We start from the raw sequence: 134,626 nt of genomic DNA, 5'->3' as shown, positions 1-134,626 counted from the left end.
TCTAAAATGGAGGATATGGGAACCTAACGTTCTAGTTTCTATAATTTAGGGATTGCAATTTGGACTGTCACTTAAAGCCCTACACTAGTCTAAATTTATATCCTATACTCCGTGGCGGCTAGCAATTAGCCTACTCTTTTTCGAAAGCCAGTAGAGTGATCTTTAACGTGCAAGGCGTGACTCTCCTTACACCGGACCCCCATTTAACGTCCCTTCCGAAGGACAAGAAGGTTAGAGGACAGCGTGAGGGAGTATGAACAAAGGTCTTATGGAAATAGCTTGTTAAGAGTTTGTTGGTATATTATCTTTAGGAGGATTTATAAACACCAATTGTATAACCCCCGTCCTGCGGGTACTTATACAAGTCATGATGTGTACGAATAGTAAAAAGGGGGAATTGGTAAAAGATGTTGATACTGTAGAGTATAGGGTGCGGTATAGATCTGCTGGCGTTGTGTTAGTTTGAAGGGTAAAGTTAGGTGATTTATGTGGTTTGATATGCAAACACTGTCTTTCAGGAGGCTGTGGCTACTGTGTATGATCACCAACAAACCTTTCTTACTAGAGCAATGTTTTGCATACGTGTTGCATATTTGACAGTGAATTAGTGAGTGGGAAGAAGTGTAGAATGAGAGTAAGTGCCAGGATTAAAGTTGGCACGGATAGACCCCACCCATTGACCAAGGGGATGTGTTATTGTGTGTATGTCTGGTATGTTGGTAAAGTGCTGTTGTTGATGTGTTAGAAGGTACTTATACAGTGTTGTAAATGGAGTCCTATTAAATCTGACTTTAGTTTTATAAACACAACACCACAGACCACTCACTTATACAAGTGCACCTTACGAGATGGGAAGCTGCAAATGTTGTGTTTGAAGTTTTGAATGACTCAGGACTTCACTTGCACGTATATCGCCGACTGCGACTAGCGCCACCTAGTGGCACGCATTCCCGTAGGAGAAAGCAATTTCGTTCTAATTCGCGGACTCAACCGAAAGAAATTATATTGTACAACGATGTGACGAAATTGTATGTTTTTATGTCACTCGACCCGGGACGTTTCGCATATCGATAGGAAACGTATACACACTGCGTCAGATAGGTTCCAGGTAGGGTGCATATCTAACCCCCTCCCTTGTTATGTCAGTATCAGGTCATACAGACGACCCAGCTGGTAAGTGAGGTATATGATAAGAACTACCTTCGTTAGAACAGAGAAGAGCATTTTGATCCGGAAGTTTTATTATATAGTCTCACGTTTCGGTGACTGATTATTTGGATTGTTACATTCGTGTGATTGACTTGTATGACACGAAAGCGCAGTAGCGAGACAAGTGTTAGAGTTACACAACTCAGAACAAATAGACACAAAACCGGCACATTGTGTTTTTCCTCTGGTTTTATGTTCCGCTCTGTTGCACACTCCGTCCTGGTCGTCAGAGTTTCAACACAGAACAATTTCTGACATAGTGTTGAATAAAGGATACATTACTTTATTGTAGGTGTTTTATCTATTGTTACCTAAGATGAACAAAATTTCGAGTGATTATAACATGTAAAATACAATGAAATTTATCTATTTTTCTACATGGCTTTAATGCTCCTCCGTTGGTTAGTGCTATTATAAACTGCCTTGTATTTAATATGTAGAAATGAAAGTCACATCTGTCTGTAAATGATTGTTAATGTCTATATATTAACCGAAACTCAGTTTTTATTCTCCATTAGTATTATCTATGTAGGGGAAGCTACACGAGTATTGTAACATTTTTTTAAGTTTAGTAAGTTTTTATCACAATACAAAATATATGCATAGTGTCATGTTTCTTTATAAGGAATTAAAGAAAATAAATTTTCACAGAGGCTTTCATTTTAAAAATTCAAAAGGACATTTAATAATTTTGAATTTTAATTGTTCAAAATTTTCTCCGCAAATCTGTACGGAAATTAATCATTGACCTATTTAATCACAAAACACATATAAGGAACTTTCGACAAATTCCTACTATCAATACGAACACTGTTGTCTTGTGTTTCTTACAATAAGAGCGTTGCTATTTTTAGATCACCTATACATATTCCCTATATAAACAGTGGCGAATGAGGATTGTGCTATCGTCTTCTGAGAAGCCGAGTGGCCGTATAAGGATTTTGCAAGTATTGACAGTCCACACTAGGCTTCATATGTTTGATATTTGACATGTAAAGATCACGATTGTTTAATGTCCAACTCCCTCTTGTTAACTACAAACGTCTGTCCTAGATACAGTGTACTTTTCACGACGGAATATTTGAAGTTTGCCTTTCCTTGTCCTGTTTTAGTATCTCCCTCTCTTTTCTATAAGGAGATGTACCAAATGGCTTAATTCGTTTTTAAGATAAAGTTTAGGACTCAAAGTTCATTACTAGCCGAACAGTTTAAAAGGCATTCGGTATATAAAACTGTATGTTTGAATACCAGGATGACATAAGGCGATTGCATCTCATGCATATTTAATTATACCCTATATATCATAGAGGGCAACAGCATTAACAACCAAAGAGGCAATTAATATTCTAGCATTTTTAGTAGCCATTTATCGGCATTTTTCTTTGTTGTGTCCCTTATCGACCCATTTATCACTTCCTTCATTTTATCACAATATAAATGTAGGAATCAAATGTGTTGATTGCAAATTAAATCCTAAAAGACTCTTATCTGAAATGACTTAAGTTTCTTATACATTGAAAATGCTGATATAAAATATAATCGACTTACTGTCATCCATCCAAACCGGATTTCGTGTTCCACATTTTCCGGAGCCTGGAGCTGTTCGAGGTATGGTCCCGCCAGCACCCGACACCGATCTATACCATCCCTCATTTATTAGAAGATCATTTTCATAAACAGTCCCAGCGGAGATCGCGGTGGACCGCCAGGGATCGTCCAGTAACTCGTGGTTATGCACCTGGCAAGGGTCATCATCTTGGCCTGAAACCATTCACAATGGATAACACACATTAACCTTCAGTTGTAATGAAAGCGTCTTAACTTTTTAATAAAACCTTTGTACCTGTTTATTTGTATTTGTTTAGAATTATTATATTTGGGTCTCAGAGGTTATTATAACTGTCCAGGTCATATTAGAAATGTAGAAATGTGTGCGATATATAGTTGAATTCAGGCCAGTTATTGAAATGTTTTGAACTTTATATAAAAAATAATAAGCTTAAATATTCATACGGTTTTTGATTCGGAATAAAAACAGAAAACAATTAAAAAAATGAATACGTCGTCTAGATTCTTCTATCAAAACAATGGTAGTTATTTAACCATTTTACTGATACTCACCATCTACTATAGCAGCCAGTAGCCATAGAGCTAGCCAACCGCGATAGTACATCTCTGGTCCTGATTTCAGTTGTTCTCCTACAGACTGTGTATTGCTTGAGGTGTTAACTATCTGATCGCTGACGTAGTAGTATGGGTTAACCATTATTGTCAAAACTTCCGGGTACAGTGTGTCAGGGCATACATATTTCATGTTATTTTTGACTCGATCAAGCTGTAATTAAACTCGTTACAATTACTAGGACAATTTTGAAAATAAATTGAAATCTACCTCTTAAAGAAAGTGATACAGCTGGATTAGACCTTGTTAGTAGTGATGGATGGTTTGCTTGACGTAGAAATAGTTGCTTGACAATGGGACGACCACAAAATTGGAAAGTATGGAGATGTTATTAGTTGTAAGGCGACATTATAAGTAATGTCTTGATAGTTAGGCGACGCTATAAGTAGTGACTGTGTAGTAAGGCGACGTTATAAGTAGTGACTGGGAAGTAAGGCGACGTTATAAGTAGATACTGTGTAGTAAGGCGACGTCATAAGTAGAAACTTGGTAGTAAGGCGACGTCATAAGTAGATACTTGTTAGTAAGGTGACGTTATAAGTAGATATTTGGTAGCAAGGTTACACTATAATAAGATATTGTGTAGTAAGGCGACGTCATAAGTAGAAACTTGGTAGTAAGGCGCCGCTATAAGTAGAGACTGTGTAGTAAGGCGACGCTATAAATAGTGACTGTGTAGTAAGGCGACCTTATAAGTAGTGACTGTGTAGTAAGGCGACGCTATAAATAGTGACTGTGTAGTAAGGCGACGTTATAAGTAGTGACTGTGTAGTAAGGCGACGTTATAAGTAGTGACTGTGTAGTAAGGCGACGCTATAAATAGTGACTGTGTAGTAAGGCGACGTTATAAGTAGTGACTGGGTAGTAAGGCGACGTTATAAATAGAGACTGTGTAGTAAGGCGACGTTATAAGTAGTGACTGTGTAGTAAGGCGACGCTATAAATAGTGACTGTGTAGTAAGGCGACGTTATAAGTAGTGACTGGGTAGTAAGGCGACGTTATAAATAGAGACTGTGTAGTAAGGCGACGTTATAAGTAGTGACTGTGTAGTAAGGCGACGCTATAAATAGTGACTGTGTAGTAAGGCGACGTTATAAGTAGTGACTGGGTAGTAAGGCGACGTTATAAATAGAGACTGTGTAGTAAGGCGACGTTATAAGTAGTGACTGTGTAGTAAGGCGACGCTATAAATAGTGACTGTGTAGTAAGGCGACGTTATAAGTAGTGACTGGGTAGTAAGGCGACGTTATAAATAGAGACTGTGTAGTAAGGCGACGTTATAAGTAGTGACTGTGTAGTAAGGCGACGCTATAAATAGTGACTGTGTAGTAAGGCGACGTTATAAGTAGTGACTGGGTAGTAAGGCGACGTTATAAATAGAGACTGTGTAGTAAGGCGACGTTATAAGTAGTGACTGTGTAGTAAGGCGACGCTATAAATAGTGACTGTGTAGTAAGGCGACGTTATAAGTAGTGACTGGGTAGTAAGGCGACGTTATAAATAGAGACTGTGTAGTAAGGCGACGTTATAAGTAGTGACTGTGTAGTAAGGCGACGCTATAAATAGTGACTGTGTAGTAAGGCGACGTTATAAGTAGTGACTGGGTAGTAAGGCGACGTTATAAATAGAGACTGTGTAGTAAGGCGACGTTATAAGTAGTGACTGTGTAGTAAGGCGACGCTATAAATAGTGACTGTGTAGTAAGGCGACGTTATAAGTAGTGACTGGGTAGTAAGGCGACGTTATAAATAGAGACTGTGTAGTAAGGCGACGTTATAAGTAGTGACTGTGTAGTAAGGCGACGCTATAAATAGTGACTGTGTAGTAAGGCGACGTTATAAGTAGTGACTGTGTAGTAAGGCGACGTTATAAATAGAGACTGTGTAGTAAGGCGACGTTATAAGTAGAGACTGTGTAGTAAGGCGACGCTATAAGTAGAGACTGTGTAGTAAGGCGACGCTATAAGTAGATACTGTGTAGTAAGGCGACGTCATAAGTAGATACTTGGTAGTAAGGTGACGTTATAAGTAGATATTTGGTAGCAAGGTTACACGATAATAAGATATTGTGTAGTAAGGCGACGTCATAAGTAGAAACTTGGTAGTAAGGCGCCGCTATAAGTAGAGACTGTGTAGTAAGGCGACGCTATAAATAGTGACTGTGTAGTAAGGCGACCTTATAAGTAGTGACTGTGTAGTAAGGCGACGCTATAAATAGTGACTGTGTAGTAAGGCGACGTTATAAGTAGTGACTGTGTAGTAAGGCGACGCTATAAATAGTGACTGTGTAGTAAGGCGACGTTATAAGTAGTGACTGGGTAGTAAGGCGACGTTATAAATAGAGACTGTGTAGTAAGGCGACGTTATAAGTAGTGACTGTGTAGTAAGGCGACGCTATAAATAGTGACTGTGTAGTAAGGCGACGTTATAAGTAGTGACTGGGTAGTAAGGCGACGTTATAAATAGAGACTGTGTAGTAAGGCGACGTTATAAGTAGTGACTGTGTAGTAAGGCGACGCTATAAATAGTGACTGTGTAGTAAGGCGACGTTATAAGTAGTGACTGGGTAGTAAGGCGACGTTATAAATAGAGACTGTGTAGTAAGGCGACGTTATAAGTAGTGACTGTGTAGTAAGGCGACGCTATAAATAGTGACTGTGTAGTAAGGCGACGTTATAAGTAGTGACTGGGTAGTAAGGCGACGTTATAAATAGAGACTGTGTAGTAAGGCGACGTTATAAGTAGTGACTGGGTAGTAAGGCGACGCTATAAATAGTGACTGTGTAGTAAGGCGACGTTTTAAGTAGTGACTGTGTAGAAAGGCGACGCTATAAATAGAGACTGTGTAGTAAGGCGACGTTATAAGTAGTGACTGGGTAGTAAGGCGATAATATAAGTAGATACTGTGTAGTAAGGCGACGTCATAAGTAGATAATTGGTGGTAAGGCGACGTCATAAGTAGATACTTGGTAGTAAGGCGACGTCATAAGTAGTGACTTTGTAGTAAGACGACGCTATAAGTAGATACTGGGTAGTAAGGCGACGTTATAAGTAGAGACTGTGAAATAAGGTGATGATATAAGTAGAGACTGTGTAGTAAGGTGATGATATAAGTAGAGACTGTGTAGTAAGGCGACGTTAAACGTAATAACTGGGTAGATAAGTGGCTTAATAAGTATTTACTTGCTAGTAAGGCGATGTTATGAGTTGTTATTGGATAGAGAGGTGACCGGGTAGTAAGGCGACGCTATAAATAGTGACTGTGTAGTAAGGCGACGTTATAAGTAGATACTGGGTAGTAAGGCGACGTTATAAGTAGAGACTGTGTAGTAAGGTGATGGTATAAGTAGAGACTGTGTAGTAAGGTGATGATATAAGTAGTGACTTTGTAGTAAGACGACGCTATAAGTAGTGACTGGGTAGTAAGGCGACGCTATAAGTAGATACTTGGTAGTTAGGCGACGTTATAAATAGTGACTGTGTAGTAAGGCGACGTTATAAATAGAGACTGTGTAGTAAGGCGACGTTAAACGTATTAACTGGGTAGTAAGGCGACGCTATAAGTAGATACTTGGTAGTAAGGCGACGTTATAAGTAGTGACTGGGTAGTAAGGTGATGATATAAGTAGATACTGTGTAGTAAGGCGACGTTATAAGTAGAGACTGGGTAGTAAGGCGACGTTAAACGTAATAACTGGGTAGATAAGTGGCTTAATAAGTATTTCCTTGCTAGTAAGGCGATGTTATGAGTTATTATTGGATAGAGAGGTGACCGGGTAGTAAGGCGACGCTTTCAGAAGTGAAAATGTAGTTAGGAGACGGAGACCTGTAGGAGACGTAATAAATAGTTACTTGTTAGTTGACGACGTTATAAGAAGTTTCTGGATAGTAAGGCGACACTATAAGCAGTCGATGTAAAGTTAGGCGACGTTATAAGAGGTTACCTGGTAGTAAGATGACGTTATAAGTTGTTACTTTGTTATTATATATAAATGATGACTGGGTAGTAAGGCGATGATATAAGAAGTGACTGGGTCGTTAGGCGACGTTATAAGAGAGTATGGGGTAGTTAATTGTAGTGACTGGGTAGTAAGGCGATGTTAAAAGGTTGTTGGGCAGTAAAGTGACGCTATAAGAAGTGACTGGGTAGTTAGGTGACGTTATAATTTTGATTCCGATTAAGTCCTTTTGTGCTGGCGCAATGGTCTATTCCTGTTTATATTAAATGCATTGCTTTCGTCTATAAGTTTTGTTTAAAAGAAACTAGTGTCATGATATATCACAATACTATATCGTTTTTGACACTGTTCAAAGTTATTTAAAGTTCCTTATGTAATCTATTGTGTTGTACTCCCTATTCAATGTTTTGTCGATGTTCAGTCGGTGTACGATAACAATACAATGAACATAGTTTTAGCAGTTGTCGTTAATACAAAATAAACCGTCTTGTACTGACTAAAAAGTGTCCGATGAAGAAATTGGTCGCTTGACCTTACAGCCAAGTTCTTACATAAGTCTTTTAAAGACAACAACTAAAATTTGCATTTTACTTAATATCCAGTTAGATTCGCTGGGGTGTTATTTAATACATTATTCTGAAAATTTAATTTATTTAATATCCTGATAAGAGAAATCATATCCGCGACTTAACAGATCTTCGCTTATGCAAGTGCACCTGACGAAGTGTGACGCTGCGAATGTTATATTGGATTTTTACTTTATCTATTCATACATTTGTTTATATTTATTTATTTATTTTTCAACATACTATTTCTAGTTTTTGTCCTTTTAGTTGATATGTGAGGTTTTATTGTATTATTATATATCTTCACTTGCTAAAGTGCACCTGAAGAGGTGATGATGCTGGATATACCCATGATATATGTTTTATTTATTTTCTGGTTACTTTTAGAATTTTGTTGTCCATCAATAGAACACTAGGTCAATGAGGGATGGGAGACAATTCTAATGAACAGAACTCCCCGCCTGCGGTTAGAACAAAGGCGTTGCAGCAACCCATTGTCTATCGGAGGATCCAATACATATATATGTGTGGTTTTTTTTGTATTTCTTTTAAATTTAAGGTCTGTCCCATATCGAGACCGCTACATGTTCTTTGACGGATAACTAAATCAAGTTATATCAACTTAAATTAAACTCCACGTTCACCTACCTACCCCTGTCTTGTATCCCATATTTTATTTTTTCGATTAAATATATGGCGCTGAGGTAGTGGATCAAATACTAATATACAAGTTTCATATGCATTTGTGGTGGATTAAATAATGATTTTAAACCAAAATTGATATTATCTAGTTGTTCGACTTGATCTTGTAAAACTGCCCTATGGCTATTATGTTTGTTACTAACTTTTTGCCGTATCAATTGTGTTTTGGTGTTGATAATACTGACAACTTCAGATATACTTTAGTCTACGTTTAGATGTATATCATCTGACCCTAAGGGTCCTTTGCGAGTTTATCCACACTCTCATTTCCTGGTATGTCTACGTGCGATGGTATATGTATCTATTCGAGATTGAGAATAATTCCTAGCTGCTTATTTTTGTGATCATTAATTGAGTGGCGCTGAGTAATTTTGGTCTACTGCTATTACCTAATGTAATTGATTGAAGCATGCTGAGCGAGTCCGAAATGACAACATTTCGGTTGAATTTATTATTTTATAACGCCTATCAGTGTAACTTAAATAGCCATTAGTTCTGCTGTGTATACTGATGTTCTGTCGCTTATACGCAGTGACTTGTTTATTTTGAAGTAGTTATTATAAATGCCTAACCCTACTCGTTCATTAGCTGGAGTTTTTTAACCATCAGTATAAAATTGAGTAAAATTTGCATATTTGTCATCATTAAGTTTAAGAGTAATGTGTTTGCTGTAATTGGGTCCTTTTGTTTATCTATGATTTTGAGTAAGTCGAGTATTACGTTCGCGTCTGTTTTAATCCATGGAACCTGGAATTCAGTTTTACGGTATGTTTTAACATTATCCACATCGTATTACTGTTCAGCTTATGCATTTCTGAATGATACGGTACTCTCGTCTTAATGAGGGTTGCTGGACTAGTTGTAAATGACTGATAAAAAGGATTTTTTCACCGTGGTGCTTTGTTCTAGCCCAATAAATTAGCGTAAGATTTCCCCGCCGAAAAGTTAATAGAAGTTCACCTGCCTCTGCTAGTAGGCTATCTATATTAGTATTCTTAATGGCTCGGCGGGCTACTCTTAGTGCTGTGTGCTGTTTTTAGTCTAGATGTTTTCATACAGAGTCACAGGCGGTGCATTATATACGTTGGAACCATAGTCTATTCTATATGTAACTAGAGCTGTGTAAAATATTAGTTATGTTGTTTATTGGCGCCAAATTTGCAACCTGAAATGTATCGAATTGTGTTTATCGCTTTCTGACATGACTCTTTAACATAGCTGATGTAATTTTTTTCAATCCTATTTTGTGGTCTATTATCATGCCTAAATATTTCACTTGCTTTCAAATTTTCCTTTTGTTTGGCCTAAATATAACTCTTGAACACATCGCTACGGTCTTTTGTTTAAATGGTTTAAATCCCCGTTTATTTGCCTACTCGTCAATTGCTGTTAAGGTGTTTTGGATATGTTTAGTTAGGTACCTATTAGTCTTCCCGGTTCTCCAAATGCATTCGTCGTCAAAAGTGTGTTTGGTTATAAAGTGTATCAGTTAACGAGTTTAAATATATATTCAATAATGTTGGTGAATAACGCTTCCTTCTTTTACATCGTTCTCAAGTTCGTATTGATCTGACAGCGTGCCATGTATTCATACTTGAATTTTACGGTTTAAAAAATATTGAAATAAACTTGAATATGTTCTTAATCAAGGGGAAGTAACTCTTCCAGAAAATAAAACTTGAAAAAATATTTAACGCGTTTGGAATGGTGTGATTTACTGTGTCTGCTTATTACCTTAGTGTTATTGGTTATGTAGCAGAGACGATGTTTGTGATATCTTTATTTATGTTTTATTATAATATTACGTTCTGGTGTAGTATTAACGATCTGTATATTGTGGTATAGTTATTTCCTTATTTTGGCCTCTTGGATTGGTTTGGTTATATCAGAGACGTGTAATACGTCTCTGGTTATATGTATTTTTATCATTGGTCAGTTTTGTAAGTTATCCCGTTGTCACCTCTTGGATTAGCCAATGGTCAAGGTTTTCTTTGTCTTCTTTGTGTGACCGGTGGTTTTGGCGTGATATTTATCAGACTACATGACTTACTTGTACAAATTAATACTTCTATTTCTAAATCATCTGCTTCCATTTATATTGTCAAATTGATAGATACGATCATACTAATTCTTAATTCGTTATGACATGTACTGTATATGTATACTGCGTCATTTTACCTGTGCTTTTATAAATATACGTATTTCTTTGTCACACAGAAATTACGAGTACACGTAAAAACCTCGGATAATTCCGTACGACTTCAAATGGCCCTGTTCCACAAATAGGTACAGTTTTCTATTTTAAACTTTTAGTAATGTATTGATGAATGTATTTTATTGTACTTTTTGTCTATTTATTAAGTAATCTTTGTACCAATTAATACTGAGTTAAGACAAGTTAAGATTTACATCTTATGTTCAATAGTACATGTGTATAAATATCAGTAAATATAATGTAAATCTAGATGTAATATAACTTTTATAATGTATAGAACTATAATCTTACATGTAACATCTTAAGATAATCTCTTGTAAATTCAAAGTGTGTTACATGTATATGTGCGTTATGAATGACAATAAAATGAGTTTCGACCTTTTAAACAACAAAACTTTTTTCCCCCTTTTGTTTGATCATTTTTTTTTAACATTTATGCTTTTTGTATTGAAATCAAATTTCGATTTGGTCTTAGTGTTTCGATCTAAAATCGGATGCAAAGCTTGCTTGAAAAAAGAGGATAGTATATAGCATTAATTATCTGTGTCCTCTTTGATATTGTATTCTGGTTATAGTTTCCTAGTATTTCCATGCTGCTGGTTGACTTAATTTCATCTTAAAGTGTACTTTAGATGACGATGTATCCTGCACTGTCTAAAGGTGACCAATTTGTTATTTGTTCCATTGAGCATCAAACGAAATTCGTTTCCGACCTTAGATTCTTCACTTATTCATGCAAGTTCATGAAATCTTATATATGTGATATGTTGGGTACAGTAGCGGGATGTCAACCAATTCATAAGTGCCAGCTCTGGTTAAATATTGATACCAGATCATGAGTTGCATCAGTGCGAGCCATAACGCAATAAAGTGCCTCAAAATAAACGTCACCACAAGGGTCGATATATCAATAGAACACTTATAAATCGATTATCTATTTCTAAACAAATTTTGTTTCAGTGCCGCGGCAAAAAAGAGGAAGCAATATTCAGATACACGGGAGGTTGAGGATAACTACTACAGGCGATACACCTATTGGGAGCATAGCAGAGGTTATCCGAGCTTCGGACGTTCCTCTGGATCCAGTCGTATACAGACCCGGTTTTATTAATAACTACAGCTGTGTGATAACTGTGAGACTTGGTTGTCTAGCTTCATTTGACTTTTGTAGTACTGTTTAAGTGGAAACTTCGTTATGCATAAAGCTTAGGGTTTTTTTGCGGTAAGTAAATTAGTTCAAAAATATTATACGCGAATAAGCATTGATAGATTTGACATATTCTTGGTAAATGGAATAAATATATTTCAGAATTGTTGCAATTGCAAAAATTTCAATACCGCGATCAGTTTAAAGAGTCATCAAGAGAACATTTACTATATTATTTGGAGTTTAGACTCACCATATTTCAGAAATCCATTTGTTTCCATAAACGTTATTGTATGTTGGACATATCAGTTTTTGAATCGTATCGTTCAATAACATGTCAATAGTATAAAGAGTGCCGCTGCACATACACTCTGTTAATCATTGAACATTTCAATTCATGATATATATTCAGTTGGAGATAAAATGACTACAGGAAACTGCTACTAAGCAGACTTTCCTCAATACAATCAGTCGCAATCACTCTCTATACAGTAACGGTAACAATGGAGGTATTTCATTCTCCATAGCAGATGATTTTGCCGTACCTTGAATTGGTCAATTATAGAGCTTTATACCAAGCATTGAATCCTAATATATATCAATAACCCTGACTTTATATTCAGATCAGATGCATCGATTGCTACGGATGAATTTTTCCAAAATGAAAAATAACAGATTTGAAGGAATAATAATACCATTGTGAACTAACTTTCTAGAAATTAAAGTATACATATGTTAATATCACAATTTTTATATGTGTACACGAACAGTAATGATATAACTAACATGAATCGTGATAACAAATGCTAACTTGTAATTCTAGTACTTATATCTGAACAAGGTCTTCGGGACTACTTCATGTCTTATCCGCGATACACTTCTGTATAAATCTATTGTCACAACTTCATATCTTATCCATAAATGCACACAGGCTTATCGTCAAAAAGACCACTTAATATTTCATCTACAAACGTATTTATTATCATGATGACACGTGAATATTTCTCTCATTACTATATGAATATGACAAAAATAGCCATGACAAGATTGAAAAACATCCCATTTCAACTGTGTGATGTCATAATGGGACAACAATGACGGACGTCACGAAATCGGAAACAACAAAGTACGACAAATGCTATTTTATTTTACATTTTTTGCATTTCTGGTGAAAGGAATGAAAGAAAATAGTCTTTTCATGGCCAGAGATATGCATGGGATAGCTGTTTAGCGAAACTGAGTAAAAAGACAAAAGAAATAGACAAAGGTCAATACGAAACTTAAAATCTTTGTTACGACTGACATTAAATTAAACCAAATTGAATTCGCTCAAACATATTGCTAGACTTGTTTGGTTTTTTTAATTACCATTTGAATTGCCACCATTTATCAACTATATCAGTCAAGTCAAAAATGAAGCAGCTCGAATTGACATAATACTAACGTATTCTCATTAACAGGAACTAACTCACTATGGCTAAAGCACAATGAAACATAGGGGTAGCTACCTTCTTTCTACTGGTTTTATATATTTAAAAATAATTATGATAAGAGGAAACATTGCCCTATACTTAAGCACAGATATGACATCCGGTCTGCACACCGTGTCATCTGGCTGGTTCAGAATTTTCTATTGAGAAAATATAAATATTCTAATTCAAAAAAAAAAAATATCTAAATTCTATATTGACATACTTGAGATGCTGATCCATGTTATTAAAAATTTCATTTCAAAATATAATTCCTGTTCAAAATAACCACTTTATATGTTGTACTGACATCTGTGATATAACAATGAAACTCATTTGACCCCATTGCATATGCTATCTGACCATGTGACTTTTGGGTTTGTTGATAAGTGGATAACATCTTTTGGGGGCAAATAAATATTAAACCAAGGTGCCCTTACTTTGCAGTGCAGGCCTGTAAACTTATATTGCTCATTACAGAAGACAAGAAAAAGATACCAATATGAAGTAATTTTTTATTAACATGTTAATCACCAAAAATGTATCTAGAACAAATATTATACAATAAAATGATATAACAGAACAAATAAAAAGTAGATTAAACGTAACAGAGCTCTACACATTATGCTTATTTTTAGACTTCTTCAATAATCAAATTCTTTGTCTGAATCGAACAAAGTACTTTTTATGAAGTAAATGTGCTCGTCACGTAGATGAAAAGGACACGGAAGTATTTATTATGAGAACAGTATTAATTGTGAGACTTGTGGATATATATATATCAAAACTTAACACATTGCGTAGCTATAATTCGAATAGATGTTCTCAAATCAAAGTACTGTAAGGACTGAGCGTCTCGTACTGTACACTTAACAATTATAAATAAATGAACTTTTAATAGAAAGCTTAAGGTGCAGGCAAAACCTTCACTTGATGCAATCATGATAGTATATTGACATGATTTTCAAAGTTCTTACAATTTCAGTCTGACCTCTCAAGTCACAATGTAAAAGTTGCTCATTAATATAGAGATAGGCCCACTCTTCTACCTATTCAATTCCAAGTATCACATTTTTCTGGAAGAAACATTGAATGGTGTGGGCCTGTATAGCCCAACTGTTTGCAAACACATATCCTATCTGTGATATTTACACGTATACTTTAAGCATTTATAAGGCCCCATTGAAACAAACTTTTATGTAAATATAATTACTCGGTACTTTTGTTGGAGGGTTTTCACTAATTTTACTCACATGATCTTGGCCGAGTCAACGTTATTTATTCTAAAGTTATTACTCTGGGTCTTGTAATTAAAAGGATTTTTTTGGGGGAGTGGGGGGGGGGGGGGGGTTGTAATTTTTATCCGTTTAATCAAAGTAAGCATCAGCAGTAGCATATCAGGAGCCACATATAATAGCTTCAGCAGTATAGAGCTACACCATTAACCCGTGGAGTCACGGTCGCAAGTCATTTCTTCACCCGATGTAGGGCCTGCTTTCACGTTCTATAGTAAGCAAGCTTTGGTGGACTTGCGCACGTCTAGATATTTATACCGTTCGGTAAGAAGTCGTGAAAATTACAAATTTTCTCTTAAAATAATAGAAAATCGCCGTGGATCTGCGTGTGACGCTTCGCCTAAAGCTGTCCTAAATCACGAACAGGTAGGCTTCATTTTCGGAAATTTCTGACGAACGATGTTATACTGTCTGTTGCAATCTATCGTGTGTATTTTTTCTAGAACAAACCCGATATCTTGATGTCAGATTACCAATAACAATAATACCACTGCTTTCTGCTAATAATACGGGCCCAACCTGATTCTGTTTCATTCAAGGCGATATTGAAATCGAAAGTAGAGTAATTCAATATTACTTACAAATGAATTGTCTGTAAGTATCATTACGCGACATCACTTTATCTTTATACGCGCGATATAGCATTTTTTTGTCATGAGATATATTAAATAAATCTTTTTCAGCGGTGTCATTACAAAGTAGTCACTCGTTCGTGAAATTCGTTAATTTGTTTAAATGGACAATTTAATTGTACAATCGTACGCTTTGAATAACTGCAGCTGTCGGTGAATTTCTAGCTAACACATAGATGTCTTTCCAGCCGAGGAGTGAAGGTTAATTCTCGCTTTATTCACCTACCGTCTTTGGAATACAAGTACATGCATTTATTATGAATCAAAAGCATCTTCCAACAACATCTTAAACGTCGTTATAAATGCGTTATCTATTTAACGTTGAAAACTACAATTGATATCGTACTCTCTGCGGTTTGAAATTTTCCCTGTGGTACCCTCTCAGTGCGTGCATGCTCTAAATTGAACATGTTCGTTTTTAATCAAATCCAACAGTGAACAGAAATATCTAATTAGAGGTATATATTATGATAGTTAAAATTCTTGCTTGAGATGTATTGTGTAAATTAAAGACGCATAACTGACACAGTGTTGTCTGTCGACAGCGTAGTGCTGTACATGTATACTTTTCACTGAAAGGCCCGGATATTGCGCTATTTCGGTCGGAGCTATTTTTATCACCGGCTTTCCCAAAAGATGAAGCTTATGACATGACATTGGCTTCAAGTCGTGTCATTATCAACTACGTTAAGTTTCGTTAGAAGATTATATTTTTAGTATCGACTCGACTGTTAAGGTTGTCATTTGAATAAATAGACTCTGTATAATCGAAAACATGTTCTTCACCCTTAAAAATATGATTTAATGGAAGGCATAATATAATTTAAATTCTTCTTTTTAGACAAGGTAACATATTTAGACATTTGTCTAGTTAACAATATGACCCTGTAAAACACAATATATATATATAACATACACAATATGGACAGTTAACAACTGTGATATAGACAATGTTATATACAACTGAGATATAGACAATGTTATATACAAATGAATAAAACCCAAAATATGTAAGATAGTAGCTAGTTGATTAAATCTACATTTATATGACAGAAAAGACTATGACAAATACATTTAAATTAAATAAAGTCAGTACATTTACATAGTATCACTTGTATCACAGTATAGTAAACAAAAAGAAAGAAAGTTAGCGTAATTAATATTATATGTGTCGATAACTATCAATAAAAATATCCTAAATTTATATCAAGTACTAATTACATCCCATAGTTTATCGTCAAACGTATTGTTGATTGCGATTCGCTAATACTTTTATACTCCTCACGATACATAAAAACAACGAATGATCAGGTTGGCATATGCCTGCAGAAGTAGTTCAACTGGCAAATATTATTACTTCAAGGAAAGGAAAGTACACCAGATCATTTGTGTCTGGCTGAGATAAAATGTACATGATTATATAAAGGAATAGGAATTTATAACACACAAAAACAAGTAACATGTCAAATATTAAGCTTCATTTTTCAGTAATGTTAAGTTATTTTATATCAATTCATAGGTCACATGTTCTCACTATCAGCAATAAGGACTTCTATTTTACCTCTTAAACAATCTAAAATTATATATACTTAATGTCAACATAAAGCAAAGGTCAAGTCTTATTGGTAGACTTGTTCTAAATATATATGCACTATAATGCAATATATCTATAATTGTTAACTACGACTTGCTAAATTATAAACAAAGGATAACTTTTCCTTTTCCATATAGAATTATTATTTGATGATTAACATTATATTATAGGATGGATGCTTCATATACAGCAACGTAATCAGTGCAAAAATGGCCTAATGACGTGACAAATTGTCCGAACTTTTCGGGAAAATATAAATGGATGGAGGATTAATTAAATGGTCAGCTATAATATTTAAGCGAATAACTAATTCTTTTACTGGAACTTATTCTACTGATGATTTTATCTGCCTTTTTGTGACCCCCATCGTGCCAACAATATATAGCCGATTGGATTGGCATGTTTATAAAATTAATTTCATATGTTTTTCGAAAGCTCACTGCCAAGTGGTTTTGTACACTTGTACACTTGTGTTAATTAAATGCCTCACATCGAAGCATGTACTTTTCATTTTAAGTAGGTATTGTGATGACTGAACACGTTACTAATCAACGTAATGATGCATGAATTTATCATTTAATACCAATGCGTAATAGCCTGTATCTCTAACAAAAGGATTTCCCTACAAGCGTCTTAGTTTTCCATTCGGATTGTCTTCCCTTTAATAACCTCTGCTACATATAGAGAAAGTAAACCATAAGTATTGCAGAGCAAATACTCGTAAGCGTGAAGCACGCCTGGGCGTTTCCATTACTATGGTTATCAAAAGTAATGAGTGAATGTCTAGTAGTGTTCAAGATCGGCTCAGTAGTGGCTGTGGTCGGCAAAGGCGTGGTTGAAGTACAGGGAGTCTGTTGAAATGGTAATGATTTTGCAAGTTTAAACATCATATACCGTTTTATATAAATTCCTTTTAGGTTATATGATCAAAGTCAATAATAAGAATATTTTTTTATAATAAAATAAGACTTAGGATCAGTCATAAGTAAGAAATGCAAAAGTCATCGATGTAAAAATAGTGTTTAACAAGTATAATCCTCATTTGATACGGAAATTATTTCCTATTAAGAGAAATATATTTGGAAAGTAACCCATTTTTTAACAAAATCTAAATCCTATTAATTACTCAGATAATATACTAATGCATCTGTAATTATTTTGTCAGTTAACTTATTCTTTAATTCCGACAAAGTTTGCTTCATAATATCATAACAAGATGTTCATCAGTAAAAAATACAAAACTTGTATTGACCTTGAACCTTTGGACCCCGTAACCTTGACCTTAGTTCTGTTGATTCCGTGTTAAGTTCTGAACAACTTTGCTTCATAATAACATTAAAAAAAGCTCATCAGTAAAAAGATACAATATTTTACCTTGTCATTGACCCAGTGACCTTGACCTTAAGACAGTTGACTTTTTGTTAAATTTCGACCAACTCTGCTTCATAACGTCATTACAATATGTTCATCAGTAAAAAGATACAAAATTCGACCTTGACCTTTGACCAGTGACCTTAACCTTTGATCAAATGACTCTTTGTTTAATTCTGACCAGCATTGCTTCATAGTGTCATAACAAAATGTTCATCAGTGAAAAGATACACCACTTAACCTTGACCTTTGACCCAGTGATCTTGACCTTTGGTCAGTTGACTCTTCATAATGTCATAAAATGCTCATTAGTGAAAAGCTACAAAATTTGACTTTGACCCAGTGACCTTGACCTCTGACACGATTACCTTGACCTATTGTCAGTTGACTCATTTGTATGTCTGATCAACTTTGCTTCATCATGTCATAACAAAATGTTCATCAGTGAAAAGATGCAAAATTTGACCTTGATCTTTGAACCTAATGACCTTGACCTCTGACCTTGACTTTTTACCTCAGTGTGAGTGATTGTTAATTCCGACCAACTTGACGATGTCATAAAATGCTAATTAGTGAAAAGCTACGAAATTTTACATTGACTTTTGACCTTGACCCAATGTCCTTGACCTTTGGTCAGTTGACTCCTTGTTAATTCTGATTAATTTTGCTTCATCATGTCATAACAAAATGTTCATCAGAGAAAAGATGCAAAATTTTACCTGGACCTTTGAGTCTAATGACCTTGTCCTTTGACCTTGACTTTTTACCTCAGTGTGTATTTTTGTTAACTGAACATCTTGACCAAGTTTCATGTGAATCCGTAAATAAATACCAAAGCTATCAGCCGGCAAACAAAATGTGTGGACGGACGGACGGACGGACGGACAAACTGAATAATATAGGGCACCCGCATCTTCGATGCAGGGGCCCTAATAAAGTACTCACAAATTCGACGCACGAGATAGTCGTTCTATTGCACTCCTGACACGAGGAGTCGTAAATAATGACGACGATATCATCACTGTACGTGATTCCATCATTAGCCACACTCAGAAAAAATCCCTCTGCCACAACAGGATTCTCATCTGTCGAATGCTTTGCCCCTCTCAAAGCGTCGCTGAGTGAACACGAACATCCGGACCCGCCCACTAGTAAATTGGCTGGGAATGTGTCATTGGCCGAGGTCATAATATAACCGCCATCTGTGATCTACACTCAAAATAGGAAACAAAATAGAAAAAAGGATGTCTCCTTTGACAGCATATAGAAACACATTTATGATAGATATTCGCTGACAACATTTTTTCTCCATTGGATTTTCCATTCACAATAGTTTCAATGTTTTTCTGCTACAGACAATTCAGCCAAAGACTGGTATTTGAACTTGAAATATTATCGACATAATATATAATGTCGTTTTATAAAAGCAATCTGATCAGACAAGTTACATTCATATTATGATGATTGTGAGTGTTCAGCGTAATTACACAGAATGTGAAAATTGAAAAATCAGATAGAAATATCATCTCTTTCCTACAATCTCCATTGTATCAATTTAACTCTAGGACTAAGAATACAATCCGAGAGGAAAGGAAAAAAAGTCGCTGTTCGGCCCCTACTAGGATACTGATATTCTGTTGCAATATTCGTCTACAAATTTCAACAATAAAATCATCGATCAAGACATTTGCATTGTTGATAATAAGTTATCATGGCAATTTACTGGTAGCAGTGTAATGTGTCACAGGTATTCATATTTATATTCATAACAAGCAATTGCCAAGTTTTACAGAATAGTTAAAAGAAAACTAGAGTTATATGTATGCTTAATTTATCAAATGATGCATATACTGCATATTATCATAAATTGATATGTACTTAATTAGATTAAGAATAGCAAATATTATTATATGAGCTCGGATGATGAAATCACAGTCTGATACATAGTTAAATCTCACCGTGAAATGAGCCGCCTTGCATGTCATATTTTCCTTTGCAAAGTTTGATCCTGAAATGAAGAAGGTGTTACAAGGGTACACCTCACGTTTACACAGTCCTGGGTTTGTCCTTGGAGACACAACGGGAGGCAGTGATGGTTTCGTGGAACATTCATCACCCTCAAAGTCGTCAAAACATTGGCATTCTCCTGGTATAAAGAAAATAACCAATCACTACATTAAATCATTAAACCCCCACATTTCCAAGGTTATTGAAATTCAAAATATTTGTCTATTCCATATTCTAATGCAGAGGTCTTTCGACGAATAATATTCAATGGCATTTTAAAAGCCACATCACGTTTGCTGCGCTCATTGAGTTGTTCTTAAAAAGCAAAGTGAAAAAGAACAAGAGGCCCAGATGGCATATATCGCTCACCTGGAAATGTTAGCAAAATTGAAGTTGAAATAGCCATAAGTTGCTGGAAGTGTACATGTATTACATGGTCACCCAGGGGTTATATGTATATGCAATTGGAAAAAATCCTGTCATTACTACAGGAAAAAGAGGTTTGAAGAATTTGCTATAGTCCCCTTTTGGGCCCCGCTCCTCTGCCCGAAGGAGGATTAGACCAACCGTTGATACAAAATTAGATCCCCTTCACCCAAGGATGCTTTAGACCAAATATGGACATAATCATTTCATTCCTACAGAAGGAGAAGGATTTTTTTTTTCTACTTGGCCCCGCCACTTTGCCCCCTAGGAGGTTCAAACCCACCATTTATACGAAAATTGATTTCCCTCTCTCATAGGATGCTATTGTTCAAATTTGATCAAAATACCTTCATCCCAACGGAAGAAGAAGGATATTAAAGATATTTCTCTATATCCCTTCTTGGGCCCCTCCTCTCTGCCCCGAGTGGGGTGTGTGTGTGGGGGGGGGGGGGGGGGGGAGTCAGACCCACCTTTTATACACAATTGGTTCCCCTTCAACCAAGGGTACTTCATCCCAAATTTGGACAAAATCCTGTCATTCCAACCAAAGAAGGGGAGTTTTCAAGAATTTGCTAAATAACTCCCATATTGGGCCCCGCCCCTCTACCCAAGGAGGATTAGAACCCCCGTTAATACAAAATTAACTCCCCTTCACCAAAGGATGCTTTACACTAAATATGGACATAATCATGTCATTCCTACAGAAGAACAAGGGTTTTAAATCTATTGTTGCATTTTACCTTTTGGCCCCGCCACTCTGCCCCCTAGGGAGTTCAAACCCACCATTTATACAAAACTGATTTCCCTTCCCCATAGCACGCTACTGTTCAAATTTGGTCAAAATACCTTCATCCGAACGGAAGAAGAAGGATACGTAAGTTATTCCTCTATATCCCTTATTGGGCCCCGCCTCTTTGCCCCTAGGGGGGTCAGACCCACCGTTTTTACAAAATAGGTTTCCCTTCAACAAGGGTTCTTTATACCAAATTTGGTTAAATTCCTGTCATTCCTACAGAAGAAGAAGGATTTTGAAGAACTTGTTATGTTTCCCCTATTGGGTACTGCCCCTCTGCCCCCATTGGGGCCATACTCACTGCTTATACAAAATTGAGTCCCCTTGGCCCAAGGATGCTCCAGACTAAATACCGATAAAATTCTTTAAGTCCTACGGTAGAAGAAACATTTTAAAGGTTTTACCTCTGTTACCTCTATTCAACCCCGCCCCTCTGCTCAAAGGGAGGCTACAATTAAAGTTTATACAAAATTGAGTCCCTTTCGCCCTAGTATGCTCCAGGCTAAATTAGGATAAAATCCCTAAATCCCTACGTTTGAGGAAGTTTTAACCTCTATTTCCCATATTTGGCCCCGCCTCCAGAATAAATTAGGATAAAATCTATTAATCTCTACACAGAACACAGAAGAAGGATTTTATTTAAGGTTTATCTCTATTTCCCCTATTTGGCCCCGACCCTTTGTCCCCAGGTGGGCCACAACCACAGTTTATACAATTTTGAGTCTCCTTGGTCTAAGGATGCTTCAGACTAAATTAGGATAAAATCCTTTCATTCCTACGGTAGAAGAAGAATTTTAAAGGATTAACATCTATTTCCCCTATTTGGCCCCGCCCCTCTGCCCCCAGGGGGGCACAGCCATGGGTTATACAAACTTAATATCCCTTGGCCCTAGGACGCTCCAGACTAAATAAGGATAAAATCCATTTAGCCCTATAGTAGAAGAAGGATTGTATTTAAGGTTTTTACCTCTATTTCACTAATGTGGCCCTAACCCTCTTCACTCAAGGGGCCACACCCATCGTTTATGCAAAATTTAGTTCCCTTGGCCCTAGAATACTTCATACTAAATTTGGATAAACGCCATTTAGCCCTACGGTAGATGAAGGATTTTATATAAGGTTTTACCTCTATTTCAGGGGGCCACACCAAACGTTTATAAAAAAATGCTCTAGACTAAATTAAGATAAAATTCTTTAATTCCGACGGTAGAAGAAGGATTTTAAAGGTTTAACCTCTATTTCCCCTATATGGCCCGCCCCTCTGCTCCCAGGGGGCCACAGCCATGGGTAATACAACATTAAGTTCCCTTGGCCCTAGGATGATCCAGACTAAATTTGGATAATATCGATGTAGCCCTACATATATAGATATAATCACTTAATTGCTACGGTAGAAGAAGGATTTTATATAAGGTTTTACCTCTATTTCCCTAATATGTCCCAACCCCTTTTCCCTCAGGGGGACCATATCCACCGTTTATCCAAAATTGAGTTCCTTCGGCCCTAGGATGCTCCAGACTAATTTAGGATAAAATCCACAACCCCTAAGGTAGAAGAAGGATTTTATTTAAGGTTTAACCTCTATTTCCCTAATATGGCCCCATCCCTCTGCCCCCAGGAGGCCACACCCACCGTTTACACAAAAGGGTACTCCAGACTAAATAAGGATATAATCACTTAATTCCTACGGTAGAAGAAGGATTTTATTTAAGGTTTTACCTCTATTTTACCTATTCGGCACTGTCCCTCTGCCCCCAGGGGGGCCAAAATCACCGATTATACAAAATTAGGTCCCCTTGGCCCTTGGAAGCTCCAGACTAAATTAGGATATAATCCCTTAATCGCTACGGTAGAGGAACAATCTAATTTAAGGTTTTTACCTCAATTTCCCCTTTTTGACCTCGCCCCTCTGCCCCCAGGTGCGCCACAACCACAGTTTATACAAAATTAAGTCCCATTGGCCCTTGGGTGCTCCAGACTTAATTAATATATAATCCCTTAATCTCTACGGTAGATGAAGGATTTTATTATAAGATTTTTACCTTTATATATACAATATTGAGTCCCCTTGGTCCAAGGATATAATGCCTTAATCCCTACGGTAGAAAAAGGATTTTAAATGTTTTACCTACATTTCACCTATTTGGATCCGCCCCACTGCCCCAAGGGGGGCGACACTCACCGTTTATACAAAATTAAGTCCCCTTGGCACTAGGATTCTCCAGACTAAATAAGGATAACATCCTATAATCCCTACGACAGAAGATGGATTTTATTGAAAGTTTATCTCTATTTCCTATATTTGACCCCGCGCCTCTGCCCCCAGGTGGGCCACGACCACAGTTTATACAATATTGAGTCCCCTTGGTCCAAGGATATAATGCCTTAATCCCTACGGTAGAAAAAAGATTTTAAATGTTTTACCTACATTTCACCTATTTGGATCCGGCCACTGCCCCAAGGGGGGCGACACACACCGTTTATACCAAATTGAGTGCCTTTGGCCCAAGGATGTTCAAAACCAAATTTAGTTAAAATCCCCTAAGCCATAAAGGACTAGTATCGTTTTAAAGGAAAAGTTGACGGACGGACGGAAAACTGACGGACGACGGACGACGGACGACGGACGACGGACGCTGCGACATGGCGTAAGCTCACTTGACCTTCGGGCAGGTGACTAAAAATTTAAAATCGAATAAAAAAAATAATCTATCTGCAGCTAATGAAAACATTTATATAAGGACGCTTGCCGTCATAATGTATCGGTGAAATAACACACAGAAGAACATTTAATTTAAGTTATTGTAATGAGAACAAGTTGTTGTAACTTAGTGGTCATTAACCTTTATAGCAAAACGTATAACCTAAATCATAGTACTGAAAGAACACTTTTCTTTCCGTTCAATATAAAGCTCATTTCTAAAAGTCCTTACACAGTCCCAAAGTTGTAATGATTCGAAGATGGAATTTGACAGTCACTGTCAAAAGTTATATTCAGTGCAAGGAAGGCCATTCAGGAAAATCGCCTTAAAGGATTTCGTTCAAGAATACTCATTACTAAATATCATGGACCTATTCATATGAATTATGATCACTTGATGGTAAAAAACCCTAATTAGTTGTTTTTTCTGAATTTACAGGGCGACTCAACAATTGAAGTTGAATTAGTTAAAATTTGGTCTGTTGATATTCGGCGAGTAACTGCCAAAAAGCTATTGCACTAGAACGTAGAGTAAAGAGTTGACTGCTGTAAATGGTCGGTATGGGCATGCTATTATTCTCGATAATAGTCTTACTGGTATGAATGTCAAATGGGTTATCTTTGAGTTTTACAACAGGAGATACAATGTTAACAAACATATATTTATTAATAAACAACGTACAATAGCTAACAGAGACCACAATGAATGTATAAACGAGACTTACCTTGTTGGCAAATTCCGTTTTCTGAACAGTTATTTCTACAGTCGAGATTTAACAAAACGTCCAACACTGTCTGGCCTGCTGTACCATCAGCCGCTGTTGTCTGAGTGAGGTTTTCTAGCTTAAGTGCTGTCATTCGACAACTTCTGGCCAGATTATCAGCTGTAGACTGCATAAACTGAGTGTTCCCCATTAGCTGGAACAGTTAAAATAACATACGAGTAATTTTAAGAATGTAAATCTTCATTTATATTTATTATATTAGATATTTTAACTAATGTTTAAAGTACCTTGTCATCCTTTTTGATTACCAATACGGTTATACTTATTTAAAGATCGAAGCCTAGAAGGTTAGTTTAGCAATGTTCTGATTGTTACGAGATTGCTTCATTTACTCTATTATTGCTTTCGAATATCATTTTCAATAGATTATTCAGCACTATAAGGGTTCCAGTATTTTTTTACTAGAAAGCCACCAGGGCAGCAAATCGCAACGAAAACTCAAGCAACAATTTCTGTTGATAAATAAATTATTTGCATGAAGGAACTGTGCTTATGAAATATTTTCTTTTCCATTTAAGTTGGAAGCTGTTTGGTAAATGTTGCTCTAACAATACTGTTAAAGCAACATCGAACCTTTGACATACCACATGGAAATAAATATGACTTTTCCTCTGCTTTAGGACAATCCTTAGCTTAGTGGATTCATTTGGTCTGAAATTCGGGAAAAATTCTACCTTTTATTTATAATGACCTTGACCTTTGATGGACCACGTAAATATAAGTGTTTGATTCTTCTCTTGGTAAAACCACAACTTGTGTATTCTAGTGTGTATACAGTGTATTTTGATATATCACAACGATATCAATGTTATGAACTAACGGTCCTAGTATGTACTTAAGTTGTAGCTTGATCTAAATGTGTGACAAAAAATGCACCATGATTTATGATATTAAGATAATAACAATGGTGTTCATTGTTACCTTGATATCGCTGATACAGGATTGAACGCCTTCGTCATTGTCATTGGCTGTTGCCTCTAACAACTCTTCACACTTTTTCAAAAATTCCTGTTTCTGTATAAATGTTCTGCAAGTTTCTTCCGCCAAAGTTTCATTCCACCCATTCCTCCATGTCGGAGGCTTCAACAAAAAGCATACAAATTTAAACAATGGTTGTATATGATATGTTTACAGTGATTATTTCGTTGATTTAATGGATTTCAAATTTTCTGCATGTCGCAAGTACAATGTTGAAAATAATTCTTTGAGGAAAACAGTGATGTGGAGCATTTCTATAAATTGGCATTGTATATTTTTTTTATTCATAAATGAAAAGGATTAATTATAAGATTAGGTTGGTGATAATATCTAAAATTAACTTTTTTCTCGACAATGTAAAAAAACGTTTTGATACTTTAAGTGGATATTTTACCCAGGAAACAAAACTCGTATGCAAATGTACAACCAACTTTTCATCGCTTTCTAATGTCATATGTTCAGTGGTGACTAATGGACCAGGATGCACTTACAAAACTTACTGATATATAAACACACACACACACATATGCTCCACACACGCAGACATCCCATATACTATAAAAAATCTTGTAAACATATTACTTCCATATCAAGAGCAACAAATTATATAGTCTGAATTTGCCGCAATTTTTGTAAAGCAAATACATTTGTTAATTTCATTTTACCTCAGGTACCACATCAGCATCAGGTGCGTACACGATTTTGAATTTCGATGGAACATCTCTTAAAGATCGTTTCTGTATGTGATGTGAAGTTGAACGCTCGCTTCTGGACGGTTCATCACAGGTTTTAAAAAAGCTATCAGTATGCGTATATGAGCACAACACCGTTTCTGTTTTGATTGAGCATTCTATCGTATTGTTGAAATCTGAATATAAAGGTGAGTTCGATCTACATTTACAATATCGCGGCAATGTTAGGCTTGCATCTGTCAAATTGATATTACCAAATAAACTCTCGCTGTTTTGAGTTATCCTAAAACATAAAGCAAATTGTATTGATTAATATAAATAACAAAAATAAGAATAAGTATATTATATTGATTTTCACAATAGCATATTCAATATTGCATCAATGAAGAGGATATCGCACTTGTTTAAATACACTCTAGATCTCTAGCGTGAATCCTATTTGATAATAAAGAAGCAATATTGACCACTGATGATGTACATATACATGTCTACTCACCGAAAAAAAAGAAATGTTAACAAATATTAAACAGGGGGCCTCTCTCTAATATGTTGAATATAAAGTGAAATTATTAATTTGGATGCGTGCTTTTTAATGTTAAATAATTGTATATATATCTTTGATTTCTTCCATCCTTAAAATATACTCATTTTTATCAGACAATAATTCATAATAAGTATCACATTATGATTAAATAATGTTATAATGACTGTTTGTTCTGACATCATACTGACTTCCAATCAAGTGCAAATGTTTCCTCGTTAGTTGACGTCCCTCCATTCTTAGTTCTAAAGTCGTTGTTTTGGTTACCATCCAAATATCCACACAATCCCGACGACGTTTTCCAATCAGCAAGAGATGGCTTTATAGATATACCGTTTATATATACTCTATCGTGCCGCGATGAAAAGGAGTAACCAAACGAAATCTGTGTTCCCGTAGGAAGTGTTATCTGAAAATAAAGCAAACCAATTATTTCATTTCTGAAATATTTAACTTTATTCGTGATTGATCAAATACCAGTTAAGGAACTTTTTAGAAGCTGATCAATTTGGCTTCCCTGAGACCTTTTTACTTTTCAAATTTAGTATGGATTTCAAAATTCACACTACATTGTGAACAGAAATAATCGATCCTGGTATGAAAATTAATTTGAATTTACTGGTTTATTTCGGAAACAATTACTTTCTTCTCTTTTAATCGTTTCTATAGTTTTAGATAAAGCTGTTATTATTTTCTGACATACTAGTTCTCCAAGCAGAATTCAAATTCATTAATTTGATATTTTTTCACTTGTTACTTTTCTCTGACATTTTCTGTTCTTCATACTTATACCCAACGCTATACCAATAGAAATAATTAAAATCAACTTAAGATAACGGAAATGCATTCATATAGACAAATAAATATTGTTTTTTCTACAGCATCATGTTCAAACTGTAAAAGCATGTTATCTACAAAAGCTATGGCACTAAAGTGGAAATTACATTTGAAGATAAACTTTGTTGAGTACTTAACACAACGAAAAGACTAATACAAGACATTGTTGCATAACTGCTTACCGTATAACTGTTTCCGTTCTTGTAAATTATCATGTGGGTGTCATCACAGAATGACTGCTCTACATATTGATTGGATTGTGTTCCACTGGTAAACCAGCCAATTTCTGCATCGCAAAAGTTGGCGACGAATACCGCATCGTTATTTCTAACTGCTGCTCCACAGTTGCATGTAGGCCCACCATGATTATTGTAACATGTCTGGTACATCGCATGAACCTATTAGGAGAGCTAAGCTTTTACAGATTAAGAAGTAGATATATTATAAAACGTACAGTATATATGACAATATATTCATTTTTTTCTAACAAATCGTTAATGGAGATATACCGAAAAATATTCAACTCATGTCAAAATTTGGTAGTAAATTTTTAAGTTATCTATAAGCGAATATAAGCATGTATGATAAGCGATGGTTAACTTATGTGGAAAAGGGACAATAGCTTATGTAAAGTAAAAGCGAGTGCAACTATATTATATGCCTTCATTAATGTGATAGATTAATTTGTTTGCCAAATATGAAAGTGCTTTTTCGACCAGCGTGAACATGCAGAAGAAACCCAAGTATAGCTTTATGCACTTATATGCCTGTCTTTTTTTCTAAACTTTGAAACATAGTTTGTCTTTGTGATTCCTTTAATAACTTTAGCTAGACCCAATAAAATACTTCCACCGTATATATGTATCCATGGAACTGAAACGTTGACCTCTAATTGTGATGTTGAACTTTAATAACAAAAACTTTTTGTACCAAATACAAAAACCTGTGAATATATATTCAAATATGATCTGGAATGGCATCTATTTAAAATGCAACCTCAGTTTGTGATTTTTCCCTTGGAGCGATGTTTCGTAGTTACATAATTGACGTAAATACTCAATGTATTGAAGGTCCCTAAAATAAGACGGCAAATATACAATTATGTATTTCAACTTACCCAATACAGTTTCTGCGGGTTGTGATACAACACAAATTCACCTAGCCTTTGGTTTTCCCATCGTCTGAAAAATAACCATTCAGCTTATGCGAAGTCTTGATGATCGACAATTTGGAATGCTACATCATAATATACTGGTCATACACATACAGTAACGACTTTAATATTGTTACTTTCGCAATCAAACTCCCAAGATGATAAAGAGGTATTCACAACAACAGTCACAATCGACCGTGAAATATGAGTAATCATACATTTGCTTTTTGATTGGAAATAAACATAATAATTACCAATGAATAGATGGAATCATCACGATCATTCAAGCAGGCGGATTCATTACAATCAAGCCGGCAAAGTCATTACAATCAAGCAGGCGGATTCAATCAAGCAGGCGAATTCATTAAAATCAGGCAGGCGGATTCATTACAATCGAGCAGGCGGATTCATTACAATCGATCAGGCGGATTTATTACGATAAAGCAGCCGGATTCATTACAACCCAGCAGGCGGATTCATTACCAATACTAGACGGAAACATTACAAGTGAAACAGACGGGTTCATTTCCTAAAACTAAACAGATGGATGCATTACAAATGAAAAGACGGGGACAGATGTACTTACCGTCTATCAAACGTTCTCATGTGGGGGTCATTATTGCTATAGCATTCATTGGACAATACGATGTAATCTGCATCTTCAACCCCGACCTTAAACACGTTGTAAAGTATCAAGGACAAATGTATATATAAATTAGTTAAATGCAATGCTAGTTAAAAGCAAAGATAGCAATCCATTAACGTCTAGAGGAAAAGCACACTCACTCACATTAAATATTGTAATTGTATTTATATTTTCTGCTATAAATCTCGGGCACTGTTTTGCGTGTATTTCATTTCAAAGCACTCAAATGTCTTCATTTCGCAGTCCGCTTATTCAAACACTCTCGGGTTTTCCGGAAATAAAGTACGAGAACCTACTTCCGACATGATCACATGATCATTTGCACATGCCACGTTGTAATTAAATGCATCGACTGTGCTTCACTGCTTTTTAAATAAAAGAATAGAATTTGCATGATTGTAGAGATATTCCTATGGTCTGATGGTGGGTTTGATTAAATAATTTGCAGTACTTTTTTTTGCGCGGTATCCTATTTTACACTGCAAAACCTTACCGCAAACATGGCGAAATTAAACACCCGCAAACATTAAGTACTATACAGTGATTAATCTAAATAACCTTAAAAATTCCATTTTTCTATTTTTTAACACTGTTTACAACTGAGATTGTATGGAAATCATATTGAGAAAGGTATAACCATGCTGCAATGGAGATGTCATTTTCGTTAAGTTAAATAAACGGATTCAGTCACTTGACACACATCTGATAATTTTGCAGATAATATAGTCTTATTACCTCTTCTCGATCTCCACTCCCCTATTATAAAATACATTGTGCTACTTTGTCATATTGTAAAAATACTCACAAACATGTAAAACAATCTTTAACATCCGTACTACCCTCTCTTCTAAATACCCTCTTTATATTCGCGCATATTGTACAACTGCCAGCTGTCTATAAAATGTGATTTGCATCATGCTTTCAAGCAAACATTATTCAAAATAGTTATAATGCATTTTATATAATTATATGAATCATATACCGCGTTCAAAACTTACTAATATGTCTGGTATTGAAGCACTGTTCCAAGCCGGGTGATACAAGAGACTGTCGAAAATCTTCAAACGTATATATGAAGAACGAACTCCCAAATTCACTATGTTGTCTGATGCACCGTATACCTTCAGGGACTTTGTGGTAGCCCAATCATTAGGAGTTATGCGAACGCCGCAGTTATTATCATCAAAAGTTACTGGTTCGTTGCTAACACCTCCTGAGGAGCATTGGACAGTGTCTGTCTGATCTGGCGTCTGGATGCGCATTTCTGTTCTACAATTTGTTTCCGCATGATCATGCCACCTGCAACAGGTATCGTGTTACAGACGGCATTGAACGAGCAGATATATTGCGGTTGGAATGCTATTTAAGTGTGTTTTTCATATCGGTATAAGAAAACAGATAAGCATAGTCTTTCATGATAATGCACGTTTTCCGGAAGATTACCTGGTCTCGGGAGAACTATATCAATCAAGCCAAAATTTTAACTGTATGTAGAAGGTTACAGCAGAAGTCCTCCATATTAAAAATATTATGTTAACTTATACAAAGCATACTAACAGAATTAACGTGTTGTCTGTTTAAGTGGGTTACCATTGTGTTTATATAGATAGTAACGGTTAACAAACAAACACACATAAATGACACAACCTACAAACAAATAAAAACTAAAAATATATATGTTTTTATTATCGAACATGCTTACTCTTCAGCTGCCATATTGATAGGATAAGCACATCCTAATGGGACAGTCAGAGTCACTAAGACGTCGATCGAGGAACCTTCCGCTACGGTATAGGAAGTCTGATCTGTCTGTAAGAAAACAAGGACAGTAAACTATCCCGTGAACCGATATCTCTCAATCGTTAAGATATATTCAACAGAAAAAAAAATGGAAAAAATATTGCTTTCCAAATCGATATGAACTTATGCAGGTTTTCAATATTATCTGCTGAATCACATAACTATTACGAGATTGTTAGATACAATATATGCTCCCATCTAAACTTCAACATACAGCTGTACCATCCATCGTAAAGGTTTTGCCACTTGCATAACTTTTTTCCCTGTTAAACAGAAAACAATCGTCCATGGACCTTTTGACAATTATTTATATAAACCGCTATTGAACAGGAAACATTCGTATATATTTTTCAATTTACTTTTATATAAAACAGGAAGCATTAATCCATACAACCTTTAAACTACTATATAGTACTGATAAACAGGAAATGTTCGACAATTCATCCTTTAGACTACTATATAGCGCTTTTGAATAGGAAACGTTCCTCAATACATTTAACCGTGTATAACATATTTTGACAAAACAAAACTGTTGAGTATTTCCAGTTTTTTCAGAATATGTTTGCGTTTCAAATGTAACTGCAAAACTCCAGAGGTTAAATGCACAACGAAATATATACACTGAGGATTCAAATTAATCAGAAAAACAGTAACATGTTTATATACATGGTAATCTCCCTATACATACCGTAAAACCAGCTTTGAAGGAATCACTTGACCTAAAAGGACCAATGAAACTCTCGTTTAGACCACGCAGACGAACTTCACATCTTACCTAAATAAAAAGATGAAAAAATAGCAAATATGTACAACATTAAGAGAAAGACATTTCGTCCACTTAATCTTAAAGCGAATGTCAGTCTCAAATAAAAATGAACCATGTTTCTAAACATTCTCTTTAGGTTTGTAAAACACATAATATATACATATAACATACATAATATGGACGACGATTAACAACTGACATTTAAATAATGTAATAGCAACAGAATAAGACACAAAATATATAATCTTGTTGATTAAATATACATTTATACAACAGGAGAGACTATGACAAGTAACTATAAACAGGTTAAATAATATCAGTTCATTAATATAGTATGACGTATTGCACAGATGTTTAAAAATGTTAGGACTAACAGAGATCGACATGGGCAAGCATGTAATTTGGCAACCCTTATAAAGGCTTGCCGGACTGTTTGCTAGTACAGAAAGACGAGGAAAGGGTTGGAGAGAGAACGAGTAGCATGGCTTGAACAGAATATAGAGTGAAACATTAGTGTAAAATACGTATGTCGAAATATTTGAAAATTCTAAACACCAAAGCACTGAACAGAGAAATCAACCTACTCAAGCGGTAAATAAAGGAAGCCAGCTGGCAACATCACAACTGGCCAGTTCTGAATTTACTTGCCAAATATATACGAACAAGATAACGCAAACGACAAATACTTCAAATATGACATCATTGTTGATGTTATATTTATATGTATTCATTATGACAAAGTCATTGAAGTTGAGCTAGAATGTTAAAATACAAACGAGCATTGTTAAATATGGTGTTAAATATTACCCAATATAATTGTCATCTGTATCTATGATTCTGAAAGTATGACCTTTACCTTCAACTGATCTCAAAAGATACTGTCAGAAATAATTGCATGACGACTTTTGAAACAGAATTGAAAGAGTTTTTAGGAAAGCGTTGACAAGCAAAATGCCACATTATCATGCACATACTATCTAAGTATGACCTTGATGGTAGGATTGAATTACGTTTCAGCAAATTTGGTGTGAAAAAGGTTTCTGGTTTTATCATGCCTGTGATTTTGTCGAATTGTTCCGTCGACAAAGTAGAATTGGTGATTAACGGTTAGGAAGAACAAACTTACCAATGAAATGCTGACAATACTTATAATCAAACTCCCATTTAACATGATTGAAATACTCGCCAAAATATGTTCAGTAAAAGAAGTAAATATGATATTACTAACCAGGAAATTCAGTTTGTAGGTTTCCCTCCAGCATTCCTCCAGCAAACGAGTGGTCGACAAGTTTGTGTATGTTACCAGTGCATGGGAACAATTTGTCAGGGGGTTATCATTGATGTACCAGTTGATGTCGTATAGATACTGCCCAGCGGTTGCGTTGTCATCACTGAAGGTTATGTTGTGTTCAAATTTTATTTCAGTGTTTAATGCGTTGGCTTTAGGGAAGGTTAGAATTGGTCCTATTCTCTCTTCCAGTCCAGACATTATCGTAACGGTGTATGGAATGTCTACAAAACCTAAAAATACAATAACGATCCTTTAGTTATATCTCCTTTATATTTTTACACATTAAACAGTCATCTTGGCAAATAAAAAAAAATGGATTAATCATAATCTATTTCGATAAAGGATATGATTTATTCATTTCAAAATGACAACACATCCTATGCCGCCAGTGCTGTGTTCCTTGTGTCCTCATGAAATATCCCCCTGTCACATATATCGGAAGGCGTTCTGCAATGACAAACAGCACTGTATAAATTTACATATATTTCACTAGGTTCATTAGTTTATTTAACTAGGTTTCACATCCCATCATTATTCTGACAACATTTAGTTTTCATTTTACAAAATATTACGTCACAATTTTTTTTGTAGTAATAGGATTGAAAAATTCTGAAGAATCGGATTATATATTCTAGCGCAGCATATTTTGTAATATAATATTTATATGAAATAAATAATCATTCAAATCCTCTTCAATATATATATACATATACAAAAGATTCAAAAAACAATCATTTCATTTAAATTGGTTCCTTACCTTATACTTTCGACCAATCTATAGAGATATCCACGTCAGTCCCATTACCCCTTGAAGTTAACGGTTTAAAAGAGTCAGTGTTTCATGTAATGAAGGGCTATAACATTTTTATAGTGATATATAATATCATATTAACTTGATTTTGTTGCCATCTAATCTTTTTATTGGTAGCAGATGTGTTTATAGTCTTCTAGTTTTACTATAGGACAGGGTCAAAAAATGTTAGTGCAACATTTACAAACTCTTAAAACGGCCATAGCTTATGTGCCATTTTTATTTTTTATTTATAAACATTCCTTTAGTTGTCGAGTGGGAATTCCATCATGATACATTGAATTTCATCTTTTCTTCCATGTTTAGTGTAACAGGGATATATATATATATATGTTGTGTAAGACTTGGAATTGTTTTTAATATTATGAATGGTCTTGGTGTAAGGAACCTTAAATGGTTGTTTTGTAGTATAGTTGTGTGATAAAAGAATGTGGTGCAAGGACCCTTATTTTTGTGTGTTATTTGTATGTAAGAATGTGTGGAATGTGAGTACTTTTAGTCACATGACATCAACGGACATTTGTATTGGTAGGTTTTCCAAATCTTAATTTTAAGAATTAGAGAACGGGTATTACATGTATAACACTTTGTATCAACTGCCAGTCATACGCCACTTGTAAGACAAAAATGTTTTTGTAAACCCCCGCAGGATTTGTTGGGTAAGTTTAAAATGTATTCTTTTATATTTAGAGATATTTTGTATAATAGTATAAAGTAAATTCAGCATTATTGATATGTGAATTGTAAAAATAATAACATATTTTTATACGGAGCTCATTGAATCAAAAACGTATATATCTATTATAATGTACTATTATGCACTACTGTGATAGATAAAGTATGTGTACGAGTTATGTCCCTTGATGTAAACAGACTATGTGAGAGATTTGAGTGAATGTGTAATGTGTTGAAGTTTGCACTTGCATGGTTTTTAATATAGAGAATAAGCGTAAAGAAAGAACCTTACAGTGTTTAGTGGATATTTTAATTCACCAATATAGTACTGTAACATTAGTTTTATCATTATTTGTGATTTGAAAACATTTTTATCATTGTGAAGAGCCCACATAATGAAAATATCATGTTTAGCTCAATTGACCTGTAAGCCACGTGAGCGTATGTCATGGTACGGCATCCGTCTAAACGACGTCTTCCCAGATTAATGATATTTTGTTCAAATAAATTACCTTGCCCATATTCAAGTTCACAGGGATCGTTTGGCTAGTAATATGCTGGAAGAAGGCATACCAGGTTTGTTCAAACGAATCGTCAAAGGCGTGAATTGTGTTGAAATCTGGTTGAATTTGTTTTTATATTGATTGACAAACAAAGAAGTTATAAACAATCTTCTTCATCTACCTATTACGTCTGGGATAATATTTGGCCAGTACCATGGTGGGAAGAAATGCTATCGAGTTAGTTCGAAGCAATAACCTTGACCAATTTCTATATGCAGAGAATTGAAACGAAAAATGTGCTTTAATCCATTCCTTTTATATCACTTTTAGCAATGAGTTTTACTTTTCAATAGCACTGCACTTTTATTAATGAAGGAAATTTTGTTACTATAAATGTAACAGATATGTAGCCATTTGTCAAAAACAGGCCCCAAATAATCCTTTAATAATCCTCATTATCTTAACTTTATTAAGATATAAACTATATTTACTTCACAACAATTTATAAACAAGTTATATCAACTTGTATAAATTACTCTTGTTGGCCCGGATTTTTGCGCGCGGGAGTCTTAATATTGGAGGAAACCGGAGTATCCGGAGAAAGCCCACGTGGTCGGGCAGGTGACCCGATACCTTTTCACGTCCGATCCGGAAATTGAACCCCGGCCGCCTTTGTGAAAGGGATTGCTATCCAATGCCCAACCCATCCACTTATATAATTTTTCATAACATGAATGACATATAATGCGTTTCACACTTAGACAGAAAATACCCGGATAATATTGATACTTGTATTTTTGAAAATTAATCTTATACATGTAAATACACGAAAAAAGCATTTAAAAAATAAAACAAAACGATGGAAAATAAGGAACAACAAATATGTGAAACGAAGTAGCTGGTATGAAGAAAAGAACAAAAAGGCATGTAACTTGTGAAAGAACAAATTATAAGATAGTAGTAAATGCATTATGAAACTAGCAGAATGAAGGATGAAAACTTAAAAGCGTAAATACATAACATGAAGGGTGCATAATTTTGACCCCTATGACAATCCATACATTATACATCAAATATATAATAAAAAGCTTTAAATGATATCAACATTTGAGAAATTGTGTTCACTGCTGTGTTGCTGAAATTGTTATGGCCATATTGTCCGGTGATTTTAGTTAAAACATATTATGTATGGAGTTTTTTTGGTATTAAGATGTTTATGAAAGTATCAGAAATATATTTAAACAAAATATTTACTAGCATTCAACATACATCAATGTTAATTTTAAGAAGAGTAGGTCAATACATATTTTACTTATTTGTCTGTTAAAATCAATGGCATTATGATATTGTATTTACGAGTGCTTTGATCGATTGATTCATCACTTATAAATATTAAAACATTTCAAGGAGAAACAGCCAATCGATGCGAGCACCTGTTAGTAAATAGGATGTCAACCAAAATTAATTTGAATAATAATGAACATTTTCTCCATTATTCACCATATAAATTGTCTTACTTATACAGCCTGGTGTAAATCCTGTTTCAGATGTTTCACCAACTGGACACTTTGTTTCAGTTCCTTAAAATTGAAAGATAATTTGGATTAAAATATGTCACATATTTTCCTTTAGCTTTAATGCATGAATCAATTCAAAACAATATCACACAAATGCATTCTAGTTATTCGGGCATTTTATTATAAAATGTAATTTGATATTGGCAAAACAACCACAGTGCTTCACTCTCTGAAATATGACTGTGTTGGTGTCAGTCAGCAGGACGCCATCTTCTCAATTTGAACTCATTCACCCGTACATAATTTAAACTGGACTTGCCCAGTCTTTGATTTGGTAAGGTTCAAATGTGACTTTGAGGTGAACGGGTTGAATTAACTTACCAAAGCAATATCCATAGTCTCCTGGAGTTTCCTTCAGATCGTAGACGTAAAAGGAACCGCACAGTGTATAAGACACCCTTAGGTGTAATGAAAAATCAACACCATACCAAAGCGAAGTTCTGATAAGTATACATCTTTTGTATTAAATAAATCCAGTCAAAATTGACAGAAAAATGGAATGCTCCGAATGCCTTATGGTGCTAGAGCAAACCGCAACATCGTGTTACCTTACAATTTGGTGTGCATTAATGAACACTTTTACCGGTTAGTTATTCGTCTGATACATACAGTAGGGTACCAGACTATCCCCGGCGTGGACGTCCGCTAGAAATTACGCGGCGACATGACAGGTGTTTATCTCGTACCAACCCTGCTACCGTTTTTAAACGGCTACTTAAAGGCAATTAACCTAATACGAAAATGTGGAAATCCATTACGATCGAGGAAAATAAAAAAAAAAATCGGTTGCGACCCGACTTAATTAAAGCCATTTATGATGGTGTAGTGCTTTTAAAAAAGATAAGACTCAGTTATCGGTAGGGTTTGATAAACTTCCCCCTCTTGTTTCAAATTAAAAAAAAAACACCTCACGAGTGTCCATAAACTACTTCACTGTTATACAGTTACGTGACAACGGTCTGCATAACACACGTGAGTTGTTCATTGTCAGTATATATACACCTACCTTTTAGGTAATTTAGCAACCTGGTTGGAAAAGATTACCTTCAAGTTAGTCGAGGAAACGTAGCAGTGATCTATTCATAACAATGAAGAAAAAACTGTAAAATTGGTGTATTAAATTTCAAATTGTAAATTTCCTGTTATTACATGCTCTCAACGGCTGGAACTATTTTGATATGGAGTTTCTGGCCGACTAGCTGGGCATAAGCAATGTTTTGTTTAGATTAAAACGTAGTATATAACCTACCTCTCTCTCTCTCTCTCTCTCTCTCTCTCTCTCTCTCTCTCTCTCTCTCTCTCTCTCTCTCTCTCTCTCTCTCTCTCTCTCTCTCTCTCTCTCTCTCTCTCTCTCTCTCTCTCTCTCTCTCTCTCTCTCTCTCTCTCTCTCTCTCTCTCTCTCTCTCTCTCTCTCTCTCTCTCTCTCTCTCTCTCTCTCTCTCTCTCTCTCTCTCTCTCTCTCTCCCAAATATCTTTCTTAACAAAAAGTTTGAAACACAACAACAAATTTGCAAAGTTAGCATGCACCGCAGTGATCACATTCGGATGTATACTTTCGGCATTCGGCTGTATACTTTCGGCATTCGGCTGTATACTCCTAACAAAACATTTCGTATTGCTTTTCTATCATACCTGACTGACCTGGAAATTCACCGACCTATTCTTATCTATATGTTCATCCCTGACTCATCTATCTGTCAGTGGATGGAGGCTCCTAGAACAATCTACAAATCACTTAACCAGCATTCAAAGTGTCAATCAATGCACGATGTTAACCAGATTATAAGATTTCATTTTAAATGTACGTTTGATCAAACTACTGCTCTATATTAATACTTACTTCTGTATAGCTGTTATATTTCGCGGGGTTTTTAATTTCGCTATATTTGCGTTTTGACTAATTTTCTCTAATTCTAAGCACCAGCGAAATAATCGAAAATGATAACCGCTTTTATGAACCTTATCACATACTTATAACCCAACGCTGTTTTGCAAGCTTAAATGAACTCAAAGCAGATTATCACCGGACAAGTGAGCAGTCCATGTTAAAACTATACTTACATATAAATGTCCACAACATATTTATGTGTACACAGTAGGTGATTAAATGATTAGAGTTTAGACCTACAAAGGTACGAAACATTTTATTTTCTTTCGAGTGAAGTCACTGGCGGATGACGACGCACGGGATCAGTGTTTTCAAACGGTTTACCTGCATTTCGAGGTTAAACCCTTAAATGATGACACTCAAAACACTTTGTACGACACATGGGATTCGGGTGCACAGCGAAATTTAACTCCCGCGAATACGTAATGAATACGAAACCGCGAAAAATTGACCCCGCGAATTTAAAGCGCTATACAGTACTATAAATGATATAAGATTCTCGACTCTAAACTGCTGAGCCGTTTAGAGTCTGGACACCGGTCATTTACACTCTTTGCTTGACAAAGGAAACACACCTTTTCAAAAGCTCGCAAAATAGGTTTTTCAATTCCTGTTTGTGTTCAAAACAAACTTTACATTTATGATATAATATTGTTATTTTCTTCATATTTAATTACCTAATTATTTGCTTATTTTGTTGCAAACGACAATTTTATTTCACCTACATTCACTTAACTTGCTATACGTATAGAGATATAGAGAGGTCTATTAGGAAGTTGAACTGTTGTTTACTAAAGTCGTGCCATAATGTATACAGAAACATGACCATTTGTTCATTTTTGATACCAAAGTTTATCAGGGTAAAACATCAAACATGAATTACTTGTGTATTTCAGGAAAACGGAGTTTCTCATACTGGAATTAGGTGTGGTGCCAAATAAATACACAGTATGGAGCTTTGGTTCATTTTTGTCCGCTGCATAACTTGTTACATATATTACCTATATTCACCAAACTTCCTATACTTTTTATCGGGGGGAAAGTCGGGCGTCATTTACTTAAATTAAACCTGAAGCACTTATATTTAAATAATGAATGTCACACTGTTATTTTCATTCCTTTGATGCATATTTTTGTTTATTTTTTTAATAGTAACAATGCAATCATAAGCTATACAAAGTGTACAGGGTTACATATACGGTAAAGCTAACATAGGTATACTCTGTCCTATTGCTATGACTTGTAAGATAATATACAGAATGCTTTTCGATTAATCACATCCAAGAAAAATATCAACTTTTTGGAGTAATAAAGTACTCTTGAAATAAAGATTTCTCCGGCTTTTGAGGTTTGTTCGTTATTAGAGGTAAATAATAGTTTGGTACGATATGAGTCGATCTGCAAGGTTTTAGTCGTTTTCTTTCAATTTTAATGATCTAAGAATAAAGAAGGACCCTTACTGCAACAAATCGTTCGCAAAGCTGCGATCATTGCCTTTGAAAACCGCTTTCTGAATATGACAATGAAACTATTCGTGGAGAATCAGATATCATAAGAAGCAAACGTAACCTTGCTTGGTCATGAAATTTATGGGCATTCGAGTTAGCAGCAACCCTAGAATAACAGATCTACTTCATACGACCATAGAAACCAGTATATCGGGGAAATATGCGTCCTTTGTTCGAAGATTGAACACTTTTCATTTACTGCTGTTAGCTTCAAGAATTCCCATCACAAAACGGTCCGGCGTTGATGTTGTATGAAGAAACATTAACTACATTATGCAGCTTTTCGAACAAGATGTATGCTAAAATGCCGAACAAAACTATAATTTCCCGCTAAACAAACTAATCATTGACTTTTAACGAAGGAACCCACTGCGTATGGATAGAAAAGAAGGAATAGACCAAAACACCTGATGTTTCACAGAAACCAGTTGTTTTTCTTCGAATGTTGCCAATGAGTACCGCCTTAGGAACAACTCTTGAAACGAAAACATTGTATAATGCAGATTAAGCTTTGTACATCCTATCAAAATCCAAATGCCACGCCATGGAAAATGTCCACATCCACAATGCTATATTGGGATGAATACATTAATTATATCCAAGTACATTCACAAGACAACATGGAACTCTCCAGATGATCAAACAAACATCAAATTGATCATGTCATCATAAACAAGAAAGGGAAGGGCAGCCTGTTGGATATTATTGCAAGACATGGAGCAGATGTAGGAAGTGATTCTGGCCAAGTTGAAGCTAAAGCTGCGTAAAGCAAAGAGGAAAGATCAGAGACGAGCTCGAATTGATGTTTAGAAACTGAGAGATCAACAAGTACAGAAGGTATTCCAGACAGAAGTAAGAAAGAGGTTTTCAGTCATCATGGAACATTCGGAGGAACCTGATATGGAAGCATTCAATGAGGTGTTATTAGAAAGTGGCCAGCATCTGCTTGGTTCAGGAAAAAGGAAAAAGGAGGAATGGATCTCGGAGCAGACGTGGAAGAAGGTGGAACGAATGAAGGAAAAGAAAATGAAAATTCTGTCAATAAAGTCAGTAGGGCTTAAGGAAAAACTCAGATTGGAATACAGGGAGTTAGACAAGGAGGTGAAAAAGAGCGCAAGAGCAGACAGAAAAACATACACGGAGAGACTGGCAGAGGAAGCAGAAACAGCCGCTTCAAAGCAAGGCATGCAAACTTTATATCGGGTGACGATAAAAGACCAATAAGGCAAACTATTATCAAAATAAGATGATGTTTTGAATTGCTGGAAAGAGCATTTTGAGAAGGTGTTCAATATGGAAGACCAAGAAATAGAAGCAGTCACAGAACCACCTAGTATCGATGAACAGCTGTATTAAAAAATGGAAAAGCTGTTGGGATGGATCAGATAAACGCAGAATTGCAGAAGGCCGGAGAACACTATTTTTTTAATTTTTTTTTTATTCAAAATTTTTGTTGTCACATTCAAAACATACAAAAATATGTAAATATCAGTAAGAATAACGAAAGGCCACTGTACGTATGTTATCTATATCTTTGAACAGAACTTGCATCTATAAAACTTTATTACAACAAATACAAATATAAAAAAATCATACTGCTACATTGCTACATTAACTTTGTCATATTTCATGATTGATTAAACTCTGAAGATTGTATCTAAAAAAACAAAAGAGAAAAAAAAGAGAAAAAAATGCTTACAACTCCAATCATGTATTCATATTTAGCATTCTGTCAATGAAATTCCATTTTTGATTTACCATAATCTTTTTTTTATTTGAGTATGTATCAAGTCCACACTCTTCTACTTTTTTATAAAAAAAAACATGTAAGTTTTCCTTTCAGTAGTTGTAGGGGTTTTCCTCCTTAATTTGCACAAATATATGTAATATTTTAATATTAAAATCAAGAAATTTATTTCATTTTCATTTTCAGTTCCAAAAATACCAAACAACATGATTACTGGGTCTCTTGCTAAGTCTATTTCATATTGTGACCTCAAGAAATACATAAAGGATGACCAAAGAGATTGTACATGACAACATACCCATAATAAATGTATTGATGTTTCTCTTCCCTCACCACAGAATGTACATCTTTCTGTTTCACTCAATTTACATTGCATAATTTGGTATTAGTATATAGAATTCTATGAAAGAGTTTGAACTGAAAATTCTGAAGTTTAGTGTCATCTGTAATATATCTCGGAACTGAATAAAACTTACACCAGGATTCTTTGGGAATGCTTACATGTAAAATTTCCTGCCATGCATCTTGACTTTTCTTGGGTATTTCTGTGACTGATTTCAGCATAAATTTATAAAAATAGTTTGTAACCTTTTCATGTTTCTTCAAATACTGAATACATTTACTTTGTTTTGCCTCAATTGGTTCATTTCTTTGAAATAAAATTAGTTTCCATTATCTTGGTATTGCATTTAAAATTTCCAAAAATTCAATGAAATTAACATCCAAATTGAATTTCTCACAAAAGTATTCATGTGTTAAAAAACTATTGTTTTCAACAAGATCCCCAATAAAAAAAATGTCTTTTTCACACCAATGTTTATGAATAAAAATCTTTAATGAAGTTATTATACCAGATCGGCTGGGAAGCAACAGTGTCTGGGGTTGTGGGGAGTTCACCACCAGTTAACTCTGCCCATATAGTGAATATTTCTTTCCAAAAGATATTTAAGAATTTGGAAATTTTTAACAGCCCTTCTTTTTTCATTTTAAAGACTTTATCTCCCCCATATGGTTCAATTTTATCTAATATCAGTGTCTTCCATGGTAAAATATTTAATGGATCCAATATTTTTTTAATCCAGCACATTTTTAAAGCATGACAAAAAGATATGATTGTGGTACACGTAAACCTCCCTCATTATAATCCCCATACATAACTGTACGTTTTACTTTGTCTACCTTTTCGTTCCATAAAAATTCAAAGAAATATTTCTGTAGCTCTTTGACCATTTCTAAGGGTGGGTCTGGTAAGACAGTAAATGTTTGAATAAAAATGGGCAGAGCTAAAATTTTTATAACAGTTACTTTGTCAATATATGTAAGGTTTCTGAATGACCAATCATTTAGTAGCTTTTTGACAGCGACTATCTTTTGTCTGAAATTATCTTCCAAAATATTTTCCAATTGAAAGTTATAAGTGATACCTAATAATTTAAATTTTCCTTGGTGATTCCAATTCAAATTCCTATCTGGAAGTATTTCCTCTCCACAACCCCGTTTTGCCCCAATCCAAATTGCCTGTTTTTTTCAATATTTATCTTAAGACCAGAAACATTACCAAAATCATCTAAAATTTCAAGAACAGAATTTAAGGAATATGGATCATCCGATAAAGTAAAGGAAGTGTCATCTGCAAATTGATTTATTAGGTATTCTGAATTATTTACTTTAATACCCTTAATATTAGGACTTATTTTTATTGCTGAACTTAACATTTCTACACATAGGATGAAGATATATGGACTAATAGGGTCGCCTTGTCTAACTCCACGGCATACATTAACAAAATTGGAGCAGTGTCCATTGTTAATTACACAACATGAATTCTCATTATAGAAAGTTTTTATCCATTGTAAAAGGGAAGGACCAAAGCCGTAAAAGGAAAGCGTTTTAAAGATAAAATTAAACTCTAGAGAGTCAAAGGCTTTCTTAAAATCTATAAGTAACAATAATCCAGGGATATTTTCTTTTTCAGTATGTTCTATTAAATCATAAATTAGCCTAGTGCATTCTCCAATATATCTTCCTTTAAGGAAGCCTTTTTGTGTTTCACTTATTATACTGTTTAAAACTGTTTTAATTCTATTTGAAATAACTGAAGAAACAATGTTGTAGTCAACATTAGGTAAGGTAATAGGCCTCCAATTTTTTACATATAATTTAGATTTACCTTCTTTCGGAATACATGCAATCATACCTTGACGTTGTGTTATAGATAGAAGTCCCTCGTCATATGCTTGATTAAGTGAATTAATTAAAAACCTTTTGATATTTGTCCAAAACAAAATTCTACAGTAAATCCATCTATTCCAGGAGATTTATTATTGTTCATATTTTTTAGGAAGTTAAGACATTCCTGGTAATGTATTTTTCCTTCTAACTGGTTACTTTGTTCCAGGGACAGTTTATTTATAAAGGGATTGTCATTATCAAAAAAAAAGTCATTCGCCACATTATCATTTGTGTATGAGCTAGTATAGAGTGTCTGATAGAATTTTTTCTGTTCTCCTAAATTGTCATGTATATCTGTTATTTCCTCGCCAGTTTCTGTTATAAGCTTTGGAATTAACTTTTCTTGATATGTCTTTTTCCTAAATTGCAAAAAAACCTGGAACTCCGTTCACCTTCAACTTTTCATCTTGCTTTTGCTCTCAAAACAATCCCTTTAATTTTACTGTCTCTAATGAACTTTAACTCATTTTCTACTTCTTCAATAGCCCCCAACTGCCTATCTTCGTCCTGCTGTAATTTTTCCAGTTTTAATTCTAGATCATTTTCTAGTTTATCTCTTTCCCGTTTTTTATATGATGAGTAAGCAATAGTTTTCCCTCTAATAATCAATTTTAAAGTCTCCCATAGCAATTTATCACTTATTGAAAAGGTAATAATGTTTATATCTTCCTCTTCAGGATAAGTACATGTGGCATATATATCAATAAAATCTCCAACACATTTTTTGACCAGACCAACATAATCCAGATCATTTAACAAACTATTATGAAACTTCCATGTTCCCTTTCCCTTTTGCTGGTCAAAAATTTGTATAGATAAAGAAATTGGGGAGTGATCCGACCTATAACTTGCACCAATACCAGTTTTACATACAAAATGATTTAAATCTGAAGATATTAAAAAATAATCAAGTCTAGCTTGTTTTCTCTGTGGACCATGCCATGCAAAACTAGTTCTTATCCTGATTTTGCTCTCTCCATATATCTACTAAATCAAATTTTTCCATAATTGATATAATTTCCTTTTAATTAGCTGAAGCTAAAGCTGCGTAAAGCAAAGAGGAAAGATCAGAGACGAGCTCGAATTGATGTTTAGAAACTGAGAGATCAACAAGTACAGAAGGTGTTCCAGACAGAAGTAAGAAAGAGGTGTTCAGTCATCATGGAACATTCGGAGGAACCTGATATGGAAGCATTCAATGAGGTGTTATTAGAAAGTGGCCAGCATCTGCTTGGTTCAGGAAAAAGGAAAAAGGAGGAATGGATCTCGGAGCAGACGTGGAAGAAGGTGGAACGAATGAAGGAAAAGAAAATGAAAATTCTGTCAATAAAATCAGTAGGGCTTAAGGAAAAACTCAGATTGAAATACAGGGAGTTAGACAAGGAGGTGAAAAAGAGCGCAAGAGCAGACAGAAAATCATACACGGAGAGACTGGCAGAGGAAGCAGAAACAGCCGCTTCAAAGCAAGGCATGCAAACTGTATATCGGGTGACGATAAAAGACCAATAAGGCAAACTATTATCAAAATAAGATGATGTTTTGAATTGCTGGAAAGAGCATTTTGAGAAGGTGTTCAATATGGAAGACCCAGAAATAGAAGCAGTCTTAACACCGACTGAGGACATCTTAGACATCAATACAGAACCATCTAATATCGATGAAGTTAAAAAAGCAATAGCTGTATTAAAAAATGGAAAAGCTGTTGGGATGGATCAGATAAACGCAGAATTGCTGAAGGCCGGAGAACACTTGACACCAACAATTCTGACAGATATTGTGAGGAAAATATAGAACAAAGAGGAAATACCATCACTCTGGAAGACCGGCCTAATAGTAAAACTACTCAAAAAAGGTGATCTGTCATACTGTAATAACTGGAGAGGGATTACGTTACTGTCAGTTACCAGTAAAGCTCTCAGTAGAGTGATCCTCAACATAATTTCAGCCATCACAGACCCTCTACTATGAAAAGAACAAGCAGGTTAGAGGAAGGGACGATCATGTGCTGACCAGATATTCACCCTTAGACAAACAGTAGAGCAAAATAATGAATGAAGCTCGTCAGTCTATATCAACTTTATTGACTTCACAAAGGCTTTCGATAGTTTTAACCGGTTGGCCTTATAGAGATTACTCAAACACAACGGTATCCCAGACAAACTCATCTCCATCATTTTGTATAGACTGGATAATGAAAGAGACAACCAGAAACACAACGAGAGGGATTAGTTGGACATTTAGAGAGATGCTGGAAGATCTAGATTTTGCAGACGATAGCATGCTGCTGTCTCATCGATATCAAGACATACAAGACAAAACCGACCTCCTGCCTACAACAGCAAAACAGATAGGACTTAACATCAATGTCAGCAAAACCAAGATTATGAAGATCAACACCAGGTCAAATGAATCCATTACCCTAAATGCAACAAACATCGAGGAAGTGAATGAGTTTGTCTATCTAGGAAGCAAAATCAATGCAGATAGTAATTCTGTGATTGATGTATAAGCTCGCATTGTCAAGGCCAGAGGAGCATTTGCATAACTAAGGAACATCTGGAAGTCCACCAAGATCAGCACCAACACCAAATTAAGGATGTTGAAAAGCAACATACTGGACGTCCTTCTGTATAGTGCAAAATCCTGGAAGACAACAAATGCTCTTAATAACAATCTGAATGTCTTCCAAACTATCTCACAAGAAGTCAAGCAAAGGAGATGGAGATGGATTGGACATGTCTCCAGCATGCACCCATATTCCATCCCTAGGGTAGCAACGAGATGGACACCACCCGGAAAAGAAGGAGAGGAAGACAAAAGGAAACCTGGAAGCAGTTTGTTAAGAAAGAACTGAAAGTGAATGACTGGATTTTGGGGCAAATACGCCAATGGTCCCAAGACAGACATGCATGGAAATCTCTGGTTGTGGCCCTATGTGCAACCCTGCACGGAGAGGACTAACTGAACTAACTAACTAACATTAATTATATACATGAAAAGAGCTAAAAAAACAAATTGAGATCGATTGACAAACATTTGTTGTTTGGCCTAATCAAGGCCTGGTGTTCCTGCCGGGTTGGTTATATAAGGAGTTAAGGTATATCTTATTTAAAAGTTATTTGTATGCAACGTAAAGTTTAAATCATTTCAGTCTCTTTTCAATTGCTTTTATTCTTTTGAATTCAAAAGATTATTATTTTATGTTTTTTATTAATAAAACATGCTCTATTCAATCATCAATCTATTTAATAATTGAAAATCGAATATTTAATGTCACTCATTCAGTTTCTTTATATTGACAATTTGATTATTAAAAAAAAAAGATTTACAAATAATAATGATTCAAATTTTAAATGTTAAGAATTCATACTCTATAGCAAAAGAAACACACAAATAAACTCTCTTAAATTTATGTTATTATGCATACCATTACGTCAGCAGGACATAAACGGTATGCACGCCGCCATCTTGTGCGCATATACACTGTACGCTGTACTCCACAAAGTCACGTGTCAAATAACGTCATCAACAACGAAAAGTCTTCACGTTTTGAAATGCATTATTGTCTTAACATTACCGAACCCAATCGGAAAGAAAATTTATTCAATATGACTTCGATTTATTTTTTAAAAGGAAGACGAGTCGTTCTCTGATTTGGAATATCCCGAGAATTTCCGGTGAGAAATTGGCAAACAAAGTGTTAACCGTTGATACCCTTGTCGATTTATTATATTAAAAATTATATATTCATATTAAGATACAAGTCTTTTTTTATAATATAAAAAAAAAATCAATATTAGAAAATGAATTTCAAATATTAATACATGAATCGCTAATATCATTGAATGTAATGTGGCTTGCCATAGACTACTACTCCTAAACTCTTTTGTAGTTAGTGTATATTACAAAGTGTGATATAATGAATAACATCTAATTATAGATACATTATAATTTGAAGCAACGTCAACATATTTTGCTCTGCCTAGCAAATATGTAGAATCCAAAACGAGTATCATCAATCTAATATGAAGGAAAACGAGTAAGCGATTCATTTTATCATATAATACAAAATAAACTGTATAATTATTATCTGAAACGAATATTTTGCATTTGGCCGCCTTTGAAACGATGAAAATTGCGTCTTCTTCACAATGATGTGACGTCATATTGATTATTTCTATTTGATGGTGAGGTCATTTCCGGAGTGATATTACACCCGTTACACAAACATAATGTATGTGATGACTTTATGACACAGCATAACACGGTATTCATATGATAAAAGTAAATGCATTACTTACTGTCGTCCATCCAAACCGGATTTTGTGTTCCACATTTTCCGGAACCTGGAGCCGTTTGAGGTATGGTCCCGCCGGCACCCGACACCGATCTATACCAGCCCTCACTTATTAGCAGATCATTTTTATAAACAGGCCCAGCGGAGATCGCGGTGGACCGCCAGGGATCGTCCAGCAACCCGTGGTTATGCACCAGGCAAGGGTCATCATACTGTCCTGAAACCATTCACAATAGATAAAGCATTGACACCCTTTTAAAAACCTTTTGGAACCTGTAAATTTGTTTATGCTGGGAAGTAAATTATTTTGTGAATGTCTGTAAATACTGGAACTGTCGAAATAACTTAAGAAAAATAGAAATGTGCTGGTTCTTAAGTAAATCCAAGTCAGTACCAAACTCTAAGTATAGAAACTCGAAAAACTTTAAAATCCATTCGGTTATTTGATTTTGCTGAATAAAAACAGGAAATGAGAATATCGCGTTTGTCAAAATAATGGTAGTTATTAAACCATTTTCACTGATACTCACCATCTACTACAGCAATCAGTAACCATAGCGTTATCCAACAGCGATAGTACATATCTGGTCCTGATTTCAGTTGGACTCAGACAGATCCTGTATTGCTTGAGGTATATACTATCTGATCGATGACGTAATGTTAAGGGTTTTAAAACTCTTGTCAAGACTTCCGTGTTGTTTGCTTGTTTGTTTGAGGTCCTCGCAACAGCCAATTACTTATCAGGACGGTTGCCTGGGGAGGGACTTACAATGGGTGCAGCAGATCATTTTTTGTACAATCTATACCTCAATAGCGATACGTGGAAAACAAAACCCGACTCTACAGGTGTCCAACTTTCGTCGCCTCTAATAATATACAACATTTATATAGCGCCCTACATAATTTGTTTTAAATTACTCTAAAGCGCTTTACAACATATGGATAATAGTGACAATTATAATTGGTAAACAGAAAAGGTTTACAATCACTATTACACATTAAGCAAGAAGATACTCATCTCAATGTGCATATAAATGAATTGAATATATAAAGGGTGTTGTGAACATGATATCTGTGCAAAGAGCCTAAAATACAGACGGGAAGAGGAAGGTCATATGTCCTTCTTGAATTCGACCAGTGTATTTGACTTTCTTATAGTAGATTGTAAGTTATTCCACAACGAGGCCGAAACCCTCCCAAAGCACGAGTTTACATAGGTCACAGTACGAGATTACAAGAAGTCTATTCCTTCCATGAACCAACAAGGAAGTTGAACAGTGTATCAGTGTTTAATCATACCCATTTCGCTCGATAATTGAATTTGTGTAGTCAGCCCACTACAATTACTGACAATGCTTAAAATATAGTTGGATGACTGTATTAGTGGTGTTTGGGTAGTAGTAAGAACATATTCTTATGGTGAGATAGTAGGGAAATCATATTCCAGTTTTTGGGTTTCAATAGTGGAACATCCGTATATCAAAGGCAGAAGAGTGGGGCGATCGTATGAGAAGTGTCTCCATAATGGACAGGCCGTGTTAGTAGAGTCTGTTTAAAGGTACAGACGTGTTAGTAAAGTCTGTATAGTACAGCGGCTGTGTTAGTAGAGTAAGGAAAGTGTCTGTATAGTAGGACGGCCGCACAAGTAGAGTCCGTATAAAGGGACGGGCGTGTAAGTAGTGTTTAGTTAGTGGGACAGCCGTGTGAAAAGTGTTTAGATAGTGGGACGACCATGTTAGTAGTGTTTAGATAGTGGGACGGTCGTGTTAGTCTAGTCTGTATAGTGGGACGGTCGTGTAAGTAGAGTCTGTACAGTTTGACGGCCGTATTAGTAGAGTCTGTCAAGTTAGACGGCCGAATTAGTAGAGTCTGTATAGTGGGATGGCCGTGATAGAAGTGTCTGAATAAAGGGACGGGCGTAATAGTAGTATTTAGATATTGGGAAGAGTGTTTAGATAGTGGGACGGCCGTGTAGGTAGTGTTTAGATAGTGGGAGGGCTGTGTTAGTAGTGTTTAGATAGTAGGACGGCTGTGTTAGTAGTGTTGAGATAGTGGGACGGCTAACACAGCCGTCTCACTATCTCAACACTACTAACACAGCCGTCCTACTATATAAACCCTTAACACGGCCGTTTCACTATCTAAACAGACGTGTTTAGACTGTGTTTCGGCCTCGTGATAGTAGTGTTTAGACAGTGGGACTGTTGTGTTAATTGTATTGAGATAGCGGGACGGCTGTGTTAGTAGAGTTTAGACAGTGGGACTGTTGAGTTCATTGTATTGAGATAGCGGGGCGGCTGTGTTAGTAGTGTTGAGATAGTTTTTGAGAAGGTGTTCAATATGGAAGACCCAGAAATAGAAGCAGTCGGTGTTAAGACTGCTTCTATTTCTGGGTCTTCCATATTGAACACCTTCTCAAAAACTATCTCAACACTACTAACACAGCCGTCCCGCTAGCTCAATACAATTAACACAACATTCCCACTGTCTAAACACTACTAACACAGTCGTCCCGCTATCTCAATACCACTATATAAACACCATTAACACGACCGTTTCACTATCTAAACAGACGTGTTTAGACTGCGTTTCGGCCTCGTGATAGTGGTGTTTAGACAGTGGGACTGGTGTGTTAATTGTATTGAGAGAGCGGGACGGCTGTGTTAGGAGTGTTTAGACAGTGGGACTGGTGTGTTAATTGTATTGAGAGAGCGGGACGGCTGTGTTAGGAGTGTTTAGACAGTGGGACGGGTGTGTTAGTTGTGTTTAGATAGTAGGATGACTGTGCTAGTAGTGTTTAGATAGTGGTACGTAGTGTTTAGACAGTGGGACGGGTGTGTTAGTTGTGTTTAGATAGTAGGATGACTGTGCTAGTAGTGTTTAGATAGTGGTACGTAGTGTTTAGACAGTGGGACGGGTGTGTTAGTTGTGTTTAGATAGTAGGATGACTGTGCTAGTAGTGTTTAGATAGTGGGACGACCATGTTAGTAGTGTTTAGATAGTAGGACGGCTGTGTAAGTAGTGTTTAGATAGTGAAACGGTCGTGTTAATGGTGTTTATATAGTGGGGCGGTCATGTTAGTAGTGTCTAGATAGTAGGACCGCTGTGTTAGTAGTTTTAAATAGTGGGACGTCTGTGTTTGTTGTGTTTAGATAGTATGTTACTAGTGTTTAGACAGTGGGACGGGTGTGTTAGTTGTGTTTAGATAGTAGGATGACTGTGCTAGTAGTGTTTAGATAGTGGGACGGCCGTGTAGGTAGTGTTTAGATAGTGGGACGACCATGTTAGTAGTGTTTAGATATTGGGACGGTTGTGTTAGTGTGTTAGTAGTGTTTAGATAGTGGGACGTCTGTGTTATTTAGACAGTGGGACTGTTGTGTTAATTGTATTGAGATAGCGGGACGGTCGTTTTAGTCTAGTCAGTATAGTGGGACGGCCGTGTTAGTAGATCCGGTACAGTGGGAAGGCCGTATTAGTAGAGTCTGTATGGTGGGATGGCCGTGATAGTAGAGTCAGTATAGTGGGACGGCTGTGATAGAAGTGTCTGAATAAAGGGACGGGCGTGTTAGTAGTATTTAGATATTGGGAAGAGTGTTTAGATAGTTGGACGGTTGTGTAAGTAGTGTTTAGATAGTGAAACGGTCGTGTTAATGGTGTTTATATAGTGGGGCGGTCATGTTAGTAGTGTCTAGATAGTAGGACCGCTGTGTTAGTCGTGTTAAGTTATTGGGACGACTGTGCTAGTAGTCTTTAGATATTTGGACGGCTGTGTTAGTAGTGTTTAAATAGTGGGACGTCTGTGTTTGTTTTGTTTAGATAGTACTACGGCTGCGAAGTAGTGTTTAGACAGTGAAACGGTCGTGTTAATGGTGTTTATATAGTGGGGCGGTCATGTTAGTAGTGTCTAGATAGTAGGACCGCTGTGTTAGTAGTTTTAAATAGTGGGACGTCTGTGTTTGTTGTGTTTAGATAGTAGGACCGCTGTGTTAGTAGTGTTAAGATAGTAGGACGGCTGTGTTAGAAGTGGTGAGATAGTGGGACGGCTGTGTTAGTAGTGTTTAGATAGTAGGACGGCTGGGTTAATAGTGTTTAGATAGTGGGACGTCTGTGTTAGTAGTGTTTAGATAGTGGGACGTCTGTGTTAGTAGTGTTAAGATAGTAGGCCGGCTGTGTTAGTAGTGTTTGAATAGTAGGACGGTTGTGTTATTAGTGTTTAGATAATGGGACGTCTGTGTTAGTAGTGGTGAGATAGTGGGACAGCTGTGTTATTAGTGATTAGATTTTGGGACGGCTGTGTTAGTAGTGTTTAGATAGTAGGACGGCTGTGTTAGTAGTGTTGAGATAGTGGGACGTCTATGTTAGTAGTGTTGAGATAGTGGGACGTCTGTGTTATTAGTGTTTAGATAATGGGACAGCTGTGTTAGTAGTGTTTAGATAGTGGGACGGTTGTGTTAGTAGTGTTTAAATATTGGGACGGTTGTGTTAGTAGTGTTTAGATATTGGGACGGTTGTGTTAGTAGTGGTGAGATAGCGGGACGGTTGTGTTAGTAGTGTTTAGATAGTGGGACGGTTGTGTTAGTAGTGGTGAGATAGTGGGACGGCTGTGTTAGTAGTGTTTAGATAGTAGGACGGCTGGGTTAATAGTGTTTAGATAGTGGGACGGTTGTGTTAGTAGTGTTCAGATAGTGGGACGTCTGTCTTAGTGGTTGTGTTAGTAGTGTTTAGATAGTGGGATGGTTGTGTTAGTAGCGTTTAGATAGTGGGACGTCTGTGTTAGTTGTGTTTAGATAGTAGGATGACTGTGCTAGTAGTGTTTAGATAGTGGGACGTCTGTGTTAGTTATGTTTAGATAGGATGGTTGTGTTAGTAGTGTTTAGATAGTGGGATGGTTATGTTAGTAGTGGTGAGATAGTGGGACGGCTGTGTTAGTAGTGTTTAGTTAGAGGGGCGTCTGTGTTAGTTGTGTTTAGATAGTAGGTGTTAGTAGTGTTTAGATAGTAGGACGTCTGTATAAGTAGTGTTTAGACAGTGGGACGGTTGTGTTAGTAGTGTTTAGTAGTGTTTAGATAGTAGGACGGCTGTGTTAGTAGTGTGATAGTGGGACGGTTGTGTTAGTAGTGTTTAGTAGTGTTTAGATAGTAGGACGGCTGTGTTAGTAGTGTGATAGTGGGACGGTTGTGTTAGTAGTGTTTAAATATTGGGACGGTTGTGTTAGTAGTGTGTAGATAGTGGGACGGTTGTGTTAGTAGTGGTTAAATATTGGGACGGTTGGGTTAGTAGTGTTTAGATATTGGGACGGTTGTGTTAGTAGTGGTGAGATAGTGGGACGGCTGTGTTAGTAGTGTTCAGATAGTGGGACGTCTGTGTTGGTAGTGGTGAGAGTGGGACGGTTGTGTAAGTAGTGTTTAGATATTGGGACGGCTGTGTTGAGAGTGTTTTGGTATTGAGCCGTCTATGTTTGTAGATTTTAGATAATGTAATGGGTGTGTTAGTAGTGTTTATATAGTAGGACGGCTGTGTTAGTAGTGTTGAGATAGTGGGACGTCTATGTTAGTAGTGTTGAGATAGTGGGACGTCTGTGTTGGTAGTGGTGAGATAGTGGGACGTCTGTGTTATTAGTCTTTAGATAGTTTAGATAGTAGGATGACTGTGCTAGTAGTGTTTAGATAGTGGTACGTCTGTGTTAGTAGTGTTTTGATAGTAGGACGTCTGTGTAAGTAGTGTTTAGACAGTGGGACGGTTGTGTTAGTAGTGTTTAGTAATGGTGTTTATATAGTGTGGCGGTCATGTTAGTAGTGTCTAGATAGTAGGACCGCTGTGTTAGTAGTTTTAAATAGTGGGACGTCTGTGTTTGTTGTGTTTAGATAGTAGGACCGCTGTGTTAGTAGTGTTAAGATAGTAGGACGGCTGTGTTAGAAGTGGTGAGATAGTGGGACGGCTGTGTTAGTAGTGTATAGTTAGTGGGGCGTCTGTGTTAGTTGTGTTTGGATAGTAGGTGTTAGTAGTGTTTAGATAGTAGGACGGCTGTGTAAGTAGTGTTAATATAGTGGGACGTTTGTGTTTGTAGTGTTTAGATAGTGGGACGGTTGTGTAAGTAGTGTTTAGATATTGGGACGGCTGTGTTGAAAGTGTTTAGATATTGAACCGTCTATGTTTGTAGATTTTAGATAATGTAATGGGACGGCTGTGTTAGTAGTGTCAGAATAGTGGAATTGTCGTGTTAGTAGTGTTTGGATAATGGGACAGCTGTGTTAGTAGTGTTTAGATAGTTGGACGGCTGTGTTAGTAGTGGTTAGACAGTGGGACTGTTGTGTTAATTTTGTTGAGATTGTGGGACGGCTGTGTTAGTAGTGTTTAGATAGTGGGACGGTTGTGTTAGTCTAGTCTGTATAGTGGGACGGCCGTGTTAGTAGAGTCTGTACAGTGGGAAGGCCTTGTTAGTAGAGTCTGTTCAGTGGGACGGTCGTCTTTGTAGAGTCCCTACAGTGAGACGGCCGTATTGGAAGAGTCTGTACAGTTGGACGGCCGTATTAGAGTCTGTAAAGTTAGACGGCCGTATTAGAAGTCTGTATAATGGGACGGCCGTGTTAGTAGTGTATGTATAGTGGGACGGCCGTGTTAGTAGTGTCGGTATAGTGGGACGGCCGTATTAGTAGTTTCTGTATAGTGGGACGGCCGTGTTATAAGAGTCAGTATAGTCAGTATAGTCAGTATAGTGGGACGGCAGTGATAGAAGTGTCAGTATAAAGGGACGGGCGTGTTAGTAGAGTCAGTATAGTGGGACGGCTGTGTTAGAAGTGTCTGTATAAAGGGACGGGCGTGCTAGTTATATTTAGAAATTGGGAAGAGTGTTTAGATAGTGGGACGGCCGTGTAGGTAGTGTTAAGATAGTTGGACGGCTGTGTCAGCAGTGTTAGATAGTGAAACGGTCGTGTTAAGGGTGTTTATATAGTTGGGCGGTCATGTTAGTAGTGTTGAGATAGTGGGACGGCTGTGTTAGTAGTGTTCAGATAGTGGGACGTCTGTCTTAGTTGTGTTTAGATAGTGGGATGGTTGTGTTAGTAGTGATTAGATAGTAGGACGGCTGTGTTAGTAGTGTTTAGATAGTAGGACGACTGCGCTAGTAGTGTTTAGATATTTGGACGGCTGTGTTAGAAGTGTTTAAATAGTGGGACGTCTGTATTAGTTGTGTTTAGATAGTAGGATGACTGTGTTAGTAGTGTTTAAATAGTAGGACGGCTTTGTTAGTAGTGTTTATATAGTGGGACGGTTGTGTTAGTAGTGTTGAGATAGTGGGACGGTTGTGTTGGTAGTGTTTAGATAGTAGGACGGCTGTGTAAGAAGTGTTTAGATTGTGGGACGGTTGGGTTAGTAGTGTTTAGATATTGGGACGGTTGTGTTAGTAGTGTTTAGATAGTGGGACGGTTGTGTTAGTAGTGGTGAGATAGTGGGACGGTTGTGTTAGTAGTGTTTAGATAGTGGGACGTCTGTGTTAGTTATGTTTAGATAGTAGGATGACTGTGTTAGTAGTGTTTAAATAGTAGGACGGCTGTGTTAGTAGTGTTTAAATAGTGGGACGGTTGTGTTAGTAGTGTTGAGATAGTGGGACGTCTGTGTTGGTAGTGGTGAGATAGTGGGACGTCTGTGTTATTAGTCTTTAGATAGTAGGACGGCTGTGTAAGTAGTGTTTAGATAGTGCGACGGTTGTGTTAGTAGTGTTGAGATAGTGGGACGTCTGTGTTGGTAGTGGTGAGATAGCGGGACGTTTGTGTTAGTAGTGTTTAGATAGTGGGACGTCTGTGTTAGTTATGTTTAGATAGTAGGATGACTGTGCTAGTAGTGTTTAGATAGTGGTACGTCTGTGTTAGTAGTGTTTTGATAGTAGGACGTCTGTGTAAGTAGTGTTTAGACAGTGGGACGGTTGTGTTAGTAGTGTTTAGATAGTGGGATGGTTGTGTTAGTAGTGGTGAAATAGTGGGACGGTTGTGTTAGTAGTGTTTAGATAGTGGGACGTCTGTGTTAGTTGTGTTTAGATAGTAGGACCGCTGTGTTAGTAGTGTTTATATAGTGGGACGATCGTGTTAGTAGTGTTTAGATAGTGGGACGGTTGTGTTAGTAGTGTTAAGAAATTGGGACGACTGTGTTGGAAGTGTTTAGATATTGAAACGTCTATGTTTGTAGATTTTAGATAATGTAATGGTACGGCTGTGTTAGTAGTGTCAGTATAGTGGAATTGTCGTGTTAGTAGTGTTTGGATAATGGGACGGCTGTGTTAGTAGTGGTTGGACAGTGGGACTGTTGTGTTAATTTTGTTGAGATTGTGGGACGGCTGTGTTAGTAGTGTTTAGATAGTGGGACGGTTGTGTTAGTCTAGTCTGTATAGTGGGACGGCCGTGTTAGTAGAGTCTGTACAGTGGGAAGGCCTTGTTAGTAGAGTCTGTTCAGTGGGACGGTCGTCTTTGTAGAGTCCCTACAGTGAGACGGCCGTATTGGAAGAGTCTGTACAGTTGGACGGCCGTATTAGAGTCTGTAAAGTTAGACGGCCGTATTAGAAGTCTGTATAATGGGACGGCCGTGTTAGTAGTGTCTGTATAGTGGGACGGCCGTGTTAGTAGTGTCGGTATAGTGGGACGGCCGTATTAGTAGTTTCTGTATAGAGGGACGGCCGTGTTATAAGAGTCAGTATAGTCAGTATAGTGGGACGGCTGTGTTAGAAGTGTCTGTATAAAGGGACGGGCGTGCTAGTAATATTTAGAAATTGGGAGGAGTGTTTAGATAGTGGGACGGCCGTGTAGGTAGTGTTAAGATAGTTGGACGGCTGTGTCAGCAGTGTTTAGATAGTGAAACGGTCGTGTTAAGGGTGTTCATATAGTTGGGCGGTCATGTTAGTAGTGTTGAGATAGTGGGACGGCTGTGTTAGTAGTGTTCAGATAGTGGGACGTCTGTCTTAGTTGTGTTTAGATAGTAGGACGGCTGTGTTAGTAGTGTGAAGATAGTAGGACGGCTGTATAAGTAGTGTTTAGATAGTAGGACGACTGTGCTAGTAGTGTTTAGATATTTGGACGGCTGTGTTAGAAGTGTTTAAATAGTGGGACGTCTGTGTTAGTTGTGTTTAGATAGTAGGATGACTGTGCTAGTAGTGTTTAGATAGTGGTACGTCTGTGTTAGTAGTGTTTAGATAGTAGGACGTCTGTATAAGTAGTGTTTAGACAGTGGGACGGTTGTGTTAGTAGTGTTTAGATAGTGGGATGGTTGTGTTAGTATAGTTTAGATATTGAGACGGCTGTGTTGGAAGTGTTTGGATATTGAGACTGCTATGTTAGTAGATTTTAAATAATGTAATGGGACGGCTGTGTTAGTAGTGTCAGACTAGTGGAACGGTCGTGTTAGTAGTGTTTCGATAATGAGACAGCTGGGTTAATAGATTTTAGATAATGGTAAGCCTGTGTTAGTAGTCAGAAAGTCAGAATAATGGAATAAAGACACAAAATATATGTTTAATGATGTTGTCGATCCACTACGTGAAACAACTGTTGGTTTTTTTATTGCTATATTTATTCTGCCATTGTGCCGATACATAAATCTATTGACATATATTTCATTGATATTTACATTTGAGTTTGAAATTATGTGTATATGTAGAAGGGGTATCTGTTATCTGATTTCTGGTTGGTATTGCAATTCTAATTTCATCAATTAACTTCGACATAGCTTTACCTCAATGCAATATCTGTAAAATTATTCTGGTGCATTTGATGTTAGGTTTAAGTCTATGTTCAGTCGTGCTTGTAGTAAGAATGCAGGGGACCTATTTAGCAAAGTATTTTTTTGTAGTAAATGGCAGTTAAACGCTTCATTTATATCAACAAATTTTGATCAATCATTCAAGTGGATTAACAAAACACACAATTTAAGCTACCGTGCGTAATCTGTCGGGAGAAAATGTGGTATTAATTACAGTTATTCATTGCAGGGTGTCCTAAAATATATCTATTAAACTGGCATAGTCACTAACAACCATGTAGGCAAGATGTAAAGGGTGTCCCGAAATATATTTCTTAAACTGGTATTGTCAGTAACAACCAGGGTTGCATGCTGTATAAGGTGTCCAAAATATATGTATTAAACTGGTATTGTCAGTAACAACCATATGTGTAAGCTGTGCAGGGTGTCCCAAAATATGTGTTTAACTGTTAGTGTCAGCAGCAACCATGTAGGTAAGCTGTACAATGTGTCCTACAAAATATATTTTGTGATATTTTCGAATTATCTAGAATTTATTTGTCAAACCATTATCTCCGACAAGTGCTTCAGTACACACGTACTAAGTAAGATTTAACAGTCTGCAGTCACCGATGCATCTCTCCACAAAGGTTTTCATATATAAACTAGGCTACTATGTGAACATAATTTTAGATTTAAACATCTATCGGTGATTCTTTATCTGTCCATTAATGAATAAAATGCATTACAATATCTGTGAATGGTTTCATAGTTGATGAAGAGCTTAGTGTACGTGTACTGATGCACTTTAATAATTTTCTTAGAGTAATTGTCCTCTTTTCCTATCGGCTGAGAGGTATGGTTTTGTTCTTATGTCCTTGTTGACATTGATGCCGTTTGTTTTTATTTTACTTTCAATGCCATTGATTGCAGCTATTTAAATGGTAGTACACGTTTTAGCTTCATAATCCCCAATTTTCCGTTGTGCACATTAATCATCGAGTGTGCATTAAACAGTAGTTTTCTAAAGTTATGTCTGCGTAAAGATCTTGTGTAATAGCGAAGTAACGTCAGCTTGATGTTTATTCAACGGGCAATGTCGGTCCTTTAAAAAACATAAATATTATCTAATTCGTTCATATACTTTATAAAATGGACGCAATAACAAGTAATTGCACCTATAAAATTGAATGAATCAATTGCATTGTACCATACCGCTATTTCGTCTTTCTAGGGTTCCAATTTGGAATTCTCAATTAGTCTCAAATTGGTCTAAATTCCTGTTGAAAAAGAAAGGCGAGATGCATAAAACCCCCTAATTATATGCATTTAAAAATTATAGGGGTACTGGCTAATTTCTAAATTATTACGAGCAAAGTGTGTTTTTTATATCGTGCCACTACTCAAAAGAGATTACTTTGGCTATCAAGGTTAGGGCAAACATCGGGGACTAAGAAATCAAACCAGCAGAGTCTGCCACAAATGAATATAAGACACGCACATACGATCGCAACTACATAATTTGTTTATTGATACAGTATGCCAAAATGAATTACACTGCACCATATATAAAATATCATTAAATTAAATTATGCTGTACCGTGGCGTACTTCAACAATTTCTTCAAACGACTTCTTCTTCTTAATCACCGATTGGAATTTTACTAAATTTGACTGAAAGCATCCCTAGGTAGTGGGCATTCAACATTGTACAAATGGTGGGGCTGATCCCCAAGGGGGCTGAGGATTGGAGCCAAAAGGGGGCAATTTGGCTTTATTGATATAAACGACTTCTTCTATTCTGTGGAACTATGCGATAGATATTTATGATATTTGATTTGAAGTATCACTAGGTAGTGGGGATTACAAATTGTACAAATGGTGGGGCTGATCCCCCATGGTGCTGAGGGGAGGGGCCGAAAGGGGGCAATTTGGCTATTTTGGTTTTAAACTCTTCTTCGGAACTAAGTGAAGGATATCAACCATATTTGACTGGAAGTATCACTAGCTAGTGGGGATTCAAAATTGTACAAATGGTCAGGCTGACCCCCCATAAGGATGTGGGGCGGGGCCAAACGGGGGCAATTTGGCTATATTGATATAAACGACTTCTTCTGTGGAACTATGCGATAGATATTTATGATATTTAATTGGAAGTATCACTAGGTAGTGGGGATTCAAAATCGAAGAAATGGTAAGGCTGACCCTCCGAGGGGCTAAGGGACAGGGCTAAAGGGGGCAATTTGACTATACTGCTTTTAGCGACCTTTTTCTCTGGAACTTAGAGATGGATATCAACCATATTTGTCTGGAAACATCCCTAGGTAATGGGGATTTAAAATTGTACAAATGGTGGGGCTGACCCCCTTTGGGACTGAGGGGTGGGGCCAAAAGGGGGCAATTTGGCTATATTGATATAAACGACTTCTTCTGTGGAACTTTGCGATAGATATGTATGATATTTGATTGGAAGTTTCATTAAGTAGTGGGGATTCAAAATTGTACAAATGGTCAGGCTCACATTCCATGGGGTTGAGCGGCTGGGCCAAAAGAGGTCAATTTGGCTATATTGATATAAACGACTTCTTCTGTGGAACTATGCCATAGATATTTATGATATTTGATTGGAAGTATCACTAGGTAGTTGGGATTCAAAACTGTAAAAATGGTCAGGCTGAACCTACAGGGGGCTGAGGGGTCGGGTCAAAAGGGAGCAATGAGGCTACATTGCTATGAGCAACTTCTTCTGTAGAACTATACGATAGATATTTATGATCTTTGAATGGAAGCATCTCTAGGTTGTGGAAATTCAAAATTGTACAACTGGTGGGGTTGACCCCCAGGGGACTGAAGGGCAGGTCCAAAAGGGGCAATTTGGCTATATTGCTTTAAGCGATGTCTTCTGTGGAACTAAGGGATGGATATCAACCATATTTGACTGGAACCATCCCTAGGTAGTGCGGTCCCAAATTGTACAAATGGTCAGGCTGACCCTCCAAGGGGCAGAAGGGCAGGGCCAAAAGTGGGCAATTTGGCTATACTGCTTTTAGCTACTACTTCTCTGGAACTAAGAGATAGATACCAACCATATTTGACTGGAAAAAATCCTAGTTAGTAGGGATTCAACATTGTACAAATGGTCAGGCTGAACCTACAGGGGGCTGAGGGGTTGGGCCAAAAAGGAGCAATTAGGCTACATTGCTATGAGCAACTTCTTCTGTAGAACTGGATGATAGATATTTATGATCTTTGATTGGAAGCATCACTAGGTTGTGGGGATTTAAAATTGTACAAATGGTGAGGTTGACCCCCAGGGGGCTGAGGGGTTGGGCAAAAAGGGGGCAATTTGGCTATATTGCTATGAACAACCTCTTCTGTAGAATTTTGCACTGGATATTGGTCATATTTGGTTGCAAACTTAACCCCTAAGTCATAACTTTGAAACGGTTGAAATCCCCACCCAAAAACAATATATACAATTATTTGGCATACATAGACAAATGTTGCATGATATTATAATTAACCCCGGAATCTGCCCCTACCTTGCAAACTTAACCCCTGGGTCATAACTTTGAAACGGTTGAGATCCCCACCCCAAAACTATATAAAGTATAATTGTTTGGCATAAAGAGATAAATGCTATCATGATATTAGAATTGACCCCGGGATCGCCCCATCCTTGCAAACTTAACCCCTGGGTAATAACTTTGAAAAGGTTGAGATTCCCACCCCAAAACTATATATGCAATTGTTAGGCATAACGAGACAAATGCTGTCATGATATCAGAACTGACCCTGGGATCAGCCCCAACCTTGCAAACTTAACCCCTTGGTAATAACTTTGAAACGGTTGAGATCCCCACCGCAAAACTATATACAGTATACAATTGTAGGACATAAAGAGACAAATGCTGTCATGATATTATAATTGACCCCGGGATCTTCCCCACCCTTGCACACTTAACCCCTGGGTCATAACTTAGAAACGGTTGAAATCCCCACCCCAAAACTATATATACATGTACAAATGCTGGGCATAAAGAGACAAATGCTGTCATAATATTAGAATTGACCCTGGGGTCTGGCCACAACCCTAGGGACCTAGTTTTGTAGTCACAGCTTGGAAACATATGAGATCCCCACCCCATAACCTTGTTGGGCATGAACATGTTACAAGGTTTGGTCTTAGGGTCTGGCTCATTCCCTTGGATCTTATAAGGAGAATATTTTGCCATGATTGCTTCGATATTCAGGTCAGACTGTGTTTTTCCAAAACTATCTTCATTGAGCCAATTAAAACTTGAAATAGTTAAGGAAGGCACACACGTTTTGCAACCATCTAACTGTACAGATATTTTTAAATACGGTGGCTCCATTATATATAGCATTATGTCAACTACGGAATAAAGTCAGCCAATTAAAATCAGATTTATATAATGATCATCTTACAGATAACCCTAAGTGTGATTGTGGTTATATTATTGAAGATGCAAATCACTTCTTCCTCAATTGCCCCAAATACATAGATGAAAGACAAGTTTTATTCAATGCGATATCTAATTATAACGAAATGTATAACATCATCTTAAATATTGTTACTTTCACTAAGGGTGATATGAACCTTAACAGTGAATCAAATAAATGTATTCTCTCATGTGTTCTGGAGTTTATTGAAAAATCAGGAAGATTTTAACTTAAACTATACTAAAAATTATCTTACAATGTGTTTGTATTTGCTATTTTATAACAATAATTCTGTTTTAATTGGGAAAGATGGCACTGTGTATAGTGACAGTGTCGTTGAAATGCCACCAACCAAACACTAGACTATTAATAATTGAAGTAAATAGACTATAGTAATTGAAATGTTAAAATCTGTGATATTCTAGTTATGATTTTCTGTGAACATGTATTAAATGGTTCTAGTATTCTCCTATTGATTTGAGCATATACCACATTTTCTCTATAATACTCTCTCTATATATATATATATATGTATATATGAATGTATGAAATGTGTGTATTTTCGCTGGAAATGACTTTTATAGGCAATGCCTGTGCCAAATCTAATTGTGTTTTTGAATACAATAAAATTGATTTGAAATGAGATATCCAGGTGAGCAATACAGGCCCTCTGGGCCTAAGGTTGAAAAGTTATATGAAATATCTTATATATGTCATCTTATACTGACTACAACAATAAGATATCGAGACGTGTGTCACGTCTTTGATTTATGCACTGCATCATTTGGCTTTTATTTTACAATAACGGAGAAGTCTCTGACGTCACATCACATATGGCCGACATTTTTGTATATAAAGCGCTCCCTTACTGGCACTTATGAATATGTAATATATCTTTAAAAGACTTTAAACAATGTGAAATACACTACACAACTTATCTCATAAATGATATATATAAGTATATAAGAAATCTCACAATTTTCTTTATAAGATATCTCATTTCAAATATGGCTATTGAAAAGTTATTTCATTCAGTTTATAAACGATATCTGAAAAAAAGTCAAATATCTTATATGATATATCAGATATATTAAACGAGGTTATTTAAGAAAGGATCGACATTGCTCATAAAATAAATGTTAAATTGATATGCCCTATGTATCTCCTTACTATAGAACTCATGCATACTCGGATAGTGCTTTCGATGTGAAAATAAAAAGAAATATTTTATCCCCATATTTACTTTATCAATAATTTGACATGAAATGCATTGTTTACGTTTTGTTTACAGTATCTCGGTGACTGGTATGAAATATTCAGGTTTTACGCTGGGTTTGAGGACAATACGAAATGTACTGTGGCCAACTATCAGCTGAAAGATAACGGGCACATCTCGTTAAACAACTTTTCTGACACTCTGTTGTACAGTTTAGATGAGGATGATGTGCTAGGATTAACAACTTTTCTGACACTCTGTTGTACAGTTTAGATTAGGATGATATATTATGATGAACCACGTTTTGACACTCTGTTGTACAGTTTAGATAAGGATGATGTATTGTGATGAACCACATTTTTGACACTCTGTTGTACAGTTTAGATGAGGATGATGTATTGCGATGAACCACTTTTTTGACACTCTGTTGTACAGTTTAGATTAGGATGATATATTATGATGAACCACGTTTTGACACTCTGTTGTACAGTTTAGATAAGGATGATGTATTGTGATGAACCACATTTTTGTCACTCTGTTGTACAGTTTAGATGAGGATGATGTATTATGATGAACCACTTTTTGACACTCTGTTGTGCAATTGAGATGAGGATGATGTATTGTGATGAACAACTTTTCTGACACTCTTTGTTACGATTTCGTTGTGCAGTTTAAAAGACGAAAGTAAGGTCATTAAAGCGGTAGGTGATGGCTACAGCCCTGATAAGGCAGAACCTGCAAAACTTCTAGTCAAATTTACAGAAGGTATGTAGACATAGTGGTCACTTTTATTACTAATTTAAAAGTATATCTTAATAAATGTTATACATGTTGTTTGTTGGCTGAAAAAAGACATCATTTGACTTGAATTCGCGATGATAATATATATAAAAAAAATAAACCATGTCTGTGTTTGTATAAGAGGAATTTTAGCGTAATTCTTTTAACATTGGTATGTTTCCGCTTGTAATTGTTTTAAAATCCATCATAATTACAAATCTTGTCGCTGTAGCAGCCTTCTTACCGATATGATATATTTAATTGGCATGCACTATGCAGTTGGTAGTACCGTATGTATTAACAGGAACATACGAATGACTCACTTATACAACCTCTTTTTAAAAGGCCTTTGGTTTCATGGATTTGCCATTGTCTAAGAATGTGCAACTTCTGTTTTGATAACAATCCGTACACAAAGACCTATTCGAATAATTCACCAACATGGCCTTTTACTCTCCCATACAAAGATAACATGTGATTACTAACATGGCCTATTACGCCCCTATCATTTACCGTTAATATGAAGGGGCCGCGGCGGCTATTTGATTAAGGCGTCTGACATTCTGCTACGTAAAACACAAAAAACGTTATATGACGTGTTTTTAGCTCACCTGGTCCGAAGGACCATGGTGAGCTTATGCCATACCGCAGCGTCCGTCATCCGTCCGTCAACTTTTCCTTTAAAACACTACAAGTCCTGAACGGCAACGCAGATTTTGACTAAATTTGGTCTGGAGCATCCTTATGCCAAGGGGACTTCATTTTGTTTTAACGGTGGGTGTGGCCCCCTTGGGGGTATTGGGGCGTGGTCGAACAGGGAAAATAGAGATAAACCTTTAAAATCCTTCTTCTATCATAGGAATTAAGGAATTTCATCCTCATTTAGTCTGGAGCATCCTTTGGCCAAGGNATCCCACCCCCCACCTCCACCCCCCTTGAGGGCAGAGAGGTGGGGCCAAAAAATGAAAATAGAGGTAAAACCATTAAAATCCTTCTTCGACAATCAGGATAAAGGGATTTTATCCTTATTAAGTCTGGAGCATCCTTGGGCAACTCAATTTTGTATAAACTGTAGGTATGACCCCCCTAGGTGCATAGGGGTGGGGCTTTGTTTGAAGTTTGTTCTCGCTATATCTCAAGTACTGGATGGATCTGAAAAGGTGCCCATGGTCAACACTGTAAAGTATGGACATAAATCGTTTGCTTTTAAGGCCGCCCGTGTGTGGAACAAATGACTTCAGAAAAGTTGAAAACTTCAAAGAATTCAGGAGGCAACCTTACATTTTGGATTGTGTGATACTTTTATTGTCTTATCTCATTTCTTATATGTTTTAATTCTAATCTATCTTTTTGCTGCATCTAATTTGTATTTTAATTCCAGATATTCTAAAATAATTTTTTTTTCAAAACTTGATAAATTTTGTTAATTGATTTCGGCATCCTTTTTAATTCACACTAAAATAGTGTATATTCTGTCAATTTTTATTCTTTGCTATATTAGCATTGTATGTTTATTCCACTTCATAGTGTTTTAATCCTAAGTCCTAAGTAATTCTTGTGTGATATACAAGTATTCATTCACTATTACCTATATCTTTTATTTACCTATTCTGAATACTACTTATCTGTGATCACATTTAATGCTTTTTTATATATTAACACTGTTTATATATATATACACTATTGTTTTATATATATCCCGGGGGCCTTTGAAGGTAGGAGACTCCCAATCACTTAGCAACCTGGGATATGTATATTTTCTTTTTCTGTGATGATCATTACTGGGTGTTTTTTTTTATTAATATATGTGATTATCTCCCTTTACTTGTTATATAATATGTTATTGTTATTTTTACATATGTTCGTCGCAATAATAGCTCTCAAGGGCCAATGTTCGATGTTTACCTGTATGCGACGTTAAATAAAGTTTCTTGTTTCTTGTTTCTTGTATCTTGTATGTACCTACAGCACCTACCATGGAGTGCTATATCTTTACTTCGTCCCAATTATTTTAAACATATTCAGGTGAGCAATACAGGCCCTCTGGGCCTCTTGTATTCTAATTTAGTCTTGAGCATCCTTCGGCCAAGGGGACTCAGGTATTTTGACCAAATTTAAACAGTACATGTCGCATCCTATGGGGAAGGGAAATCAGTTTTGTATAAATGGTGAGTCTGAACCCCCTGGGGCCTGAGGGTTGGGGCCCAAAAGGGGTAATTAAGAATATACTTTAAAATTCTACATCTTCTGTAGGAATGAAAGGATTTTTTTCCATATTTGGTCTAAAGCATCCTTTGGTGAAGGGGACTATATTTTATATAAACGTTAGGTCTGAGCCCATGGGGCAGAGGGGTGGGGCCCAATGTTTAGTTAGGTACCTAATAATCTTCCCGGTACTCCAAATGCATCCGTCGTCAAAACTTTGTTTGGTTATAAAGTGTATCAGTTAACGAGTTTAAATATATATTCAATAATGTTGGTGAATAACGCTTCCTTCTTTTACATCGTTCTCGAGTTCGTATTTATCTGACAGCGTGCCATGTATTCTTACTTGAATTTTACGGTTTCAAAAAAAAATGAAATAAACTTAAATATGTTCTTAATCAAGGGGAACTAACTCTTACAGAAAAAATAAATATATATATATATAACGCGTTTGGAATGGTGTGATTTACTGTGTCTGCTTATTACCTTAGTGTTATTGGTTATGTGGCAGAGACGATATTTGTGATATCTATATTTAGGTTTTATTATAATATTACGGTTCTGGTGTAGTATTAGCGATCTTTCTATTGTGGTATAGTTGTTTCCTTATTTTGGCCTCTTGGATTGGTTTGGTTATATGTATTTTTATCATCGGTCAGTTTTGTAAGTTATCCCGTTGTCACCTCTTGGGTTAGCCAATAGTCAAGGTTTTCATTGTTTTCTTTGTGTGACCGGTGGTTTTGGCGCGATATTTATCAGACTACATGACTAACTTGTACAAATTAATACTTCTATTTCTAAATCATCTGCTTCCATTTATATTGTCAAATTGATAGATACGATCATACTAATTCTTCATTCGTTATGACATGTACTGTATATATATATATACTGCGTCATTTTACCTGTGTTTTTATATATATACGTATTTCTTTGTCATACAGAAATTACGAGTACACGTAAAAACCTCGGATAATTTTGTACGACTTCAAATGGCCCTGTTCCGCAAATAGGTACAGTTTTCTATTTTAAACTTAGAGTAACGATTGATGAATGTATTTTATTGTACTCTTTGTCTATTTATTAAGTTACCTCCGTATCAATTAATACTGAGTTAAGATAAGATAAGATTTACATCGTATGTTCAATAGTACATGTGTATAAATATTAGTAAATATAATGTAAATCTAGATGTAATATAACTTTTATAATTTATAGAACTATAATCTTACATGTAACATCTTAAGATAATCTCTTGTAATTCAAAGTGTGTTACATGTATATGTGCGTTATGAATGACAATAAAATGAGTTTCGATCTTTTAAACAACAAAACTTTTTTCCCCCTTTTGTTTGATCATTTTTTTTTAACATTTATGCTTTTTGTATTGAAATCAAATTTCGATTTTGTCTTAGTGTTTCGATCTAAAATCAGATGTAAAGCTTGTTTGAAAATAAGGATAGTATATAACATTTATTATCTGTTTCCCTGAATACCTCTTTGATATTGTATTCTGGTTAAAGTTTCCTAGTAGTTCCATGCTGCTGGTTGACTTAATTTCATCTTGAAGTGTACTTTAGATGACGATGTATCCTGCAGTGTCAAAAGGTGGCCAATTTGTTATTTGTTCCATTGAGCATCAAACGAAATTCGTTTCCGACCTTAGATTCTTCAATTGTTCATGCAAGTTCATGAAATCTTATATATGTGATATGTTGAAGTAAAGTAGCGTGATGTTAAACAAATAATAAGTGCCAGCTCTGGTTGAACATTGATACCTGGTCATTAGTTGCAACAGTGCGAGTCATAACGCAATAAAGTGACTCAAAATAAACGTCACCAGAAAAGTCTTTAAACCAATAGAACAATTATAATTACATAATCTATTTCTGGACAAATTTTGTTTCAGTGCCGCGGCGAAAAAGAAGAAGCAATATTCAGCTACACGGGAGGATGAGGATAACTACTACAGGCGATACACCTATTGGGAGCATAGCAGAGCTTATCCGAGCTTCGGACGTTCCCCTGGATCCAGTCGTATACAGACCCGGCTTTATTAATGACTACAGATGTGTGATAACTTTGAGACTTGGTTGGCTAGCTTCATTTGACTTTTTGTAGTACTGTATAAGTGGAAACTTCGTGATGCAGAAAGCTTAGTTTTTTTTGCGTTAAGTAAATTAGTTCATAAGCATTGATAGATTTGACATATTCTAGGTAAACGGAATAAATGTATTTCAGAGTATAGAGTCATCAAGAGAACATTTACAACATTATTTGGAGTTTAGACTCACCATCATTTAGAAATCCATTTGTTTCCATAAACGTTATTGTATGTTGGACATATCAGTTTTTGATTCGTATCGTTCAATAACATGTCAATAATATAAAGAGTGCCGTTGCACCTACACTCTGTTAATCATTGAACATTTCAATTCATAATTGTTATCCCGAATTGCTTATGTTTTTACGTTCATATTATTAATCTAACAATAGAATAATAAGATACATTTTTAATGAAGCGTTTCATTGTATTCAACAATTCAGCGTCTTATTGAATAACAGCGCAGCGCTTCATTTCGGCGTGGCATTTTAATATCCTTTTAAATCCCAATGCTAATATGAAACAAACAAAAATAAACAAACTCCACAGTCGGAGATCGTTTTTTGCTAATTTTGCTGCACGTACATTCTGTTAATCATTGAAAGTTTCGATTCGCAAGTGTAATCCCGAATTGCTGATGTTCTTACGTTCGTATTACGTCATGCGGTTTATATGGAGATTTCTGTATGAACTTTTGTGCTGTATAACCCCAAACAAATTTTGATTATCCCATGAAAAGTAAAGTAATTTGGTATTAATCCGGAAAATTAATTATTTCGAATATCATTTCAAAAACAAACGAATATATCCGGAAAACAATTTGGAGATAAAATGACTACAGGAAACTGCTACTAAGCAGACTTTCCTCAATAAAATCAGTCGCAATCACTCTCTATACAGTAACGGTAACAATGGAGGTATTTCATTCTCCAAAGCAGATGATTTTGCCGTACCTTGAATTGGTCAATTATAGAGCTTTATACCAAGCATTGAATCCTAATATATATCAATAACCCTGACTTTATATTCAGATCACATACATCGATAGCTACGGATGAAAAATAACAGATTTGAAGGAATAATAATACCATTGTGAACTAACTTTCTAGAAAGTAATATATATATATATGTTAATATCACCATTTTCATATGTTTACACGAACAGTACTGATATAACTAACATAAGTCGTGATAACAAATGGTAATCTGTAATTCTAGTACTCATGTCTTATCCGCGATACACTTCTGTATAAAACTATTGTCACATCTTCATATCTTATCCATAAATGCACACATGCATATCGTCAAAGATACCAATTAAGTTTTCATCTACAATTACATACGTTTATATTATCATGAAGTTGACAGAAAAAGCCATGACAAGATTGAAAAACATCCCATTTCAACTGTGTGACGACACAATGGGACAAAAATGACGGACGTCACGAAATCGGAAACACCACTATGCCAAAGTACGGAAAATGCTAAAAAGAAAATTTGCATTTCTGGTGAAAGGAATGAAAGAAAACAGTTTTTTCATGGCCAGAAATATTCATGGGATAGCTGTTTATGGAAACTGAGTAAAAAGGCAAAAGAAATAGACAAAGGTCAATAATAAACTCAAAATCTTTGTTATGACTGACATTAAATTAAAAAAAAAAAAGGAATTCGCTTAGACATATTGCTAGACTTATTTTCTTTGAATTACCATTCGAGTTACCAACATTTATCAACTATACCAGTCAAACGTTTATTTTACCGGCTTTAAATATTTCAAAACAATTATGATAAGAGGAAACATTGCCCTATACTTAAGCACAGATATGACATCCGGCCTGCACACCGTGTCATCTGGCTGGTTCAGAATTTTCTATTGAGAAAATATAAATATTCTAATTCAAAAAGAAAAATGTATCTCTGTTCTATATTGACATGATTGAGCTGCTGATCCATGTTATTAAAAATTGCCTGTCAAAATATAATTCCTGTTCAAAATAACCACTATATATGTTGTACTGACATCTGTGATATAAAAATGAAACTTACTTTTCCCCATTGCATATGCTATCTGACCATGTGACTTTTGGGTTTGTTGATAAGTGGATAACATCTTTTGGGGGCAAATACATGTTAAACCAAGGTGCCATCACTTTGCAGTGCAGGCCTGTAAACTTATATTGCTCATTACAGAAGACAAGAAAAAGATACCAATATGAAGTGACTTTTTATTAACATGTTAATCACCAAAAATGTATCTAGAACAAATATTAAACAATAAAATGATATATATCAAAACTTAACACATTGCGTAGCTATAATTCCAATATATGTTCTCAAATCAAAGTACTGTAAGGACTGAGCGTCTCGTACTGTACACTTAACAATTATAAATAAATGAACTTTTAATAGAAAGCTAAAGGTGCAGGCAAAAACTTACTTGATGCAATCATGATAGTATATTGACTTGATATTCAAAGTTCTTACAATTTCAGTCTGACATCTCAAGTCACAATGTAAACGTTGTTCATATATATAGAGATAGACCCACTCTTCTACCTATTCAATACCAAGTATCACATTTTTCTGAAAGAAATATTGAATGGTGTGGGCCTGTATAGCCCAACTGTTTGCAAACACATATCCTATCTGTGATATTTACACGTATACTTTAAGCATTGAAACAAACTTTTATGTAAACATAATTACTCGTTAATTTTGTTGGAGGGTTTTCACTTATTATACTCACGTGATCTTGGTTTAGTCAATGTTATTTATTCTAAAGTTATCATTCTGTGTCTTGTAATTAAAAGGATTCTTTTGGGGGGGGGGGGTTGTAATTTTTATCCGTTTAATCAAACTTAGCATCAGCAGTAGCATATCAGGAGCCACATACAATGGCTTCAACAGTGTAGAGCTACACCATTAACCCGTGGAGTCACGGTCGCAAGTCATTTCTTCACCCGATGTAGGTCCTGCTTTCACGTTCTATAGTAATAAAGTTTTGGTGAACTTGCGCACGTCTAGATATTTATAGATTAAAATACGTGATATAGTTTACATTTTTAGTTTTACAAAAAACACCTTTCTGTTAACCGTTCGGTAAGAAGTTGTGAAACTTACCAAGTTTCTCTTAAAATAATAGAAAATCGCCGTGGCTCTGCGTGTGACGCTTCGCCTAAAGCTGTCCAAAATCACCAATCGGAAATGTCTGACGGACGATGTTATACTGTATGTTGTTATCTATCGTGTGTATTTTTGTCCAGAACAAAACCGATATCTTGATGTCAGATAACCAATAGCAATAATTACACTGCTTTCTGCTGATAATACAGGCCCAATCTGATTCTGTTTCATTCAAGGTGATATTGAAAACGAAAGTAGAGTAATTCAATTTTAGTTACAACTGAACTGTCTTTAAGTATCATTACGCGACTTCACTTTATTTTTATACGGCGCGATTTAGCTTTTTTGTCACGAGATATATTAAATAAATCTTTTACGGTATATATCGAACCAAATCACGTGTTTAATATGTACGCAAATCAGAAACATATGCGGTAACATGACTTGCTTTTTTCAGCGGTGTCATTACAAAGTAGTCACTCGTTCGTGAAATTCGTTAATTTATTTAAAGGGAAAATTTAATTGTACAATCGTACGCTTTGAATAGTTGCAGCTGTCGGTGAATTTCTAGCTAGCACATAAATGCCTTTCCAGCCGAGGAGTGAAGGTTAATTCTCGCTTTATTTACCTATTGTCTTTGGAATACAAGTACATGCATTTATTATGAATCAAAAGCATCCCCCAACAACATCTCAAACATCGTTATAATTGCGTTATCTATTTAACGTTAAAACCTACAATTAATATCGTACTCTCTGCGGTTTAAAATTTTCCCTGTGGTACCCTCTCAGTGCTTGCATGCTCTAAATTGAACATGTTCGTTTTTAATCAAATCCAACAGTGAACAGAAATATCTAATTAGAGGTATATATTATGATAATTATAATTTTTGCTTGAGATGTATTGTGTAAATTAAAGACGCATAACTGACACAGTGTTGTCTGTCGACAGCGTAGTGCTGTACATTTATACTTTTCACTGAGAGGCCCGGATGTTGCGCTATTTCGGTCGGAGCTATTTTTATCACCGGCTTTCCCAAAAGATAAAGCTTACGACATGACATTGGCTTCAAGTCGTGTCATTATCAACTACGTAAAGTTTCGTTAAAGATTATATTTTTAGTATCGACTCGATGTTCAGGTTGTCATTTGACTAAATAATCAAAAACATGATCTTCACCCTAACAATATGATTTAATAGAAAGCATAATATAATTTAAATTCTTCGTTTTACACAGGGTAACATATTTAGACATTTGTCTAGTTAACAATATGGCACTGTAAAACAGAATATATATATATAACATACACAATATGGACGGTTAACAACTGAGATGTAAACAGTGTTATATACAACTGAATAAAACACAAATTATGTCAGATAGTAGCTAATTGATTAAATCTACATTTATATGACAGAAAAGACTATAACAAACAAATATAAAAGAAAGAAAAAAAGTAATGTCAGTACATTTACATAGTATCACTTGTATCACAGTATGGTAAACAAAAAGAAAGAACGTTAGCGTAATTATCATTATATACATATCTGGTATATTGTCTTGCTGTGTTACCGAACAGTGTATCACACTGTTTGTTTAAATTAAAGACTCAGTTATCAAAGCATAGCAAAATAAAATAATTAATCAACAATAGGGAAAGAAATCCACAGGCATACCGGATGTTATATGTGTCGATAACTATCAATAAAAATATCCTAAATTTATATCAAGTACTAATTACATCTCATAGTTTATCGTCAAACGTATCGTTGATAGCGATTTGCTAATACTTTTATACTCTTCTCGATACATAAAATAAAACAATAAACAGGTTGGCATATGCCTGCAGAAGTAGTTCAACTGGCAAATATTATTACTTCAAGGAAAGGAAAGCACACCAGATCATTTGTGTTTGGCTTAGATAAAATGTACATGAAAATTATATAACGGAATAGGAATTTATAACACAAAAGAACAAGTAAAATGTCAAATATTAGCTTCATTTTTCAGTAATGTTAAGTTATTTTATATTAATTCATAGGTCACATGTCCTCACTATCAGCAATTAGGACTTCTATTTAACCTCTTCAACAATCTGAAGTTGTACTTAATGTCAATATAAAGCAAAGGTCATGTCTTATTGGTAGACTTGTTCTAAATATATATGCACAATAATGCAAACTACGACTTGATAAATTTCCGTATAGAACTGTTATTTGATGATTAACAACATATTATAGGAGGGATGCGTCATATACAGCATCATAATCAGTGCCAAAAAGGCCTAATGACTTTTCGGGAAAATATAAATGGATGGAGGATTAATTAAATGGTCAGCTATAATATTTAAGCGAATAACTAATTCTTTTACTGAAACTTATTCTACTGATGATTTTATCTGCCTTTTTGTGACCCCCATCTTGCCAACAATATATAGCCGATTGGATTGGCATGTTTATAAATTAATTTCATATGTTTTTCGAAAGCTCACTGCCAAGTGGTTTTGTACATTTGTACACTTGTGTTAATTAAATACCTCACATCGAAGCATGTACTTTTCATTTTAAGTAGGTGTTGTGATGACTTCCTCCATAAATCACTACTGATATACCATATTTTATGTAGTGTAGAGTGCTGAACACGTTTATAATCAACGTAATGATGCATGAATTTATCATTTAATACCAATGCGTAATAGCCTGTATCTCTAACAAAAGGATTTCCCTACAAGCGTCTTAGTTTTCCATTCGAATTGTCTTCCCTTTAATAACCTCTGCTACATATAGAGAAAGTAAACCATAAGTATTGCAGAACAAATACTCGTAAGCGTGAAGCACGCCTGGGCGTTTCCATTACTATGGTTATCAAAAGTAATGAGTGATTGTCTAGTAGTGTTTGTGATCGGCTCAATAGTGGCTGTACTTGGTTCAGTCGCGGTTGTTGTCAGCTCATTTGTGGTTGTTTTCTCACCAGTAGTTGTTTGCAGTTCAGCAGTAGATGTTATTGGCTCAGTAGTGGTTCTTATAGTCTCAGTCTTAGTTGTTGTCGGCTCGGAGGATTTTGTTTTCGGCTCAATTGTGATTGTTGCTTGCTTCGTAGTTGTTATGGTCGGCTCAGTAGTGACTATGGTCGGCGCAGTAGTGGCTATGGTCGGCTCAGTAGTTGTCATGGTCGACTCAGTAGTTGAAGTTGTTTTCGGCTCGGTTGTGGTTGTTGTTTGCTTCGTAGTGGCTGTGGTCAGCTCAGTAGTTGTTGTTTTCGGCTCAGTAGTTGTTTTCGGCTCAGTAGTGGCTATGGTCGGCTCAGTAGGTGTTGTTTTCGGCTCAGTAGTTGTTTTCCGCTCAGTAGTTGCTATGGTCGGCCCAGTAGTTGTTATTTTCGGCTCAGTAGTGGCTATGGTCGGCGCAGTGGTTGTTGTTTTCGGCTCAGTAGTTGTTTTCCGCTCAGTAGTTGCTATGGTCGGCCCAGTAGTTGTTATTTTCGGCTCAGTAGTGGCTATGGTCGGCCCAGTAGGAGTTGTTTTCGGCTCAGTAGTGGCTATGGTCGGCGCAGTAGTTGTTGTTTTCGGCTCAGTAGTGGCTATGGGCGGCCCAGTAGTTGTTGTTTTCGGCTCAGTAGTTGCTATGGTCGGCTCAGTAGTTGTTGTTTGCGGCTCAGTAGTGGCTATGGTCGGCTCAGTAGTTGTTGTTTTCGGCTCAGTAGTAGTTGTTGACTCAGGTGTGCTTGTTTGCTCAGTAGTAGGTGTTGTTGGTAAAGACGTCGTTGTAATACAGGGAGTCTGTTGAAATGATAATGATTTTGCAATTTAAAACATCATATACCAATACAGGAGCCATACTTTTTGTTAACATAAAGATGTTTGATATAAATTCCTTTCAGGTTATAGGATCGAAGTCAATAATAAGAATATTTGTTTATGATAAAATAAGACTTAGGATCAGTCATAAGTAGGAAATGCAAAAGTCATCGATGAAAAAATAGTGTTTAACAAGTATAATCCTCATTTGAAACTATTTCCTATTGAGAGAAATATATTTGGAAAGTCACACCTTTTTCACCAAAATCTTTACCCTATTAATTTCTAAGATAATATACATATGCATCTGTTATTATTTAGACTTGCCTGTGTATTATAACATCTCAATCGAACTACAACTTCTGACTGTGATATCACATGTACAGTCAATATATTAATGTTCGTTTGTTAACCAATATTGACCTCATTCATAGTAAAATAATACTGAAACGAAATACAAAATCTGAAACAATGTTTGTAGATTATGCAAAGTTTTTCATTAATTGCTTCATTTTCATTAAATGTTGCTCTCTGATTGGTCAAACTTTCGTTGACAAAAAGCATTAGATTTTCCATATATTGAACATTGATTTTTTTACCATAAGTATATAAGAGTAAAGTACTCACAAATTCGACGCACGAGATAGTCGTTGTATTGCACTCCTGACACGAGGAGTCGTAAATAATGACGACGATATCATCACTGTACGTGATTCCATCATTAGACACACTCAGAAAAAATCCCTCTGCCACAACAGGATTCTCGTCTGTCGAATGCTTTGCCCCTCTCAAAGCGTCGCTGAGTGAACACGAACATCCGGACCCGCCCACTAGTAACTTGGCTGGGAATGTGTCATTGGCTGAGGTCATATTATAACCGCCATCTGTCATCTACGCTCAAAATAGGAAACAAAATAGAAAAAAGGATGTCTCCGTTGATAGCATATAGAAACACATTTAAGATAGTTACTAGCTGACAACATTGCTCTTCCCCATTTTTCTCTATTGGATTTTCCATTCACAATGTCTTCAAACAAACTGTATTTTGAAAATTTCAATGTTTTTCTGCTACAGACAATTCTGCCAAAGACTGGTATTTGAACTTGTGATATTATCAGCATAATATACAATGTCGTTTTATAAAAGTAATCTGATCAGACAAGTTACATTCATAGGATGATGATTGTGAATGTTCAGCGTCATTACACAGATATTTGTCAGTGTGACGTGTCCATCAATGCAATTATTGCTGGTATATTACTAATATGGAAACTTTACGATAATGGTATTGAAAAATTTACATTGATAAAAGATTCGAGTGATTTTGTTTCCACTTATGTCGTTCTATTATGTCAATAAATAACAGTGATGAAGAGGAGTTTTTTTTTAATTACTGAGTTGTTCTGGAAAAAATCAATAACTATTAATGTGAAAATTGAAAAAATCAGATAAGAAATATCATCTCTTTCCTACAATCACCATTATATAAATTTAGCTCCAGGACTAAGAATACATTCCGAGAGGATAGGAAAATATGTCGCTGTTCGGCCCCTACTAGGATACTGATATTCTGTTGCAATATTCATCCACAAATTTCAACAATAAAATTATCGATCAAGATTGGGGATAATAAGTTATCATGGCAATTTACCGGTAGCAGTGTAATGTGTTACATGTATCCATATTTATATTCATAACAAGCGATTGCCAAGTTTTAATTTAGTTAAAAGAAAACTAGAGTTATATGTATGCTTAATTTATCAAGTGATGCATATACTGCATATTATCATAAATTGATATGTACTTAATTAGTATAGATAAACAAATAAAATTAATAATAGCAAATATTATTATTTGAACTCGGATAATGAAATCCCAGTCTGATACATAGTTAAATCTCACCGTGAAATGAGCCGCCTTGCATGTCATATTTTCCTGTGCAAAGTTTGATCCTGAAATAAAGAAGGTGTTACAAGGGTACACCTCACGTTTACACAGTCCTGGATTTGTCCTCGACGATACAACGGGAGGCAATGATGGTTTCGTGGAACATTCAGCACCCTCAAAGTCGTCAAAACATTGACATTCTCCTGGTATAAAGAAAATAACCAATCACTACATTAGATAATTGAACCCCACCATTTCCCACGTTACTGTAACTTAAAATATTTGTCTATTCCACATTCTAATGCAGAAGTCTTTCGACGAATAAATATCCAATGTCTTTTTAAATGCCACATCACTTTTGCTGCGCTCATTGAGTTGCTCTTAGAAAGCAAATTGAAAAAGAAAAATTTAAAATCGAATTGGAAAAAAAAATTCCTATCTGCAGCTAATGAAAACATTTATATAAGGACGCTTGCCGTCATAATGTATCGGTGAAATAACACACAGAAGAACATTTAATTTTAGTTATTGTAATGAGAACAAGTTGTTGTAACTTAGTGGTCATTAACCTTTATAGCAAAACGTATAACCTAAATCATAGTACTGAAAGAACACTTTTCTTTCCGTTCAATATAAAGCTCATTTCTAAAAGTCCTTACACAGTCCCAAAGTTGTAAGGATTCGAAGATGGAATTTGACAGTCACTGTCAAAAGTTATATTCAGTGCAAGGAAGGCCATTCATTAAAATTGCCTTAAATGATTTCGTTCAAGAATACTCATTACCAAATATAATGGACCTAATGATATGAATAATGATCACTTGATGGTAAAAAAAAACTAATTAGGTTTTTTTCTGATTTTACAGGGCGACTCAACAATTGTAGTTGAATTAGTTAAAATTTGGTCTGTTGATATTCGGCGAGTAACTGCCAAAAAGCTATTGCACTAAAACGTAGAATAAAGAGTTGGCTGCTGTAAATGATCGGTATGTTGGGCATGAGCATGCTATTATCATGTCAATGGGTTATCTTTGAGTTTTACAACAGGAGATACAATGTTAACAAACATATGTTTATTCATAAACAACGTACAATAGCTAACAGAGACCACAATGCATGTATAAACGAGACTTACCTTGTTGACAAATTCCGTTTCCAGAACAGTTATTTCTACAGTCGAGATCCAACATAACGTCCAACACTGTCTGGCCTGCTGTACCATCAGCCGCTGTTGTCTGAGTGAGGTTTTCTAGCTTAAGTGCTGTCATTCGACAACTTCTGGCCAGATTATCAGCTGTAGACTGCATAAACTGAGTGTTTCCCATTAGCTGGAACAGTCAAAATAAGATACAAATAATTTTATGATTGTGAAGCTTAATTTATATTTATTATATTAGATATTTTCACTAATGTTTAAAATACATTGTAATCCTCTTTGACTATCTATACGGTTGTACATATTTGAAGTTCGAAGCCTAGAAGCTAAATTTAGCAATGTTCTTATTTTTACGAGGTTGCTTCTTTTACTCTATCGTTGCTATCGATTATCATTTTCAATAAAATATTCAGCATTTTAAGGGTTCCAGTAAATTTTAACTAGAAAGCCACCAGGACAGTAAATCGCCACGAAAACTCTCGAGCAATAATTTCTGTTGATACATAGATGATTTGCATTAAGTGACTGTGCTTGCGATATATTTTCTATTTCATTTAAAGTTGGAAGTTGTTCGGTAAATGTTCTTTCAATACTGTTATAGCAGTATCGAAACTTTGAAAAACCACATTGGAAATGAATATAACTGTTCCTCTCATATAGGGCAATCCTTCAGCTAGGTGGAGTCTATTGCTCTGAAGTTCGAGGAAAATTCTACCTTTTATTAACAATGATTTTGACCTTTGAATCTTCTCTTGGTAAAACCACAACTATTGTACTCTAGTGTGTATACAGTGTATTTTGATATATCACAACGATATCAATGTTATCAACTTACGGTCCTAGTATGTACTTAAATTGTAACTTGATCTATGATACCGGTATACCTGCAATGTTTCCAGATATCTAATTCTGTGACAAAAAAATGAACCATGATTTATGATATTAAGATAATAACAATGGTGTTCATTGTTACCTTGATATCGCTGATACAGGATTGAACACCTTCCTCATTGTCATTGGCTGTTGCCTCTAACACCTCTTCACACTTTTTCAAAAAATTCTGATTCTGTAAAAATGTTCTGCAAGCTTCATCCGCCAAAGTTTCATTCCACCCATTCCTCCACATAGAAGGCTACAATAAAAAGCATACAATTCTTTGTACATTTTGTATAATATGTATATAAACAATAGTTTTATATAATCTGTCAACAGTGATACAAATTCATCAGGATATAACCAATTGATTGCAAGTTTTTTGCATCTCGCAAGGACAATGTTGAAAAAAAAACTTTGAACGGCAAGTGAAAATGACACCTTGGTCGATTTCGTGATACGTTGCTTACATGATTTATTCGTTTATTCGGTCATAGTTTGACAAAGAAACCAAAGTGGATATTTTACCCAGAAAACAAAACTCGTATGCAAACGTACAACTTTTCATCGCTTTCTAATGTCATATGTTCAGTGGTGACTAATGGACCAGGATGCACTTAAACTTTCACTGATATTTAAACACATTCACAGATATGCTCCACACACGCAGACATACCATATATTTTACAAAATATTGTAAACATGTTACTCCTTTATCAAGAGCAACAAATTACATGGTAAGAATTGCAGCCATTTTTGTACAGCATATACATTTGTATATTTCATTTTACCTCAGGTACATCATCAGCATCAGGTGCGTACACGATTTTGAATTTCGATGGAACATCTTGCTCGCTTAGAGATCGTCTATACCTGTGATGTGAAGTTGATCGCTTTCTTCTGGATGGTTCATCACAGGTTTTAAAAAAGCTACCAGTATCCGGGTATGAACACAACACCGTTTCTGTTATGATTGAGCATTCTATTGTATTGTTGAAATCTGAATATGAAGTTGAGTTCGATCTACATTTACAATATCGCGGCAATGTTAGGCTTGCATCTGGCAAACTGATATTACCAAATAAACTCTCGCTGTCTTGAACTATCCTAAAACATACAAAAAAACTGTATCGATGAAATATATTATATTGATTTTCACAATAGCTTATCAAATATCGCAGCAATGGAGACGATTTTTTTAAAACATGTTGAATTTAAAATGCAATTATTTATTTGGATGCATGCTATTGGAAAGTTTTATGTTACATAAATGTTACGGTTCAGCAATAATTTGGGACGTTGAGGTCAGATCGGTAACATGTAACCTTTCTTTTCTGCTGAGTATATATCCTCAATAGTAGGGGCTAAGAGTACTAAATGTCAAAGGTTTGATAAACTCATAGGGTTAACCTTAGAGGATCTGTGAATAGCAACGATCTCACATCCTTAAAGCGTATTCATTAGTATCAGACAATAATTCATAATTAGTATCGCATTATGATTAAACGATATAACAACGACTGTATTGTATGACACCATACTAACTTCCAATCAAGTGCAAATGTTTCCTCGTTATTTGCCGTCCCTCCATTCTTAGTTCTGAAGTCGTTGTTTTGGTTACCATCCAAATATCCACACAATCCCGACGACGTTTTCCAATCAGCAAGAGAGGGCTTGATAAGTATACCGTTAATAAGTATTTTATCGTACCCCGATGAAAAGTAGTGACTAAACGAAATCTGAGTTCCCGTAGGAAGTGTTACCTAAAAATAAAGAAAACTGATAATTTGATTTTTGAAATAATTAACAATATTCGTGATTGATCAAATATCTATTAAGGAACTTTTTAGAAGCAAATTAATTTGCCTTACCTTTCACTCTTTTACTTTTTATATTAAGTATGGATTTTAAAATTCACACTACATAGTGAACAGAAATGATCGACACTGGTGTTGAAAATTCATTTGAATTTCCTGGTTGAAAACTAATTTCGAAAACAATTGCTTCCTATTCTTTTATTTTTTTCCCTATAGTTTAAGATAAAGCTGATATATTTTCTGAAATACTAGTTCTACATTTAGAACTTAAATTCATTCAATCGATCATTTTTAATTTTCTCCGACTTTTTCCTTTCTGCATACCTATACCTAAGGTTATAACAATAGAAATTAATAATATAAACTTTGAATTGAAATGCCATTATATAGCCAAATAAATGTTGTTGTTTTTTCTAATGCATCCTGTTCAAAATGTTAAGACATATCATCGACAAAAGCTTGGCATTATACTTCGAAATTGTATTTGAAGATAAACTTTGTTGAGTACTTAACACAACGAAGAATATAATTCAGGATACTATTGCACAATTGCTTACCGTATAACTGTTACCGTTCTTGTTAATTATCATGTGGGTGTCATCACAGAATGACTGCTCTACATAACGATTGGATTGTGTCCCACTGGTAAACCAGCCAATAGTTGCATCGCAAAAGTTGGCGACGAATACAGCGTCGTTATTTCTGACTGCCACTCCACAGTTGCATGTAGGCCCGACATGATTTGTCTTACATGACTGGTACATCGCATGAACTTTTAAGGAAAGCAAAGCTTTTACATATGAAGTTGTAGATATCTTATAAAGCGTACATTGTATATGACAATATATTCAATTTTTTCTAACAAATCATTTAAGGAGAAATACCAAAAAATATTCATCTCATGTCAAAATATTGTAATAAGCTTTAAAGTTATCTATAAGGGAGTATAAGCTTATCAGATAAGCGATGGTCAACTTCTGTAGAAAAGGGACAATAGGTAGCAGTGTACAGTAGAAATGGCCCGACTCTGATAAACAAGGCACATGTCGAGGAAATGTAAACACAGCGGATTTACCCTACACAACACATGTATACATGTATATATATTTGTAAATTGCATTACATTTACAATACATATAAAGTACTGAGAAGTGTATAAACCTCTTTTTTCTATGTATGTCACTTGTGTGAAAACCATGGTTACCACATCAAAAATTACCAAAAAATGCCAAAAATTGCTATTTTTAACCCAAAATTTGACCCCCGCAACTAGTAATTTTTTTCCTAAGCTCTGTCTGAAATTAAAGATTACCTACCTGGTTGCAGAATTATCTGGGTCCCAGTAAAGTTGTAAAACTTGATTTTTTGCAATTTTGCGTCGTGTGCTGTTGTCAAAATTTTACCTCCTGTAAAGCTAGCTTTTCATGTGTACGCACCCTTTCGTATTATGGCCAAAATTTTATTCTCGAACCAAAGAAATCTTCTTTCTTTTTTACAAATGTGAAGCTCACATAGCCCACTTCATCATGCTTATACCAATTTTAGTACAGTTTTATTTTTATATTATTTTTACATATCATTATACAGGGGTTAGCCATTTAAAAAAAAATCACCCATGGCCACAACCCTCTACTGTATACTGCTACCATAGCTTCTGTGAAATAAAAGCGAGTGCAACTACATTTGGGAGCAAACTTAACTTGGTATCTAGTGCACTTCGTAGTGAACAAGGAAGTACACTTGACAAAACATTGAAGTGGCTTCCAGTTCACTTCAGTGTTAACTCCAGTGCACAACGATGTGAACTCCAGTGCACTACAGTGTTTACCAAAGTTTAAATGACTGAAGTACATATTTCAATAATTGATTAGAATGAAATTGGTTCTTTGTGATATGAAAATATGAAAATTGAAAGAGAAAAATAAAAAATCATTTAACTGAATATTTCATGATATCGATACCTGTATTTCTTTTTTTTAATTATTATAACTTTACATTTCAACTGAACATTTACATGTTCATATACAGAGAGAAATTATACCCAATCTCTGGTGAGTATAGAAAATCTATAGATAGCTGTACTATTTTAGAGGTAAAGTTTAAAAGTACTCTTTATCATAGTTAAATTCACATCATTGCATATCAATGCTGTAGTGTCAGGATGGAGCATGAATAATTTTATACTTTTTATGTAAGGTTTCTCTATAGCACGACATCAATAGATTGATTCGCTCCTCTGTTTTTTACATAGAGTCAAGAAAAGATAAAAACTCAAGAAAAATCTTATATTACGGCATGGCACTATATAGATATAAGGTAAAGTTCGATCAAGCTAAGGATGTGCATTCATTTTAGTTCGTTAATCCCAAGTTGCCAGCCTTCTTATAGGAATATTAGGAAATAACTATGAGTTAGTCTGAGTTTCATTTCTTTGTCATAGATGTATACACGTCAGGTACATGTACATGCTAATGGTTGAATTAGATATATCTACCTGAGAATATATGGGCATGACCACCCATTGACCATTCACCTGTGGTCACATGGGATTCTAATGGGCTGTACCTAATCTTGATCACCTTGTGTGAAGGCAATTAATCCTGTCAATTGATCCAGCCCATTGTCTGTCCAGTAAATACATAGGTATGTCAGTATATGCTTACAGGTAAGATACTGTGACTGTCCCTTTGTCAAGAAATGACATCCTTAGTCACAATTCTATTTCAAAACAGTTACTTTGACTCTATAGTTGTGTTTCACACTACCTTATCCCTTTAAATGGTTTACAAACTAGGTGTTACATATATAGTCAACGCTAGTTTCTGTGTAATGCTTTGCTTTATTATGTTGTCATTTGATGATTAAGAATAAAATTGAAAAAAGCCCCACGTTGCAAGAGCTGGTAGCGGTTTATATTGATATACATAGTTAAATCGGCAAACGTCCTCTTTAACATTATATACCGTTATATATCTATCTTATAGTCATTATGATACGAATTAAAGCATAATCCATAGTACGTTACATTGGGATACATGTCTTCTCCATTTAACTATATAATGTACCAGCGGCTTTTAATACAACATTGAGCATCTGTGTCCGATGCGATATCATCTAAAATATGAATACTCTAAAAACTATTTTATTCAATGAATTAAAATGTATACATTATGATTTAAATAAGCGTTCGCCTGTAGCACCTATTTCACATTACTGTGTATAATATTTATCATCTATATTTATTCTCTATGTATCGTTTATTGTATATCATGTACCACATATAATGGGCCAATAGCCCAAGGAATAAATGTTGACGATATTGACATTTGTGATATTATGAAAAGTGAAAATTATAATTATTATTTCCTTTCTACAGTGTATGTCCAAACAAAATAAGCTTGAGATTGAAACTTTGCAGAACTTTAAAAAAAATCTTTGATATTAAGATTAGATTAGATTATTAAGATTAGATAATGAGGCTACTTTTAACTGTAAAAACATTATTATTTTCGTATGAAATAAATGTATCTTTTTTAGTTTTTTTGATATTCATATTTCATCTACTACCACGTGTCATTATGATTATTCACAAATATATTGGAATATTTCTCTGATTAAAGTATACATAAGTTCTTAATAACTAAATGTATTACACTACCATCTACATTATTTTGAACCAGACTATAACCAAAATATGTAACTATATAATTATGTGTTCCAGTTGTTTTTCCGCTTATTTCAACTTACCCAATACAGTTTCTGCGAGTTGTGATATAACACATATTCACCTAGCCTTTGATTTTCCCATCGGCTGAAAAATAACACTTCAGTTTATGCTATGTCTTAATGATCGACAAATTGAATTGCTACATTCAAGATGTACGGGTAATGCACATGCAGTAACGACTGTATTGTTGTTACTTTAGCAATCAAACCTTCCAGAGAATAAAGAAAGTAATCACAACATAAGTTACAATCGATCGTGAAAAAGGAGTTATCATACAATTGCTTTTTGATTGGTCATGAACAGAATAATTACCAATGAACAGATGGAATCATTACCAAATTACAGACCGATTCATTGCAATCAAGCAGGCAGATTCATTACAATCGGGCAGGCTGATTCATTACAATCGAGCAGGCGGATTCATTACAATCGAGCAGGTGGATTCATTACAATCAAAAATGCGGATTCATTACAATCGAGCATGCGGATTCATTACAATCGAGCAGGCGGATTCATTAAATTCAAGCAGGCGGATTCATTACAATCGAGCAGGCGGATTCATTACAATCAAGCAGGCGGATTCATTACCATCAAGCAGGCGGATTCTTTACAATCGAACAGCAGACGGATTCATTACAATTGAGCAGCAGGCGGATTCATTACAATAAAGCAGGCGGATTCATTACAATCGAGCAGGTGGATTCATTACAATCGAGCAGGCGGATTCATTACCATCGAACAGCAGACGGATTCATTACAATCGAGCTGGCGGATTCATTACAATCAAGCAGGCGGACTCATTACCAATAACAGACGGAAACCTTACCAGTGAACAGACGGGTTCATTTCCTTAAACTAAACAGATGGATTCATAACAAATGAATAGACGGGGACAGATGTACTTACCGGCCATCAAACGTTCTCATGTGGGGGTCATTATGGCTATAGCATTGACTAGTCAAAACGATGGAGTCTGCATCTTCAACCGCGACCTTAAACAGGTTGTAAAGTATCAAGGACAAATATAAATATAAACAAGAGGCCCATAGGGCCTGTATCGCTCACCTGGATATCTAAGCAATCATGGCAAAATATTCTCCAAATGAGATCCAAGGGAATATGCCAGACCCCAAGGCCAATCCTTGTAGCATATATATCTGTATTCGCTTTTTCATGCCCAGCAATTTTATGTATGGTTATGGGGTGGGGATCTCAACTGTTTCCAAGCTGTGACTCAGAAACTAGGTCCCTACGGTTGTGGCCAGAACCCCGGATTAATTCTAATATCATAACTGCACTTGTCTCTTTTTGCCCAGCATTTGTATATATAGTTTTGGGTGGGGATCTCAACCGTTTCAAAGTTATGACCCAGGGGTTAAGTCTGCAAGGGTGGGGCAAACCCTGGGGTCAATTCTAATATCATGACTGCATTCGTCTTTATGCCCAACAATTGTATATATAGTTGTGGGGTGGGGATCTTAACCATTTCAAAGTTATGACCCAGGGGTTAAGTCTCCAAAGGTGGGGCAGTCCCCGAGGCCATCCTGGAAGCATATGTGCATTCATCTCTTTATAGGGTGGGGATCTCAACTGTTTCCAAGCTGTGACTAAGAAACTAGGTCCCTAGGGGTTCGGTCAGACCCCAGGGTCTATTCTAACATCGTGACTGCATTCGTCTCTTTATGTCCAGCTTTTGTATATGTAGGTTTGGGGTGGGGATCTCAACAGTTTTAAAGTTTTGGCCCAAGGACTATGTTTCCAAGGGTGGGGCCAGACCCTAGGGCCATCCTGGAAGCAAATGAGCATTCTTCTCTTTATACTCAGCAATTGTATATGTGGTAATATGGTGGGGATCTCAACCATTTCCAAGCAATAAACTTTTTTTGGCCCCACCCCTTAGCCCGGGGGGTCAGCCCCACCATTTGTACAATTTTGAATCCCTGCCTCCGATGAATGCTTCCGACCAAATCTGATCGATATCCATGGCATAGTTCTACAGAAGAAGTCGTTTATAGCAATATAGCCAAATTGCCCCCCTTTTGGCCCCGCCCTCCACGCCATTTGTACAATTTTGAATCCCCACTACCTAGGGATGCTTCCAGTCTAATATGATTGATATCCCTCACTTAGTTCCAGAGAAGAAGTTGCTTAAAGCAATATAACCAAATAACCCGTTTTGGCCCCGCCCCTCAGCCCCCTTGGGGGTCAGCCCAACCATTTGTACAATTTTGAATCCCTGCATCCCATGAATGCTTTTGATAAAATATGTTTGATATGCAGTGCATAGTTCATCAGAAGAAGTCGTTTGTAGAAATATAGCCAAATTACCCCTTTATGGCCGCGCCTCTCAGCCCCCTGGGGGGTCAGCCCCACCATCTGTACAATTTTGAATCCCCACCACCTAGGGATGCTTCCAGTCAAATTTAGTTAAATTCCAATCAGTGGTTAAGAAGAAGAAGTCGTTTAAAGAAATTGTTGACGGACGGATGACGGACGGACGCCACGGTATGGCATAAGCTCACCTTGGTCCTTCGGACCCGGTGAGCTAAAAAGTACAAAGCTAACGAAAGGCAAAAATGGCGATAGATTAACGTCCAACGTCCCGAGCAAAAGCACACACTCTCACACACATAAATATTATTATTGGATTTATGTAAATAGTTTGTTTAGCGCCTAATTTTCCGCTATCAATCCCGGGCATTATTTCGCGAGTATTACATCTCATAGCACTCAAATGTCCGCATATTCAAACATTCTCATGTATTCCAGACTAAAAGTACGGGAATCTACGTCAGAAATGAACAAAAAACAAATCATTTGCACATGCGACGTTGTAATTAAATGCTTGAACTGAGCTTCCCTGCTTCTTAATAAAAGAAAAAGTAGATTCCCACCGTCTGATGGTGGGTTTGATTGAATAATTTTCAGTACAAATGTTTGCGTGGTATCCAATTTTGTACTGCAAAACCTTACCGCAAACATGGCGAAATTAAACACTCGCAAACATAAAGTACTAAACAGTGATTAATTTGAACCTGAAAAACATCCTTTACTAACTGTTCACAGCTAAGAATGTACGGAAATCAAATTGAGAAAGGTATAACCATGCTGCAATGGAGATGTCGTTTTCATAACGTTGTATAAGCGCATCCAGTCACTTAATACTCGTCTGATAATTTTGTAGATTCTATAGTCCTATTACCTCCTTTCGATCAATACTCCCCTATCATAAAATACAGTGTGCTACTTGGTCATATTGTAAAAATACTCACAAACAGGTAAAGCAATCTTTAACATCCGTACTACCCTGTCTTCTAAAACTTGTACAATGTCAAACGATCTCTAATTTGCATCTACATATGTGATTTGCATAATTCTATACATCAAGAGTAATTTGATACTGTCTCTCCTACACAACCATTTATCAATTAATCTATAACATCCATAACCCTCCCTGCTTAAATGTATTGTGTTACTCGGGCAAGACTGTCCTTCCTATCAACACTATTGTAAAACAATCCATAACATCTACACTCCCCTCTCTTCTAAATCACCCTTTTTATACTCGGGCATACTGTACAACTAACAGCTATCAATATGATGTGATTTGCCACATGCTGTCAATCAAATATTATTCAATATAGTTGTAAGGCATTTAATATAATTATATGAAGCATATACGGCGTTCAAAACTTACCAATATGTCTGGCATTGAAGCTTTATTCCATGCCGGGTGATACACGAGACCGCCTAAAACCTCCAAACGTATATATGAAGAACGACTTCCTACATTCACTAAGTTGTCTGATGCACCGTATACCTTCAGGGACTTTGTGATAGCCCAATCGTTAGGAGATATGCGAACACCGCAGTTCGTATTATCGAAAGACACCGGTTCGTTGCTAATACCTCCTGAGGAGCATTGGACAGTGTCTGTCTGATCTGGCGTCTGGATGCGAATTTCTATTCTGCAATTATTTTCCGCATAGTCATGCCACCTGCAAAAGGTATCGTATTACAGAGGGCATCAAACAAGTAAATATGTTGCGGTTGGAATGCTATTAAAGTCTGTTTTTCATATCGGTATAAGAAAACAGATAAAACATAGTCTTTCATGATAACGCACGTTTTCCGGAAGATTTACCTGGTCTCGCGAGAGCTTGTAGAACGTTACAGCCGATACTATTCTTATATTTCATCGGTTTAGTCTTTCATATTAAAAACATATGAAAACTTATACAAAGCATACTAACAGAATTAGCGTGTTGTCCGTCGCTGTGGGTTACCATTGTGTTTATATAGATATGGAGGCACGGTAGTCTGGTGGTGGGACGCCGTGCTAGTGACCGAAGGGTTGCGGGTTCGAGTCACGGCACGGCTCTGTGTTGTATCTTTGAGCAAGATACTTTACTCCGCTTGTTCCAGTCTACTCAGTTATAAATAATGAGTACGTGGTTGGGCAGTGCTAGAATTGTTGAATGCTAGCTGTTAGCGCCGAAATGGCAGCTCCGGATATATTCTCCCCCAATGAGTTGAGAAAGATATTGGCTGGTTGCAAAGGCTCTATAACCACGGATAATAATTTGTGAACTGCTTTGAGACGACCTACGAACTAGATTGTGATCAAGCGGGATATAAGAACCTCGAATTATTATTATTATTATTATCATTACAAGCTAATGGGTAATAAGATTTATATATATATTTTCAATGCCGCCGTGACTATTCTCCATAATTATGCTTATTAAAGATTTAAAAGAAACTCTGGTTAGGTATACATGTAGCAAACACGAGTGAAAGCAAGTGTTTTTTTTTATAAAAGCACTGCATAAAGTCTTGAGTGTAATCAGCCCAACAGAACTCAAAATATAAGTTGTGCATTTTATAAACTGATTCATATAGTAACAGTGATAGAGACCTAACCCCCAAACCTGGAAAGTTATCCCAAGCAGGCACTTTCTTTGAGGAAGCATTGTATAAAGGCAAGAGTGTAATCAGCCCAAGAGAAATCAAGATATTGTGCATTAGTGCATTAAACAGATTTTCTATTTATAGTGACCCATTGACCTTTGACCACTGGACCTAAAAAGTTATCTGAAGCAGGCACTTTCTTCCATGAAGTACGCGATAAAATCTGAGTGTAATCAGTCCAACAGAATTCGAAATACAGTGCACAAACTGATGTTCTATTCATAGTAAGTGACCTTGACCTTTGATATCAAAGGCTAAAAAGCTATCCAAAAGCTTAAACAAAAATTTATTACACTGGCTAAAGTCCATGTATGCACACACACAAGGTTCTACACTTAAAGTTGATAAGTTGACTTTAATATTCATATGTTTTTTTCTGTATGTTATTACCATCTCCATAGCATATTTGATGAAGTTGCTAAGTGTTTAAATTGAATCAGTTGATGATTTTCTATATATAGCAACAGTGACCTTGCCCTTGACCTTGGAACCCTGAAACACAACAATGTCCGAAGTATACTCATACTTGACCTTTGCATAAAGTTGCTAAGTGTTAATATTGAATCAGTTGTTGATTTTCTATATATAGCAAGTGTGACCTTGACCTGACCTTGGATCCCTGAAATACAACGATTTATGAAGTATACTCATACTTGACCTTTGTATAAAGTTTGACCAAAAACTGTCAAAGAATGAAGTTGCTAAGGGTTTACATTGAATCGGGATGCGACGCGACGGGACAGTACGCTGCACCAGGGCAAAAGCTCACTTGTCCTTGGCAGGTGAGCTAAAAACAGATAAAGGGACAGACAGACGTAAAATCTGATTACTAAAGATGTGCAGGGGTCCTAACAACAAATTGTGTAATTGAATTGGAGAATCCCCCTTTGGGACCGCACTCCTCCCCCTAGGGAGCCAGAGTATTATGAGAGAGACCCGCTGTTAAACGGCATTCAGTCTTCTTAACCAAGTAATGCTCCAGACCATTGGTTTGAACATACAGAAGGACTTCAAAGGATGTACTGTTTCAGGTGATTTGTGTCCTCGCAACCGCCAGGGTCATATGAGGACGGGTGTCACCTATAGAAGAAAACTGCAATTCGATGGAAGTGCATGTGTTGACGGAAAAATTACAGTTACTTATAAGAATTTCCTATGTGCAAAGGGCTATAACTCCAGAAAAATAGAACATGGACATTGGATTCTAACTCAAACTGTAATCCATTATACATTTATACTAAGTTGCAAATAATATGGAAAACAGTTAATTATGAGAAATTCCTATGTGCAAAAGGGCCATAACTCCATTCAAAAATGGAATTTTAATACATGGTTCAAACTCTGTAATCTATTATGATAAAGCCACAAACAAAGTTTCAAATTGATATGGCAAGCGGTAGCGAAATAAGTCCAAAAAAAAGTTTATTTTGATAATTTCCTATGTGCGAAGGGCCATAACTCCAGCAACAAATGGAATATTGACATAGGGTTTGGACTCTTACTGTAGTCCATTATGATAAAGCCACATACTAAGTGGCAAGCGGGAACGAACAAAGTATGGCAAACAGTTAATTATGAAAACTTCCAATGTGTGAAGGGCCATACATGTAACTCTAGCAAAAAAATAAAATATTGGCACGTGGTTCGAACTTGATCTGTTATCTATTATGATTAAGCCATATACAAAGTTACAAATTGATATGGTGGCGACAAAAAGTCTGGAAAACTTAAATGTGGCTGCTGCCGCCGCCAACGACATCGTGTGATGACGGACAGACTGATCCTTCAGTGTTCGCAATGCTTCTCAGGCGGCACGACTAAGGAAAGGCAGTGAAGAAAGAAAGGAAAGATTTAAGATCCCAAGTGTGTTGCAATGGGGGCAGAAGATCTATTTTGGTCTGTTCAATGTCCCCCAAGTAGTAGACATGAAAGAAAATCCCCGATTCTTCATAACTTGAAAATGAAAGTGAACGGACATAACTCTTTATGTAGACTCCAATTCAAGTAATCTGTGCTGATCTGACATATCTTTTAATTCAAGATTTATCTGTACACTAAATTCAAGAAGAATTACACATTATTTTATGTTTCGCACGTCTGAAAGTGTCTGACATTGTCAGTATGGTAAGTTTTAAGCAAAACTTCAAAACTATCTAAAATTTCTGGATATTTTTTTCCAAAAACAACGGGAAGAAAATCTACATTTTAAAGAAAGTGGTAGCTATGGGAGCACCCTATATATGTTATAAACATAAAAATATTGGTACCTTGCAAAACAATAAGCAAATTTCGCAAAACCACCAATTCTCAAAAATCAAAGCTGTTGATAGGACGTACATTAAACAATACTAAATCAAACCTGAAGTTTATTTTGACATAAAGACTTTATTTATTTGGATAATTTCATGGAACTGATGACTTGTTATTTTAAACAAATGATTTGTTAATGTCAACTTGCATGCACTGTATGAATGTTATTTTAATAACATTGTACCCATATGAATCCATGATTGTCGTGAAGTGGTGCTTTATTTGAATTTAATACATTTGATGCTCTATTACCGGACCTGGAACGCATTCGTAGCCATACCGGGACAATTACAATACTGTGGTATAACTGTATATATATTGTGTACATAGTTTAAAGCGTCTGCTAGATCAGCTGTTCTAACTTACAAACGTCCAGGTGACGAGAAAGAACATGAGAGGAATGTTTCTGACTTTTGACAGGAGCTGTAGGCAATTCACACTTTTCAATTTGTACTATTCTTCTTTTTGGATAACGACGCACCGCTTTAACTTGTAAGTGAAAAATACATCACTGGCTTCTCGAGCAACAGCAATACTAAAAACGTCTTTTGATATTAACGGCTACCAAACCCGTGCTCCTGGTTACAAATAAATGCTATGTCCCAATCACCTGCCCTCTGAACTGTTTTTTAAGTAAGTTGTATTGGTGCAAAACTTTGAACAGCATGATTATTTAGCCTCTTTGTCTTAATCCTTCCAACGTAGGTATCTTGTGATAAAATTTGTTGTTTACCTTACACTGTTACAATGTTTTACCATTTATATATATATATATATATATATATATTTGTCGAAATACAAGCTCCTGAGAGCTTATGTTAACTATGACATATATTCAACGTAAAATAATGATTCGTGTATCTTGTATTTTGAAGCAACATGCCACTATGCTTTTATCCGATAATTTTAAGATAAAAAACACACACACAAAAGCTTTTAATAACGAACTTTTCCTCGAATGCGCCTATGTATAATCTTCGGCACGATGAAGAACACAAGTTAAGGTATACTGTTGATGCCGACATGTACAAATGTATGTAAACTGTAAAACGAAAGTAGGTCTGCGCGATCGCAAACATTTAATGCTAATATTTTCGTATAAATGTAAGTTTAGTTAGTACTTGATGTGATAGCAATGGATTAAACGAGTGTTACCTTGTGTTGTATTCTAGCACATCAGTGTCTCAATACATACGGTATTAATCTGTTAATGTTCGATAAACGTCTGTTTATTATTACTGTCCTGATTATGTTGTGAGGTATTTCCGGGTCACGTTCTCGTATCAAGTGCGCTTCCGGTTACGTCATAAAATGAAAAATCTTTTTGATATTTATTAATTAAAGATAGTTTAAAGAATAAACGAGTATGTTCTCGGCATGATCGTTTAGAAGCTTTGCAATACTTCAAACTCTTTTAAACGTGCATCAGCTCGAGATTAGACTCTGTTTACAAAATGGCGACTGGAAGTAGCAAGGCGGATTAAATTGGAACTTCAATTATGAATATTTCGGCAAGTAAACATTGTTCACAAAGCCCATGTGGTCTGTTCATCTAATTTAGTCAATATGTACTCAGACCAGTCGTTGTTTAGTCGTTAGGGTCATTCACAAAAAAAATAGTATTATTATATAAACCTATTGTAATTATAAGTGTAGATGTGTGATATAGTATACACATACATATACACATAAAAGACATGACCTACAAACAAATAAAAATGTGAAATATATATGTTTTTACTATCGAACATGCTTACTCGTCAGCTGCCAGATCGGTAGGAAAATAAGCACATCCTAATGGGACAGTCGGTGTCACTAAGACGTCGATCGAGGAACCTTCCGCTACGGTATAGGAAGTCTGATCTGTCTGTAAGAAAACAAGGACAGCAAACTATCCCGTGAACTGATAGCTCTAAATCGTTTAGATATATTCAACAGAAAAAAAGGGAAAATATTGCTTTCCAAATCAATATGAACTTAAGCAGGTTTTTACTAGTATTTGCTGAACTATATAACAATGGCGAGTTACAAGTTCTTGAGGATTGTGAGATACAATATATATGCTCACTTCTAAACTTCAACAAACAGCTGAACCATCCGTCGTAAAGTTTCTGTCTAACATTACATGTGTTTGTTTTTCTCTGTTAAACAAAAAATGACCGTCCATGCACATAAACAATTATTATTTCATACATATATTTCAATTCTACTTTTCTTTTAAACAGTTAAACAGGAAGCAATAATCCATACAACCTTTAAACTACTATATAATACCGATAAGCAGGAGATGTTCGGCAATTCTTCCTTTAGACTGTTCGATAGGAAACGTTCCTTAATACATTTAACCTGGTTTAACATTTTTGATAATACAAATGTTGAGGTTCTTCAGAACATATTTGCGTTTCCAATGTAACTGCAACACTCCAGAAGTTAAATACACAAAAAGATATACACTGAGAATTCGAATTCATCAGAAATACAAAATGTTTATATACATGGCAGTCTCCCTTTACATACCGTGAAGCCAGCTTTAAAGGACTCGCTTGACCTTGAAGGGCCAATGGAACTATCGGTGAGACCACGCAGACGAACTTCACATCTTACCTATATAAAACGGTGAAACAAAAGCGAATATATGTACAACATTTAGAGAAAGACATTTCGTCCACTAAATCTGACAGCGTCTGTCAGTCTCATAAATTTACATAAAGATCCACGCTTATCAGACCAATACAAATGAACCATATTTCTAAACATTCTCTACAGGTTGAAAACTATAGAGATGACAACAATAATACCGCCCATGACTCGGCTACGCTGTAAACTTATTTTAGTTGTTATACATTTTCGTGATGACTATCAATTGACTAATTGATTCAGCTACGTTTTGTTTAATACCTGCACATATATGCGAGAGAGTCTATGAGCCCCCACTCAACTCTTTTNCAACTTTTTTTTTTTTTTTTTTTATTTAATTAGACAGGGTGAAACATATTTAGACGTTCGTCTAGTTTACAACATGACCCTGTAAAACACATAATATATACATATTACATACACAATATGGACAATTAACACCTTACATGTACCCAATATTTTATACAACATAACCAAGCAAAAAAACACCATCTAATGGATTAAATCTAAATTTATATAACAGGCACGTTAAAAAATTTAAAGTCATTAGCCTATCCCGTAACGACAATTTTTTCGGCTGACGTTTACGAACACTCAGATGAGGAGGGGGACGGAAAAATAGAAAGGAATTGGCCAGGCAGAGTTGACATGTGCAAGCAAGTTATTGGGAAAGACTTATTGGACTGTTTTCTATTACAGAGAGACGGAGAAAGGGTTGGAGTGTTGGGGAGGGGACGACGAGTAGCTCGGGTTGAACAGTGTACAGAGTAAAACATTATTGTAAAATACCTATGTCGAAATATTGGAAAATTGTACATATTCAAGCGGTAGATAAAGGAAGCCAGCTGGCAACACCGCAATAGGCCAGTTCTGAATTTACTTGCCAAATATACATCAACAAGAGAAACGCAAACGACAAATACTTCAAAGAATTTTTTCTTGATACAGTATTACAACTTTATATAATTCAAACTCCCATTTAGAATGATAGAAACACTCGCCACAATATCTTCAGTATAAGTAGTAAATATGATACAACTAACCAGGAAGTTGAGTTTGTACGTATCCCTCCAGCATGCCTCCAGCAAACGAGTGGTCGACAGGTTCGTGTATGCTACCAGTGCATGGGAACAATTCGTCAAGGGGTTATCATTGATGTACCAGTTGATGTCGTACAAATACTGCTCAGCCATGGCGTTTTCATAATTGAAAGTTATATTGTGTTCAAATTTTATTTCAGTGTTTACTGCGTCGGCACTAGGTGCGGTTACAACTGGTCCTATTCTCTCTTCCAGTCCAGGCGTTATCGTAACGGTGTATGGAATGTCTACAAAACCTAAAAAATACAATAATGATCCTTTAGTTATATCTCCTTCATATATTTCACGCATTAAACAGTCATCTTATCACATCAAAAAGGGTAGTATTTGCAGCGTTTATTAGGACTATCAAACATTGACTACATTTTGAACAGTCCTGATGAAAGTAGACAAAATTATGTTTCTCGAAGATAGAAACAGTAAATGGTTAATGCCATGAAGAATGAAAATAAACAACATGTGAATAAAATGATGATATGAACAAAAACGTAAGTAGTGTTGTGCTATGATATGTAAAGCTATATACAGAATTAATCTGAATATATCTGTCATACTTTCAATTTGGATTAATCAGAATCCATTTCGATAAAGGATATAATTTATTCATTTCAAAATGACAACACATCCTATGCCGCCAGTGCAAAGTTTTTTGTGTCCTCATGAAGAACCCCGCTTAAAGGAAGGCGTTCTGTAATGTACAAATATCACCTTATTACTTTACTTTCTGGAATGCATGATTCATATATTTCATTAATTAAGTTCACTAGGTTTCACATCTCATCATTATTATGACAATATTTAGAAAACAATAATAAAATAATACGTCAACAATTTTGTCGCAGTAATAGGATTGAAAAAATCTGAAGAATCGAACAATATATTCTAGCATAGTATAGATTGCAATATATAATGTATGGAATAGATAATCATTCAAACCCTCTTCAATTATATACATATATAAAAGATTCAAAAACAAAACTTCATTTAAATCGGTTCCTTACCTTATCCTTTTGGCCAATCTTTAGAGTTATCCAAGTCAGTCCCATTAATCCTTGAAGTCAATAGTTTAAAAGAGTCCGTGTTTCATGTTATGAAAAGCTATTACATTTGTATAGTGTTATAAAGGACATGATCAGAAAATGTAATTGCATCATTTGCAACTAGGTCAAAAATCCAATATGGCCGCCTTGACGTCATATGTCAAACTCTTTAAACGGCCATAGCTCAAAATCTATTGATTACATTTCATTTTTCAAAGTTTATACACATTCCTTTAGTGGTCGATGGGGAATTGCATCACGATATTTTGGATTTCATCTTCGACGTTAAGTGTTAACATTATTTGTAATTTGAATACTTCTTTTGATAATATTTTGAAGAGCTAACAAAATGTTAACATCGTTTTTGGATCAACTAACCCGTAGGGCCAAGTGAGCGTATGCCATGGTACGGCGTCCGTATTTAAACGACTTCTTCCCAGATTGGTGATATTTGGCCAGAAGCATACTAGAAGAGAGGTTTACCAAGTTTGTTGAAATGAATGATCTTCACGTGTATTCAAGGTCACAGGGGTCATATATCTTGAAGTCTTTTCACGACTTCTTTTGAATAACAAACCGGTCCAGTGATGATTTTGGCTAGTAACATGCCGGATGAAGGCTCCGAGTTTGTATAAATGAATGGTCAATGTTAAGTATGTTGAAATCTTAAAACGATGTCTTCTGAATAACCCAAATGCCCAGATTGACGATATTTGGCTAGAAGCATATTGGGATATATGCCTGTCAAACTCGTTCAAATGAATGACCTTCACCCATATTCAAGGTCACAGGGGTTAAATATGTTTGAATTTTTAAACGACTTCTACTGAATAACTAAAAGGTCCTAGGTGATGATTTTTGGCCAGTAGCGTGCTTGGATTTTTTTGTGACCACGAATGTTCACGAATGAACTAAAAATTAAGGGTGGTGATATTTAGCCAGAAGCATGCTGACAAAACAGGGATACCAAGTTTGTTTAAATGAATTACTTTTGTTCATATATATATGCAGGGTTCAAATATGTTGAAGTCTTTTCACTACTCATAAATAACAAACCGGTCCAGGGTGATGATATTTAGCCAGAAGCATTAGTAACATGCTGGGATAAAGGGCTTTCAATTTTGTTCAAATAAATTACCTTCACCTATGGTCAAGTTCACATGAGTCATATGTCAAAAACCTGAACGACATCTCCTTAATTAAAAAAGTGGCATGGATAAAGATATTAAGCCAGTAGCATGCTGGGATGAAAGATTTCAAAAAACTTCCTCAAAAATGACCTTGTTCATATCTAAGGTCACATGGGTCAAATATGTCAAAAACCTGAAAGACTTCTCCTTAATAAAAAATGATATTTGGCATTTTGCTTTCTTGGATGAATAGCTATCAAGTGTGCTAAACTTAATGTCATTGTTTGACTTTCAATGTCACAGAAGGCATATGTGTTTACATGTGCTTTTGAATTACTTTAAGCCAAAAAACTAATAAAGTAGGGTCAACGCCTATGGAGATTTAACATTTGCATCAATACAAGATAAGTACAAAAAGATAGGGTATTGGAAGCTTAAATCAGTAACAGTTAGTTTATTTTATGACAACTGGGACCTCATTGACTTACACCTATGTGGGTGTTAGGTGTGATATTATATTTTCTCCAAACGCATTTAAATGACACCTATACTACAAAATGCTATCATCATCGTATGCAAAATATACCAAATATTATTTTGATACCAAATATGACACCATTTCAAGAAGGAATTGTTCTTTTCTTTGAAGATTTAAGTAGCGAGAATGTGAAATTTCGTTACAACTTAGAGAATTCCAATTTTGGACACGTCAATTTTCATAGTTCAAAAAGAGTCTATTTTTCATATTTGCTTAGTTGGTTACCAATACTTTCTTTCAACATCAGGAATAAAAAAGAAAATGGCAAACGGTAAATTTGTCATATAACAACTTTGATTAAAAACAACAACATAACGTTCTTTCCACTTTTCCTTTAGCTTGTGTTTCTCCATAACCAAAGATCCTGTGTCTTGATATTTGGCGAGTAGATTGTTTATATGAATGGTTATAAGTTTTATAAACGTTACATGTAGTGACATTGACCATCGTTCAAGGTCACAAGAATCAAATGTGCTAAACGAATTTTGTTGTGTATGGGATAACAAACAATGATATCTTTCCTTGCCTAATTTGTTAAGAGTTTAAGATTAAAGATAATGTAATATTCCTTCTAATTTTGTTTAATGGATGAGCAGAAGAGAAAAGAAAGTAATAATCAAGTGTATATTTGTTTTATAATTAAGATTATTTTATTGTTTTTATATATTTGAATATCTTTGTGTTTAACACAATCTCAATTACTTTTACATGTTTATGAGTTATTACTAAATACAGCTGCACAAAACTTTAAAACGTTCGTAATATAAAAAAGTGAGAAAATGTATCGCTATTACTATACTTAACATTGATAATCAAATCTTCAAGATTATGTGAAATTGTGCATTGGTCATGTTTGGCATGCTAATCAAATTTTTTAACCGGTTTTGATATGATAAAAAAGTGATTTTGTAGACAGAATCTATATATGGAATGTTTCAAAAAAGTATGAAATATCGACTATATATTTAAAATTTTGTGTAAATCTTGCATATTTTTCGAATAAAAAGTATCACTTCGTTTACTTCATGCATATTGATATGACATAATTAGTATAAAATAAAAGGATCACGACACACAATCATCATTTATTTTCAAATTATATTTGCCTGTGACATTTATCTGTCATTTTTCTAAGATACCCCCGTCACTCAACCTGGTGTTATGCAAGGAGGCCCTCTACAGTAATCAAAAACTTCAATTACAAAATATATGATAGTAGTAAATGCATAATAGAACAAGCAGAATGAAGGATGAAGAATTTAGAATGTTACATGAAGCTTTTTGGAACAAATCGTATATATATAGCGTGAAGTATTTGGCATGCACAATTTTGACCCTGATGACATTCCATGCATTATACATCAAATACAATAAATAGCTAAAAATGAAATCAAAATTTAAGACATTGTGTACATCATGACGATAGAAATCAGCGTTTTTATCTACAAAACACAACTGTTCTGTAGTTATGACTAGATCGTCCGGTGGTTTCAGTTAGAAAATATAATGTATGGAGTATATTTGGTATTAAGATGTTTATGAACGTATCAGAAATATATTTCGACAAAATATTTACTAGCATTCAACATACATAAATGTTAATTTTAAAACAAAAAGGTCATTACATATTTTACTTATCTATCTATTAAATTCAAGGCCATCATGATATTGTATTTACGTGTGCTTTGATCGATTGATTCGTCACTCATCAATATCAAAACATTTCAAGAAGTAGTCAATCGACGCTAGCACCTGTTAGTAAATAGGATGTCAACCAAAATCCGCAAGGGCCCCGCTGTATGCCCGACAGTGTATGTCCCGTATAAGCACCAGGGAAGATCAAAAGTGACCAATGACTGTTTTAGAAAGGCCCATTTACATTACATTTTTGACAGTATATGCTCTGTTTTCGGTTTTAGTTACAGCGACCTTGACCTAAGGAACTTTTTAAACAACTATTGCACATCTGGGTATAGTCACAATGTATCATCATAAGAATTTACAGAATGTTTGGCCTTCTGTTAGGGCCTTATATGATGTATTTTTGACAGTATCTTCCCTATTCTATTTTTAGTAACAGTGACCTTGAACCTCCTATTGCACATCTGCACATCACAGAGTATCATGATCAATTTCAGAAATTTTGACCATCTGGATCATGAGATAACCGCCGTAAAACGAAAGTGCCGACAGACAAACAGACGGAAGGATGGACACGGTGTTACTATAGGGCAACCGCATTTTAATGTGCTTACTTATACAGCCTGGTGTAAATCCTGTTTCCGATGTTTCACCATCTGGACACTTTGTTTCAGTGCCTAAAAAATGAAAGATTAATGGGATAAAAATCTGTCACATAATTCGCTCTAGATTTAATACATGAATCAATTCAAAACAACATCTCACAAACGCATTCTAGTTATTCGGGCATTTTATAATGAAACGTTATTACTTTTTGATATTGGCAAAATAACCATAGCGTTTCACTCTCTGAAATATTACTGTGTTGCTGTAAGTCAGCAGCACGCCATCTTCCCAATTTTAACTCGTTCACCCGTACATATGTTCAACTGCACTTGCCCAGTCTTTGATTTGGTAAGGTTAAAATGTGACTTTGAGTTGGACAGGTTGAATATACTTACCAAAACAATATCCATAGTTTCCTGGAGTTCTCTTCAGGTCGTAAACGTAAAAGGATCCACAGTGTTTTACTCGGACTGTTGACCATGTAGGAACACAAGATGAGAAACCGCCAACAGCACACATCTTTACTGATTTAGTCTCTCCGTTAGCTGGTAAAGCTACAAGGATTAAAACAAATTCATTTAAACAGACGATACATTATGTAAGCATTTGAAATATTCGACAACATCTTTCAATTGATATCTACCTATCATCAATTATGTGGCCAAAATTTAATTGGGTAACTGAATGTTTATTCACCTTCTTCTTCTTCCTTTACAAGGATCAGACTCAAAGGTTTGAGTGCACTTGATCCTGGGAGGTGGCATTAGAAATGTTAAAAACAATTATTTTTGTTAATTTGTACTATAAGACAAAAATAGAAACACTTTATGGAAGGTTGAAACTAGCCAGGGCAGACCTGAAAGAGTTCAGGTTTTGCTCCTGTGCTAGGGATGATGGTAGCGAATTCCAGTTAACAATAGTTCTAGGGAAGAATGAATATTTATACAAATTTGTGTGGGTTGATATTTGATTAATTCTATGGGCCCCTCTGGTTCTCCTGTTGCCTGATGTTATGAATTGGGATGGATCAATAGCCACATGTCCGTTTGTTATTTTATATAACATCATGAGCCTGGCTTTTGTTCTTCGCTGGGCTAGGGGCTCCCAGTTAAGTATATTTATAAGGTTGGTGACACATCCAGGCTCTCTAGATCTATGATCATTAAATATGTAACTGGCAGCCCTACGCTGTACATTTTCAATTGCTAGGACCTGGTCTGAAATAAAATGGTCCCAGCAAGTGGCTGCATATTCTAGTCTTACTAATGTGGTGAATGTCTGGGTTTTGACTTTTCTGGTGCATGATGACATGTTGCGACGCAGAAATCCCTGTGTCCTATTTGCCTTGTTGGTGATGGATTGTATGTGTTTATCCCAATTTAGGTCTGAGGTGAAAGTGACCCCTAGGTATTTGATAGAGTCTAAATTTTCCAAAACTTGATTGTGCAGGGAGTAGCTAAACTTAATTGGATTTTTCTTCAAGATATGTTGATGATAGAACATTTTTTGGCGTTAAACTTCATTTGCCATTTACCCTCCCAGATTTCCAAGGATTTGAGGTCGTTTTCCAGTTTCTGACAGTCTTCTAATGAATTTTTTTCTGTATATAATAAGCAGTCGTCAGCAAAGAGTTTGATGTCGCAGGAAACTGAGTCAATGATGTCATTTATGTAGACCAAAAAGAGGAGTGGGACAACAACCGTTCCCTGAGGTACCCCGGATAGGACGGGGGTGCTATCAGAGCTGGTACTGTTAATTATTACTTTCTGTTGTCTGTTGTTCAGAAAAGAGGAAAACCAACCAACAGTATCTGAATCTACCCCATAAAATTCTAGTTTGGAAAGTAATCTTGCATGAGGGACTTTGTCGAATGCTTTCGAGAAATCTAAAAGGGCGACGTCAATTTGTTTATTTTTATCAAGGTTCCTTGCTATGTCGTCAATTGTCAGAAGTAGTTGAGTTTCAGTAGAGAATTTTGCACGGAAACCATGTTGTAAATTTGTAAGGATGTTATTTTGCTCAAGGTGGGACATTACGTTACTATGGATGATATGTTCTAATATTTTGCATGTGATACAGGTAAGTAAGACAGGTCTATAATTTTCAGCAGCTTGTTTATCCCCTTTTTCGAAGACTGGCACGATGTGTGCTTCACGCCAATCGTGTGGTACGGTGCGAGAGTCGAGGGAATTTTGAAAGATAATTGATAGTGCTGGGGTGATTTCTGTTGCCAATTGATGGAGGATTCTGGCTGGAATGGAATCAGGACCAGTTTCTTTATGAATATATACACCTGGTTCGCTGATGGTGATGCGTGACATTAGTCTGAATGGTGACAGACCTAAGTCGGGTAGTTCAGAGAGGTTTTCTTTGGTGAAGACTACTGAAATTGCTGGTTTATTATGTATGCTTTGCTTTTTGCATCAGAATATGTAAGGCCGTCTTCAGGATTCCTAATTGGTGGGATGTTGTTTGTATCCATTTTTTTACTTTTAATAAAACTCCAAAATAGTTTTGGTTTTCTATGAGCCGAGGACTAATGATGTCATGCATGTAACTACTATAGGCTCTTCTGGTCTCTTTTTGCATTTTGGATTTTATTTTCTTGTACCTGTCCCAGTCTTTTGTCTTGTGTGTTTTCTTGGCTTTGTTATAGGATCTTCGTTTTTGTCGGGCTAGCCTATTTATGTTGTTATTAGCCCAGGGATTGGTGAATTTTGACCTCGTTAGTTTTTGGGGTACGTGGGTTTTAATGACTGAATTAAGTCTACTATACATTTCAGCTTTTCTTTCACCTCCTCTTTCAAAAGGGTGATGTTAGCCTTGCTCCATATTGGTTCGTATTGGCTGTTTTATGGGAGGAGTTGAGATTTCATTGTCAATTAGGACGATATCATGGTCTGACACACCTGGGATAGCCTTGCAGGGAAGTCCACTTCTTGATTCAAGCCGAGATCATGGAAGAGAGCAATGAATTGTTCACTCAGAATGTTTGGATAGTTGCTACTTGCGATGACACTATCGGGCCAGCTGATGTCACTCAAGTTGAAATCACCCCCGAGCCAAAAGGTATGGTTTGGGAAAGTGTTGTATAGGTTGGTGATTTCCATTACTGAGTCGCTTATGAACTGTAGTGGGTCAGTTTTATTTGGTGGCCTATAGTATGAGGCTATTATTATGGGTTTTTGCTTTGCAAGATGGATTCTAGCGGCTACAAGTTCTACCTTGTCACTTTTGTAGGCTAATGTGGCATTGAGATTTGACCTAGTAACAACGAGGACTCCGCCGCTACGTGACGAGGTCCTATCATTTCTGAACAGTTCGAAATCAGAGGAAAACACTTCGCTATCACTGACCTCTGGTTTTAACCAGGTTTCTGTACCTATGAAGACGTCAGGTTTAGCTGATTCAATTAGGAGTTAGATTTCGTTACGTTTGGATCTAATACTTTGAAAATTGACGAGTAATGTTCTCAATGATTTAATGGGTTTTTTTGGGCATAGATGATTTGTTATTCTTTTGTGGAATAGGTGACGAGGTTGCTCATAGTTGCACCAAGGGGACACAGTAAAATCAGAAGAAAGTATCGAGAGAAATTGTATAATTTTGATATGCATTATGTAACTTATTAATATGTAGGAAATGTCGATCTTATGTCAGACATGGAAGCCTATCGATAGTCAATCCTGGTATAATACCTGCAGTAAAACATTATGTAGTGAAAAATATTAGAATTGTAAATTCAGATTAACATAAAGGTAGAAGAAAGCGACATATCATAGCAGCTGTGTTCTTGTCACATTAAGGAAGGGAACATTTTATAATTGATGTATTAAATTACAAGTTGAAAAATTCCTGTTTTTATATGCTCCTAATGGCTAATTTCATCAATAAATGCGCTTATTCGTAGAAGGATCACTGGGGGTTATTTCCCTTTGACTGTTAGGTTCTCACTTGGGTCATGTACTTTGCTCAAGTGACCTATTCTAATGACTTTCTGTCCGTCGTCGTTCATCGTGCGTCATGTGTACACTTTTTTTCATTTTCAACTTCTTCTCAAGAACCAGTGAATATAATTTTTTCAAACTTGGTCAGAATCATCCTTGGTAGATGAGGCTACGACAATGTAAAATTGGAATTCCTAACCCAACCCCTGGGGCCAGGGCGGGGCCCCAAAGGGGAAAATTAACCAATATTTCAAAAATCTTCTTCTCCAGACTCAGACGCACTACAGTCAATTTCAGTGCATGGATAGAAAGATCATCAGAAGCTTTATTGAAATTGTCAATTTCAGGACCCCCGAGCCATCCGTTACCCCTTTGGATGGGGGTAAAGTTTACTTTAGTTTATATAGGGAAATAACACTTTTGGGTATATTTTATCCATTTTCAGCAGAAAATTACTCAAACATAGTCAGAATCATCTTGGGTGAATGAGGGTATTACATTGTAAAATTGGGATTCCTGCCCCATCCCCAGGGGCTAGGGTTGGGCCCGAAAGGGAACATTTAGTAAATGTTACCAATATTTAAAAATTCTTATCCTTTGATACATCACAGGTATTATATTTCACTTAGTTTACATGCTGATTTCCACATCACATCTAAACAATAAAATAAAGCTACCAGTACCTATGATATAACTCAGGTGACCGCTAAGGCCCTTGGGCCTCTTGTTACATATTGTTTTCTTGTTTATACCATGGATTTTTAAAATCAATTTAACACAATTGGTAATGTCATATGGTATTTGAAAGGGATGATGTATGATAGACGTTTGATGTTTGGCAGTTTTTGCATTTGAACGAATTTACTTGTGACTCAGGATCGTGTAGCATCGACATCCGCATGACGGGCACACATACACTGTACCTGTACGATGTGAATAGAATTATGATGCAATGAATTTGATACTCCTGAGTCTGTTTTGGTTCATAATGATTAGAAAGCAAGTTACCTTCTAAATTAGAGTCAGGCGAATAAGAACTAAAACACTGAAAATTAATCTTTAATATTGCGTGATTTATTTTATCGTTACTTTTCTCTGGTAATGCAATGATAAACGTAGGTCCAACGTCGGGCACATATACACTGTACGATGTTTATAGGATAATGATGCAATGAGTTTTATACTGGTGGTAGGTAAATCTTGTACACCGTTCCCGGACCCAGACTGAAACCCCGTACCAGGAATATAAAGATATTTTAATATCACATTAACGCGATCGTTTATATTTTTTATAAAATTATACAATAATTTCAAACATTATTTTCTAAAAGTGACAGTTATAAAAATGTTTATTAATTATCTATTAATTTAGAAATCGACGATAATGTGTATTTCAAAGGGGTAAAACTTGTACGTCGCAGTCAACCGTGAAAATCACGGTTATTCACATATAATTAGAAATTTAGGGAAAATTAACATGTTATTTTCAGATATATAGAAGAAAATACCTTACTGTTTATAATTATGTAAGTTTCGTTGAAATATACGACATATTTCACATAAAATTCTGACTTTGTTGTGATCGCGGGTGTTTTGTTTACTCCCGTACCCGTACTAAGGGGACATCACTCCGTCAAGACTCGTGCTAAATATGCATAATATGTAAAAAGAAATATATTGTCAGAGAAATATATGAATAGTAATGAGTTATCACAATATGACGCTATTTTCTAATTATTATATTAATTAGATAGTGAGATTGACCAATGACATTTTTCGAATTTCCCTGAGATGTGTTTACATCAAACCAACTTTATTATATTTATATCTATCAATGGTACGGGATCACTGGGGTTACGTAGGTGCTGGAGTACCTGCGTATGTAGGGGTAAGGCGTGGAGTCTGACGTACGCGGTAAATTACGTGTTGCACGTGAATTACCTGGGGTAGGGGGTTGTCATATACAGGGTGTACAGGCGTTAGTGTCATTCGAGCTGTTGCAGCCAGACAGTGCGCTTGTGGTATTTACCATGTCTACACTTATAGTCGGTCACTCAAAGGCCAAGTACTTACATAAGTACTTGCGTCCAAGTGATGATATTTTTGTTATCTCCGGGAGCGGCTATCGCATTGAGGAGATGTGGGACGTGATCGAGGAGGTTGTTCACAAGTATAACATCATTGTCATTCATTGTGGAGCTAACAACCTACCTCGTGATTCAGTACTCATCGTCCTCGAGCGATTTCAGCAGCTCTGTGAGCGGATATGGATCATTTCCGCTCGGATACAGATAGCCATATGTAGTCTACTGCCTAGGGTAGACTCTAGATTCGACAATGCAACTCCAAGACCTAGATTCATCAACGATGTGAACTCCAAGGCCTGCGAGATCAACAACGCAATCAGGACTATCGCCGAGATGATACCAAACCTCAGCTACATTCCCCATAAAGCCTTTGCCAGGAATGGAAAGATTGAACAACCACTACTCAGTAGATATGGCCTTCACCTGAGTTTCAAGGGAACGGATAGAGTGGTGAATTATCTGCTTGCCGGAGTGACCACCATCACGGAACATCCACCACCAACCACACCAATGCCAACTACGAGACCTCAACCACCAACCACACCATCGCCAACTACGAGACCTCCACCACCAACCACACCAAAGACAACTATGAGAAATCCACTACCAGCTACTCCACCATCAACTACACCAACAGCATCAACTACCCCAGGACCTTACCTGACTGCGCTGATAACGACACAACTTCCTAATCAGCCAGACATGAAACCAAATGATGATCGTGCCTCTTGGCCAGAACTCCCAACTATGCGACCCACTACTCCACAACCAACTACGAGACCTCCACTACAACCAACTACGAGACTTCCACTACAACCAACTACGAGACCACCACTACAACCAACTACGAGACATTCACTACAACCAACTACGAGACCTCCACTACAACCAACTAAGAGACCACCACCACAACCAACTACTAGACCTCGACCACAACCGGCTAAGACCTCCACCACAACCAACTACGAGACCTCCACTACAACCAACTACGAGACCACCACCACAACCAACTACGAGACCTCCACTACAACCAACTACGATACCACCACCACAACCAACTACTAGACCTCCACCACAACCGACTTAGACCTCCACCACAACCAACTACGAGACCTCCACTACAACCAACTACGAGACCACCACCACAACCAACTACGAGACCTCCACTACAACCGACTACGAGACCACCACAACCAACTACGAGACCTCCACTACAACCAACTACGAGACCTCCACTACAACCAACGACGAGACCACCACTACAACCAACTACGAGACCTCCACCACAACCAACTAAGACCTCCACCACCACAACTACGAGACCTCCACCACAACCATCTACGAGACCACCACAACAACCACTTACGAGACCACCACCACAACCAACTACGATAATGTGTATAGGTCTGGTTTAAAGACATTTTTTGAATGTGATGTTATATTATCCATTCCTTCAAATCCAGATAAGGGTAAACTGTCAGATGTTCCAACATTAAGACCTAAAGGGGGAGAGGCTTTTTTCGTAACCGACCATAGGGATGAATGTAGATCAGATGACTGGTCATGTGATGGGTATTTTTGGGTCAATAAGGGTGGTCATGGAATACCTAGAGCAAATCCAAAAATGTGGAAACGTACATATTACATTATTGAGGGAAAGGGTGATACTAAAGGTTCAACGAATTTTCAACGCAGAATGTATATGTTAAAACAAGGGACAGTTATTTACAGATTTGTTCAGTACATTGGCGATGATACCATTTTTGTTCCTCGAGTTCACGGGAAAAGTAGTGAAGATGGGCATGATTATAGAAGAACTTTTCCACCAGTTTTAAAGCAAGTTAAGTCAGCTAGTTCTAGTGATAACAATCCTTCAACAGTTTTTAAGGAGAATCAAACTGGAAATCAAGTTAAGGGCAATTTGCAGGGTTGAGCTAATCTTAGGTCTCCCTCACAGGCACGTCATCAGTTGAAATCGGCAAAGAATGAGAAACGTCTCAGTCATGATGAGTTATATAGTACTTTAGAGCTTATGTATCATTTAGATGGTTTTATTTACGATTTTGCTGTAGGTCCAGAGCTTAGATGTGTTTTGGGAAATAAGTAATTATTGGACGAGTTTCATTTACTACTTCAGGTTGAATCAGATGAGAAATTGTATATGTCATATGACACTACTTTTCAAGTAGGCGATTTTTATGTTTCAACTTTAGTCTTCAGACATGTGCTATTTCAAAATAATAAAACAATTCCTGTAGCATTTTTCATTCATGATAGGAAGTCCACTCGGGTTCATGAGGTTTATTGGCGATCTGTTAAGTCTCTAATTCCAAATTTATCAAAAGGTAATCAAATAATAGTTTTGGATAGGGAATCAGCGATAAACAATTCTCTAGAGGAAGTTTTTCCAAATGTCAAAGTACTTTTTTGTTGGAATCATATTCGTAGAGATTTTATATTTTGGTTGAACAAGGATAGGGGTATTATTGATATTTCAATTTACAAGGCGGATGTTATACAGCATTAAAATGCGAGAGTGAAGATGAGTTTTTGGCAATGTTAGATACGGTATCTTAGAAATGGAGTGAACCTTTTGTAAATTATTTAAATTCCCATATCAAGGGTGACATTATAAAATATGCTGGTTGGTGGCTACTATCTGGTCTTTGTGTGGGGAACAAGTATACGGGTATTACAAATAATATTGTTGAAGGTACAAACAGCTTAATCAAGTCTTTGAATAACTGGAAAGAAGTTTCATTAGATATTGCAGTTCTTTCATTTTATTATCTCCAGAGATATTATGGCAATGAGATTAAGAGAGGGTTTATTGGAACAGGAACTTATAGACGTTTGTCATCCTGATGATGTATTAGATTTAGTTAAGGGTAAGATCAATGACAAAGACACAGTAGCTTCCGGGGAACATAGAGGTCTAAACGAAGAGGTAAGCCATGAAGATGTAGCTAGTTTAGCAAATGGTATAGCGTCCGAGAGTCAACAAGTAAGTAAACAAACTTTACAAAGGTCTTTAGCAGTTGCCGCTCTTAGGGATAACAAAGTAACCCATGTTCCATCTGCCAAGACATTTATAGTTGAAGGGTCACAGGGAGATAAGAACGCAGTTCAGTTACATCCTAAAGAGCATTGTCAGTGTCCATCGATCGGTACATGCTACCATATTATTGCTGCAAAGTTAAGTATAGGCATAGATGACACAGCAGGTAAGAAAAAACTCCATATGGCTCAACTTAGACGTAATGCAAGAAAGCGACCAGACAAGAAAGCAGGTAGGAAACGACCATGTGATAGAGAGGAGAATGACATAGTCCCAGAACAAAACAGTAAGTTAACTAAGTTATGTGAATCAAATATAATTTGTTCAACTCCAAGTGCTACATTGGCTTCTCCAGTTAAATTAGAGTCAGTTGCACTCCACAATATTTCTGATATTGCTACTCCAAGAAAACCAAAACGTAGGTCTAGACATTCTTTAACTCGTAAGAGATTGTCAAAAGGAGTAGAAGAAAAAAAAAGATAAAAAAACGTAAGTATTATAGCTGAGTCAGTAGCAGACATACAATGTAGTGATGGTGTAAATATGTCTGAACCAGTTGTAAGTACCAGTCTTAAGGTAAAACAAAGAAGAATACTTTCATTTCAGTATCAGTTTAGTGCAGTTTTAAAGAATGCCCTTTCTCATTTAGAGTATGATACGTCTTCCTACAAGTCACATTCATTTAGAATAGGGGCAGCAACTTCAGCTGCAATGGATGGACTCTCAGATTAGGACATTAAAAGTGCAGGAAGATGGAGTTCTCAATGTTTTAGGTCATATATACGTATACCTGCTCATTAAATGATGGGGTGTTTCAGTGTTAGCTAGTCTACAGGCAAGATACCATACTGACAAATTGTCTTACAGGTTTGACTTTGTGGTGTGTTCGCTCATCAATCATAAAAAGGGTACAGACTGAGGCAATGCAGAGGCCTGGGGGTCCAGATCTTGGACTGGGAGGGTTAAATGTAAACATTTGGTGGCAGGGTTATATCGGACTGAAGTTGCGGAACCTTGACTCAAAGATGAATCTTTTGAGCTCAATAGGGCCCGTACCTGATATCATTTTATTACATGTAGGGGGGAATTATACAGGAGGAAGTCCTCTGGGTGACATAGTTCACATGGCTAGGGCTATTATCATTAAGCTAGTGCATAGATTCCCTGGAACACGCATTATTTGATCTCAAATTTTACCTCGGCTACAATGACGGGGTTGTAGTGTAGATGAGTATAATGCCATGGACCGTTGCAGAGTGCGACTTAATAGCGAATGTGCAAAAACCATTGTGGATAATGGGGGGTTCTACATTAAACACCCAGACATTAATCGTAACAGCCCTTCCCTATTTAGCGATGGGGTACATTTATCTACCACAGGAAACAATATTTGTCTGAATGGGTTACAAGGTGGTATTGAGGAGCTTTTAACCAGATAAAGCCTGACTGGTTGGGTTAGGGGTCCAATTTTTCAACTTTACCTTAATACAAGTGAAGTCGAAGGAGCATATGTTGGTCACGGCATGGTATATATTTGCCGTTTCCTCCCCACTAGTGTCTGGTGGTGGCCTCAATGCGACTGAGCCATTTGGCGGTTCACGGGAACAGTGAATTCTGGTGAATGATTTAAATTTCATGTATATCTCTCGTTAAGTGAATTGGATCAAATATTGAAATACTGGTGGATTCATATGGACATGATGAATTCTTTGTATTGATTGAATTCAAATGAATTTTTGAATTAAGTGAATACAATTGAATGTGTTGGATTGATTGAATACAATTGAATATGTTGAAATAATTGAGTGCAACTGAATATGTTGAATTGATTGAATATGTTGGACTGATTGAATAATAATGTTGAATTGAGTGAATAGAATTGAATGTGTTGAATTGATTGAATACCGTTGAATTAAGTGTTAATCGTGGCTGACCATTTGCGGAAGCCAAATATTGTACATAAATATTAGCCGTGACCACATATTGCCAAAACATCATTTAAAATAAATAACTCTCAGACTTGCAATTTGTGTCCATTGACCCTTTCTTAAAATAATAGCATTTATTTTTCATCAATAAATGCGCTTATTCATAGAAGGATCATTGGGAGTTATTTCCAGTTGACTGTTAGGTTCTGACTTGGGTCATGTAAATGAGAGTTATCGTTCTTTGAATCCTACTTCCTTTTGTAACATGCAGTCATTTTAAACAGGCAAGTTGTATATGTGGTCCTTTTTACATATTGTTTTCTAGTTTATGCCATGGGTCCTTTAAATTATTTTAACCCATCGTCCCTTTCCCAAAAGTTCTTTGGCTGCTCTCTTGAATTGGTGATTTCAGGTTGTAATGCATCCAGTGATTCATCACATTCGGCACAGCTATATTATGGTATGACGGTTTCGTAGTGAATCCTAGAGGTGATTTAACAACAATTGGACGTTTTACTGTTTGATCACTGGACTCGCCATCATCACATTCGGCACGGCTAAATTATTATATGAAGTGATTCCTAAAGTTGATTACTCAGCAAATGATGGTATTACTGTTTGATCGCTGTCATCAGGATCAGGCGGTTCACGGCAAATTCTTTGAAAGTTATTGGGACCATTATTGGAAGTAAGGCATTTTGATCGCTGTTATCGGGATCAAAATTGATTGAATGTATAGTGTTTGAGAAATGATTAGTAATAGCCCCTTAAAACTTAAAACTTAACAAACAAAAAGGGGTCCAACCCATGTTTTCTTAAATGAATGTAAAGTAAATGGGTCAAGAAGTATAACAGGAAATATATTTTTCGATAGATTCATAATTAAACCTCCGGGAAATTCAATTATTATTATTGTTTCTTTTCTATGATGTACGATTACGTTCAAATTTGATTAATATGTATTATGTGCGAGCAGTGCATACTTCGTTCTGAACATTTTCTATTTCGCGAGGTAATTTGGTGGATTATTGTAACGGCCGCCATTACAACCAGAACGTGTAGCTCTTATTAAGTTCCAAGCTCATTGTGACGGAAACGTCGCAGTAACAGATTACGGTTAGTACATCCTAGCAAAACCCATATGTCGCGTCATTGAAAATGTCATACTTCTAAAATTCCATAATGTCTATTATTTCATGTAAATGTATTTATGTATTTAATATTCGTTAATGAGATAAATCAAATAAATATCAAAACAACCCGACTTCACGTTAAATGTAGATCTAAACTAGCTCTCCTTAATCCAGATCACATTTTAGTGAAGTGAAAAAAGAAAAAAGAAAATATACCAAGGAAAATTACTATCAACGAGATCACAAACACGCGAATGCTGGCGAACAGAACTAATTATTAAACTATTATTTGATCTATAAGTAGTTGTCGGGGATTGGTTGTTGCTTAACGAATCATTTATCCGTTGATTGTTATTTTCATATTACAACTCAAGTTCTAAGAACTGTGGTGTTTCTTCCGGGTTGGTTATATAATGATTAAAGATATGTCTTATTTAAAAGATATTGGTATGAAAGGTATAGTTTAAATCATGTCTGTCTCTTTTCGATTGCTTTTATTCTATGAAATTCTCAGGTGAATTATTGAATACTTCAGTTTATAGTTACGTATTTTCTTTTCACGTTTCTTTATGTACACAATAGGCGATGAGTATTAAGTGTGCAGAACGTAACCGTCCTGTACCTGGGACTGTATATTGTAGGCGTTAGCGGATTTAAAAAATGTTTTGTATAATTGCTGAGAGCGAATAATATTTAAACGTTTGCGTTTGGTTAAATATTGCCTTATTTAAAAAATGAATTTTATTAGATAAACGTAAAAGGCCAACATAGGATTACACTTTAAAAAATTGATAATAGATACAGTATGCAAAAGTGAATTACTCTGCATCATAAAACTGATTCGTCCATCTAGGACTCATTGCTTCATTGTTGATATTTGTTTGTTTGTTTGCTTGTTACGTCCCATTAACAGTTATGGTTATTTAAGGACGTATCACGTTTTGGTGGTGGAGAAAGCCTGAGTTTCCGGAGAAAAACAATAGGTTGGTTTAATTTCCATACATCTAAATTAAGAACAAGTAATATTGCCTTATCTAAAAATAAAAATAAAAATATTGGATGAACGTAAAAGATAAACAAATGATTGAACTTATAAAATTTGGTGATAAATACAGTATGCAAAACATTGATTACACTGCACCATACAACTGTTTCGTCCATTTATGACTCATTGCCTCATTGTTGATATTTGTATGTTTGTGTTTACGCCCTATCAACATCTATGGTTATTTAATGACGTATCAGGTTTTGGTGGTGGAGGAAAGCCGGAGTTCCCGGAGAAAAACAACCGACCTGTGGCCAGTACCTGGCGACTGCCCCACGAAGGCTCGAACCCGCGACCAAGTGATAGAGGGCTAGTAATCAAGATGGTCAGACACCTTGACCATTCAGCCACGACAGCCCCTCATTGGTAATGCTAGGAGTCGAAAATGTGGAAAATCAAAATTGGTCTAAACATCTATGAAAACAGGAGGGGAGGTGCGTTAAACATCTTATTATATGAATATAGAAAATTAGAGTAGTACACATTTTATAATCTCGTAATTTTGAGAATTTTTATTTGTCGTACAGGTTGCAATTAAATTCATTCATGCATGTTAAAATGCATGGTAGTTTGTAAACCGCACAATGAGGTGTATATTAATATGCATACAACTTCCTTCTTCTAAAATAAATCGTGATTGTTCACCGAAGTGAGATCTGATAAAAATCTCAAGTATTAATTAAAAAAAAGGACTTGGTAGTTGCACCTGTTAAGTTTTTGATCTGTAAAAAAAGGGTATAGCGGCATGATAATTGTATAATATACTTTAAAAATCGCTAAGGAGGACATTAAGCTTATGGCGTGTGAAGGAAAAAGAAATAATTTAACAAGCTCGTGTCAACTTGATGTCTACTTATTCCGGAGATGATAGAATGGAAGTTGTTGAGCAAGATCAAAGTATTTGTTGCATAGGATTGTTGCCTATAGGGTCGTTTGGTCGTTTGTTTGTATTTCTCTTGATTTCCGATTTTTGTTCTGTCTACTGGACAAATGATGTCATTTGTTAATACATGCGAACGAACTGCTGCGAAAGCTTGGTCGAGAGTGGGTTTCTGTGGCGCCTGAGGGGCAGGGGTTATTCACATATATCAGGTGTTGTTATCAAAAACATTATGAATAATGACACAATACTGTTTTTGTTATAGAGCGCAAGCATATATATGTAACAAAACAATGTTCAAATGAAAAAATATTATAAATCACAATTTCAACAATAGGTCCTTTTCAAATCATTTGTAATTTTTTTCTGAAATAATGTCCTTTGCGATTACTATACTAAAGTTAAATTGGACGACTAAATGCAAATGAATATAATGCAAAAAAATTAATGTAGTGCTTGAGAAATGATTAGTAATAGCCCCTTAAAAATTCAAACTTAACAAACAAAAAGAGGTCCAACCCATGTTTTCTTATACAAATGTAACGTAAATGGGTCAAGAATTATAACAGGAAATATATTTTTCGATAGATTCATAATTAAACCTCTGAAAAATGCAATTATTGTTATTGTTCCTTTTCTTTGATGTACGATTACGTTCAAATTTGATTGAGGTGTACTATGTGCGAGCAATGCATACTTCGTTCTGAACATTTTCTATTTCGCGAGGTAATGTGGTGGATTATTGTAACGGCCGCCATTACAACCAGAACGCGTAGCTCTTATTAAGTTCCAAGCTCATTGTGACGGAAACGTCGCAGTAACAGATTACGGCTAGTACATCCTAGCAAAACCCATATGTCGCGTCATTGAAAATGTTATACTTCTAAAATTCCATAATGTCTATTGTTTCATGTAAATGTATTTAAATCAAATAAATATCAAAACAACCCGACTTTACGTTAAATGTGGATCTAAACTAGCTCTCCTTAATCCAGATCACATTTTAGTAAAGTAAAAATACAATACAAACTTATATAAACCAAGGAAAATTACTGTCAACGAGATCACAAACTCGCAAAATGCTGGCGAACAGAACTAATTATTAAACTATTTTTTGATCCATAAGTAGTTGTCGGGGATTGGTTGTTGCTTAACGAATCATTTATCCGTTGATTGTTATTTTCATATTACAACTCAAGTTCTAAGAACTGTGGTGTTTCTTCCGGGTTGGTTATATGATGATTAAAGGTATGTCTTATTTAAAAGATATTGGTATGAAAGGTATAGTTTAAATCATGTCTGTCTCTTTTCGATTGCTTTTATTCTATGAAATTCTCAGGTGAATTATTGAATACTTCAGTTTATAGTTACGTATTTTCTTTTCACGTTTCTTTATGTACACAATAGGCGATGAGTATTAAGTGTGCAGAACGTAACCGTCCTGTACCTGGGACTGTATATTGTAGGCGTTAGCGGATTTAAAAAATGTTTTGTATAATTGCTGAGAGCGAATAATATTTAAACGTTTGCGTTTGGTTAAATATTGCCTTATTTAAAAAATGAATTTTATTAGATAAACGTAAAAGGCCAACATAGGATTACACTTTAAAAAATTGATAATAGATACAGTATGCAAAAGTGAATTACTCTGCATCATAAAACTGATTCGTCCATCTAGGACTCATTGCTTCATTGTTGATATTTGTTTGTTTGTTTGCTTGTTACGTCCCATTAACAGTTATGGTTATTTAAGGACGTATCACGTTTTGGTGGTGGAGAAAGCCTGAGTTTCCGGAGAAAAACAATAGGTTGGTTTAATTTCCATACAACTAAATTAAGAACCAGTAATATTGCCTTATCTAAAAATAAAAATAAAAATATTGGATGAACGTAAAAGATAAACAAATGATTGAACTTATAAAATTTGGTGATAAATACAGTATGCAAAACATTGATTTCACTGCACCATACAACTGTTTCGTCCATTTATGACTCATTGCCTCATTGTTGATATTTGTATGTTTGTGTTTACGCCCTATAAACATTTATGGTTATTTAATGACGTATCAGGTTTTGGTGGTGGAGGAAAGCCGGAGTTCCCGGAGAAAAACAACCGACCTGTGGCCAGTACCTGGCGACTGCCCCACGAAGGCTCGAACCCGCGACGAAGTGATAGAGGGCTAGTAATCAAGATGGTCAGACACCTTGACCATTCAGCCACGACAGCCCCTCATTGGTAATGCTAGGAGTCGAAAATGTGGAAAATCAAAATTGGTCTAAACATCTATGAAAACAGGGAAGGGAGGTGCGTTAAACATCTTATTATATGAATATAGAACATTAGAGTAGTACACATTATATAATCTCGTAATTTTGAGAATTTTTGTTTGTCGTACAGGTTGCAATTAAATTCATTCATGCATGTTAAAATGCATGGTAGTTTGTAAACCGCACAATGAGGTGTATATTAATATGCATACAACTTCCTTCTTCTAAAATAAATCGTGATTGTTCACCGAAGTGAGATCTGATAAAAATCTCAAGTATTAATTAAAAAAAAGGACTTGGTAGTTGCACCTGTTAAGTTTTTGATCTGTAAAAAAGGGGTATAGCGGCATGATAATTGTATAATATACTTTAAGAATCGCTAAGGACATTAAGCTTATGGCGTGTGAAGGAAAAAAAATAATTTGACAAGCTCGTGTCAACTTGATGTCTACTTATTCCGGAGATGATAGAATGGAAGTTGTTGAGCAAGATCAAAGTATTTTTTGCATAGGATTGTTGCCTATAGGGTCGTTTGGTCGTTTGTTTGTATTTCTCTTGATTTCCGATTTTTGTTCTGTCTACTGGACAAACGATGTCATTTGTTAATACATGCGAACGAACTGCTGCGAAAGCTTGGTCGAGAGTGGGTTTCTGTGGCGCCTGAGGGGCAGGGGTTATTCACATATATCAGGTGTTGTTATCAAAAACATTATGAATAATGACACAATACTGTTTTTGTTATAGAGCGCAAGCATATATATGTAACAAAACAATGTTCAAATGAAAAAATATTATAAATCACAATTTCAACAATAGGTCCTTTTCAAATCATTTGTAATTTTTTTCTGAAATAATGTCCTTTGCGATTTCTATACTAAAGTTAAATTGGACGACTAAATGCAAATGAATATAAAGCAAAAAAATTAATGTAGTGCTTGAGAAATGATACGTAATAGCCCCTTAAAAATTCAAACTTAACAAACAAAAAGAGGTCCAACCCATGTTTTCTTATATGAATATAACGTAAATGGGTCAAGAATTATAACAGGAAATATATTTTTCAATAGATTCATAATTAAACCTCTGAAAAAATGCAATTATTGTTATTGTTCCTTTTCTTTGATGTACGATTACGTTCAAATTTGATTGAGGTGTACTATGTGCGAGCAATGCATACTTCGTTCTGAACATTTTCTATTTCGCGAAGTAATGTGGTGGATTATTGTAACGGCCGCCATTACAACCAGAACGTGTAGCTCTTATTAAGTTCCAAGCTCATTGTGACGGAAACGTCGCAGTAACAGATTACGGTTAGTACATCCTAGCAAAACCCATATGTCGCGTCATTGAAAATGTTATACTTCTAAAATTCCATAATGTCTATTATTTCATGTAAATGTATTTATGTATTTAATATTCGTTTATGAGATAAATCAAATAAATATCAAAACAAACCGACTTCACGTTAAATGTAGATCTAAACTAGCTCTCCTTAATCCAGATCACATTTTAGTGAAGTGAAAAAAGAAAATATACCAAGGAAAATTACTATCAACGAGATCACAAACACGCGAATGCTGGCGAACAGAACTAATTATTAAACTATTATTTGATCAATAAGTAGTTGTCGGGGATTGGTTGTTGCTTAAAGAATCATGTGTCCGTTGATTGTTATGTTCATATTACAACTCCAGTTCTAAGAACTGTGGTATTTCTTCCGGGTTGGTTATATAATGATTAATAAAAAGATATTGGTATATGTCTTATTAAAAAGATATTGGTATAAAAGGTATAGTTTAAATCATGTCTGTCTCTTTTCGATTGTTTTTAGTCTATGAATTTCTCAGGTGAATTATTTAATACTTCAGTTTTATAAAACATGCTCTATTCTATCACATTTTATAGTTACGTATGTTCTTTTCACGTTTCTTTATGTACACTATAGGCGATGAGTATTAAGTGTTCAGAACATAACCTTACTGTACCTTTGACTATAGATTGTAGGTGTTAGTGGATTTAAAAATTGTTTTGTATACTTGCTGCGAGCGAATAATATATAAATGTTTACGTTTATTGATATGTTCATAAGAGGAGTACAGATTATAAAATTTCGTAACTTTATGAATTCTTGTTTGCCATACAGGTTGCATGTGAAACCACACAATGAGGTGTATAATAATTTACTATTGATATTAACTTCCTTCTTTTAAAATAGATCGTGATATCTGATTAAAATATCAAGTTTTAATTTGATTTAAACGGACTTGGTAGTAGTAACTGTGAAGTTTTTGATCTGTAACAAAAGGGTTATAGCGGCTTGCTAATTGTAATCAGATACTTTAAGAATTTCCAATGACACTAAGGTTATGGTGTGTGAGGGAATAAAATTAATTTAACTAACTCGTGTCAACTTAATGTCAACTAAGTCCAGAGATGACAGACTGGAAGTTGTTGAGCAAGATCAAAGTATTTGTTGTATAGGATGGGTGCCTATAGGGCCGTTTGATGATTTTTGATTTGTTTCCATGTCTGTTTTCAATACATGCGAAAGAACTGCTGCAAAAGCCAGGTCAAGAGTGGGTTTCTGGGGCGCCTGAGGTGTAATTCACATAAATAAGGTGTTTTAATCCAAAACATGATGAATAATGACAAACTACTGTATTTGTGATAGACAATAAGCATAAATGTAGCAAGTCTGTCTTCAAATGAAAAAATAACTATAAATTACAATTTCAACAATGTATTTTTGTTATACGTAATATAAGACAGGTCCTTTCTCAAATCATTTTGGGTTTTTTTTTAAAGTAATTTCCTTTGTGATTTATATTTTAAGTAGAAGTTGGACAGCTAGATGCAAATGGATATAATGCAAAACAAGGCATGTAGTATTTAAAGATTAAATCTTGCTTTGGTCGATTTCATGGGGTGATGAATTGAGTTGGTCTTGAAACAAATTTAATGAACTGCAAAGCAGTTCATGTTGAATTTGTTTCAAGACCAACTAAATTCATCAACCTATGCAATCGACCAAAGCAAGATTCAAACCTTATATTTCAAGCAACGTTGGTTTTTTCATTGGAACTTGTGAATTCCATTCTGATAGTTTGCCCTAGGTTCTGGAGCGTATGCAAGTCTACGTATTGACGTAATGTAAAAAAAAAAGTATGGTCCGTCATTGAAGGAGTATCATACAACATGATGGTTTAAGGTGATAGTTTAATATAGCCAAAAAAACAAAGCACAAAACCATATTTTAAATGTCATATCAAAGTTTTGCTTACTGTCATCCATCCAAACCGGATTTTGTGTTCCACATTTTGCAGACTCAGGAGCCGTTTGAGGTATGGTCCCGCCAGCACCCGAAACCGATCTATACCAGCCCTCACTTATTAGAAGATCATTTTCATAAACAGTCCCAGCGGAGATCGCGGTGGACCGCCACGGATCGTCCAGTAACTCGTGGTTATGCACCAGGCAAGGGTCATCGTCTTGGCCTGAAACCATTCACAATAAATAAAACATTATAACCTTCTGATAAAAATTTCGTAACCAGTTCATTTGTTTTTGGTGGGTAATAAATTATTTTTGATTAACTAATACTGAAACTGTCGAAATGTGTTGATTCCTGAGTAAATCCTAATCAGTATCAAACTCGTAACATAGAAACTCGAAAAACTGATAAATCTATTCGGTTATTTGATTCTGCTGTATAAAACAGGAAAAGAGAATATAACGTCTGTCAAAACAATGGTAGTAATTTAACCATTTTCACTGATACTCACAATCTACTACAGCAATCAGTAACCATAGCGTTAACCAACAGCGATAGAACATCTCTGGTCCTGATTTCAGTTGTTCTCCTATAGACTGTGTTTTGCTTGAGGTGTTAACTATCTGATCGGTGATGTAATTTGATGGGTTTTAATACTCTTTTCAAGACTTCCGTGTTGTGAAATGTGTGTGAACTTGTTTCTTTTAGGTCCTCGCAACAGCCAATGTCATATCAGGACGGTTGCCGAGGGAGGGAATTGAAAGAAGTAAAACGTATGCATGCCCCCATGGCGAGACATTGGGAACAAAACCTGACTAAGCAGGTGTCCAACTTTCGTCATCTCTAACGAGAGCATGAAGTGAATTACAAGAAGCCTATTCTTTCCACGAACCAACAAGGAAGTTGTACAGTGCATCTGTGTTTAATCATGCCCATTTCGCTCGATAATTTAATTTGTGTACTTAGCCAAAATGAATTAAATTCCGTCAACTAAAACACTGATATGATAGTGGTACAAACAAATACAGTTAGATGACTGTATGAGTTGTGTTTGGGAAGTAGTACATGTAAGACCATTTTATAATGGCTTGATAGTAGGGCAATCGTATTCCAGTGCATATACCAAAGGGTTGGACGATTATATCAGAAGTAACGTCATAGCGACCGCCGTCTTAGAAAAGTCTGTAAAGTGGAAAGGACGTGTTAGTAGTGTTTAGATAGAGGCGGTGGTGTTAGTTATGTTAGGATAGTGAGATGGCCGTGTTACAAACGTCCCTATAGAAGGGCGGCTGTATTAGTAGAGTCAGAAAAGTGGAATAATAGTGTTAAGATAGTTAGACGGGCGTGTTAGTAGTGTTTAAATAGTGGGACGGCCATGTTAGTAGTGTTAAGATAGTTTGACGGTCGTGTTGGTAGTGTCAAGATAGTGGGACGGCTGAGTTAGTATTGTTGAGATAGTGCGACGGCTGTGTAAGTCGTGTTTAGATAGTAGGAAGGCTGTGTTAGAAGTGTTTAGATAGTAGGACGACTGTGTCTGTAGTGTTTAAATAGTGGGACGGCCGTGTTGGTAATGTTGATCTAATTGGACGGCTGAGTAAGTAGAGTTTTGATAGTTAGACGGCCGTGTTGATAGTGTTAATATAATGGGACGGCCGTGTTAGTAGTGTTTGCATAGTGGGACGGCCGTGTTGGTAGTATTTAAATAGTGGGACGGCCGTGTAAGATGGGTTTAGATGGTGGGATGGCCGTGTAAGTAGTCTTCAGATAGGGGGACATTCATGTTAGTATTGTTAAGATCGTGGGAAGGCCGTGTTAGTGGAGTCTGTATAGTGGGACGGCCGTGTTAGTAGAGTCTGTATAAAGGTACGGACGTGTTAGTAGTGTTTAAATATTGGGAAGAGTGTTAAGATAGTGAGACGGTCATGTTAGTAGAGTTTAGATAGCGGGACGGCTGTGTCTATAGTGTTTAAATAGTGGGACGGCCATATTTGTAGTGTTTAGATATTGGGACGGCTGTGTCTGTAGTGTTTAAATAGGGGGACGGCTGTGTCTGTAGTGTTTAAATAGTGGGACGGTCGTGTTGGTAGTGTTTAGATAGTGGGGCGACAGTGTTAGTAGTATTTAGATAGTAGGACAGCCGTGTTAGAAGTGTTTTATTAGTACAACGACTGTGTTAGTAGTATTTAGATAGTGGGCCGGCTGAGTAAGTAGTGTTTAGATAATGGGACGGCTGTGTTAGCAGTGTTGATATAATTGGACGGCTGAGTAAGTAGAGTTTAGATAGAGGGAAGGCTATGCTTATGGTGTGTATGTATTGGGTTCCTTGTTAATAGTGTTAGGATAATGGGATGGCCGTGTTAGTAGTGATTAGATAAAGGGACGGCCATGTTCGTAGTGTTTAATATAGTGGGATGACCATGTTAGTAGTGTTTAGATAGTTTGACGGTCGTGTTGGTAGTGCTAAGATAGTGGGACGGCTGAGTTAGTATTGTTGAGATAGTGTGACGGCTGTGTAAGTAGTGTTTAGATAGTAGGAAGGCTGTGTTAGATGTGTTTAGATAGTAGGACGACTGTGTCTGTAGTGTTGATCTAATTGGACGGCTGAGTAAGTAGAGTTTTGATAGTTAGACGGCCGTGTTGATAGTGTTAATATAATGGGACGGCCGTGTTAGTAGTGCCTAAATAGTGGGACGGCCGTGTTGGTAGTATTTAAATAGTGGGACGGCCGTGTAAGATGGGTTTAGATGGTGGGATGGCCGTGTAAGTAGTCTTCAGATAGGGGGACATTCATGTTAGTATTGTTAAGATAGTGGGAAGGCCGTGTTAGTGGAGTCTGTATAGTGGGACGGCTGTGTTAGTAGAATCTGTATAAAGGTACGGACGAATTAGAAGTGTTTAAATATTGGGAAGAGTGTTAAGATAGTGAGACGGCTGTGTCTGTAGTGTTTAATATAGTGGGAATGCCATGCTAGTAGTGTTTAAATAGTGATACGTCTGTGTTAGTTGTGTTTAGATAGTAGGACAGCCGTGTTAGTAGAGTTTAGATAGTAGGACAGCCGTGTTAGTAGTGTTTGGATAGTAGGACAGCCGTGTTAGTAGTGTTTAGATAGTAGGACGGTTATGTTAGTAGTGTTTATATAGTAGGACAGCCGTGTTAGTAGTGTTCAGATAGAATGACATCCGTGTTAGTAGTGTTTAGATAGTAGGACGGTTATGTTAGTAGTGTTTAGATAATAAGACGGGTGAGTTAGTATTGTTTAGATAGTGCGACGGCTGGGTAAGTAGTGTTTAGATGATATTATTACACCTCTACTTTATTTACTCTATATAAAAGTAATTGGTTAAATCGAATATATCCCCACTTTTGCCTGAGTGTTTTTTAGTCCTGTGTGGTAGTCTGTGAACTAAAACACACCTACACTCGGGTGTTTCCGCCGAGCCAATCAGGTGAGAGGTGGGCGGAGCTTGTTACCGAACTCGGCAGTGACGCGCGAGGTGGGCGGAGCTTGCTGCCGAACTCGTAAGCATTTGGCTCCATTGCCATCAAAAGGGTATTTGGGACGTGAAGCTATACAGCTTATGGTTTACAAATATTTTCTAGTTAAAACTATCTCTCGAGTGTGTATCGGTATAATAAAACGGTTAAAGTATGGGGTTGAGGCACATATAGCATTATGCAAGTTGCTGGTGTCCCTTGACCATGCCTATTTCCCTCGGCTTCGCCTCGGGAAATAGACCTGGTCTCGGGACACCAGAAACTTGCTATATCCCTCAACCCCATACTCTAACTGTATACTATAACACCTCTACTTTATTTACTCTATATAAAAGTAATTGGTTAAATCGAATATATCCCCACTTTTGCCTGAGTGTGTTTTAGTCCTGTGTGTTAGTCTGTGAACTAAAACACACCTACACTCGGGTGTTTCCGCCGAGCCAATCAGGTGAGAGGTGGGCGGAGCTTGTTACCGAACTCGGCAGTGACGCGCGAGGTGGGCGGAGCTTGCTGCCGAACTCGTAAGCATTTGGCTCCATTGCCATCAAAAGGGTATTTGGGACGTGAAGCTATACAGCTTATGGTTTACAAATATTTTCTAGTTAAAACTATCTCTCGAGTGTGTATCGGTATAATAAAACGGTTAAAGTATGGGGTTGAGGCACATATAGCAAGTTTCTGGTGTCCCTTGGCCATGCCTATTTCCCTCGGCTTCGCCTCGGGAAATAGACCTGGTCTCGGGACACCAGAAACTTGCTATATCCCTCAACCCCATACTCTAACTGTATAGTAGGTCAGCCGTGTTAGACGTGTTTTATTAGTACGACCACTGTGTTAGTAGTATTTAGATAGTGGGCCGGCTGAGTAAGTAGTGTTTAGATAATGGGACGGCTGTGTTAGCAGTGTTGATATAATTGGACGGCTGAGTAAGTAGAGTTTAGATAGAGGGAAGGCTATGCTTATGGTGTGTATGTATTGGGTTCCTTGTTAATAGTGTTAGGATAATGGGACGGCCGTGTTAGCAGTGATTAGATAGAGGGACGGCCATGTTCGTAGTGTTAGCCGTGTTAGTAGAGTTTAGATAGTAGGACAGCCGTGTTAGTAGAGTTTAGATAGTAGGACAGCCGTGTAAGTAGTGTTTAAATAGTAGGACGGCTGTGTTAGTAGTGTTTAGATAGTAGGACGGTTATGTTAGTAGTGTTTAGTAGTAGGACAGTCGTGTAAGTAGTGTTTATATAGTAGGACGGTTATGTTAGTAGAGTTTATATAGTAGGACAGCCGTGTAAGTAGTGTTTAAATAGTAGGACGGCTGTGTTAGTAGTGTTTAGATAGTAGGACGGTTATGTTAGTAGTGTTTAGATAGTAGGACAGCCGTGTTAGTAGAGTTTAGATAGTAGGACAGCCGTGTAAGTAGTGTTTATATAGTAGGACGGTTATGTTAGTAGAGTTTATATCGTAGGACAGCCGTGTAAGTAGTGTTTAGATAGTAGGACGGCTGTGTTAGTAGTGTTTAGATAGTAGGACAACCGTGTTAGTAGAGTTTAGATAGTAGGACAGTCGTGTAAGTAGTGTTTATATACTAGGACGGTTATGTTAGTAGTGTTTAGATAGTAGGACAGCCGTGTTAGTAGAGTTTATATAGTAGGACAGCCGTGTAAGTAGTGTTTAGATAGTAGAACAGCCGTGTTAGTAGAGTTTAGATAGTAGGACAGCCGTGTTAGTAGAGTTTATATAGTAGGACAGCCGTGTAAGTAGTGTTTAGATAGTAGGACGGCTGTGTTAGTAGTGTTTAGATAGTAGGACAACCGTGTTAGTAGAGTTTAGATAGTAGGACAGTCGTGTAAGTAGTGTTTATATACTAGGACGGTTATGTTAGTAGTGTTTAGATAGTAGGACAGCCGTGTTAGTAGTGTTTAGATAGTAGGACAGCCGTGTAAGTAGTGTTTATATAGTAGGACGGTTATGTTAGTAGTGTTTAGATAGTAGGACAGCCGTGTAAGTAGTGTTTAGATAGTAGGACAGCCGTGTTAGTAGAGTTTAGATAGTAGGACAGCCGTGTAAGTAGTGTTTATATAGTAGAACAGCCGTTTTAGTAGAGTTTAGATAGTAGAACAGCCGTGTTAGTAGAGTTTATATAGTAGGACGGTTATGTTAGTAGTGTTTAGATAGTAGGACAGCCGTGTAAGTAGTGTTTAGATAGTAGGACAGCCGTGTTAGTGGCTGCAGGGACTGGGAAGCCAGTAGAGTGTTTGCCACACAGGCTATCGGAGTGCCCAATCACTCACAATATCGCAATGACTTACTGGGATGATATTTATGACGGTGGTGAAGGAAAGCCATATGCTGCTGTCATGGACACAAATTTAAAGAAAATATTTGTATATGGTGGTGAAGTCCCACAGTCATATCTTCCTAAATCAGTTTCAAGAGTTAATCCTTTTGTCTCCCAGGGTGTCATGTATGACAGTATGGGTAACCTAGTCATAGGGGACAACAAACGTGTCCTACTCATTTCTGGGTGCGGCGAGTTCATCAGGGTCATACATACAGATAGCTACTGGACACAGGCTATTGGTATAGACAGGAAGGATGTCCTTTGGGCAGTGTTTGGACTTGACAATGTCAAACTTCTACAGTACAGCAGTGCATGACATCTAGACAAACTATAAACTGTGTATATATAATAACCATTAAAGTGGGTGGTTAAAACGGCACGAAACCTGTGTCCGCTGGACCCAGAACACGGTATTTTCTGATATAATTAATAGTCTTTTTGTAATGAACTTCATTATTGTATTTGGATTTATAACTTTCAGGGATTATTGAAACACTGAAATTTGCCATATACTTGGGACGACTTTGAGAGGCACTGGGACATATTGATAACAAGTGTCCGTTATCTGGAGCTATGATCATAACTGTTGGATAAAATTAGTCTTGAGTGTTATATCTGTGAAAATATTCTCATTGAGTTTCGCTGGATAATCGCATACATACAGAAACATTTTAGAATTTGTTGAAAAAGTTATAAAGCTGTCTTCAAAATGAAATAATGATGACGATAATAAAACATTGTGTTTCTCTATATCGTTATTTTTGTTTATGCAGCCAACACGCGTTTTTGTTTGATGTTGCTAGTGCAGTAAATGTTGATACCAGGTTGAAGGTTGAAGTTAAGCTGTATTGTATCTACAGAGTGCGTAACAGCTGATTCGGAAATTAATCACAAAAGGGACTCCCTTTTTCTATTTACTTATAAACCAAACGGTGCAAGTCCCTGTAGAAGTTTTGTACGGTTATGGTGAACAATAATTTTCAAAACTGGGAAGTTATTGAACAGCTTAGCTCCTTCAAAGTGGTATCGGGATTTATTTTAGTAGCAACTTCAAAAGGAAATCACCTCAACTAAGATACAACATCAGTTACTTCCCTTTGAACAGTCAACTCTATTGAAAAGATTATAAAGCAATTTTATGATGGGTGCACGGGTATTTCAGATTTAAAATCGCATACATTAACACTCGGCTGTTTATCTTTTGTTAAGGTTTATCTTGCTGAATCGTGATTTTTTCACAGATTTCACTTGCAAATTCAATTCAACAAGAAAGCAACAAATCACCAATTCTCAATTTTTTATTCCTTTCTTCAGTAATTAAGTGCAAGCTTCCATAAAATGCTTTATTTACAGTCCTTTTGGTCTGTTGTCAAAAAGTTTTCAGTTTTAACCCCAAAATCGGAGAGTTTTTGGTAAAGTCTGTCCTTGGTTTCCGAAGCTAGCGTTCGTTCTCTTGACAGAATCCAACAGAATTCCACGTGTGTCAGACCAAGAACGTCCTTACACGAGTAGATTAGTGTATAGTTGGTGTAGTCAGTGTCCAATATCCAGTAATCCCCGTACGGAATACCTGTAAAAGAGGTGTACAACACCGCGCGTTTGAAGTCGTGTTTTTTTTTTTTTCAATTCAATTAATTTTATCAACTGTATGCCTTTCGGCCCATCAGTACATAAATATGTTAATACATTACACAATAAACGATAGCACGACAAACAGTGCAAATTGGAGAGTGGAGTACATACATGTATATGTGATTAAATTTTCAACTTATTTGCTTCTAAAATATATATTTACTAAGTTGACACAGTTCCTTTGTATTTTTAACAATCAATGATTTTACAAAATTGAACACAAAGTTTCCATGAATATAAGAAGAGGCTTTTAATACATTGGTAACAGTGGCACACAGGAGAGACATTTAAAACTATTGGCAAGCACACGGCGTATGTAATCCTTATGCGAAAAACCATCACAATAACGGTGAATGATAGGGGCGTAGTAGGCCGTGTTAGTAATCATATGTTATTTTTGTATGGGAGCGTGAGAGGCCATGTTGGTTAAATATATTACAAGGGCAAATCCATAAAATCTAAGGCCTTAAGGTCTATTAGTAGGTCATTCGAATGTTACACGGTACTACCAACTGCGTAGTACATGTCAATTAAATATATCATATCGGCAAGAAGGCTGCTAAAGCGACAATAAAATATATCATATCGGCAAGAAGGCTGTTACAGCGACAATCAAATATATCATATCGGCAAGAAGGCTGCTACAGCGACAATTAAATATATCAAATCGGCAAGAAGGCTGCTACAGCGACGATTAAATATATCATATCGGCAAGAAGGCTGTTACAGCGACAATCGAATATATCATATCGGCAAGAAGGCTGTTACAGCCACAATCAAATATATCATATCGGCAAGAAGGCTGCTACAGCGACGATTAAATATATCATATCGGCAAGAAGGATGCTACAGCGACAATTAAATATATCACATCGGCAAGAAGGCTGCTAAAGCGACAATAAAAAATATCATATCGGCAAGAAGGCTGCTACAGCGACAATCAAATATATCATATCGGCAAGAAGGCTGCTACAGCGACAAGATTGATATGTATGATCGATTTGAATACAACTTCAACCGAAAACAAACCAAAGCTAAAGGAATTACGCCATTTTTTCTCTTCTGCAAGGACAAACACGGCTTTTTTGCCCGTTGCTAATTCAAGTTATATAGCCTACAGTTCGAGGCCGATTAGGGCCGAGATCTATCCATTATCTGGACTATTCCACAGTTTGAGGTGTTTCTCATACTTTCAAACATGACATCATAAAAATTCCCCTCCCTGACTAACTATTCCAATGGTCCAGGTAACTAGGTGAATCAATCCCAATGCAAGCCCATACCTATAATCCTTTGAGGTCTATTCACTAGTGTACTCTCATATATAAAAGGCATGCATCATGCTTTGCCTACAATTTGTGAATGTTTCAGACACACTGGTGTTTTTGACTGTGAAACATTGAGGATACTAGCAGTGACAATGCGTATTTTCTCACACAATTTAAACAACCACTTACTTTGACCTGAAAAGTGATATATTTTCTGCAATTCAAGTGCAAGTGAATCACCAGAAGAATTGGTTAAGGCAACACATGAAGCTGAGAAAGATTTTGTGGAGAAAGGAAATATTAATCCCAAATTTTAATAATGACAAAATTGAAAGCCTTCTGAAGGATTCTGCATCCCATATATACCAATGCAAAATCTGATTGAATAGCCCGACATTTGAGGCATGGAAAGCTGCTAGTTGTACAAAAAAGACTGAATCAGAAGAAAATATCGAAAAAGTGCAAGGGAAGCTTTTGTTTTTGTCTAATAAAGATCATGATGCCAGTAGACGGAGATTTATAACAGAGATACACAAGAAAAATTGATCAGAGTATCGAGAGAATACCTTGTATGAAACTATTGCTGGTATTCAGTATCGTCCGAAACTTATATGTTAACAATATATTTATCTCCGTTCTCAGGGTACAAATAAACAAGAATTGTGAATTTCCTAACGGATTACTGGATACAGTGCTAATTTGTTTTTGTTTTTTTCAATTGAGACGTTGTTTCAAATCACAAAAGCGAACTGTTAACTTGATGTCTTGTTAGATATGTAACTCCAAAGTTTAGAAATTCTTGAGTTGTCACCTTCTATTGTGGAATAGTCCATAGTTTTTATTGTGGAATGGTTACAACTATTGTACAGTAAAATATAACTATTCCACAGTACTAGGTGATAATAGTAGATTTGCCTCAACGATACTTCATGCACAAATAATCGATGGTTTCACAGCCATATTTTAAGTCTACATACCTTCTGCAAATTTGACTTGAAGTTTTGCGGGTTCTGCCTCATCAGGACTGTAGCCGTCACCTACCGCTTCAATGACCTTACTTTCGTCTTTTAAACTGCACAACGAAATCGTAACAAAGAGTGTCAGAAAAGTTGTTCATCACAATACATCATCCTCATCTAAACTGTACAACAGAGTGTCAAAAAGTGGTTCATAATAATACATCATCCTCATCTAAACTGTACAACAGAGTGTCAGAAAAATGATTCATCATAATACATCATCCTCATCTAAACTGTACAACAGTGTGTCAAAAAGTGGTTCATCATAATATATCATCCTCATCTAAACTGTACAACAGAGTGTCAAAAAGTGGTTCATCATAATATATCATCCCCATCTAAACTGTACAACAGAGTGTCAAAAAGTGGTTCATCATAATATATCATCCTCATCTAAACTGTACAACAGAATGTCAAAACGTGGTTCATCATAATATATCATCCTCATCTAAACTGCACAACAGAGTGTCAAAACGTGGTTCATCATAATATATCATCCTCATCTAAACTGTACAACAGAGTGTCAAAATGTGGTTCATCATAATATATCATCCTCATTTAAACTGCACAACAGAGTGTCAAAAAGTGGTTCATCATAATATATCATCCTCATCTAAACTGTACAACAGAATGTCAAAATGTGGTTCATCATAATATATCATCCTCATCTAAACTGCACAACAGAATGTCAAAAAGTGGTTCATCATAATATATCATCCTCGTCTAAACTGCACAACAGAGTGTCAAAAAGTGGTTCATCATAATATATCATCCTCGTCTAAACTGCACAACAGAGTGTCAAAAAGTGGTTCATAATAATATATCATCCTCATCTAAACTGTACAACAGAGTGTCAAAAAGGGGTTCATCATTATACATCATCCTCGTCTAAACTGCACAACGAAATCGTATTACTAAGTGTAAATAGTAGTTCATTAGAATACATCAATGTCATTTGAACTGTTTAACAGTCAGAGTGTAAATAGAGGTTCCTCAAAATTCATCATTTTTATCTCAACTGCTCAAAGAAATCGATTATAGCGTGAAATTATTTGGGCTTTGACTAAGGTACATTTGTATAACAACATAATCATATAATTCTTGTCAAATTTAATGCAATGAGTATTTTTCTACGCCAGAGAAAATGTCTTAATTTATTCAAACTTTGGATGATCCAAAATGTGTTATTTCCATCACAGGGATCTGACCTTTGTTACAGCTATATTTGGACCAAAACAATGGTGTTTTAGATATTAAGATCAATTTTCGGTAAAAAAAAAAATACCACCCCATTGATGATTGCGGGTGACATTTTTACTGAAAGTTGCTCTAAACCCCTAAACCATGCAAAATTACTCTAAACACTTCAGTTTAGGTCCAAATATAGCTGAAACAAACTAACAGGTCACTGTTATTTCCATTACCTGGTTTTTCGTTCATATGTATATAACGACACTAAATTATTATAACAGTGAACATTACTGATAACAGTTACGGTATCAATAAACCGAATTCACCCCTCCCATCCACAACTAAATCTATCTTACCTCCCTTGACACGAAACTTACGAAATGCCTTTGTTATCGACTCGGATGTGCCCGTTATCTTTCAGCTGATAGTTGGCCACAGTGCATTTCGTATTGTCCTCAAACCCAGCGTAAAACCTGAATATTTCATACCAGTCACCGAGATACTGTAAACAAAACGTAAACAATGCATTTCATGTCAAAGTATTGATAAAGTAAATATGGGGATAAAATATTTCTTTTTATTTTCACATCGAAAGCACTATCCGAGTATGAATGAGATCTATAGTAAGGAGATATATAGGGCATATCAATTTAATATTTTTTTAAGGAGCAATGTCGATCCTTTCTTAAATAACCTCGTTTGAGATATCTGATATATCATATGAGATATTTGACTTTCAGATATGAATGAAATATCTTTTCAATAGCCATATTTGAAATGAGATAAGAAAATTGTGAGATTTCTTATATACTTAAATATCATTTATGAGATAGGTTGTGTAGTGTATTTCACATTGTTTAAAGTCTTTTAAAGATATATTACATATTCATAAGCGACAGTAAGGGAGCGCGCTTTATATACAATAATGTGGGCCATATGTGATGTGACGTCAGAGATGTCTCCCTTATTGTAGAATAAAAAGGCGAAATGATGCAGTGCATCAATCAAAGACGCGACACACGTCTCGATATCTTCTTTTTCAAGTCAGTATTAGATGACATATATAAGATATTTCATATATATTTTCAGAAACGAAATGAGATCTTTTATATATGGTGCAGTGTAATTCATTTTGGCATACTGTATCAGTCAACAAATTCTGTGACCCCATTGCATGTGCGTGTCTTATTCCATCTTTGCATATTGCAGAGTTATCTTCTCTTGGGAGCAGGTATTGATTGTTACGAAATTGGTTTGTGTGAGAAAATTCCGGCGTTTTCTCAAAAATTGATGATGTTACTCCCACAAACAAGTGACGTAACAATCAAAACCTGCTCCCAAGAGAAGATAACTCTGCAATACGCAAAGACCGAATTTCGTCTGTGGCAGACTCTGCTGGTTTGATTTCTTGATAGTCACCGTAATCTCTTTTGAGTAGTGGCACGGTTTAAAAACACACCTTGCTTGTAATTAATTAGGAATTAACCAGTACCCCTATACTTTTTGAATTGCATATAAGTAGGGGGTTTTATGCATCTCAATTTCAATTCAATTCAACTTTATTCTCTTTCACAATACAATGTATAGAGAAACATATTTACAATATAATATATAGTAATTGTAGTGTTCGTAGTCGGTAGTACACAGTACTGTTTTATAATATATACACATTTATATCGAGGAGGTCAAATACTGTTATTAATTATTCTAATAAAAGTACAAAGTTTCTTCAGTGTTTTTATATTAGTAGTATTCATCAATTCATTAAACTTAATTACATTTGGTCTCGTCCAAAAATATTTGTCTATGTATAAAATTCGAAACCCAGATAGTGACGGACACTCAAGCAAGTAATGGAATTCGTCACCAATTTGCTGACTGTTACAGTGTGGACATTTTCTTTCATTATACTCTATATTATGCCATCTGCCGGTTTCAACAATGAATTTGTGATTAGTAGTCTTAAATTTACAAAATGTAACTCTATCCTTATCACTTAAAATATCTAAGTAATTTTCAAAATGACAATTATTTTTAAAAATCCTATAACATGTAGCTTTTGATGAAGTGTGAACATCACTCTGCCATTTCTGTAAATACTGGTCGTACAATCTTTGTTTAATAACATGCTTTAGCCATGTGATATTACATTCTGAAGTATATTGGACATTCCATAGGTAACTCATACCACATTCATTTAAAATACGTTTAATAAAACTTATATATGGA

The 134,626-nt window shown here is 36.0% G+C and overlaps 3 protein-coding genes across 6 annotated transcripts in view; all 3 read right to left on the bottom strand.

Annotated features, from left to right (window-relative positions):
* LOC110464567 (von Willebrand factor D and EGF domain-containing protein-like) overlaps nucleotides 1-3,457 on the bottom strand; it is a 41,017-nt gene extending 37,560 nt beyond the window's left edge. The window contains exons 1-2 of the mRNA XM_021519840.1: nucleotides 3,331-3,457; nucleotides 2,758-2,970 (exon numbers count right to left, since the gene is read on the bottom strand). Of these exons, the coding sequence (XP_021375515.1) occupies nucleotides 2,758-2,970; nucleotides 3,331-3,382 (265 nt within the window). The 5' untranslated portion in view covers nucleotides 3,383-3,457. The remainder of the gene's footprint in view (nucleotides 1-2,757; nucleotides 2,971-3,330) is intronic.
* Nucleotides 3,458-13,948: 10,491 nt separating this feature from the next.
* LOC110464552 (von Willebrand factor D and EGF domain-containing protein-like) lies at nucleotides 13,949-122,141 on the bottom strand. 4 transcript variants are annotated; one of them, XM_021519821.1, is made up of 18 exons: nucleotides 121,968-122,141; nucleotides 121,467-121,679; nucleotides 102,235-102,393; nucleotides 101,848-101,910; nucleotides 96,828-97,120; nucleotides 95,665-95,751; nucleotides 94,905-95,014; nucleotides 89,564-89,864; nucleotides 86,773-86,858; nucleotides 85,887-85,950; nucleotides 82,697-82,912; nucleotides 81,868-82,085; nucleotides 26,697-27,006; nucleotides 25,975-26,133; nucleotides 24,994-25,186; nucleotides 20,300-20,487; nucleotides 19,287-19,550; nucleotides 13,949-17,821 (listed from the first exon to the last, which is right to left on the bottom strand). In XM_021519821.1, the coding sequence occupies exons 1-18, from the start codon at nucleotides 122,017-122,019 to the stop codon at nucleotides 17,645-17,647; spliced, it is 3,153 nt and encodes a 1,050-aa protein (XP_021375496.1). In that variant the 5' UTR covers nucleotides 122,020-122,141; the 3' UTR covers nucleotides 13,949-17,644. The 4 variants fall into 4 exon arrangements, with proteins under 4 accessions (XP_021375496.1, XP_021375497.1, XP_021375498.1 ...); XM_021519822.1 differs by lacking the exons at nucleotides 81,868-82,085; nucleotides 82,697-82,912; nucleotides 85,887-85,950; ... (7 more) ...; nucleotides 121,467-121,679; nucleotides 121,968-122,141 and adding exons at nucleotides 27,456-27,673; nucleotides 28,284-28,499; nucleotides 29,219-29,282; ... (6 more) ...; nucleotides 49,000-49,212; nucleotides 49,526-49,589; XM_021519823.1 differs by lacking the exons at nucleotides 81,868-82,085; nucleotides 82,697-82,912; nucleotides 85,887-85,950; ... (7 more) ...; nucleotides 121,467-121,679; nucleotides 121,968-122,141 and adding exons at nucleotides 27,456-27,673; nucleotides 28,284-28,499; nucleotides 29,219-29,282; ... (6 more) ...; nucleotides 37,264-37,326; nucleotides 37,645-37,696.
* A 6,431-nt stretch (nucleotides 122,142-128,572) lies between these two features.
* LOC110464534 (apolipoprotein D-like) overlaps nucleotides 128,573-134,626 on the bottom strand; it is an 8,990-nt gene continuing 2,936 nt past the window's right edge. Inside the window, exons 2-4 of the mRNA XM_021519787.1 lie at nucleotides 132,775-132,899; nucleotides 131,165-131,259; nucleotides 128,573-128,857 (exon numbers count right to left, since the gene is read on the bottom strand). Of these exons, the coding sequence (XP_021375462.1) occupies nucleotides 128,631-128,857; nucleotides 131,165-131,259; nucleotides 132,775-132,899 (447 nt within the window). The 3' untranslated portion in view covers nucleotides 128,573-128,630. The remainder of the gene's footprint in view (nucleotides 128,858-131,164; nucleotides 131,260-132,774; nucleotides 132,900-134,626) is intronic.

Source organism: Mizuhopecten yessoensis, unplaced genomic scaffold (genome assembly GCF_002113885.1).
Source record: "Mizuhopecten yessoensis strain PY_sf001 unplaced genomic scaffold, ASM211388v2 scaffold11009, whole genome shotgun sequence".
Taxonomy (NCBI): Eukaryota; Metazoa; Mollusca; class Bivalvia; order Pectinida; family Pectinidae; genus Mizuhopecten; species Mizuhopecten yessoensis.
This window is presented reverse-complemented; position numbering and strand designations above follow the sequence as displayed.

What these genes read in the sequence shown, in the direction of transcription:
- LOC110464552 (XM_021519821.1), bottom strand. Translation starts at nt 122,019, where the DNA reads ATGTTCTATCGCTGTTGGTTAACGCTATGGTTACTGATTGCTGTAGTA. An exon ending in CCTGTATCAGCGATATCAAG is followed by an intron (nt 25,187 to 25,974) that starts GTAACAATGAAC and finishes TAACTGTTCCAG; the next exon opens with CTAATGGGGAACACTCAGTT. An exon ending in CTATCTCGTGCGTCGAATTT is followed by an intron (nt 17,822 to 19,286) that starts GTGAGTACTTTA and finishes CCATTTCAACAG; the next exon opens with ACTCCCTGTACTTCAACCAC.